Genomic DNA, 131,050 nt, shown 5'->3' on the forward strand with positions numbered 1-131,050 from the left:
AGACAACCCTGACGTAGATGGCTACAGATGTGCAGGCAAGAAGACAGGGGAGGAAGTTCTTCCATCACTCCTGCCCTTCCGTCACAGGGATGAGTGAGTAACTAGATCGTTGGGGGTATCAGGAGAAAATCAACCCACTCGTACACTAATGCAAAACTTTTGTTTGTATGAGTGAGTATTGAGGATATAGGTCTGACGCTCATATTGTTCCATGGCAACTTCTTCACCTATTCTTACCCGACTAATCCTCGTATCATCACACTTTTAAATGGTGGCATTCAGGCATAGTCACAATGTTAACAATTACATGAATATTAATGTATTTGGGGTATCGATTTAGATAGAACCCGCCATTCCATCCTTAGTGAAGATTACACAGCGGAGCAGGTTGTATCATTTTGCATTTCCTTTGACAGCATTGTGTTTTCCTACAACGGCCACCAATGGCGGGATATAGTCAAAGTCCGGAACAAGGAGAGTACCAACACATTAGCGACCCACTACTACGACGGTGCCACAGCCACATGACCACACCTTTAGCATTGTGTCCATTGACCTGGTGGCTCCGTATCATGCCAACCTTCTACTCTGCTTGTGTTGGCAGCATGTTGGTTGTTCCTAATATCAAACGTACTGTAAGTGTACAGAGTGTACAGTGTATATTAGCAACATACCGTCAAAGGATGCTTTGAGATAGTAAGAATTCCTCTGTTGCCCAGCGAACGAAATTCTTCAATTATTCCATTTATATACATCATCACAAACACGTCCCGCTGAGCTTATGGCGGCTACATCCATGACAAAGGAAAAGTAGTGCCAGTCTGTTATAGTTTCTTTCGAAAACGTTTGTGACAAGCGTCTCTATCAAATGCGAGAAAAAATACAATAGGTAGACTCCGCAGCTGTTCAATCGCAACGTGTGTTTTAACATTGTCAGGAACACAATTTTCCTACCCTGAGAACAACATTATCTGGCGGCACCATAAAACATAGACGCAGTGTTTTGACAGCTCCTGGAAATCAAACAGGAATGAGTTAAACGACCTCTTTAAATACATACTGGCTGCAAAGTGCCATCCACTGGTTTGTTGGTTCCAATGGGTGTCGTGCAAAGTTGAGAACAAACGATACTTACCTTCAGGTGATGACAAAACCACTGCATGTAACGATTTAACCTCAAGCTATTTCATATTTTAAACACCGTCGAACCCATGGTCTCGCGCCATGTGTGTTTATTTCAAAGCTTTGGTCAAGATATCTGTACAAAAATAAATTGTTTCCGAAAGCTTGAAAACAACTTGTTTTGGTTAGTTTATCATTGTTTACAGTTGATAAACGCATTACGTCTTTCAGCCAATAGTGAACTCCGGTGGAGTTGCTGGTCAGATGCCGACTCAGGCATTGACTCGGTTTTGTAGAGGGAGTGACTGAACTCCAAGAAGATGGGGTGTTCTCCGTGAAACGGTCTGATGGGTTTTACATATGGATTTCAACAGCATCGACAGTTAGTATTTGTTTTACCTGTTACAAACGTGGATTTCCATTGATAAGTGAAAATAGTTCCTTAGAATTGTGTGCGCAGATGTTTGTGCCGCATGTTCGTGTGTTAGTGTCCATAGATATACTGACATTTTAGGGACACAGTAAGGAATAAAATACACACGACACGCTAATGTACCCATTAGTCTACCCTATATATGTTGTCACCATCGTCCATAACTGTCAATTCGGAAATTTCTCTAGGAATCATAGCAGAAACCCAAGTCTATAATAATTTTGTATGTATGTACCATGCAGCTTGCAGGAAATGATTATTAACATAACAAATGTATGTATGAAAGCTATCGATAAATCAATCGATACAAGACTGAATGGGCTCAAATACCAGTCCTATGTCGGGAATAAGAGAAATCATAGGAATAAAGACATTTTACAACATAGCGGGTTATTACGGTGCTATTGGCGCCCTCGGTTTGGTTTTCTTTATTTAATCAGAATAACTAAACTGAAATTTAGATCGCGAATGAGTTACTTTGTCTCAAACCGATTTACCCGGAGTTTTAAACTCTCGGCTTTCCCGTCCTAAATTTGATGTTTTACAATAATTTCTATTTATTACCAAGGAATCTGATTGACACAATTCGTTAAACATTGATGGATGGATCAAAACTTGTGTTATGTTTCATCTGTTCACTCTAATGGTAAATGTATGGATGCCAGTTTTGTTTTATAATGAGATGAGAAATGGGGTATCATCCAAAGAGTTCAAAGAGGGCTTGATCGGAAAAGGAGTCTAGGTTGGGAATAATTAATGTAATATAGTCCCCTATTCTTAACGCCACTGACCCTAATAATAAAAGGCACTCGTGTCTCATATAGAGATGTTGTGGACCCATTCTGTAATGAATCGTAAATTTGGCTTTTGAACCTTGGATTGATATTCTGAAGTGAGTCAACATACCGCTTTAGAGGTAACAACTTATGTTTTTAACATGTTTCGTGGTGTATATATTCTGCACCGTTATCACTCTAATCTGATAAATGTAAGAACCCTCATCGTAACGCCAACGAACTGCCAAGGACCAGAGGTTGAAATCCATAAAATGTTTAACTTCATTACCGAGGAGGTTTATCTTTTTGATTAAATGCCCTAAGTCAGTATATACATTCTCGTCACGATTCCTCGAAACTGTCAAAACCGTTAAAAATATCTTAACGTCCTTTATATGTAATGTTCCATTTACATAGCGCCAAATTCCACAACAAGTATGTTCATGGTGCTAGCCATGAATAGCACAGCACATTATTACCCGGAATAGCCTGCTGCCTTAGTAGGCGCTAGAATGTTATAGTCATTTTAGTCTGAGTTATCCCATCTGGTACCCATTTTCCGCTGGGGAACAGTGGCAATATTGAACAAAAATCACTTGCCTCAGGTGAGAGACCACATGTACCACATGTGCTTAGTTGGTGGGGAGAGAACTGAAGTCCTAGAAACTATCAGGACTCGTTCGCCAAACACGGTCACCTATCCAATGACTCCCCGCGTCCAGCGTTACTTAACTTCAACTGATTAGTGACCTGAGCTCTATGCAGAGGACTACACAACACCATATGTATATCCAGATCTCGTTAATGATTTCTTTCAGTCGTCTGAAAACTACACGTTAACCAGTGATGGCGTCTTACGAGATCAAAGCTAACCGTCTCGCGACAAGGCAGGTAATCATAGAAATGCCAGGCGGATCCTTATGTACGATAGTTCTTCGACTGTAACAACACAAGAAAATACAACTCTCTCCGTGACGACAGCATCATCAGCAACGTCATCATGGCAAATGACGTCATCAGCAGTGACAGGTAGACTGGACCAACAGATACATCAACACAAAACACGATCACAACAAGTGGCTCGGCCAGATTGACACCGTGACTAACGTTGAAGCCCCCTATGATGATTCGACGAAGGTGACAGAACAGTTGATGCCATCGATAATGTTCAAGGTATGTCTATGTCCCATTCAGGATCTTGTGAATGTAACAATGCCGTCAGGTAATTCCGGCACCTAAGCACATCGATCACAACACGGCAACTAAGGTCTCTTTATTTTGTGGTTTACGTGACTAAACATGTTCGTATGCATCATATTTACCTAGAGAAATATAAGTTTTATTGACGACCATACGATTCTAAAGTTGCATTATGCCTTACGGTTGACCTTTACAGCGTTCTGACGACATCGCTTGCTCTCCGTAATTCTGCTTAGCAACTGATGCGCATAGCATCCAGCTAGAGATCCGAAGTATGGGAGTGTATTAGGGCCAGATTATTTTAAAAATCACTTCATCAATGTAAGGAAGAGTGTTTCATATTAAATCCAATTATGAAAATGCAGAAAAAGGTTTAAAGGTCTGAAGAAAACGCATTTTCATAAACTGTCAATCTATCTGTCAAATACTGTCATTTACTTTACCTTCGTGATTAAAAGCCAGTCCCCTTTAGAAATGTCCCGTTTAATGTCGATAGGTAACGCAAATTGCAGCTGCGCAGAATTACCGGAAGCGCGGAATTACAAGACCTCGCTTGTACATATAAGCCAACATGTCAATGATGTTAATTCTTCGTGCATGATCTGTCACATCAAAGACAATTGCCGATCCTGTGAATACGCAATGGTGTTGATCAAATATTATATCCAATAAGGTTTCCGAATCTCCTTTAGTGAATGAAATTACGCCTGGGTCCTGTCCATCAAAGCGATCGTAGCGCCAAGATGATTGTAACTCCCATACTTTTAACATAGACTTACGACTGTCGTAGCACTACGATCGCTCTTGAGGAACGGGCCCCTGCAGGGTATCTGAATATGTCACCGCAGCATAAGCCAACATTTACAGGTGTGTTGACGTGTCATGTAAAGGAATTCAATATAATTTATATTCCATATTTATGGAAACGCAGTCGTGTAATAATGCATATAATTTGGTCTACTATTCAGGTATAACTCGTTTCCTCACCTTTTACAAAGTCGACCACCAAGGAGGGTCGTCCATCACCAGCCCACCACCTGATAACCTGTTCACCAGTCAAGGGTCTGAATCAGTCACAGACCATAACACCCCTCACTAGTGGACGGGGACACTATACGCTTCTGGTTCGAGCCTATGACATCATGTCAGAAATGAAAGAAGAGAATGTTACAGTCCATATCGACACATCACCTCCAGTCATAGAGAACCTGTGGCTAACCAAGGAGACAGACTGAACGTCAGTGTACATGGAGCAGAGACACTCACAAACATTACGTAAGTCAATGTCTTCCGCATGTTCTTAAATCTCTTCTTGTTTGTTTGTTTCATTAATTGCTGCTTCGGTACAATTCCAGGATAGAGTGGGTAGCGTATGATGAGCACAGCGGTCTGGAGACGGTATCCTGGAGACTAGTGGACAGGTATCACAACCAGGAGATCGTACATGGAATAGGGCATATGACGGCACAAGGAGAAGCCATAGTGAGTAAACTGTGAATATTCGTCAACACTTGATGGTTGAGAGCTGATAACCATTGTTTACAAGAATGACTCATATTCGTGCACATCTGACAACTGTCCACTTTCTCACTAAAATGTGCGTCAATTATCATAATGAATGTTTCCATTCTAATTTTGAGGACATGATGCACGTCACACCCATTCGATGTACAGTGGATAGCGGTAACTATAATAATGACAAACTACAATAAGATTTAAAATGAAACCAAGTTCATGGTTTGTTGAAAACAACATTTTGCTTACACATGCTATAATGTCACATATATACTGCCAAATGAGACAGTGTAAGTTTTCTAAGATTCCATATGGTAACATTGAAGAAGTATTTGGTTTGGTTAACTACGTGATAACTATAAAAGGTGACAATATCCGTGCTGCTTTTCGATCGTGGCATGGTAGGGTAGGCCTCAGCGCAGTACCGTGATTTATGAAAAGCCACATGACGTTTTGGTTTTGGAAATACAGATATAATGTATGAATATAATAATGTATCATTCGCAAATGTAATAATATCTTCAAGCAGACCCGCAAATACATTCCTGAACTTTTGCATTATCTAACGAGCGAAACTCGCCCGAAAACATTGATGTTTTTGGCTGTTACCAGGCAGTTATTTATACATTCCAGACAATTGAGGATTGCAATGATAAGTACGAAGACAATGCGCGGGGGCCAAGCTGCTATTGTACCCCCTTTAGCGGGTGCTATCACCGTCACTTCCATGTTGTAACTGCTATGGTGGACAGCAATAACTCTCATGGAGGAATACTTCGACAGCAAAGAAACGGAGTTCACGATTCTGACTACTATGTGGAGGTCACTGTAACAAATCAAGCATTGATAACAACCAAACTGGACTTTAAGGTACGTACCTGAAATTGACCCACAACCTGGTAACCCGTTCCACAAAGCGGATCTATGCCCCATACTATAACAACATACACAGCATTAACGTAGCGCGGGTATGTGGACCTTAGTCAGTGATCTGTTCACCATGCATGCGTTTCTTCATGAAATTATTAATATATCAATAATAAATGGGGAAATATATGTCAAAATCTGTATATATCGCCATACACTTGTGAATCTGTAACATAGATACTGTATTCGTTCGCAGGTTACAATAGACATTAGTCCTCCCTCATACTGGCGTTGTCCACGATGGTCAGTCTGGACACCCGGAAGTGGACTATCAGGACAGTCTACAGCTCCACGTCCACTGGGACGGGTTCTTTGACAGAGAGAGTGGGGTCATGTTCTATCAGTACATATTTAGCTCTCACTGCCACGGAGCCGACGCTTTTGATCTGATGTTCCTTCACAACAGGCATGTACTTTCTCCTGCAAACTGTATGAAACGTTATCCACTGTATGTCTGTTTGTGAAATGTATTTTCCTAAATATCATCTTACTCACATACAGGTCACGGAAACCCTTTTCCACATCCGCCTCCTGGACAGCGCCCACTGTCGGCAAGTATCACGTGACAGTGGTGGCCTTCAACCGAGCACTGGAAGCATCTGACCCAGTGTGTTCTGACGGAGTGACTGTAGACACAACACCACCCAGTGTCAGTGAGGTGGCAGTGAGAGACTCCAGGGTGATGGAGGGGCTGGTCAAGTCATCAGATAACGTTGTGTGGTTCATCGACGCCCACAGGAGACGTGCCCAGGTGGTCAGTCCAGATGACAGTTGCAGGTACAGAAATAGCTTATCAACATAGTTAACTGTCATCTGCTTCAGTCAGTACTTATATGAGTAATTGGGTTAAATATAAGATTCATATAATTCAGCTCAATAACTCTCAGCAATACAGTCACTGATTGACGGAAGTATCAGTATCATCCGAAGTTTGGGATTTGTGTGTTTTAACACACGATTGATTGAATGTTTCATAAATTGTACTTATGAGGATTTTACATTGGATCCAGGTCCATGGCCACGCCAGTAGATGACGAGAGATTGTCCTTGTTTCCAATACATCGTTACATCAACGGAAGTAGGATACATATGTGCACCGATGGTTGTGGATCCCTAGTCAGTATGCCTCCCACCTTCATCACGTCTCTATACGTCTGCAGGGAACATCACGTGAGTGAATAAACTAAAGGGGAATGCCATTATATAGAGCTTGAGGATTAACTTAGTTCTGTTCGTGGTATTGGGACAGCACCATATTTATTATGTTGTTTAATTCTCCACAGAGAAATATTCGTTCACAAGCCGGTATGGAGATTTTAGCTGAATGTGGCAGTACACCTCACAATGAACTAGGAATGCTAGAAACTGAATTATATTAAGACATGCATATCATAGCAGTATTTATGAAGTGGAAAAGTGCTAAAAAAAACTTGAAATGTATGATGTCTACATTGGTATATATTTATATAGTTTGTTGTGTCATGTCCTCACCTTCCATTGCCAGCTCTTCGTAAACTGGACTGGCAGTGACACTGAGAGTGGTATCTATGACTACGAGCTTGGGATGATGTCAGATCCTTCTGGTGAAGCAGCTCCAGATATCCTGCCCTACACGTCCACTCATCATCATCCTCAGTATCAGGGCTACCATCCCCGTCTCAGTGAGGGGCAACAGTTCTACATCGCCATCAAGGCCATCAACAAAGCTGGCATCTCAGCTTCAAAGGTATGGCATTCACTGAGTGAGTGAGTGAGTTAAAGTGACATTCGCTGAGTTTACAGTAAACGTAACACGTTAAATCCAAGTTTGACAATTCTTATGCTTTGTGATATAAATTTTCTTTCATTTCTAAGGTTGTGGGCCCTGTAAATGTACATACCTTGTACCCTGGATTTTCTGGATCGATCAATGTTATGTTGGAAAGTAACGTTCTGGTTGCCCGATGGAATAAGGCCTTCACAGATCCCGTGTTACGGTATCTCAAGTACGAAGTCTCTGTGAGTAAGTATACTTTGTCATCTGCTCAGCATATGTCGATGTATTAGACCCGTACGTCCCTGTCGTGGGGTATAGTATCGATGTGTGTGTGTGTGTGTGTCTCTGTGTGTTTGTGTGTGTGTCTGTGTCTGTGCCTGTGTGTGTAACAGTTTGTCTTATGCGCATATATTGTTGTTTATATGTAACCAATACAAGTAAACACATTTTGTTTCTATTCCTCAATCAATTCTTGAACTTCTAGGCGGTCAGTCGACAATAATCCCATTCAGGAGGCTGCAGTCAGGAGGAGGTTGTACTCTGATGTCGCCACCCACGTGTACAGCTGTCGCCCTCACAGGCCTCCACTGGGACCTCCATCACAGCCACACCTACTTTGTGTCAGTCAGAGTCACCAACATAGTAGGACTGTCTACAATAGCGCTGTCTGAACCCTACGTCCATGGCGTCATGTCGCCGTTACGTGGTGTAGTGGAAGACGTTATTCCAGCTGGAGAAGGATCTTTGCTCGAAATAGATGTACGTGTATATCTGTTGGTTCCGGAACCAAGATTCAGAATAAGAGGTCATCTTTTCTTTAATATCCTGTGTGTTAATCAAGTGAACATACAGAAGCCATCACTGGTGACCACGATCCCTTGTTTGGCGATCTACCTTCAGTTGTTGGCCTTTATAGCCTGTTTTATATTGTGTACTGTACAAATAGTGCTGTTAATTTTAACTTCATATACTAGCTTAAGTCTAGTAGTGACATCTAGCAGCTTTGCTGTCTTTTGACAACAGGTTTTTATCATCTATACATATTTTACCAACGTCAAATCTTGTTCTTGCCACGATATGGCTGAAAATTGCCAATGTGACGTTAAATATTAACTCACTCACTCACTCACTCACTATATTTGCTGTATTAATGATTCAATATAACTTAAATGTGATGATTTTCGGAAATGCATTGAATATTCGTATGTACTGCTTCTGTACATTCTTGTGTACTGTCACCTTTAACTTGACGAGGCATCACCAGGACCGCATGAACATTGAGTAAATTATTTGCAGGGTATTCAGGACACAGACCAGCAAATCTCAACAGGTTCCCTAACGGCCAGATGGCATGGATTCGTCAGTGAGTCTATGACCGCAACATACAAAGTCGGGATTGGATCTCAACCTCGTACATCAGACGTCAGGAATTTCATAGACGTTGGCAAGGTCTCGCAACATGAGTTTATTGGCCTGAATTTGCAAGAAAACCAGGTTTGTAGCGCACAATGTTGCAAGTATATATATGTCTGAATACCGTGTTATGTTATACAGCATATTATTCTTGATATTTCAGTGCAAAGTATTGATCTTTGTCTGTTCACAGAAGTATTTTGTGACTGTCGTGGCTGTTACTGGAGGAGGAGAGATGACCGTGTCCTCTGACGGTGTGACGGTCATCAGGCCAAACGCTGCAGTCACAGATGTCACTATCAGAGATGGACCAGGGTGCAGGGATTCTGGTATAAGAAGACTTTTGCTCAGTGCATATTGTATACAAGACAATCCTTGAAGAGGCTCTAGTTTCATGATATGACTATATATTTCCAGAATTACTTACAAAGAATTAAGTAGCTAACAAAATCCAAATGGTTAGAGCAACGGTATATACATATGTGTTGAGAATACTTTTAGCTTGATATAAGATGAATCGTCATCGAATCTACATCGAACAGATTTTGGAGTGTCTCCCGAGTCAATAAGAGTATAATTTTCATACGTTTGTGGTTATAGTTTTAGAGAAAATATGATTTGCAGATAAGCGGTGTTTCATCGTAGTAACTGATTATTCTATTTTTGGAATGATTTTGTTTTCTTGTTGAACGTAACTGACGATTTGTCTTGTGTTGTTCTCAGAACAAGGTCATGATGTCACGGCGACAATCAAGATGGTATGTATGTGATTATCATGCAAAGAGAGCTTTGTGTGAAATGATGAAACACTGGAGAGAGTCACTGTTTGTACCTACTGATTCCCTTGTACTTACTGAAGTGTAGATAACCATCAACCTTTACCCTTAATCAACTTCCAGGATTGTTCTCGTGATCTGCAATTTCAAGCCTCTACTTCAACATATGCAGCCCACTGGATCAGGAATACCAGCACTACTCTGGGCTACCCGGATGTACACTGGGGGCTGCAAGCACAATTACCCAATTCAGGTAAATGAGAACTTGAAATATAGCTTCCAAATATTTGTGTGTATTTTATATCACAAAGTACATTTGTGAAGGAAAATGCTCTTAATAATTCTTTTTTGATTAAAAGTTATCAAAATATCAAACAAGGTGTCAGTATTGAAACAAAAATGTTCGAGGATAATAACATATGAAATAGGATTCACGAATTGTTTGCTGATTTGATTTTCTAGTTAAGTTATTTTATGGACAGTTATTATTGTATCATATTATATCGTCACATGTTGTATTTGCACCTAAACAGATATCTGGAACACCTGGAGAGATTTCGAGACCCTTGGGTCGACTGAGAGGCTCATAGTTGGGGACTTAGCTTTAGAACCTGGACGAACCTTCAGGGCTGCAGTCAAGTTCTGTGCTGGTAAAGTCTGTACCAAGCCCACCCATAGTGACGGTGTGACTATCATACCCCATCCCCCAGCAGCTGGAAGCATGGCATTAACATACCAGGAATCTGACGGGGGACAGGCTCAGGTAACGTATGAAAAGTTTGAAAGTAAATACAATGTGAAGTCAGGTATATTTAAACATTTTTTTGAATTCCTTTTCTTGGAGGCATGTGTAAGTTCTGAGTGAGGAAAACATATATGGATGACCAACTTCGTCATCATAAGAGTGATGTTCAAACAATCAAACATCAAACAATTGTCAGACACATGCAACAACCATAAGATAAGATAAACGTTATCGACTCTGCCAACAACTCACGTTTTAGCCATTTGTACGGAACCTGCGATGTCATTACAAATACGTCTTAATAATACATAGTTACTCACATTACCATTCTGTAGCCATAAACTGCATCCGTCTTCCTAACATCGCACACAAACCTTCAGGCATGGACAAAGCCTGCTGATAATATGTGTGCATGTTATTAGTTGAGTTGAGTTGAAAAAAGAATCGATAGTGTATTATGTTTAATAATACACAGAACTATATGTGTCTAGATCCAAGTTAAGATGTCCCGGTTCCGTGATCCTGATATACCGATTCTGTCAGAAGCCTATGACGTCATGACAAGATATGAATGGGGTCTCACAGATAACAGTCACAACAGCAAGATGTTGATCAACTGGCAAGAGGTGGATGCTGACAGTATTGTCAGTATCAAAGACGAGGTACACAAGAACAAAATATTTCGTTATAAGTTATCATTACCCTTTCCTCATTTATCGCACTATTGCAAATGTCATAGAGCTATTGTGTGTGTTTCCTTTGCTGACGAATAATGGTAGTTTTTGTTTCCAGACACGTTTTCAGATATTTCTTCCGAAGCAGCTCGACTTTACCAAGTGCAGAAGACTGACGGTCAGGGGTTACAATGTAGTTGGCATGTATTCGGCAACTTCAGCAGATGTCAAAGACTGTAATGCCTATGACCCACGTAACGTTGTGCCTGCAGTCGTGGTAGATGTTGTTGGTGAGTAAATGCTGAAGAAGACACAAACACAAAGTAAACAACTGGTCAATACAAAACACAACAACAATGTTTTTTGTAGTTTTTTAGATTTCCACATCAGTGGAAAGTCTAGTCCTACTCACAATGGTTTAACCCATGTATTTAACATTACATTCTACTCACATTTCAACCATGAAACAAGTATAAAGGATATTATTCTCACATTTATATGCTTTAAGGTCACATGCAACCAAAACATCAAACATAATTACAACACAATTATCACTTATTCATGACATATAATATACATTGCTGGTTATGAAAAAACATATAAACAAAATTATAAGCGTACAATCGCAAATCAATAGTGCAATATTGTGTACTTCGGTTTACTTCCCAAGAAACGAAGCAGCCGGGACGGCTGGTTCATTTGCAGATGCTCTCACGGCTGATTGTGTGTGTACATATAGAGATGTTGGGTTTTGTAAATACATGCTCATTTTTTGTGTATAACATTTTGCAATCAACAGACATCATAACATGTCATGTGTTCAAGTATCACACCTGCCTGTCTGTGTAATTACATAATGTGACAGAGACCGAACTCGGGCCATAAATCAATGCATTTTGTTTATGGTGTATAGTCTGATTGGTGTTAAGTTCAAATTGCATGTGGTCAGTGATAGCAGTTGTGTATTGAATATTGTCATTAGCAGACAGGCAGGCAGACACACAGGTGTCAATAAAACAAGACATTGAGTTTCGTCTGTGACAACGACATATATATATCACAGTTGGAAATTCTGTCAACGCTAAATAATGGCATTGCGTTTAAGTATCGAACTGAGAAAGTGACTCGGTAAGAAGAACGTGTGGTGAAATAGACAAATGAAATTATATAAACAGTTAATTTACTGTCATAACATATAAAAAGCTCGCGACTGTGAGATATCAACAAAACATTAGAAAAATAGCTCACACCAAAGCCTTCACCGAGTATTCACCGGACAACCGCTTCCAAGCTGCGCGAACCTACTTCACTGGGCACGTGCTAAAAGCGCAGCCCAGCTGTTGAAACCCGTTTTCCCCAGAAAAGTCTGGGGAAAATTAGTGAAACGTTTGAACTTAGATTTCACGCTTTTGTTTTACATCGCGTTATTTTCAACTTTATATGTTGAATTTGTATTTTTGACGATTTGTTTCGGTAAGTCCATACCGAAAGGTATCAGAATCTGCAAAGTTGTGTTTTACGTTGCATGCGACCTTTAAGAAATCCATGTTTGTATGAAAGTAACCTTACAACAGATTTCAAATTCCGTGTATATATTCGTTGTTCTTGAGTGTCACTGTCTGAATCAAAGAGATTTTAGAAACTATTGTAAACACTGGAACACATGCAACTGATACAAGACGTTGTGATTTCAGGCACAGCCAAAGGACCACACCTGGGATATAGCATCAGTTTAGATCAGAACAGTCACTGGAAACACGATGATGCTGACTACACTCCCTACAAGAACATCCTGTCTGCTGTGTGGCCGACTCTACGTCACAGGAACTACACGTGGGCAGTGGTGGCAGGTGACCAGTTAGTCCCCTCATCTCACTACAAGAGAGAGACTCTGATGACCGTCAGTGACCCCTGTAACGTGCCCGATGTCATCAAGTGTGGACACATTGGTAATATATATGTACACACATAAATACAACGTTGAAAATTAAAATCTTTTTAAAATATCATTATTATTTGAAATGCAGTGCTATCGTGAATTTACAAATCACTCGACTCAGATTGTTCAGTCAAATAAGTGGTTATCAAATAATCGCAATAACACGCTTCTGAACAGGTGACCTTTACTGTTATTTTTGCTGGGGACACAACGCAAAGTTGCAGTTTCTAACATATGCATTGGGAATGCATGCGGCAATAAATCTTGTACAGAAAACGCAATAGAAATCTGTAAAGTGTGTTTTAAATTTATGATCAATCGAGAACACGAAAATCGGCAGTTTTTACATAACGGTAACATTATATTTGCCGATATGGCGTGATTTACATTTGAACAAACACGTTGGAAGTGTGTTGCTTCTGTAGGGATGTCCAATTGTTAGCTTACGAAGTAGCTGTCTACCATGTTTTCAGTGATAATTACACGTTCGAATAAGGTATTACCTGAAGTGTAAGGCCATTGCTTGAGGGTGTAATACGGGATATTTTGTTTAAAGGATGACTACATTAAAAACACACTCAACATTGGATTCATGCGGCATCTATAATATATACATGTGATAACACTTACGCGTTTGCCTAAATGGTAGAATGTAAGGAATATAGGTATGTTTAAGCTTACCGGTTCTCAATCTAAAAAATAGAACTATCTGTTTTGAAAAGAATGCTGTTAAATCTACACCTAGCAATGCGATTGTCTTCTAAAGCGAGTATGGCTCAACTGCAATCTTTTCGTACTTATCAGTTCACGAGTTCCTCAACGTAGAATTCACCCAAGAGGAATACCTACATCATGGCAGGAGATTTTATGTGTGCATCCACGCTGATGAGAAGAATACAGCGTTCGAGAAGTGGACGACCCAGCTGGCTGAAGTGAACGTCTGTAGTGATGGCATCGCAGTCGACCTCACGCCACCGACACCAGGGACGGTGAACATCGAAGGACTCACAGACGGATTTTTTCAGGTACTGGTATATCGCTGTGAGACAGACAGATTCCACAACATTGGCATTCACTTTGAACACCTACTCTTGGTAGGTTCTCTATAACAAAGTCTAAGAACAAAATCATAGCCAAACCCCTATCACGTCTTTCAGATTAGCAGAACAGAGGTTTCCCTGAAATGGACAGACTTCACTGACATCGAAGAAGAGATACAGATGCTTCATCTGAGTGGCATTTCACATTATGAGGTAGCCCTAGGTACGAAGAACCACATAGCTTACTTTAACTAAAATAATGTTCAGTCGATTCTCTCAACAACGTGCGTGTGTCCTGCTGCATGTACATCGGAATAATTCTTTAATTACATCAGACTGAATGATAGTAAATAGTAAATCGAAGACAATGGCCAACCATGAATGTTTCTTCTCTAGGATCTGTTTCTGGGGGACAAGATGTGGTCAAGTTCACCAATGTTGGATCTGTCGACCATTACACGCTCCATAGTCTTCATCTACATACTGGAAATACATACTATGCCTCAGTGAAAGGTATAACGACATAGAAATAGAAATAATAAAGAAAACATTAATGACCCATTAAACATCTATATATGGTTGATGTGAATCTGAGACAAACCGGTTCCTCTATGTAAAAAAACATGGGACTTTCATTACGCTCGCGCTCAAAATGTTTTTCTTTCGTTCTTATTTTCCTCTATATTACCCATGATGCTGTCATTTTAGCCACAGATTTCGTCAACATGACAACAGTGGCTGTGTCAGAAGGTTTCCTTGTGGACTCCACAGCTCCAGTCTTGACTGGCCAGCTTCTACAGCTGGAGGGACGCTACATCACATCACGTGTGCTGCATGTCTGGTAATATCGAATTGATATATAAACCTGTCATGATCAAATGATGTAACACAAGATTCTTCTTGTACCTTTAGTTCTGAAGGCAAATACCCTTGATTGAGATCTTAGTGATGTATTCACCCTATGTATTTTTAACATACAGTTACTCAATTGGAGTCTGTAGAATGTAGGTAATGCCCTCACCTGGCATATCTAATTTTTGTGTAGTTATCAATACTCGGTGAGTGAGTTAATATTTAACGTCGCATCGGCAATATCTTAGCCAAATCGTGACGAAAACAATTCATGCAATGAAAATGAAAAAAAATTGAAGAGTAAAAACCTGTAAACGATGGACAGTAAAAATACTAGAGTAGGTCAGATATGAATATAAAACTAGCATGTACATCTAAAACATTTTAATCAAAGAAGACAATACAATATAAAACACGGGCTATAGATCGCCAACAACTGAAGGTAGAACACCATACTAGGAACTTATCAATACTGTGCAAGATGACTCTGAATGATGTCTGTTATAGCTGGACCAACGTGTTCTTAGACGAGGAGAGTGGAATTAGAGAATACATGGTTTCCATGGGTACCAGACCTGCGTATGCTGACGTGTCAGAGAACGTGATCACTGACCACGATTGCTTGGAGGTTGATACGTCAAATGTGGAGGATGGACATTCATACTATATTTCTGTGAAGGTACATATGAGCGCAGTACTTGTATTTCGATAAGGCGCATCTATCTGTCTCTACACTACGGTACAGCTCTATTAATAGATTTACACAGATTTTCAAACCAGATCGGTTTTTACTCTTCCCACATATTATCCTAGTGATTTTTTCATGCTTAAGAAAAAACATATTCTGCGTATTCATTCATAGTTGATGTCACGTTTGCTACTCACGATATGGAACTGTATGCATATGTTTTTACCCTTAAACATATATTTGGCTTAGGCCGTCAACGGTGCAGGTCTGTACACACTGTCCTCATCACGACCTCTGGTTGTGGACACCACGCCACCATCAACTGGCCACGTCTATGACGGAGTACAGTCAGCTGCCTCACACGATGACAAAGACAAGGACTATATCACCAGTGCCTCAGAGATGGGAGCCTACTGGGAAGCCTTCGACGAGCCTCATTCAAGTGTCGCTATGTACAAGGTCAAGGTCGGGACCTGCAAAGGGTGTGACGACAAACTGGAAGAGATAGAGTTTGGAAATTCAAAAAGTAAAGTTTTATTGTGTTATTGTTAGAGGTCAAGGATTGTCCTTGATGAAATATTAAGTTATTGGCAAATAGATCTTCGCAGCACACATATATACACTAAGACCTTTATTAAGCACCCCGTGTATATTTGCAATGATAAAAAACATTAGATTTTCTGACCCAAGTGATCCTTTGACTCATAGAAAAAGACAAACTTATTGGCATGTTTATTTTATGATGAAATTGATCATATTAAAAAGAGCACTGCTTTTCATACACAGTCATATCTGTACAAGTATAGCCCTGGAATGCTTAATGTCGAATTTATTTGTAAATGTGAACACTCAAAATGTCATTTTGATGTATGTCATGAATGCCATGTAACGTCCGTGTGACTTTATGACAGTCACCACACTCCTCCTCATACCTTCTGTCAGCCTCCTGATCCTCTGAAGGGGCAGTCTTCGCCATTCCTCATGCAAAACAGCTTCCAATTGGGCCAGGTGCTGTACAGGAGAATGCCTTTGTTGCACACGACGACCAGTTATGTCCCAGATATGCTCCAACGGGTTAAGATGGGGTCTCATTCAGACGGGAGATAAGTCAGGGGTGCTTAACTAAGTTCTTTGTGTATATTTCAAAATGTGATGATAGTATATGCTTTCATTATCGTCTTAGCAGCCTATCAAACAAAATGCAGATATCCGAGGCGTGATGCGAAATATATAACATTTGAATGTGCACACAATTCCATATATAAAATATATAATGATTCAGACACCAACCTCCAGTACATACTTGTCTCCTCAGATCTATTTTTCAATACAGACACTGCTTATTATCTCACCAGCCGATCAAACAAAATACGGAAGTTTGTAACGCACAGTAATTTATACCTCTTCACAACCTATATGATGCCATACATATATGTTTCAGATATCAGCCTCCAGCACATCTTGCTCTCCCCAGGAGTGAAGTACTTCACCACAGTGACAGCCTGTAACACAGCAGGCCTCTGCAGCAGCTCCTCAACCTCAGACGGTGTGATCCTGGACAGCTCTCCACCAGTTCCTGGAACAGTGCAGGATGGCACAGGCGACATGGATATACAGTTCCAGGCGACGAGGTTAATGTTCCAGTTATACTTGAATAATGTAATGTTGATTAGGGAAATGTTGTGTGAACTTTATTGTTTTTCAACCACTTTACCTGCCTAAACCCTTGTTTCAGGACATTTATGGGATGCAAATGGCGAGGCTTCCATGATCCTGAATCTGGTTTAGACCACTATGAATGGCGTGTAGGAACAACACCAGGAGGTGATGAGATTCTGGCAGCCAGGAATGCAGCCCTGGAGGAGGTCATCTTCCACATCTTCCCACGTGACCAACAGCTGCCAGTTGGGCAGATGATCTACAGTACTGTCCGAGCGTTCACCAAAGGAGGTACAATACATATTGTTCTTATCATGATCTATTCTGTATATTTTGATTTAAGAACCCATTTCCTCACTTGTACACACGTTATATCTGTACACAATAGTTAATTTTAACATGCCATTGATTTTTTAATCCGCGCTACAGGATTGCATTCGGAAACGACGTCCAATGGAATTACGATAGACAACAGCGGACCTGTTGTTGTGACCACACCGACGGCGAGAGACGGGATTTCTTCCGTTGTTGCTAACACTACAATCAGTCGGACAGCTCTGAGTTTACACTGGAAGTTCCACGACGTTGAGTCCTCCATAGAACGCCAGTACCTCTCCTTATCATCTCACCAGCTTGGAGAGATAGATAGTTCTAATCTTAAAGTACAGTGAAACTGCTTGAATCATTCATGTCAAAATATACCTGGCGATTATTCCTTGTAAATGAACAGTGTGAAACTACGCTGATAATCAGTGTTTATTGCTTGTAATAGTTATCGAAGGCAGCTCATGAACAGATCCCTACTATCCAGCTCTATGCATATACATTAGTAACTGATGTTTATACATAGTTAAGTTGTGTGGCCATTGTGAGTACACCATATCAATTGTTAATATCACGGTTCAATATTGACAATCCGAAGTTGAATAAAAACGATTAGATTTTTTATGTATGAAAAGCACGGCAGCGTTTGTCTTTTATCTTATCGATTTTTATGTAATTTGTATTAATTAATTTATTATAATAGTGTCCTCTGAGCCAATTCACGACAGTATTGTTTTCACAATGTTTAACGAAATCCACAACTGGTCCCCAGATTCCAGGTTATATTCGAAAATACACATACACAAATCTGGACTTGCATGATGGAAGTAAATACAAGGTGAAGGTCACAGCTTGCAACATGGCGGGCCTCTGTACATCAGCAGCTACAGGGGACATTTTGGTTGACAGCTCTAAACCCAAAACAGGTAATCTGTTGCTGTACACAATGAAATTTGGTGATTGTTTCGATCGAATGAATATGTGAAAAGATTACATGACACTGCTGTTGTTCGTCTGCAGGATCCTTCTCCATAGAAACCGACCACGCAGTGAAACTTCCACGACATCAAACTGGATGGATGACTTGGAACAGTACAAATCTAAACCTAGCGTGGCTTGGCTTCTCTGACCTACATTCTGGAATACAACATTATCTTGTATCAGTGGGGTCTCGAGAATTCGGAACTGAGTACAATAAAGTAAGTGAACAACGTTGTGATAAAGCGTCACAAACGACAACTGATTATGTATGCTATTTCCTAGCATATAACTGACATGATAATAACGTGTACATAAATATCCTTGAGTGAGTGAGTGAGTTTAGTTGTACTATATGGCGGCGGTCTGTAAATAATCGAGTCTGGACCAGACAAACCAGTGATCAACAGCATGAGCATCGATCTGCACAACTGCAAACCGATGACATGGGTCAACCAAGCCAGCGAGGCTGACCACCCGATCCCGTCAGTCGCCTCTTGCGACAAGCGTGGGTTACTGAAGAATCATTCCAACCCGGACCTTCACGGGCCTAAATATTCCTGACATGAGTCACATATTTGTAAGATAAAATAATAACGCCTGCAGAAATAGTCTTGAAATAAGTCACATATTTATAATAGGGCAGTGGACTAACGGAGGTCTCCCACGAAGCAGCCGGAGTTGACAAGGGTGACGAGGGAGTTCTCCAGACCTTCAGTGTGCCCACCAAGACTCTGCCACATGATGGGACTGTGTTTGTAGCTATCTGGGCAGTGAATGGGGTACGTAGCATACTTTAGTGTGTAACTCACGTGTGTAGATATTATGAATGAATGTCTCCTTTTCTGTCTTTATACCATGAATCGCCTGTCGCTGACATTGATGATCAGTCAATAGAATGTTTCGTTGTGACTCGCAGGTTGGCCTACAGAGTGATGCCTACCACGCTGAACTGGTCCTGGAGGCAGACTCTACACTGTGGCTGGTGAGGAGGTGCCAGGCCTACAACTGTGCGGGACACTGTGTCTGTGCTGTGCAGGGAGGTACCTGTCCTGAAGACACATGTGTATTATCAGCAACAGGTGTGTCTTCTTATATTCAGATGTCAGTTATGCACAAACCTTAGTTAACAACTAGGTCTTAATATTTCTTTTGTGTCTTATAATATTTCGATGTAACACACAAACATCTGTTAACGATGAATAGGTGAGTGTACGCGTCATATCACGACTTTTGGTGTTTTAGAAATGGTCGCACCACGAACCTAGGTGTGGTGCGGACAAACCACGGAATATAAACAAAATAGCAGATTCGAACCAATGACCATGGGTTCACACCCATCCCTCCAATAAGTAGACCACCCATGCCCTTATTTAGAACTCTGTTCGATAGCTGATATATCTATCCACACATCACACAGCCTAAATGAGTGTGTTCATCCTTTGTGTCATTGTTTGTTATTTGTCCATGTCATCCAGTGCAAATTGTTTACAGGAGCCACATCTATCACTGTCGTCGACACTATCGACCTCTCGTTAACACCTGACGTTGCTGACGTTGATGTTTCTCCTTTCAACACCTACATAGCGGCAATCTGGTCTGTTACGCCCGGTCTCCAAGTAACACGGTATGGCTATATCAGATACTGACGTCATAATTCAGTATTCACCAGAATACATATTTGCATCAAACTTGTATTTGTGTTATATACCGATCATCTGGAATACACAAACAGAGACACATGAGGTGATGAACAAAAGAGTACAGGACCTGGGAATATCTCCATGTTCCAAACGTCTTGCGCTTGTAAACAAATATTTTTACCGGCTGATACAAACCATCGATATACCTTTGGTCATACCCTTTGGCTATCTTCAATAAAAAATTAAACACATGTAAACAAACAATTGGTTTTCTGGAAACATCTATCCAACAAAAATCAATCTTTGGAAAATGATATTATAACTTCCTAATCTCAACAGAATAATGAGTAAGGCAGTTGAAAAGATCATATAATTGCCCGGTCAATTATGTCACTTAAGATCATATATCTGTTATATTGCAGCTATGAATACAGTATAGGGGAGAGCGATGGAGATGAACCAGAAGGAGTTTTTAATACAACAACTGGGAGGGTTTGGATGGACGCTGGTCAACAAACATCAGCTGTCATATCATTGGAAGCAGGTCATTATATGTTCTAGTTCTTTCTCTTTTGTCAAGGGTTGTTTCATCCCTATAGTTTTGTATTTCAAAATTCCATACGACCTTCTTATTGGAGCATTTTTCTATGACAACGTAGTCCCTTGTATATGGTCTTGAGTTTGCTTTTTTGTACATGCTGATTTCTGATTTCAGACAAGGTTCTGACACCTGGAATAAACTACTCCTTTTTCGTAAAGGCGTGGTATGATAACGTAACTTACAGCATCTTCAAGTCAGATGGCGTCACCTTTGATACAACGCCTCCTGTAACTACTAACAAATCAGGAAGAACTGTAAGTGCATCTTGAATACCAGTTTTCTCTGAGCCTTTCTTGAGTGCATTTATACCGTTCCGTTTATTATTTTCACATGTCTGACCGAAACAAATGCTGACACAGGTGACGGAACTCCGAGACGTTGAGGACTCCAAAGACAGAGACTTCCAGACACAGAACAGCACACTTGACGTCACGTGGTCTGGACATTTCCTGCCTGGTATAAGCAGCATCCATCGATACAGGGTCTACATCAGCACGCACAGAGGAGGTATTAGGTTTAACTGATTATCATTAGCTTGTCTATATGCGAGAGCTCTCAGCCCTCATCAGTATCCGCGTCCCAACACCTGGATAAATGATGGAGTGAAGATGTTCTGTGGTGCTGAAAGTGCTATTAGCCCCAATTGATTATACACACTGACATGTCTTATGCCTGGAAACACACACGCGCACTTGCACACATACATGCACATACACGCACATGTGCAGACACATATGCACACACACATATGGACGTATGGATGCTGCTCGCGATCATAGGGTTATTGACGTGTATAGGTACACACAAACTTGTTCTGTAGTGAGTATGTTAAGGAATAGAAAACAGGTATTCAACAACTCTTCAACTGTAAATAGAAAATGCCTGTACCCTTTTATATATTACATGCATCGATATCGTACTCGTCGATTAATAGCATATTCTGTCGCCTATGGATTTGTCAGATTAGTGTCAAACTAACAGTCGCCCTGAGGTTCCTGATTAGACATGATTACTTTGTATGCAAGCAACGATTCAAATAGTGCTACTGTTATTCTTACTACTGTAGGTCTGTGATTTAATGGTTTAACTCTCAGGTCACAGTATCCACGAATCAGGGGACCTGACCTCCACCAGCTATACAGCGACAGGTCTGAATTTACGTCCAAACACCGTCTACTACTGCAGTGTCCTGGCTTATAACAAGGCTGGTCTGGTCAGCTGGGCCTACTCTGATGGAGTACAGGTGGACGTCATGCCTCCGGTGGCAGGGAGAGTGAAGGATGGAGCAGGTACTATGCTGCAAAATTAACAGTCAGTGATGGAGAAGACCAATACAAAAATGAAAACAGTAGATACTTTCAACATTAATGATGCATTGTACATCGGTATGTGATCCATGATTTCAGCTTGCGGGACTATTGCAAGACTATATCTTTTACATCTGCAGACCTCCACGACCAGGACTACCAGAGTTCAACATCCGAAATCTCTGCCTCCTGGTACGGCTTCTCGGACACATACTACACCATAGCCAAGTATTTCTGGTGTGTGGGGACAATCAACGACACATCAGATTGCAGTGTGATGGGCTGGTTGGATTTTGGACTGCACACATCTTTCAGTAGATCACTTCCAACTCCATTGTCTGCTGGTAAATATACCATATATTACATTAAAATGTAGAGTCAGGATATAGTGATACATATCTTCACATTTCTTAAATATACTGACGATGTTTACAGGTACATTATGGAACAAAGTGTATGCTATAGACGCGGTTGGTCATGCTTCTGACGTAGCTGTATCTGATGGAGTTGTCATCGACACATCACCCCCTGAACCTAAGGATGTAGCATATCTTGGAAACAATCTGGTGATGAACCCATCTTTCGAGGTAGACAAAATAGCTGGTTCAACGAAATGCAGCCTTGTCATACCAACATCATGGGAAAGTGACACGGCGTCGTGTATCAAGGTTCAGGCGCCGGATTCGCCTTTAGCTAAAGATGGACATAAGTTTGTGTCCGTAAGTGGAAGCATCCAACAAACGATCTCAGGCCTTGAGGTTGGGAGGGAGTACAAGCTGACTCTGCATGCTGGATACCCAGAGACTGTTTCCAACACCCACAGATCAGTTGATGCAATAGTTACAATAGGAAGTGAAGTCTTCAGCTTTACCCTTGACCCTAACCTCTGTAGAGGCACCTGCAGTGTCGGAGATCACTCAGTCGTCCTCTGGAACAAACACACATACAGGTTCACAGCCGTAGATACCAGCATGGTGCTGAAGATATCGTCATCGTCAAGGATGATGGAGTTTGTACTGGACCATGTAAGTGTCCAGACCGTGGACTATGTTGCTGGTCCGGACAGTGTGGACACAGAGGAGCATCTGGTGGTCCACTCTGTGTTCCTGTCACACTGGTCATCTCTACATGCTTCCTGGCACTTTGAGGACCTGCAATCTCCAATTACACAGTACAAATGGGCGATTGGTACGTTAACCTTCACACTCATAGTGTTAGAACAACGTGCACAGATTCGATCTGTCTCATGATTTAATTTTTCCTAAAATATTGCTGACACTTGCTAAGATAAATATGATGAACCCAATTATTACATTCAGTTTCTAGTGATAATGTACTGAGTTATAAGCATTTTATCACTTGAGGGTAACACTATGTATCATAAAATACTCTGTAGTGAGGCACGTATCAAGGACTCACGCTCCTGTAAAGTGACATACAATTCGCAATGCAGAGTCACAGTCACTGTCCACTGTAGCGCGTTAATTACTTTCATCACCTCGACGTATTTTCAGGGACAGTTCCAGGTGGCAGTCAACTTCAGAAGTATACGAATGTGGGCCGAAAGCGTCAAGGTGTAATTTCTGGTCTAAAGTTGGTCCACAACACCAAAGTTTACATCACTGTTATAGCAACGAATGCTGCTGGACTGACTAGTGTTTCCCATGGACAACCCATCATTGTAGATCTGACGCCGCCAATCTTCCGTCACATCGGTGATGGTCCAGGTACATGTCGTAGGATGGATGATTGTGTTCCGCTTCACAACGCATTTGGTTGTCTACCAGCTATATCACAACCATACACAATTTATGGAAACTAATGTAACTTAATGTAAAGGCAAATACTCCAAATCACAAGTTACCGATAACAGCAAGATCGTATGTTACGATGCCCATAGGTGTATCTAAGAGCCGAAGACAGAACTAACAAAACAAAACTTGTGCCGGCTTGAACTTTAAACTTAAACCTTTATGCAATACAAAAATATACATGTACTTACGTGTGATCCTACATTAAAAATCATGAACCATTACTCCAAACGTATTTTCAAGTTCATTCTTTGTGTTTAGGTCCAGATGAAGATCATCAAACATCAAGTGTGGTTAGCGTCAACTGGAAAGTGACGGATGAAGAGTCTGGTGTCGACCACTGTGACTGGGCTATTGGTACGTGAATGCACTTGCCGATATTATGAGTGATGCACGGTTAAAACCTGTGTTATCTATCTATCTATCTATCTATCTATCTATCTATCTATCTATCTATCTATCTATCTATCTATCTATCTATCTATCTATCTATCTATCTATCTATCTATCTATCTATCTATCTACACACGTTTCATCTTGATGTTCTGTTGTTCCTCAAACAGGAAGACGCAGACGAAGCGACGACATCATGACATTCCGCACAGTGCCCACAGGAGAGTCCACAGCTGTGATGGACATTAGTGATGCATTCAACACCTCATCAATAACAGTTTACACAACAATACGATGTTTCAACAAGGCAGGCTTAGTGGTGGCTGCGACGACGGACGGGGTTGAAATTGTCAGAGAAATTAACAAGATATCACTAGAAGAATTGAGTGTCTTGAGTGGGACCCAGACTGAATCCATCTCCTCTGACAGAGGGATGTGTCATCAGGACCAGAACACAGTCAGGCTCCACTGGAGCCAGGCCGACCGACAGCTGAGGTCCACAGTGGTAAGTGGCTTACTGTACCTTAGTCCTCGACATGTGTAAGATCTACGCTAATGGTGGTACAAGTGATGTTGTTGTTTAACACCACACTCGGAAATATTGCAGCTATATGACGGTGGTCTGCAAATAACCGAGTCTGGACCAGACAATCCAGTGTTCAACATCATGAACATCCGTCTACACAATTAGAATACGGTGACATGTATCATGACATGAGGCTGACCACCCGATCCGATAGGTCGACTCTTTCGACAATCCTTGGCTACTGAAGGCCAATTCACCCAGCGGTGAAGGGTGATCCGAAAAGTGCGCAATGTTACGATGATGGATAAACACAACTGGATTAGGTTTGTTGATAAACGTTTTGGTGGTTGTCAGTTGCCTTTGTTATATATCTCGTTATATTTATAGGTTTCAGTTGAGGGTAAACTGCGTACCTACCAGGGTGATATTCCAAACTACATGCATTACACATATGCTACATTTTCCGATGTAAACTTGGAGATTGGCTCGACATACAACGTCTGTGTCGTTCCTGTTGACGTGTTTGGGACGACTGGAGAGAAATCAACTTCGTACTTTACAGTTCGTCATGAACCACCAACTGTATCTGGTTAGTACTGATAACGTCAAACAATCAGCCTCCAGTCACTGTCCTAACATGACATGTCATGTAGCGGTGGGTTACATATGTCCAACATTCATGATCAGTATACATGAAGGTAAACTTATGAATTCTCATTGTTTATGGAATTGATAATCAATTATATATAATGTTAATTTTGATATTGTTATCAAACGGAAATGTGAGAGCGATTGTCTAAATAGGAACAGTTACAAGAGTCGCACAAGATAGGAAGTCCGAAAGTGCCGCGTTAATTATACCCACAACTACATGTATTGGTGAGAACGATATCCCCAAATGCAACATATCTTATATTTAGGATTACACTTTCTTAGTAAAGTACAAATTCTAGTACTTTTTGGGGTGAGTCCCATGCGGGATTCGAACCCGTACTCTAAGAATCAGACACCTAATCGCCAGCACACAATGACGCCTAGACCGCTCAGCCACCGCGGCTTCCACAAAAATGGAAGTCGGACAACTAGTAGTCTAGACTGCAGACTTTGTGTAATGGCGATTAGGTGCCTGACTCTGCGGGCGGGGGTTCGAATCCCGGATCGGACTCAACCCAAAGATTCGAACCCACACCCTCAGGCAACAAATCGCCAGCACACATAGATGTCCCCAAAGTCCGAAATCCCCAGATAAATTAGAATAAAGAGTATATAATATAAAATCTGATGAACTTTGGCACAATAAATGAGCACTCTCTTTGTGGTTGTGTTTAGCGCTATATGAAGTTTCAGTAATATTGATATATATCCTGTTTCGAATTTCATTTCCAGATTCGGGACGCATATCCCTTTCACAAAACAAAACCAAGCTGACCGTGTCGTGGAGGAACATGTTTATGTCTCCTTGGAATGACCTCGACTATGAAGTGCACATAGGAACATTGCTTGGAGGAGCTGATATTGTCGACAGAATGTTGACAAAGAAGGAAGAAATTGTCATTCAGCTGAACTCGAGACAAGCTGAATATATCTATGCTATGATAACTGCTATCGATGTCTGTGGAGCTTACATTCAACGTACTCAGAGTTTCACTATCAATTATGACTAGTTATTTTTAAGACATTGTATAGCATGTTAAGACATCAGGTACGCTTTGATACAGTGTCAATCATTTGTATTAAGTATTGGAAATGAAACATGCAGCTGATTTAATGATGTAAAGTACTGAACGAAATTGTGTAGTTCTGCACAGCACATATAGGTGTTTCACAATGATTTTTTAGGTTGTTTTCATGTGTCGCAATATATTGATGATACTTGTATACATAATAAATATATATATTAAAATAATGTTGTAAGTTGATTTTTTTAAGATTGTGAAGAGCACTTCGTTCTTGATCCGCTTGATCAATTGCAGATGATTTACTTAATATGCTTTAGTTTCATCTTCGTATGTAATGCTGGACCAAAAGAAAACTCACTTGATGACTGGTGGCATTTGCCTGTTAAAATCCATAAAACAAATATTACATGAAGTAAAATGTATTGAAAAGATCAAAATTACAATTAATACAGTTGTTACATTCAGATTGAGTGAGTTAGTGAGTTAAAACTTTACATAGCTTTGGCGATATCGCAGCCATATGGCGATGAGAACAATTGGAATAATATTAAAGGTCTGTCTACAAAGGACAGTTTTTGAGTATCAAAGATTAGTTATAAAGCAAACCAATTCTTTATAAAATAAGTCATTACTTCCTCTGGCTATAATTTAGTATAAATTAAAACTAGGCTATAGACCACTAGCGACCAAAGTCATCTTCTGGGTATCAAGGGGACTTACGCTACATCTGCTTTTTGCATGATTCCCATTACTTTGGCCACCAGTGTCTGTATGCAGGACTAACCAATATTAAAAACTTACCCACAATTGAGCAATTACAACGCTAGTAGACGATGATATAATCTTCAGTTAGTGTGGACTTACGCGCCACTGTCAGGGGGACAATACTTTTAAACTACTTTAACCCCTGAGTTATACCGCCATTAATAATCTAAGCTGGTGATAACAACACACAAATTTTATAACAGTTCAAATGTTCAAAATTTATCTGATCAAGATTTTGACATTGTTTTATATTTTTATATTTGTAAACATATCCTTTGAAGATGATGATTGATAACAGGCACCCCTCCTGAGAGAGAAATCTATGCAGTCAAGCAAAATGTGTTTGACTGTGTTTCTCTCCTCTCAAGGGACACAAATGAGAGAGTAGGTGAGTTTGGTTTTACGCAGCTTTTACCAATATTCCAGCAATATAACGGTGGGGCACCAAAAATGGGCTGCACACATAGTACCTATTCATGTATGCAGTCGAATTCGTGTCGTCAGGACGATCTTGATTGACAAGAAGTTCACCTGGCTCTGCAGGCCTGTCTCTGCAGGTATGTTACGTTGTCACTCGGAAGCATCCAAAGGTTCTAGCAATGTGGACATAGGTCTTTGCCATCTGACTCCTGATGGAGTGAGCTTGTAAATGGATTTGGGAAGTTAGAAATCAGAAAAAAACACATGTATTTATCGACCTGGGGCTCCTTTCACGAAGCAAGCTTTACTAAGGTTAACCTTATCTCCCATTCTTTAACATTGCACTAAGGTTACCTTAGTGACCTCACGATCACCTTAGTGCTTTGTGAAAGGAGGCCCAGGAACAAGTTCGACATGCCTCCCGGGACAATGCCAGTTGGAGAACTATAGGTATGCTTTATGTGGTGCATGTGCCTTGGTGGACGACGTTGCTCGTCCACAGCAACACAATTTAGCACGTATGGCGACCTAGTCAGCAAAACAATCAACCTATAAACACAGCTTCAAGTCAGCATCCCTTACAACTCAAACCATACCTATCAATAGTGGTGTATCTGCGAGGACTGCTCGACGAGGTCTTCAGTATCAAGGCAAGGCGCCTCGCCCGACGGCCAACTCTGACGCCAGAACAGCAACATCGACGTCTCCATTGGAGTGGAGAAGAGATAAGCGTCCATCTTCACCAGGCTGACGGAAGGGGACCATTTTGGAGGCGAAGATGATAGGCCTGCATCAAAACATACAACGCTACTTGACGTATAATCTTGCTCGTGAACCCCCATATTTGTTGTGGCCTATTTGCATGTTCCAGGTGCACTGTTCTCATGGACTGTTGGTCGTTACCATACCTTAAAACATTTGTCTTCCCAAATGATAACTAGTAAAAGCAGCAGTAAACCTTACACAATGATTCAGTTTGTTGTCTATGTGTCACAGGTGTTATGCTGACATGACTAATGGCGGGGGTCAAGACTCGCTTTAATACGTCATAGATTCATGCGTACATCAAGATATGTCACGCACTACACAAATATGGTCTAAGGGAGGCAACTCCAACTGGCTTACATCACAACAATAAGTATTCCCTTTGAATGCAGCATCTTCTGATATACATGCATCTGACAAGTATGTTTGTGTTGTCTGAGGTCCCGACATATGATTTTGATGGAGTCCTTTCTATAGCGCATGTGATGTTGAAATCGACAATTTGTGGGTAACAGTAATTGGATTATATAATTGTGATTAATTCAGAAGACGCAAGATCTCTGGTTGAAATGTCGTTCCCCAGGAAATCTCAGATCACAGGTAAGAACACTACACTGACAGTGAAAGGAATGCATTCCAGTTGAATGTCAACGAACTCGAGGTAAATTCTCACCGAAAGCATCTTAGTAATGAATGTTCACCTGTGCATTTCTGTTTGGTGAAAGAGGTTGACTGGAAATTATTGCTTGAAATAGATCTTCAAGTTGATGCCATATATGCCAACAATACATGTGGCACAATATAGACTCAACAAATCAATATATTATCATAGAGTGATGTAGCGTTGCATAGCTTGTCAGAGGAAGCGACTGATTAGCCGTTCGTAAATTATCGAGTACTGTCGTGGCATGATTGTAAGATGAAGAGTCATCTATGTTTACTTCCCTTTCATAACGCCAGACTCAGAATTTTTCGAGATGTTTGGCGGATACGGGAGATCTAACAGAAAACACCGAATTTATAGCGACCTTCAGGCAAGTTATGGCCACATGTCGCTGTTATGATAGTCAGCTGTATCAGCTGGACGATGGCAATTTATGAGGCTGATAACATTATTACAAAATTAAACTTTACATAAATACGAATCGTGCATCACCTAAAATATACGCATCGTATTTGTTTCCGTTGAGAACAATTTTACACATACAAGATGTTCTTTATGATACTTGTGTTGATTATCAGATTATACTGTGAGTATGCTGATATATTTTAGTGTTATGAAGTTAGGAACTGACATATGGAAATTACCATAATTCAACTTGAGAACATATATGCAAAGAATGAAAATGGCACTCAAAAGACTTAACAAATCATTCTACCATGACTACGTGAAATACTCGAACAGCACAGCCACATTACCTCCTATTATAAATAATATTCAAACTCAATTACAATCAATGCACAGCCCCAAACATAAGTTTACAAACATCTAACATATAAATCAGAAAGCCTTGTAAAAATGCATCCCTATCTATAAAAATATTGCAGCAAAGCTAGTAAATATTTGCCTACCTGGTAAATGGTATATTTGTTTCCTTTTAGAATGGGAAATTCGCAAGATTACGGTCGGGGTGGGGGTGGGTGGGTGTTATTGTGTGTGTGTGTGTGTGGCTCAAGCGTTTAAGGGGGTCTAGAAGTTTTAGGGTTTAAAGTAAAAAGTTCTGCGTGTGTGTGTGTGTGTGTGTGTGTGTGTGGGAAGTGTTCGGGTTGGACATAACAAAACCTCTGCATGAACTGCATCTTCGTTTATGCCTCGTCTACCACCTGACCCAACCTTCTTGTCCACAGCTTCAATATTGAGTGGATACTGTTTGCCTTACAACTTCATTTAAATGTTCTCACATTTTTTGCAGATTCTGACGAGATACGATCCAGGGTTCTCTGTGTCTTGAGTCTTGAGTCCTCCGCTTTACCGAGTGCACTACAACGAGTGATGGCGTCTTACAGTTGAATTGTAATACTTGTGTTTGATAGTCTTCTTTAGTGGGAGTCTGTATGTTGGAAAAGTTCGTGCGTGGACCGTGTTGCTGGTACATTTCATGCTTTATAAATTTGTACACGATTTTTTTAACGAGATTAAAGGGTGATAAGGTTCAATGAGATTGTTTTGTTTGTCATTACCATAGCTATGTCTAAAATCAGACGATTCGGATTGTTACACAGAACCAAACAAAGTTAAAGTGAAGGTTCCAGACCACAGTTCCTCCACGTCTTTACCTCTGGATTACTTGTTTGATTCCACACTGGCTAGTGATTTACAGGAAAATATAGAGAGTGTGAATCAGAGTTCATCGTTATTCTCCCGCCTCGATGCTCACGATAATTGAATTTATCCTGACAGTCCCACCTTAACCCTGGACCCAGTACCAAACAACCTGTAGGACTGAATTTTTTTACTCTTTGCACTAAGATTTCTGCTGAGGAATCAGCCAGTAAATTCTGTCAGGATAATTATTTACTACCAAATAAGAGTAGGTGCATACATTGCAAGGCCGATGTGAGTAAAATTCAATAAGAAGAAATGTAAACAATCTAATAAAAAACACTATTCCCTTGAGAAAAAAACATCTGGTTTGAAGGAAGCAATATTTCCTTGAGAAAATCACTCCTTCTCTGTTATTGTTTCGCGCGAAAAATTATCTTATGAACAGACTGCCAGAGAGACCTCAATTCCCCACGAGGTAGATGGTTGTAGCGACATAACCACAACAGAAACAATATCGGACATTCGTGAGGTTTGTGTCGAGGACATCAAACTTGGTGGATGTACCAAAATAGGGGGACCGGGCACCACTATTGAGATTGATGAGGCCAAATTTGGTAAACGAAAATATAATCGGGGCCACAAATTAAAAAACGTGACGGTTCTACTCTGCTACCCATCATAGGATATCATGCTCTTCCCGGTACAACAATAATCTCCGATGAGTGGGCTGCTTACAGAGGCATTAAAGATTTGGGATACGAACATTTGACTGTGAATCATTCATCAAATTTGTCGGTAAATATTTCTGAATATTATTAATATTCCCCTTATGATTGAATAATTTGTGGTAATTCATTTTGTTGATGTTCATAGGATATCATGCTTGCATACTCTCATTGAAATGTAATATATATATAAATATATATATATTTATGATTGTGGTAATTCATTTGTTGATCAAGCACTAATAGATTTATATATATGCACGATGACTTGAAAGAAAACAGAAAACAGGTGGCGGTGCGTGAAGCGGCAACTCCATAGCACGCACTCAACCAGACGCAACTTCGACCTCCACCTGTCGGAATACATCTGGCGCACCTGTGTCGTTGGAGACAATCCACCGTTCGAGCATCTGATACATTCGATTGCCCGACTATACTCTTTGTAGGCAAGTACAACTTGTTTTACTTCGATTCATCAGGAGTTCAATGTTGTTTATTAAGTATTATTAGTTTTGAAACTACTAGTAGTTTGTAGTTATGACGTCACATCCACCATCTTCAGTTTAATGGCTGACGAAATGCACGGGGTAAGGCGAGTTCTTATCCCGGTACTTCAAAGTGTGTATGCACAGTGTCCTTTAAAAAAAGAATTATGGCTTCTAGACCAATGAAAATACCATGGACATGTATCTATTTTTTGCGCATAATGAAAATAAAGGGGGAATACGAGTGGAAGTTTTACCCGATTCTGCAGGGTTCAGATTCGAGAGTCACTAAAGTATTTTCTCAACCTTTCGCAAAATGTAAACACTGGCTTGTCTGCCATTTCAAACAGTTGCGTAGCAGCTACTTCCAAGAAAATAAGTAGGTCAGACGATATCCATTATAGTGTTGCCAGAGGGGGTACAGTAAACACGGCACACAAAACAATAGGCTGGTGAAGGTGGGCATATAAAAACCAAGCTCTTAAGTATTGCATTATTGCATTGAATAAACTTTAGTTTGTTTTCTTGGGACAGAATATATTTTATATGTTGCAATATTTAAAACAATACGAACGGCGCCTACCACACCCTTCACAGAAGAGTTCAATTCTCTAAATTAATCATTGAAACCTCACGCTACCCGTTCGGTTTCAAATGAAATTTAGAGACTATCAATTCAGTGTAACATTCATCTAATTTTCAAACACAGTACTTTTATCTCCTAAATGTTAGTGTTATGAAGTTAGGAATACTGACATTGCCAGCTGATACTTGTTAGGGCACAGATTGAAATAGGTTAATACAGCTTGCTCAGCTTGACCTGATCAAGTGAATTCTAATACATTGCGTAACCGTGTCACAAGTGGCTAGGTTTATTATTGTGAAGGGGTGCACTTTTGTCAGTTGATTGTCAACATGTCCGAACAGCCGAGACAAGGTCGCCGTTTGACATCTCAGTGTCGAGAAATCGTCATGTTTTCGATTAGGGCTTTTAGGCAGCGAACAGCAGCAACTTGCGAGAGTGAATCAGATTGTGAAAGTAACTGACGTCTGTACGTTGTATAGTTAGTAAACCAAACTACATAACATATGACTGTATTAACAATTCAATTAAAACATGAAATGATTTTTTTTCAGAAGTGTTGTTTTCCAGAACAAGGTTTGTAACGAATCCACATTCTCCGATCTCCTATTTAATGAAGTTAACTCGAGCTGCCGTTTGTGCCGTTTGACCTACCGGGTCATGCATATGTAGAATAGCTCAGTTCAAGCTCAACAAACTTCAACCTTGCATACCACGAGTGAGTTTCCGGCATATGTCATAGGTTGCATATAGCTGTTAGGTTCATCGTGTGTCGCTTAGTTTAGGTAGTGAACCACATGGCTATGAATCTTATCCCGTCCTCATTATGAATCAGTGAGTATGTCTACGCCGTGTTTTAGCAATGTACAAAGTACACTTCGTACGTTTTACCCGTGTGGGTAATTGTACACGTGCCTGTGGCGTGGAGCCCGCACGCTTCCTCCAGTCTCAAGCTTCCTAAACATTTGTAATCATCATTCTCTCTTAATTTGTTGTATTGTTTTAACACGGCAGTTAAGACTATTCAAGCTATATAATGTCGGCCTGAAAATGACCGACTCCCAGCTAAACATTCCATACCATTTTCGATGACGGCAAAAACTGTAATACACAAGAATTTCTTTCTGTGGTTGTGGCAGAGTCAACTTAGTGTTGTATATAGTTTATTAATATAAATACATATGTATATAGTTTTGTGAATAAACATGTTAACCTTTAAAGTTGTTGGTCATATTTTGATGAGATATACAATCTCATTCAATAAACCATTTTATCAATTATTTTATACTCAACTCTCAACATTAGCCCTCTAAACATCAATCTAATCTTAAGACTAATCTATTTCAGCACTACTAATTTACACTGCATACATTTCTCACTGCAATCCCTCCCTAAGCTTGGCCCTTGCTTAGGCCAGTGTGCAGGTTCAATTGTTGTCTAATCACCCAAGCATATAATATATTAAGGTATTTAAAGGTTAATTTCATCATGTCTCTTAGTCCGTCTCTTATGTGATTATCATGGCGCATGTTGTGGTTTGTCCTTACTCTATGGGATCGAGATCATGGTGATCTGGACTGTTTTTCCATGTATATAAGGTTAGTAATCTCTAGTCTTGTGTATATATTTATTGTGCTTTTGTTTGTGCATTTGATAGTTGATGGTTATATTGGCTATAGTTTAAATTATGTTTAATCTCGGCACCAACTTTCTAAGTATTTTATTTGATGGTAACTCACAGTATAGTGAGTTATGTTATTGCTTTTATTGTAGATTATAACCCGCATTAGAGTGAGTTATCATACTGTTTTTGTAGTGTAAGTTTAGCTCACAGTATAGTGAGTTATGTTAATGTTAAGGTTACATTTTGACTAACAGTACAGTGAGTTGTTTGAGTGCTATATTATATAATTATGTACATCATAATATTACATATATTCATATTTCATCTGTGTATAACATTTAGCAATAACCTTACTTTCCATATTCCTATTATATTAAAGCATTATTACTATAACATTATTATCCCTACTTTAAATGAATGCGTTTGTGGATGTATGTGTGTATATGTGGTTAGATGTTGTTCTATGTAGCTTTTACCGTAGTAACTCTTTTAATCATTTGTTGTAAATGTCATCTGCATACGGTATTAATCCATCCAGCAGATGGCGAAGACATGACGTAGATGTGTCGCCTATGTATGCAGTAGCTCAGGTGATACCGACCTCGTATGTTATCATTGTTGTTTCAAATACTAGTATATTTATCAGTATATATTATGTAATATATGTCACATGTGTATTGTTTACAGTATCAATGCCATGTAGTATAATTAATACATGTGTATCATTAAGTATTGTGCATAACCATGGTATATATATACGTGTGTATGTAAAACTAAGTAGTTAATTAAGTTATTATGTAGTAATGCTAAGTAAATCTATATGTTGCAGATCCATTGGATAAACTTATATTGTCATTTTACCATGTTTCAGGCTAAACGGTTTGGTTATTAGATTCATTGTAATAAACGTCCATCCGCCGCACACCACAGTGGCTTTGTGGTTCTTGTCAGAACACTCACTACATCCTAAGGCTACTACATGGTGTTTGGTCAAATTCTAATTTTGAGTGTCAATTTCCTTTTGCAGTGCAATATATATTTCAAAAGAACGGCGAATCACCATCAACGTATCGTATATTAAATATGTAAGTAAATATAAACACAGAACTTAGTTAAGCACCCCCTGACATATCTCACGATTAAATGAGCTTCGATCTTAACCATTTGGAGCATATCTGGGACATGATTGGTCGTCGTGTACAAAACCTGGTCCATTTGGAAGCTTCCTTACACGAGGCATGGAGCAGACTGACCTTTAACAGAATAAGGAGGCTGACATGAGGAGGGGAGTCCTGGCTGTCATACAGTCACATGGAGGTTGAACTCGGTATTGACCTTAAATCGTGTAAAACACGCAAAATGACCTTGAAAACCTATCATTGCAAAAATACAGGTGGTGCTTAATTAAGTCATCTGTGTATACATTGTCATCATTTACTTTCAATGTTCCATATTTCTATAGTGCATCATTGTTCTAGGTTTGGGTGGTGCACGCCATCCATCCACCCTGTCGATATACAGATGTATAAAGTGTACATTGAATGGAAGAGCCTCAAGTCTCTTCTAACATTCCCTGGTCAGGGCATTGGTCAGTCATAAAGTGCCATTACCTGTTCAAATTTAATCTGTCCAGCAATTGTACGTTCTAAACACTCGAAATAACAAGTACTTTGAAAAAAGCTAAATAGTTTAATATGTTCAAAAAGATTAAGAAAAAAGTAGCCTTATACCTATGAACAGACGTAAGCCTTAAATAGTCTCAAAAATAAAAATATATGTTCTAGTGTATCATATATTTTCCATTTGGTCATCAAAGATCCTTCACCTCGCTGCACTGCCGTACGTGCTATGTTATCCTGAAGGCATTGGTTCAATAATCCTAACACGTCAACGGACTGAAAGAAAACCTAAATACACAGACTCATATTGCTCGATTTGCTTTAGTGAAAAGAGGTCCAAGTTAACGTAAGAACCCTAGCTGTCCAAAATTAAACCACACACTCGGCTACATCATAAAAAAGAAGAGTAAACATGTTCTGAAGAGTAAACAAGCGAAATACACAACACTGTGTTTCCATATTCCATCTGGTCTGGTAATTCAAAGCACATTAAAGAAAAGTGTATTCCAAATTAATCCAAAAGATTTTGGAAAGATGTTTTCAGGGTATGGGAAGTCATTCTTGCAAATTATGAATCAAGTATAGTGTCAGAAACAAAATCAAAAGTCAAACTGGAATAACTCTAACATAACTATTGATGACAAACCGATGGTTTATGAAAACTGGTAAAAGAAAGGTGTAGTTTTTGACAACGATATTATACATGAAGATGTGAGGTTATTAACATTCGAAGAATAAAAAACTTATTTTCTAACTCTTGAAGGAATCAAAGCAGTAATAAGGTCATACGCACACAAACAAAAACACAAACAAAGCCTTTGTAATAGCAGCTGTAAATTCCCATCTTTCTCATTTATTAACAATCAATAAATATTTCTCCGGGAAATAAAGATTTATATAATACTCTTTTGAATTCATTCTTCACCAGGCTACCATGCTATTCAAAATGGGAACGTATTTTAGACAGATGTTTCACTGACAAAGGATTGATGGTTTATAATACTATTCTTAGCAAATGTATTAAATGTACTGAACTAAGGTGGTTACAATATAGGATTATAACCAACATTTTACCAACAAAATCTTTCTTTATAAAGTAAAATACGAAGAATCACCACTTTGTTATTTTATTGGTCACCTCTTTTTGAAATGTGAGGATGTAAAGAAACTATGGGATGAAGTAACAAAATGGCCTCATACTGTTCATATTTTTCGTTTGAAAATATTTTGTTCGGAATTAACGATGAAAATAATAATAACATATATGTAATCCTCCTCCTAGTCAAACAATATATATTCAAATGTCCTATTGGAAACTATGCTACTCATATCAACTTTGTTGAAAAAAGAAGTTATTAAGCATTATGATGTTAACAGATGTCTTCATTATCAAATGTTACTGAACAAATGCTGTTTTTTGTCTTGTGGTTTTATTTTATTCAGGTCAACGTTACACTTGTTGTCTGGTGAGATTTATGTTTACTCATAATACTGTTTACGTATTATTTAACTCAACTGATTCATAATGTACTGTTTGCTGTCTGTTTGTGTGGTATTATAATGTATGCCTGTAAATGAAAACATCGAAAATATACACTGTTTTTCTAAAATATGTGTCTATACCATACATCGTTGCGAGTACTATGACTTAATGCATTAAACTTCCTTGTTGAGTATTCGTTTCAAAAGCAACAGCAAATACTGAATTTCAATGAAGACACGTGAATCATAATTAGATACATTCAGTATGATGAATACCATTTCAAACTGTGGAATATTACCGTATCTCAAGCCGCTACAAAATGTTAAAAACAAAAATATATGATATAATAACTAGTCTTGATTGACCTTGAAACTCTGAGTGCGTTGAATGTTACCTCCACAGACATCGATAGCACTTATCATAACATAAATATATTCAGCTTGTCTCGAGTTCAGCTGAATGACAATTTCTTCCTTCTTTGTCAACATTCTGTCCACAATATCAGCTCCTCCAAGCAATGTTCCTATGTGAACTTCATAGTCGAGGTCATTCCAAGCAGACATAAACATGTTCCTCCACGACACCGTCAGCTCTCCGTTGCTTTGTCTCAACGATATGTGTCCCGAATCTGTAACAGCATATCGATAACGGGCAATATAGAAGCAAAGTTCATCCGACCTATAAGAATGTTTTCATTCGGAACAATGTGAGGACTCAGGGAAGTCGTCCCTGATTTTACAATCAAACCAATTAAATTCGATTTTTGATCAAATGTATTTCAGGACATTAGATATTCCTGTGCAATGTCCTGATATCATTTAATCATTGCCACTTTTTTGTTTTATAAAGATTCTCAGTATCAAGTAATCCATATGCAGTTCCCTAGGTAATCAAAATAATGCCACCTTCAAAAGAGTACATTGTGCTAAAAGACTATAATGGGCGCATATCCATAAAATAATACTAACATCCCCAAAGGTAAGTATATCTTACTTGACCTTATTACGTATAGGATAACAAGCTGATCATAAATAAATTGTGCAAAATTTTATGTCCGAACAATAACACAACGTTGATTGTGTAACATTAGTACTTACCAGATACATCAGGTGATTCATTGGGAACTGTAAAGTAGGAAGTAGTTTTCTCTCCAGTCGTACCAAAGATGTCTACAGGAACTACACAGACGTTGTATGACGAGCCAGTCTCCAAGTTCACATCGGACAATGTCGCATATGTATACTGCAAGTGGTTTGGAATATCACTCCGGTAGGGACGTCTGTCACCTACGATTTCAACCTACAAAACAAAAACAAGTATATACAGACATATGCCACCAAATGTTCTGTTGATACACCTACACGGACTGGAATGTTCTCAATATGCATCGTAAAATTTCGCTACCAGGTCACGCTGAACAATTTGTGCCAAGATTAGTGTAGATCTTACACATGTCTACAGACTGTGAGTACAGAGACCTACCACTGTGGACCTCAGCTGTCGGTCGGCCTGGCTCCAGTGGAGCCTGACTGTGTTCTGGTCCTGATGACACATCCCTCTGTCAGAGTAGATGGATTCAGTCTGGGTCCCACTCAAGACACTTAATTCTTCTAGTGATATCTTGCTCTTTTCTCTGACAATTTCAACCCCGTCCGTCGTCGCAGCCACCACTAAGCCTGCCTTGTTGAAACATCGTACTGTTGTGTAAACTGTTATTGACGAGGTGTTGAATGCATCACTAATGTCCATCATAGTTGTCGACTGTCCTGAGGCAACTGCGCGGAACGTCATGATGTCGTCGCTTCGTCTGCGTCTTCCTGTTTGAGGAACAAAAGAACATCAAGATGAAACGTGTATATCACAGGTTGCTACCGTACATCACTCATAATATCGGCAAGTGCATTTACGTACCAATAGCCCAGTCACAGTGATCGACACCAGACTCTCCATCCGTCACTTTCCAGTTGACGCTAACCACACTTGATGTTTGATGATCTTCATCTGAGCCTAAACACAAAGAAATGACATATATCAACACTTTAGAAAGCGACAATCTAAACTTAAAAACCTTCCGAAATAATGCAAGTAATAGTGTGTATCTATACAAATATATCGCTCGTCGTTATTCAGGTATGCTTAACAATAGCACCTCACCATCCACAACTCTCCAAGGTGCGGCAATCGCAAGCCTGTTCCGCTTCCATTCTTTGCTTTTGTGCTCATTACGCTACAGTGAACTATTATATTTTCATTTTTTTCTAATTAGCTTATCAGTTCTATACTGTGTGTCTGAATCTTATTGAAAATGTTACTTGTTGAAAATGATTAATAACTTTGATCACCACGTCACTCGCTAGCAGGATTACCTACTGCTCTTTAGATATATCTCTTGTATGTATAGTCATGTATGCCTCCTTACTAAGAGTACATGTGGCTGACACCTTTAAGTAGCTTGTTTCATCCCTTCACTTCAGTCTGTTTACTGGACACAGTCGATTTAATTAGCTGTTTGTGTGTCTTGCTAATGGTATTAATTAGCTGTCTTTTTACAGTTGCTCAGTTCAGATATTCGTTCACTGCCTATCAGCTCTCAATGCTCTTCGCTAGTATTGGGTTCAGTCACTTTAGATTGTCTCTCGTTAACTATTTCCAGCAAGTATCAACAAAGAAACTGAATATGTACTGTAATATGTTGCCTGTTGTTTATGTTACTATTTCATTTACAACCTGGTCTCATATGTTGATGACATGTTTCGCCCTATGGCTAGTTTTGTGTCGCTACTTCCCATAAGTATTCTAAGGCACATGAACGAGCATTGCAACCTATGACCTTTCTGTGACCGTCATCAATTGTCTTGGAGTATTGACCTTGCAAATACTTCCTGGGCCAAAATGTGATGGTAAGGAAGTGACACAGTTGGGACATCACCGAATGTGTAGTAAAGCGACATTGTTTTCACGTGTTTTGGAGCATTTACCTGGCCCATCACTGATATGACTGAATAATGGCGGAGTCAGATCTACAACGATGGGTTGTGCACGGGAAACAGTGGTCAGTCCAGCAGCATTCATGGCCATGACAGTGATGTAAAGACTGGAGTTGTGGGTCAGCTTCAGACCTGAAATATCCCCCTGAACTTTCCTGCCTACATCTGTGTACTCCTGGATTTGACTGCCACCTGGGACTCTGCCTGTAATAAGGTGAAGTTTGTTGCCACTTTGTATCTATCAGAAGGTGAGGTATGAATCGTCCAGTAGCCATTTCTTTGAATTTAAATACAATTAATGAATGTATTCTTCATGAATGCATCACAGCGAATTCTGTCACACTACAAACATATTTAGCTTCTTCAACATGACATTGTACACGAATTAGACACATTTGTATTTAGCATTATACTAACCTAGGTCTCTCGTTGACTCATTTTGATGTAAGCGGAGAGACTTACCAATCGCCCATTTGTACTGTGTAATTGGAGACTGTAGGTCCTCAAAGTGCCAGGAGGCATGTAGAGATGACCAGTGAGACAGGAACATAGAGTGGACCACCAGATGCTCCTCAGTGTCCACACTGTCCGGACCAGCAACATAGTCCACGGTCTGGACACTTACATGGTCCAGTACAAACTCCATCATCCTTGACGATGACGTTATCTTCAGCACTATACTGGTATCTACAGCTGTGAACCTGTATGTGTGTTTGTTCCAGAGGACGACTGAGTGATCTCCAACACTGCAGGTGCCTCTACAGAGGTTAGGGTCAAGGGTAAAGCTGAAGACTTCACTTCCTATTGTAACTATTGCATCAACTGATCTGTGGGTGTCCGAAACAGTCTCCGGATATCCAGCATGCAGAGTCAGCTTGTACTGCCTCCCAACCTCAAGACCTGAGATCGTTTGTTGGATGCTTCCACTTACGGACACAAACTTATGTCCATCTTTAGCTAAAGGTGAATCCGGCGCCTGAACCTTGATACACGACGCTGTGTCAGTTTCCCATGATGTTGGTATGACGAGGTTGCATTGCGTGGTACTACCAGTTAAATTGTCTACCTCAAAAGATGGGTTCATCACCAGATTGTTTCCAAGATATGCTACATCCTTAGGTTCAGGGGGTGATGTGTCGATGACAACTCCATCAGATACAGCTACGTCAGAGGCATGGCCAACCGCGTCTACAGCATACACTTTGTTCCATATGGTACCTGTAAACATAGTCGGTACATTGGATGTTAGGAAATATATCACTATATCCGGGCTCAAGATTCTAGATGCAACATATCATATACTTACCAGCAGACAACGGAGTTGGAAGCGATATACTGAAGGATGTGTGCAGTCCAGTATCCAACCAGTCCATCACACTGCAATCTGATGTGTCGTTGATTGTCCCCACACACCAGAAATACTTGACGATCGCGGAGTCTGTGTCAGAGAAGCCGTACCAGGAGGCAGATACTTCAGATGGAGAACTCTGGTAGTCCTGGTCGTGGATGTCTGCAGAGTTTAAACATACAGTCTTGCAGTGTTCCCACAAGCTAGAAATATGTGGATATATAATGCGTCATTAATGCTGAAAATACCCACTGTTTTCATTTCTGTATTGAGCATTGTCTTAACAAACAGTTATATTTTCAGTATCGTACCTGCTCCATCCTTCGTTCTGCCTGCCACTGGGGGTATGACGTCCACCTGTACTCCATCAGAGTAGGCCCAGCTGACCAGACCAGCCTTGTTATAAGCCAGGACACTGCAGTAGTAGACTGTGTTTGGACGTAAACTCAGACCTGCCCCCGTATAGCTGGTGGAGGTCAGGTCCCCTGATTCGTGGATACTGTGACCTGAGAACATCAAATCGCAGATCCATAGTAGTAAATATATTAGGAAAGTGGATACTGATAAAACAGGCACATTACATCCAGTCAGTAAAATAGATTTGGAGATATTGAATGGTGTTTAATAAACTAGTAAGCAATTATCCATTTTATCATGTTACTTGTAAAAAATCGATTTAGGTCGAGACATGCCATGGACTTAAACAACCAATTGTGACCGAGCTTATTTATGTTGTACAACCAAATAGCAAATTGATGTGGACATGATCCGATCCTGGTTCCACGGGGTTAAGGATCGCCTTAGTCAAAGTCAATAGATAATTATGTCAAAGGAAACTATGTTAAAGTTATCCTAGATATGTGTAAAACTATGAAATCCTGTTTATCTACTAATGGTAACATATGGTCATTCTTTAACTGCAGAAACAGTACTAGGAAGAGAACCTACTTGCTTTGTATTTATGTGACCCTGAGCAGTATCTCTTTACTAAATTAGTAAATATAAATTTGAAATGTATCAGTGATCAAATGGAGTATGATTTACATAAATGTTTCATTTGAAACACTCTCATTCGATTAGATTACTTCAATGCGCTATGGGGATGGCTTGATGACATCCATGGATCATGCGAGCTCAAATCTCCCGTACATAATGCGATGAACAAAGATCAGTAAAACTAATACCTCCTGTGTGTGTGCTGATGTAGACCCTGTATCGGTGGATGCTGCTTATACCAGGCAGGAAATGTCCAGACCACGTGACGACAAGTGTGTTGTTCTGTGTCTGGAAGTCTGTGTCTTTGGAGTCACTGATGTTTAGGACTTCCTTCACCTGTTTTTTTTATATTTGTGTCTGTCAGTCATGTATAGATGATACAAATCAAAACAGCAACGACAGGAGTAAATTCTAACATCCGGCGACCCTGATTCATTCGGGTATAAGGGGAAAGTAGTGCTGACAATTGTATGTATTTAATTAGAAATCCGTGACTATGAAAGTGTTCAAGTTTCTTATGGGAAACAGTGTGTACCACAGAATGCACTTACAGTTCTTCCTGACTTTCTTGTTACCGTGGGTGGTGATGTAACGAAAGTGACACCATTTGACTTGAAGATGCTGTAATTTCTGTTATTATACCAAGCTTTCACGAAGAAGGAGTATTGTATTCCAGGTCTCAGAAAGCTACCTGAAACAAAGAAATAGCATGTATTAAGACAGCCCCATCCCAATCATCACTGAACCCTTCTCCGGAATGTAATACGAAACATTTTGACTTCTCAAAATAGGTCACGGCTGGCCCTTTCATATATATATATATATATTGTTGAATGTAGCCTCTTTGTAAATGTTACATGCGTCTTGGCATAAAATATGAAAACTATGTCTTTATGAAAAGCGATGAGGTACTTCAAATACCTCAGAAAGAAAGAAAGTTAAATGGAATTTCTTTTAATGACATCACTGCCTATGTGAAAACATACACGACAGTCTAGGCTACATCACGTATAAAGACATTGACTGAAACGTCTCTGATATATATCTCTAGGCAACCATTCACAGCGGCAGCAAGATTTAAGGCACGAAATGCATTGATATTATTTTACAACTGGATCATATTAGGAAGAATATAAATGAACAGTTTCAAATAGATGAAAAAACCCTTTTGATAACAGAGGAGAAACATAATTTACATTGACCTTTGTCCAAGGACAAAATCGCTGATGTTTGTTGACCTGCATCAAACCATACTCTTTGGGAAGATTTCTTGAACACTCCATCCGGTAAATCCATTTCACTAACTCCTACACTGTATTCGTAGCTGCAACACAACACATATGACCATAGGTATGAGAAAGTTTATAGTGAAAAGATTTTCTATTCATGCACTTCGCTAAATTGCCCTGGAGAGTTCATTGTCTTATCTGTTCTTCTCGTGAGTCTTATGCCCAATATTGTACTCAACAAGAATCAAAGTATATCATCCCGTTGTTGTATTTGGCTGTGACATCAGTGAATGGTACTGAAATAGGGAAAGGTAAGGTAATTATATGGATGAATATTTAACAGCGACATTCCAGTGCAGATTTCAGAAAGAAAATACAGAAACTCTGCCTGATGTTTTAAACGCTAACGAAACTATTTATTCAGTTGACACCAGAAATATATTAGCACCATCCTTTATTCATAACACACTGGATTGCCAACAGAGATCATATTTCAAAATATACCAAAAGCGTTTGTTTTTTCCTATGTCTTTCGGGTGTTTTAAACTTGATAAAACAACATTATTTCCTCTATTAAAACCTATATAAGTCATATAAGGTTATAATGTGAATACAGCCGTTTCAGGTACCCACTATCATATGATAGTGATACATATGAGCAGCAAATCTTTCGATAAGTAAACACGAGCATATCTAGACTGGCCGATACGACATCGTCCCATAATGACCTCCCTAAACCCCTACCAATGAAATGTCAGCCACAAAATCAGGAAACGCCTGCCAGTGTAAGCATACAAATGTATAAGTTTACAAACATTATTTAAAACACAACCAAAGACACGCTTATGACGGGGAAACATCAATACTCCTCACATCCTGAATTAATAACCCTGAGTATCAAAACTTCAGCTTTATCAGACCACATCCTCGACGACTAAACAATCAGAAAAATGCAAGAAGTAGTGCACATCAAAAGATATTTTGTCAACTGTCAGCAATTCTCTTACATGCCTCCAGCGTTCCATTACTCTTCAAGGATTCCAATCAGTTCTAATCTTTTTCTGTCTTTTTGGTTTATACTTCAGGCTTCTTCTGTTAGGACATTTGCCAACATAAGATCGTATTGTGTAATTAACATGTTACTCCACTCTCCTGTAACCAAACCCTCATCCAAACACTTCTGTACTGCCTTGTATATATGCCATATATTGCTTGATAACACTTAAAACCCACAGTGAACTGTAGAATAAAGACGTTGTTTATAAACATAAATTATCCTTCTCGAATACTCAAATTACTAAACGCATGTCAAATAAGATTTTTTTGGCACTGCATATTGCGATCCTCACATTCGCATTCCCTAGCCTTTTATTGGTGTCATTGTCCTCACTGCCCGGTAAACGGTACATAGAGTTATCTGAGGACATACACTCGAGCACCGTTGTGTCGAACTCTGTTAACTCGATATAGTGGTTGTCTCGAATAAACATCTCGGCAACATCCTTCATAATTTATCATAATTCAAGCTCTTTTAACTCGATACGGATGTCTCGATATTTCGGATATCTGTATGTATATATACCGTGTTACTTGTAGTCCTGGCGTTATGACAGACCAGTTGGCAGCCATGAAAGTGTTGAAAGGAGACATGTCAACTTCTGCTGGAAACAAGAGGTTGATGGTGTCGACGACTGTGACAGTGTTGGTCCCTGTGACAGAATTACATTTTACCAGTTTGTTAACAGACACACAGGGAAAAAGCCGTCACGTGTTCAGACAATAACAAACTATGTGGGCATGAGTGTCACATTCTCTGATTTGCCGCAATTCGTTTTGCCTCCCGGGGCTATGATAAAACCCATATTTACGGAATAGAGTGAGTATGTGAGTGAGTTTAGTTTTACGCCGCTTTCAGAAATATTCCAGCAATATCACGGCGGGGGACACCGGGAATGAATGGGTTTCACACCATTTGAGGAAACGAACCCGGATCTTCAGAGTGACGAGCGAACGCTTTAGCAGCTAGACTACCCCACTGCCCCTTTCGGAATATAATAGATCCCTACCGCCCTATGCGGTCATGAGAGGCGACGTGTTGGATCTGGAAAACAGGAATAGTTTTGGTGTAACAAAACTGCGCGAAACAAGGTATGAAAACTATGTTACGTTTGTCATAAACAAACAAGTATATTGTCTATCATATACTTTTAGGACACTCGTCACTAGGAACTTTCATTCCATTACCATGGCAACGTGGTATACTGTAAACGTAGTATAAACCTGTCATCATTCAGTCTAGCCACGCTCGCCCTGAGTTGTTACCATAACACATCACGTTTGAAGACAGAAATCTACAGGAATCTTAAAATGACGACTGATAGTAGCATAAAGAATCAAACTTAACTGTCGCTGTAATGGATTTCCCAAAACATAATTAAATAATGAGCCAAATCCCATCGCCGAATTAGCGAAACCAGCAATGTGTGTTGTGGCCGCCATGGAAATTGGTCACATGACAGATGGTTTGATACAAAACAGATTACCATGAAACGACTCGGAAAGAAATAATACAGCAGTATTTTATTTATTCATTTAGATACAAACGTATCATCATGAAGCGAATAGTCACTAACACTCAATCATCTCATTCACAACAACCCGGCTTGTTTGAAATCACAAAGAGCTTCATATACAGTATAAGTTAATTAGTCAGGTCGTCAGAATTCGGAACATAATACTGATGTGTTTTTCATCTCTTCCGGGAGTAAACGGGTTACTGTGTACTAGTATATCGCACATATTGTGATTTCCTGTGAGTAAGTAATAAACGCTGCCTGACAGGTTAAGCCACTCTGTTTGTTTTCACTGCTATTAGTGGCGGCCAAAGAGACAGCTGGCAGTTCGGGCAATTACTGATTGCGCGAATAATTGACCGCGCGATGTAGTCTAAACTGTCAATTCCCCGAAAATTGCACCACGCGAAAATAAGTACGTTTACAGTAACTGAAATATTTACATGAAGGAATACAATTGAAGATCCTCCTGTTATTGTACTTCCTGCTCTGTTAACTGGTTGTGAGTTTATGTACTGGACATAAACATAAATGCAAGAAACAAGGGAGATATGTTTAGCTACTAAAATGACTGAAATGTGATAGCAGGTCCTAATACTTGTTCTGTTTCTCTTTTCTCCACAAACCTGTTTTGTCTTGTGTACATGCTTTACTGGCAGAACAGGTACCGCCCTGCACAGCACAGACACAGTGTCCCGCACAGTTGTAGGCCTGGCACCTCCTCACCAGCCACAGTGTAGAATCTACCTCCCGGACCAGTTCAGCGTGGTAGGCATCACTCTGTAGGCCAACCTGCGAGTCAGAACGAACGTTCTATTGACTGATCATCAATGTCAGCGACAGACGATTCCAGGTATAAAGATAGAAAAGGAGACATTCATTCATAATATCTACCGGTATACACACGTACCCCATTCACTGCCCATATAGCTACAAACACAGTCCCATTATGTGGCAGAGTCTTGGTGGGCACACTGAAGGTCTGGAGAACTCCCTCGTCACCCTTGTCAACTCCGGCTGCCTCGTGGGAGACCTCCATTAGTCCACTGCCCTGTTATAAATTTGTGATTAATGTCAAGACAATTTCTGTACGCGTTATTATTTCATATTAAAAAGTGTGACTATTGGCAAGACGATTGGTTGACACGTTATTATTGCAAACCTTTTAGTGCAAACCTTGACTTTGTGGCCTATAATGATAAAAACACGACATGCACGTGTGAAAATCAAATTCATGAGGTCATTAGCCGCATATTTGCTTTAACTGGACACGCACATTGAATGTGAGGTGGAAAAACAATTTTATCTTTTCATTTTAACTTCTGTTTGGAAATGCCACGCCTTTCAAATCAAGAACGCCAACGTGTTATAGGGAGACTTGATGCTAGTCAGTCTGGGGTCGTTGTTGCAAGAGCCTTTGACTGCTCACGACAAACAATTTTAAATTTTAGGTTGAGATTGATCAAACCGGAGCTGTTTCCGACCGACCGAGGCCGGGAGAGCCACGTGTGTCACCCCGGAGAGATCAAGCAATACGATTTCGCCATCTTTGGAACAAATTTGTCACTGCAACTTCCACAAGTAGTGAGATGTTTCCTGGAGGGATAGCTGCACAAACTATCAGAAATCGCTTGCACGCCCCGAATACGCCATAATGGACCAATTTTAAAGGTTCAATCAAAGACAGTGGAATTCGGTTGACTTCAGCGATGGATCTCGTTTCACATTGATATTTGCCGACGGCAGGGGCCGAATGTACCGCGGGCGAGGTGATTGTCACACTCAAGTCTGCGTCCGTGAAGAGGACAGATTTGGTGGCGGAAGCGTAAGGGGTATGGAATAGTTTTGCGCACACGGACGTTCTCCCATTGTTGTCGTTTGAGGTAACTTTAATGCTGCCCAGTACAGGAAATAGATTTTGCAACCTGTCATGCTTCCATCTATGCAGAGACATGTCACAACAAGACGACGCTAGACCGCATTCGGCAATTCTTGGACAGAATTTTCTACGAAATGACGGTATTCAAGTATTTGATTGGCCGTCGCGTAGCCACGACCTCAATCTGGGACGAACTGGGTCGACGTGCTCGTCAGCATGTCAATCCACCACTGACGTTGCAAGATGGTCTACGTATACTTGTAAAAAAAAAAATGGCCACATCTTCCTCTCGGTGTGTTTACTAACGTTCTAAGATCCATAAGAAGATGCTGTGTGGCTATAAGAGACACCAATGGAAGCCACAGCACTTACAGAAGATCTACATCGAACTGCACTCTGTGAACTTCATTTTGGAGGGTACCTTGACATAATGAACATTATCGTTCTTATTTAAAGTGTTTAGGTAAGACTTGTTTATGTTCATGTCAAGATGCTCTGTGCACAGCATACAACTAAAATTGTTGTCCGGGACCTAATACTATAACCTAGTCTACTGACAAAAGGCCAGACGATCTCTCTACCCGTTATAATTTTATATTATAAATATGTGACTTCTCAGTTGTCTTTTGTGATGCAGTATCACAAGGTTATTCACTTACTTTATTGTACTCAGTTCCGAATTCTCGAGACCACACGGTTATAAGATAATGATGTATTCCTGAATGTAGGTCAGAGAAGCCAAGCCACGCTAGGTTCAGATGTGTACTGTTCAAAGTCATCCATCCAGTTTGATGTCGTGGAAGTTTCACTGCGTGGTCCGTTTCTATGGCGAAGGATCCTGCAGAGGAACAACAGCAGTGTCATGGTCTCTTTTCACAAATTCATTCGATCGAAACAATCACCAAATTTCATTGTGCACAGCGACAGATTACCTGTTTTGGGTTTAGAGCTGTCAACCAAAATATCCCCGGTAGCTGCTGATGTACAGAGGCCCGCCATGTTGCAAGCTGTGACCTTCACCTTGTATTTACTTCCATCATGCAAGTCCAGATTTGTGTATGTGTATTCTCGAATAAAACCTGGAACCTCGGGACAAGTTGTGGATTTGGTTAAACATTGTGAAAACAATACACTGATTGTTTTTTTAATTGGCCCAGAACCCGAGTATGAAAAAATAACCAAAAAATCCTGAAGACGAGTGACACATAACGAAAGACGTTGCTGTGGAGCCATCTATGATTCCTCGCATGTCAAAAGACTGATCTTGTTTATTCAACTGGGAATGTCGCTATTAATCAAAACTTTATTTCCGTACAAAGGCCATCGGGCCAATATACATATAATGTCATTATAATACAATTTGCATATATGTATACACGCCCATCTGCATACATGTATACAGGTAATCAGAACATACGATACAGGTTAATATGGATAAAGTAGAAAAAGATATGATATGATAATACAAAAGTATAATATGGTATTTAATATTATCATTCTTGTAATAGCTCACATCTTCGTTCATAAGAATGCATTATATATAGGCTGAGCATTTTCAACTATGTACGTTATTTGTCATACGTAGTTTCTTAAAGTTATTCTTATTCGTTTTGAAATCACTTGGTACATATTAACGATTAGGTCATCATATCTTTGAAAAATGAAAGTAAAATGGTATTCGTCTTCTAGGACAGGAAGGACATGTTCTCAAAGTTTTACACCATCGCCCTTCATTAAATTTTAACCTTAGTAATCCTGCTCTAAATCTAACTAAACATTTACGTAATTTATAATCTGCAATTTCAAAAAGGTATTTTTCAGGGTTTAATACGCTTTTGAATTCTCTTTACAAAACATAACGTGTGATATTGTTAATATCGGATCTCTAATTTCGTATAAAAACATCCACTAAACGCGTTTGAAAGATTCCGATAAAACTTACAAGATTCCCAACAGTTTGTGATAACCAAACAAATCCAAAGCCATAAGAAAAGAGCAAATTGCGATTTTTTTAAGATCATGTCTCATAGCCAAGGTTATCGAGATTAAGTAACATTTCAGAAGCTTTCTTTGGTATGCGATCTTTGTGCATTGTTATTATTTTAATCCAGTAGTTAAGACAACGAACAGCTGCATTTACAAAAATAGGGAAACGGCCACATTCACCATACACAATAGCGTTAGGTATCTGAGGTCCAACGTTTAGGTATAATTTGCAAGCCGAAAGAAGTATTTTCTCAATACATTCATATTTTTATATCCCAACATTTCTGAAGCATATAATAGGATAGATTGTATTTGACTATCAAATATTTTGAAAAAGATATCCTGTGATAACGAACCGATTTTTCTGAGGTTGCCATTTAATTCCATTAATGCTTTCTTTACCACGCAAGCAGAGATCGGATAACGATTTGCCCAGGCTAACATTACACGTGAATAGAAAACTGAGATATTTATAGCTATTGACTATCTTTAAGTTATTACCTTGAAAGTACCATGCATCAGTACTTTTAAGTCTACCTCCCCTCCTGAATACAACAATATTAGATTTATAAAGGCTAACGTTTAAATCCCACTTAGCTGAACACAATGCTAAAATATGTAATTGATTTTGAAAACCACATTTAGAATCTGAAGCTAAAATAACATCATCAGCGAAAAGTAGCATCAAAATGTCTATCATATCGGGAAATAACTGGATGCCATGTTTTCCATTTTGTGAAATTTCAATAGAAAGTTCATTTATGAACAGAGAAAAGAGTATTGGACTCAGCATACAACCTTGTTTTAGACCAAAAGGACAGTTAAAGTAGTCTGTTAAATCTAATTACATCGCACCCATGATTTAACGGAAGAGTAAATACCTTTTAGCGCTAGCATCATTTTCCCACCCAAACCGTAGCTTGATAACAAGCTCCATAATTTAAATCTGTCTATTAAATCAAAAGCATTTTCTAAAATCTATGCAAGATTTTCTCTTTTTACATAAGCATTTTTCAATAAGTGCATTCTACATGAAAATGTGATCTATGGTAGAATAACCTCCTCTAAAACCCGCTTGAGTTTCTATCTTATTCATGAAAATTGCCCATTGTTTTAAACGAGTGTTTAATATGCTGGTATATAATTTGTTTAAAATACTTAACAATGAAATGCCCCTATGGTTATCTGGGTTGTGGATATCACCCTTCTTGTGTGATGGAATAATTATTGCTTTACTCAAAACATCTGGAAAGCTCCCGCTCTCAAATAGTTTATTAAATAAAACGAGAAGAAATGGCATAACGACCTTTTTCGATGATTTAATCATTTCTGCTAGTATATTGTCGACCACAGGCGATTTACCAATTTTAACCGTATAATAGCATCGAAAATTTCTTTTTCTTTTCAATTGGAGAATCCAAATCCAACTACTGGTAGATACCATAATGTCAGCGCATGGTACGCTTCATTTAAATTGGCCAAATATCTGCTTTGTTGTGTCAAATGCACATGACTATCAATTAAACATATATATTACATAGAGCTCAGAAACTGTGAGTTGTGTATGAGTTGTATTTATTAGAATCTGTAAAACATTGTTTATCAGAGTACTTTCACACTATTCATGCGTAAGTAAGTCAAGAATTGCAGTCGCATCGACAATCAAACGGCCTTTTAACTCATAAAACACTCAATCATATACATACCTTTCAACAAAGGATAGTAAAACAGCTGCAATTACTGGTAATGAACATGGTATTATCGCCAGGTATAATTTGACAAAAATGATTCAAGTAGATTCACTGTACCTTAAGATTAGAACTATCTATCTCTCCAAACAGGTGAGATGATAAGGAGAGGTACTGGAGTTCTATGGAGGACTCAACGTCTTGGAACTCCCAGTGTAGGCTCAGAGCTGTCCGACTGACTGTAGTGTTGGCAACAACAGAAGAAATCCCGTCTCTCGCCGTCGGTGAGGTCACAACAACAGGTCCGCTGTTGTCTATCGTAATTCCATTGGATGTCGTTTCCGAATGCAATCCTGTAGCGCGGATTTCAAAATCAGTGACATGTTAAAAGTAATAAATATGTATAGATATATCGAGAGAATAAATAGGTGCTTGTATCGAAATACACAGAAGAGATCTGATAAGAACAATAGGTATCGTACCTCCTTTGTTGAACGCTCGGACAGTACTGTACATCATCTGCCCAACTGGCAGCTGTTGGTCACGTGGGAAGATGTGGAAGATGACCTCCTCCAGGGCTGCATTCCTGGTTGCGAGAATCTCATCACCTCCTGGTGTTGTTCCTACACGCCATTCATAGTGGTCTAAACCAGATTCAGGGTCGTGGAAGCCCCGCCATTTGCATCCCATAAATGTCCTGAAACAAGGGTTTAGGCAGGTAAAGTGGTTGAAAAACAATAAAGTTCACACAACATTTCCCTAATCAACATTACATTGTTCATGTATAACTGGAACATTAACCTCGTCGCCTGGAACTGTATGTCCACGTCGCCTGTGCCATCCTGCACTGTTCCTGGGACTGGTGGGGAGCTGTCCAGGATCACACCGTCGGAGGTGGAGGAGCTGCTGCAGAGGCCTGCTGTGCTACAGGCTGTCACTGTGGTGAAGTACTTCACTCCAGGGGAGAGCAGGATGTGCTGGAGGCTGATGTCTGAAACATTTCACTGACTGACTGAGTTTGGTTTTACGCCGCTTTTATTATTATTTTAATATTCCAGCAACATCACGGCGAGGGACACCAGAAATGGGCTTCACACATTGTACCCATGTGAGGATTCGAACCCGGGTCTTCGGCGTAAGGAGCCAACGCTTTAACCACTATGCTACCCCACCGCCCCTGAAACATTTCATATTTTATACATGGTATTTAATATGAATGAAGTATTATATCCTAAACAGTGGTTGTATCATGCAACATACCCCCCTTCTCATCTACATCTATATGTGCTAAGAGAAGTTCTATTCGTCAATATTTCTAAAGGAATATGCCCTGATATCTGAAAAAAACTGTACTTTTTTGTGTTTCCAAACTCTATCTCTTCCAGTTTGTCGTCACATCCTGCACAGGTCCCGACCTTGACCTTGTACATGGCGATATTTGAATGAGGATCGTCGAAGCCTTCCCAGTAGGCTGCCATCTCTGAGGCACTGGTGATATAGTCCTTGTCTTTGTCATCATTTGAGGCAGCTGACTGTACTCCGTCATAGACGTGGCCAGTAGATGGAGGCGTGGTGTCCACTGTCAGAAGTCGTGATGAAGAGAGAGTGTACAGACCTGCACCGTTGAACGCCTGGGCGAAAATCACAGCGAAAATTATACGCATCCCGTTCCTGATGTCACATTGAGTTTCACAGCAGTCATTACACCTTACAACGCTTACTTAAACTCAATATGGTATTTGCTTTGCTGCTTGCTTTATCAAAATACATGTGTTGCACTCTCTACTACATATACCTTCAGAGAAAAATAATATGAATGTCCATCCACAACATTGTTCAGTGTGTCAAAGTCCAAGCAATCCTGGTCAGTGATCACGTTCTCTGACACGTCAGCGTACGCAGGTCTGGTACCCATGGAAACCATGTATTCCTTTAGTCCGCTTTCCTCGTCTAAGAACACGTTGGTCCAGCTAAAAACACACATCATATATCAAGGTTTTTTGCAACCATCGGTAAATGAAATAAGTAAGTTGTCGGGAGTACGTCCAATATACAGTACAAATATAACATTGTATAGTAGCACACACCTGCATGTCAAACATAGCACATATGGTTAATATTTGTTCCCTTCTAATCAGTGTATGTTTTAGTTGGACACACCCGTGAATGTCCGGGTTGGAATGTGCCTTCAGCAACCTATGCTTGTCGTAAGAGGGGACTAATGGGATCGGGTGGTCAGGCTCGCTGACGTGGTTGACACATGACATCGCTTCCAAATTGCGCAGATCGATGCTCATGCTGTTGATCACTGGATTGTCTGGTCCAGACTCGATTATTTACAGACCGCCGCTGGAATATTCCTGTGTGCGGCGTCAAACTAAACTCACTCACTCACTATAGTTGGACACAATCTGGAAAAATGACAGGATTATACTTCTGACCATGAACTTCTAGACATCATGTCCAATATTACCAGACATGCACCACACGTGATGTGATGTAGCGTCCCTCTAGCTGTACGAGCTGGCCAGTCAATACTGGAGCTGTGGAGTCCACAAGGAAACCTTTTGACACAGCCGCTGTTGTCATGTTGACAAAATCCGTAGCTGAAATGAGAATACCAATGTGCTGTGGACAACTATGATATCTATTGGGGAAACCTTAAATGTTAAATGTGCATAGGAATTCATGTGTCAGAAATGTTGGAAACATCAGCAAAACTAGTTTCTATTATCTAATGTCAACCATGTATATCAACTACCAAATTATAGTGGATACTAGAAATCGTATCTATTTGTGCGTGAGCAGGTCAGATCTACTGTGCTCTTCTAATGGTTGGTGGCAATCGGTTTGTCACGCAGTAGGTCGTTACTGAGGCTACGGGTTAAATTCGATATTTGCAATTTGTAGCCAATGTCACAAATATCGGGTAAATTCGTCTCTGTTGGTACGAAATGGATGCATTTGGGCAGCCTGGTCACAATCCGGGCACGGAGATCATGTGCATTATCCTCGCCATCTTAAAAGATGAACCGTGTCCCAACACGTAGTGCAAATAGCACCACGAGAGGTGCAATGGTGTTGTCCTGTAATTCTCCCATGTACAATATAGGGACCAAGTTTGGCCAAACATTATGACACTGCCCCATACCATTGTAGAGCACTCAAAACGGTCTTGGCGTTCGACGTTAACCCCCTATAAACGCTGATAAGGACTCAAAACTCGATTCTTTGGTCCTGAAGTCGAGAATACTTCTCGTTCCGCCGATATAAATTGCTTACTGGGCATTAGTCTATGTTCCTTTAGTTTCACCTCAAAACATAATATACCCTACCATTTTGGCAATGTGTATAAACTGTCGGACCACAAAAAAAGATGCACTTGAAAATTGGTTGGTCGGTTGGTTTGTTGTTGAACGCCGCACTCAGCAATATTTCAGCTACATGGCGACGGTCTGTAAACAATAATGGCGGTGGTCTGCCAACCAAATCCGTAAACCACCCGATGATGGCCTCTTACGACAAGCATGGTTACTGAAGATCAGTTCCACGATCTTCACGGTTTGAAAATCAGTAAAATTACTAGGTTCAACAAAGTCGCCGAAACTCAGGTCAAAACACAGCTACTATACCTGTATCGAATACATCACAGAATAGCTTTAATCTTCCTTGTTTTTTATTGAGCCACAAGAATTTGATGAACTCTTTCCTCTGCTCGATAGTTTGTACGCTTTAGATTGTAATTTAATGTGCATTTAGTAGTACCTTTCACTGAGACATAGTATGTATTTCCACTATGTAGATGAAGACTGTGGAGTGTGTAATGGTCGACAGATCCAACGTTAGTGAACTTGACCACATCTTGTCCACCAGGGACAGATCCTAGAGAAGAAACATTTAATGTTAATAAGCTTACAGTCATTCACTGAAATATATTTTTAAAGATCAAAACATTCAGGTGTGCATTCACCAAGACGAACAATGTTCAGAGTATTAATGGAATAATATTTCAGCTAAAGTTCGCTATATGATGTCTCATACCCAGAGCAACCTCATAATGTGAGATTCCAAGCTGATGGGGCGTATGTCCCTCTTCTTCGACATCAGTGAAGTCTGTCCATTTCATGGCAACATATGTTTTGCTAATCTGAAAGTCGGAGAATCCATGTGAGCAGGTTTGTTGGAGAGCATACATAAATAGAATGAACCAAACAGATCTGTCAAAATGCACTGTGGTATATGCTCTGTTGTCGGATCTAATACCTATGTTACAAGTACCTGAAAATATCCGTCTGTTAGTCCGTCGACGTTCACTGTCCCCGGTGTTGGTGGCGTGAGGTCAACTGTGATGCCGTTACTACAAGCGTTCACTTCAGTCAGGTTGGACGTCCACTTCTCGAACGGCATTTCCTTCTCATCAGCGTGGATGCACACATAAAATCTCCTGCCATGCTGTAGGTATTCCTCTTGGGTGAATTCTACGTTGAGGAACTCGTGAACTGGTAAATACGAATTGATAACAAATCAGTTTTATGCAGTTACCTTTAAATACAAGAGACTTCATCAGTTTCATTGTTATCAGTATCACCTGTGTTTCCACACTTGATGACATCCGGCATGCTACAGGGGTCAGTGACGGTCATCAGAGTCTCTTTCTTGTAGTGAGATTAGGGGTCCAACTGGTCACCTGCCACCACTGCCCACGTGTAGTTCCTGTGACGTAGCGTCGGCCAAACAGCAGACAGGATGTTCTTGTAGGGAGTGTAGTCAACATCATCGTGTTCCCAGTGACTGTTCTGATCTAAACTGATGCTATATCCAAGATGAAGTTCTTTCGCTGAGCCTGAAATCACAACGGCTTGCATCAATTGCATGTGTTCCAGTGTCCTTGAAATATACAAACTTTACAAATGGAAATGTGCGGTACTATAATATTATTACAAATACCTTTATCAGTTATGACACTACTTTCCACTCATGCGAACATCTTCGTGTTTACGTTCTCGTCTGCAGTATTTACTCACCAACAGCATCTACCACGACTGCAGGCACAACGTTACGTGGGTCATAGGCATTACAGTCTTTGACATCTGCTGAAGTTGTTGAATACATGCCAACTACATTGTAACCCCTGACCGTCAGTCTTCTGCACTTGGTAAAGTCGAGCTGCTTCGGAAGAGTTATCTGAAAACGTGTCTAGAAACACAAAACCGCCATTAATATTTCACAAATGAAACACAAACTATGGCTCCTATGGTAATTCGGTTCAATGTAAAACAGACTGTATGTCAAATAAATTAAGCAAAGACCATATTGTTCACGCTCACCTCGTCTTTGATACTGACAATACTGCCAGCATCTACCTCCTGCCAGTTGATCAACATCTTGCTTTTGTGACTGTTATCTGTGAGACCCCATTTATATCTGGTCATGACGTCATAGGCTTCTGACAGAATCGGTATGTCAGGATCACGGAAACGGAACAATGTCACCTGGATCTATAGAAAAGATTAAATGATACACACTTTAAAGTGCTCTAATTTCTAGCACCAATGTTACTGGCCCATGTAACGTTATTGATGTAAAGACTTTCGACTGACCCCTGACAGATACTGTTGACGAGATCCTTCAGATAAGTACTCCCAACACAATGTTTACGTTACTCTATGTCCACATAATTGTTAAGTTACAATCCAACTTTTGCGATATACGACATAAACTTTACGTGTTTTCAAATTTGGAGGATTTCTTCCTGAATATAGATTCCCGAACATTTCCTTTCGTTCAATGAAACCTTGGTAACTGGGGAGCCTATGCATGAAAGTTTCAGACATACCTTAATATTATCAGAAATGTACAGCTATGAGGATGTGTTTTTGTTAAACATAATGTCACAATTAATAACTTTCAGATATTATGGTTCAACAAAGCTGAGGAGTCACCTCCCCTGTGTTTTTTTGGCTTCCGGTCTTCAGTAGGATGCAGTTAGCTGTGTGGTGATCGTAGTGTGGCATGTTCTTTGCTAAAATTCTCTAGAACTGTATAATAGGTATAAAAGGGATTGTTGTGAAGGTGTATGAGGGGGGCGACTTTGGGTTTACGCCAACATTGGCGTTTCAAGGGGACATTGAATTTTCAACAGCTGTCAGTAATCTTCAATCAGTACATCTGTTTACTGTAAATATCAAGACTTTAGTGAGTTAATATTTTAGATTGGTGAATCCATTGTATCATATCGGGAATCTGTCATTCACTGTAACATTGTGTATTTTGTTTATTGAATATATAATTGAACATTATAGACATGTTTGTGTTTTATTTTGCTGGTTTAAAGGGGACTCACAAGTCTCTAGAAACCGTAACAGTACCCTTTACCTGAGCCTGTCCCCCGCCAGATTCCTGGTATGTTAATGTCATGCTTCCAGCTGCTGGAGGATGGGGTATGACAGTCACACCGTCACTGTTGATAGGCTTCGTACAGACTCTACCAGCACAGAACTTGACTGCAGCCCTGAAGGTTCGTCCTGGTTCTAAAGCTAAGTTACCAACTATGAACCTCTCAGTCGACCCAAGGGGCTCGAAATCTCTCCAAGTGTCCCAGACATCTGCTCAAGGCCAATACAATAATCAAAGTTGATTACTCAGGTTTGAAAAAAATAAAAGTTTTGTATTTATATTGTAAACCATGAAAGAGTAACTTTAATGTCTGTGAAGCAATTAAACAGGTTGGAACCCTTTGTTTAATGTGGCCTAAAGGCGCGAATCGCCTTGGCCGTTCATGGAGCATACACATTTTCTATGACATATTCTACATCTCCCACATTCAAAAAGCGACATTTAACCTTGAAAAGTGATAGCCTGTGTTTCCATTTGTGTTTTCATGACTGGTAAAACCTCCAGCTCCCTTCATTCCATTTTAAACACTAAGTGCATCTTTTGCTGGTCTACCTGCAAAGGGAGATCGTATTTGTAACCCCCAGTGTACATCCTGGTAGTTCAGGCTACTACTGACGCTCCTATTCCAGTGGGCAGCATATGCTGAGGTAGAGATTTGGAATCTCAGGTCACGGGCACAATCCTGGAATTGATTAGATGTGAGTCATTGTTATCATCTCTGCATCTGCAACTATTAACAGTGAATGTACTATGTAACACGTGTACTACATATCAGTGTGTCCTATTCACACATACCTCGATGTCCGTTCTATTTAAGTCAGCATCCTGTCCTGTAAATAGAACAGGAAAACGTGTTGGGCTGGTTTAGTGGGACAGCATAGTGAAATGAAATACAACCTATGAATGCCTTGTAATTGGATCTGAAGAGCTGCGTCAGAAGTAATTACTGTGTTTGAAAATCTCACTGTCCCCTGATAAAATTGTAAAGATTTGTCAGCATGGAGCCCATGTTCGTAGATTTCACTATAATAATGAACGTTCAAGGTCTGAACCACACCATGATATTGTAGTGTTGAATAAAACGAAGTGGCCGAGTCGTTAATAAAGCTGGACGCGTCATAAGACATGTCAGACCCGATTAGCATGTATATGGGACAACTAGTAATTCCTTTGTATACCAGAATTCCGGCATCCTGGTCCATCTCTGATAGTGGCATCTGTGACATCAGCGTTTGGCCTGACAACCGTCACACCGTCAGAGGACACCGTCATCTCTCCTGCACCAGTGGCAGCCACGACAGTCATAAAATACTTCTGTAATAAACAACAAATTGCATGCATTCGAATGTATAGATATTGTAAAGATGTATACGTGAATAAAGTTTCTGATAAGATTACAAACCTGATGTTCGTGCAAATGTAGGCCAGTAAACTCATGCTGTAAAACCTGGCCAACTTCCATCAGCTCATTGACATCTGATCCGAGACGATGAGATCCGATTCCGACTTTGTATGTAACATTTTCAACACCATTAACGAATCCATACCATCTGGCTCTTAGAGTTGTTGTTGATGTTTGATGGTCTGTGTCAGGAATACTCTGAAAATTTTTATTTAAGAACTGCAAATTGATACCAATCCTGGTAGATCTGTATTTCTAGGACACGTCGTTGTTTCTACACTGAAGTAGGACAACAAGAAGACACACTGTATGAACATCCATCTCTTGAAACGCTCATGTCCGATCGTAAGTGATAGCAAAAGAAATTGTAAACAAAGATGAACAGTATTCATGGTTTCTGTATCTACACTTACGTGCCATCAACATAAGACCATTTTATAGTGTTTTGAAGTATTTATCAAAAGGACATACTATAGTCTTCACAACAAGTATGGGTAATAAATGCTAACATTATAGCTGTCGTGAGCAGGATAGGAAAAGTTTTGGAACAAACAGCTGGCTCAATACATCCAGGATATTTCATGTGGACCATGCAAATCCTGTAAGAAGGAGGGTGGGAGATCATGTTAGACTTTGACACGTCAGTGACAGGTCGTCAACTCAATTTGAGCCATCAATATTGATGGTATTTATCCGCACGAAATGTGTGCTTATTCGTTTTATGCTGTTTGTGATTATATTTGGAATACACCGGAGACGTAGTGATGGGGAATGGGTTGTTCTTGTAATGTTATAAGTTGATAATGAGTCCAGTATATGTGTCTGGGGACGTCAACGCTGGGCACAACGTTTGCTTGCTTAATTTCAAATTCCGCATTCGACAGTTATCCTCCTAACATGATGTAAATTGTCAAGTCTCAAACAGACAATGCAAATAGTTACATTCGACTCTATTCATCAAGTCGCACTGACGACCAAGTTTCGGTTCGTTTATGAACTATTGTAACCTAGGTTCCCCACTGAGCGCTGAATCGAGTTATGAACATACATTTATTTCAAGCAAAGATTCTTCTCCAGCTGGAATGACGTCTTCTACTACACCACGTAACGGCGGCATGACGTCATGGACGTAGGGCTCAGATACTGCCACTGTAGAAAGTCCTACTATGTTGGTGACTCTGACTGACACAAAGTAGGTGTGGCTGTGATGGAGGTCCCAGTGGAGGTCTGTGAGGGCGACGGCTGTACACGTGGGTGGCGACGTCAGTGTACAACCTCCTCCTGACTTCAGCGTCGTGAAGGGGCTTATTGTCGACTGACCGCCTTCAGATCCTGATAACATAATAGTTTTAACATAGTCTTACAGATATCAGATATGATGTGCTTGTTTTGATGTTGGTAATGATCGTACATACCGATTGCAACTTCGTATTTTGCATGTTCAGTGACGATGAATGCTGTCTCGGTCCAACGTGCAATCAGGTAATTTTCCTTCAGCATTACGGTCATTGGTCCAGAATATATAGGATACGTTGTGTGTACCATTACTGGTCCCACCACCCATGATGAAAAAACAATGTTCAGATGATTCCAAACATATACGATTTCATCGGACAGAATTATGAAATGTAAACGATTGAGTGTGCCCTTACTCTGACAGTTGAGATGCCAGCTTTGTTGATGGCCTTGATGGCGATGTAGAACTGTTGCCCTTCACTGAGACGAGGATGGTAGCCCTGATACTGAGGATGATGATGGGTGGACGTATAGGGCAGGATATCTGGAGCTGCTTCACCAGAAGGATCTGACATCAGCCCCAGCTCGTAGTCATAGATACCACTCTCAGTGTCACTGCCAGTCCAGTTTACGAAGAGCTGGGAAATAAGCAAACACTCAAGCAGTGCACAGTTTAGAAATTACCGAAAAGTAATCACAATCAGAACTGAAATACAGCTAAAACATTGTTACCGTGCAGAAATAATCAAACACTGATATGAGAAGCAGGGCAAAACATTGTTAAGTTTAACACATAATGAGTCATAACAAAGCACAGAAGTGGTGTTCATGTTGGTAGTTTATGACAATCTGCCTGAGGACATAAGGTACTCACGTGGTGTTCCCTGTAGACATAGAGTAAGTTGGTGAAGCTGACAGGCAATGCTAGTAAAGATTCACACTCAGGATTGTAAAGCTGCATCCCACTTCCATTGTTGTACCGATGTATTGGAAACAGGGACAGTCTCTTGTCATCTACTGGCGTGGCCTTGGAACTGGAGACACGATCACGTGATGTATGTATATCATACCCATTGTATGCATTCAAGAGAATCGGACACAGTATTTTCGTGATTATTCATTATGATGATAATGGTTTAAGTTAGATAAAAGAGGTTAGAGTTATCAGTGTTTCCAACTATCCATTTAATTTCGATTGAATTGTATCGAGCAACGGAGCAACGTCTTGGCTAATCATGAGGGTACGCTTCAAATCGCTATCCACTTTTGGCACGCACAAAACTTTTCGGATATCGGAAAAGAAAACTATCCCGGGAACAAAAAATACACACATCCATTCAGTGCGAAATATCGTTTCCTTAATAATAGCGACAACAGTGTTCCACATGTAAATTACAGTATCATCAGCTGAAAACAATATCCAAAATAGTACCATAACACATTCCATCCGAGGTCTGGACCAGCTTATTCGATATTGACATTGGCATATTGCGTGACTTCGTAAAGATTGGTTATCCCACCCATAATCCACAAATGATTGTACGATCGTGTGATATCTCCATTATGTCTGCCAGTGATGCTACTTACAAAAATAATGCTTCTTAACCTCCAAAACAATTTCAGAAACTATGGAACCATGTGAAAATGATCTCTTTTATCCGCTTATTAGGAGAAATACAGTCACGTATCGCGGAAATCTATTTTTCAGTAAACTGTTTTTGTACCTGCAACTGTCATCTGGACTGACCACCAGGGTACGTCTTCTGTGGGCGTCGATGTACCACACAACGTTATCTGATGACTTGGCCAGTCCCTCCATCACCCTGGAGTCTCTCACTGCCACCTCACTGACACTGGGTGGTGTTGTGTCTACAGTCACTCCGTCAGAACACACTGGGTCAGATGCTTCCAGTGCTCGGTTGAAGGCCACCACTGTCACGTGATACTTGCCGACAGAGGGCGCTGTCCAGGAGGCGGATGTGGAATAGGTTTCCGTGACCTGCGTGTCATGAGTGAATGATCCGAAATATTTAGACAGATATGTGTGATTTTTACATGGAGAGGAAACATTATTTTATCGTTTATACCCCCAGTTTAATCATTTCAAAGTTGCATGATTGAAAACAATGTTGAAAAATCTACATTCGTAGCATTCAATATATGACATCTGCAAGTTAAGGAAATGTTACTTGGTGGATTTGTAATGGGGTTCTTTACCTCGACTAAAGACCTATCAGCTCCAAATTCATTCGCTGAGAGACAGTGAGACCCAAATTTATATTGGTAGAATTTGACTCCGCTCTCTTTGTCAAAGAATCCGTCCCAGTGGCTGGAGAGTTGGAGGTGCTGCTGGTAGTCCACTTCCGGGTTCCCCAACTGACCCTCGTGAGCCACACCAGGATGAGGGGGACTTGCATCTATTGTCACCTGAACAAGATCGTTGAACGGCATGTTATGCAACAGATCACGTGTATATTGATCAGCAGGAAATCATGTATACCGGTATACAATGCACAGAAGAGATTTCAATGAATTATACGAAAGTTTCACTTACTTTAAACTCCACCTTTGTTGTTAGTTTGGCGTGGTTTGTTACAGTGACCTCTAGATAGTAGTCAGAGTCGTGAGAACCCTTGTTTTTGTTGCTGAATATTCCTCCACGTCGGCGACTGCTGTCTACTACGATGGGCTTTACTTGGAAGTGACGATGGTAGCAGCCTTTGGCTGGCGTGCAGTAACAGTTAGCTCCCCTTGGGGCATTAGCTTTGGCGCTCTTGCAGTCAACAATACTCTGTGTTATTTACAAAACAAATATTTTTAACAATACAATTAGCGTCTTTGAAGGGCATTTATAAGCGATACAAATAAAGACAATAATTTTATGGATGTCAACTTTTTTTTTCATGTGACGGGCACGACGTTTCGGTGTATTTTCTTACTCCTTCATCGGGTGAAACCATGCCATTTAATACAATTAGGTTTGGAAATAAATCATGTCAATGTTATTATTGATAAAATCTCACCAACAGTCAATATTTAATGGGTTTAAGTGACGTAATGGAGTAAAGCCCAAGTTCAATAACTTCAAAAGTAGTAGAGAGAAAGACAGTCCGGGACCAGTTCCAACAAAAGCCTCTGCAAAGCCTTATTTACCAAATAAGGCTTTTGTCGGACCCTTAGCTCTTGCTACCATTTCCCCTACTATGAAAAAGTTTGAGACGCTAGCGGGATACGAACGCCCAATGTTATACCTCTTAACCGCACCACTTAACCGACTGAGCTACCGGGGACATGATTGAAGTATGTTGGTTTAACGGGTATTGCATCATCCAATACTGGGCTGGTCGCTATGACACTATGCCATGTTTACCTCGATGAAACAGTTTAATGTGAATCGCCTATGATCTCTTTGGTGTTTGTAATAAAGGCTTGCCGGGCTTTTTTCACACCTTGTTCTATGTACTTTTTTTTATCATCCTCGCTGATAGCAGACTTACGAGACTTGGACCGAATCTCTTGTTTCATTTCATTATATTTTGTGAGTTCAGAGAGGATTGAACGAAATTCCTCCTCTGAGATCTTACTGTCAGTGAGTGCAGTGGAAATACGCTCACTTACTGTGTTCAGCTTTGCTTCTGCCAGAACCCTGATCCCATCATGTTTCAATGCCTTACGATGCAGTCTGCGTGATGCCAACTTAAGCGCCAACCCTAACACCCCCCTGCCACCCCAGCTGTTATTTCAATGCCTAGCACTATAGGTGCAGCCACGATGGTAGCTAACAACCCAACACCTGCCGCCCCTAGTCCCATGCTGGTTACCATAAGGGTAGTATCAGCCCCGTCCACGATATTGAAAGCTCTATGGTACTTTTTACATAGTGCTTTACGTGTGTCGCGGTCTTGCTCTAGTTGACGTTTTACATCACATAACTGCCTCAAGCGGAACCCGTCTACGGTTTCCAGGGTCTTCGCTACTTCCTTTATGACTGGGTACAGCCCCATCCTGTGTGCCTATAATATATCTGGGAAAATATTTTTTAATTGGGTATCAGTTAATAGTTGCTCAACGTACTGGAATTTTACAAGGCCAACGTTCTCGGGTATGCCAATAGGGGAAAGGCGAACAGGGTCTCTTTGGAGACTTACACTAAACGTCCTGTTGCTCGTTAAGGGGGGCAGAAACCCCTTACCAGGCCCCGAGTCCATTTGTATAACGATACTACAATAGCGGTCTTTATATTCGGTTTCAGATATGCTTATTTCCACCCCAGATACAAGGGCCCATGAGACAGTCCCATGGGTGCTTTTAAAAAGTATTGCGATTAATGTGGAGCCTGGGGACATCACCCTAGGAGGTTGTAGGTAAGAGTGTCCCTTAAATGATAACTGTGCATACTCGGGTGCATCTAACATATAACCAGGGTGATTGGGGATTGGGGAAATTCTAATCTTTATAAGACCGTCGGGTTGAAACCCCCCGAACGTGATACCGCTGTTCTTAATTTCAGTGATATCATCAAAAACATCACGAAAAGAGACGTAAGGTGTGGTGAGGGTTATGTTGAGCAAACATTTGGACTCTATAAAGTGGTTGTGCAGACTTCTCATAAAGTCGTCTGGCAGGAGCCTCCGCACGTACCCATCACCTATTGATTGTAGGATGTATAAGCTACCTTTCTTACCAGGCTGATCGAATCCCTCTAGGTCCATGAGTGTGAGTTTGGGTAGATGATCGGCTATTGCTGCCCGCCTATACACGTTGTCTTTTAAGTGTAGGATGTATGAGCCACCTTCCTCACCAGGCTGATCGAATCCCTCCATGTCCCCTAGGTCGTTAAGCGTAGTGTTGGGGCGATGACTGGTCATTGCTATAATACTATTACGAGATAATTTCCAACTGGTTTTCTGATAATAGTTCAGGGGTGAACTTCATCCCCATGAAGTGTATGTTGTCGGGTAGGAAGATCTTGGTTAGTGATATCGTGTTTTCCACGATCACGTTGACTCCCTGCAGACTGGTGTTGGAGCCGACACCCACCCGCACGTAAACGTTGCAAACGTGATACTGGTGTCGTTTCACCCACCTGAGTTTGATCCCCTTCACAATCTCGACATCACCCCGCGATGGTTCCCCTAGGTAGACTTTGATGATCAGTGTTGAGTTTGCTGGTAGACTCTCCAGTATCCTGACCACGCCTTCGAATTCAGACACCAACTGCAATGTAACGTTTTGCATGTTCGGTTTACTCGATAGCATATGGGCCGCCATACTGGCGACTGGGCTGATGGCTACGCTACGTCTCTGAGTCGGGACGTAAGCCACGAGCAGGGTTCCGTTGTTAACGACTTTGTTTAGGTGGTTGTCTTTGTTATCAGTGAACATGTAGGGGGAGCCGAGCCTAATATTGAGAAACCAGTCGTCTTTATCAGGTAACAACACCCACTTGTCATCTTCGGTGAAGACGAGTGTATATGGCGTGTTTCGGGCGACGGTAGTGCTCTCAACATCGTCTAAGTCGAACAGTTTGCCCCCGAATGATGGGTATATTATCCAGTTATCATCGCCGGTGTTGACAAGGGTGTACTTAGTGTTGACAACCGCTCTTGCGGTATCTACTATATCACTTAGGGCTCCACCGGAGGGGACTTCAACGCGTTTGTAAATGTTGTTTTTCAGTTGCAAGGCGTACAATTTACCATCTACTCCGGGAGCGTCGAAACCGCGTGTGTCCCCGAGGTCGGAGATCCCCGCATTGACGCATTTTTTCACCCCGGGCCCTTGTGCGCTGGTCATTTTATGTGCAGCGTTACGCTGAGGTATCCTATATTCACGAGATTATGATTTATATCTAACACCGATATTATCAGCTCAGGGATGTTGCCCTGGGTTAACCTCTTATACTGCCGCGGTGAAAACGACTCGGTTCTACCGTCGTTGTATTTCTCCGTTTTCACCGGTACGGCTCTCAGTATAGTGGAAGGGTGACCCCCTTGAATGTTGTCCGTTGTGCTAACCTGACTGAGATGAATGCACAGCTCTCGGTACGGTACTAGGTCGGGTAACTTCGTACCTGTGACGGTTGTTGTTGGTTTTATCTCATCAGGTGATATACCGAGTGTCCTCGCCAATGGCCGGCTGAGTTTTAAGGGGTTTATTCCGTTGTTGATTAACACCACTATACCGTTTGAGTCGTTCATCTTGAGTTCGGCTCCCAATGGTTTGAAGACCTCGTCGCTTAGAGAGCACACGCTGTAGTAGCCTTCAGTTATCTGATTGCGGGTGCCACTAACGGACAGCTTATTGTTGCTAGCGTTGATGTTAGTCCATTGTGGTAGGTAGGTGATATCACAGAGTGCGACTTCGAGTTGACTGGACGTATTATCGATCGCGTGCGTCAGCTGAACGGCCTCACCGCTCGTTATTCCTGGAAGTGTTATGTACATGTTAGAGTATATATGCTCATTATATAATAGTTTTAAAATGTACTCTCAAAGAGGAGCATCCTCTCAAGGAGTGTCTTACTCCCCTGGAGTGTTTTACCCTAAACTGGACGTAGATTTCTCACCCATGAAGATCGTGGTCGCTAATGGGGCACATTTCGACTCCCAGCTTTTAGATGTGTTCAGCCTGTATAAATTTTCAGTGACTAACGCTAAGGTCGTTCATGCTTGGTTCAACAACCCGATGCAGTTCTGGCAGAATCAACTCAACTTCGCCGTGTGGAGCGCTACAACGGGGTGTGGTGTGACATTGACACACGGCGTGGACCGCTGAGTCAGTCTGTGTTCAAGTTCCACGTGTACTACCAGGTCAGGCGTATCCTTAAAGAAATCAGCGTCCCGCTCCCACAGGACAAGGCGTGGAACGCAGTAAACAACAAGTACGATAGACGGGCCTACGAACGTATTTGCAACGAATTCGAACTAAACCCGAAGACGGATTGGCGTTTGCCGGGGTCGAACCACGGGTTGGGTATCCCCATCGTTCACCAAATGCCCCTCGTTGAAGCCAGCGAGAAGTTGAAAGAATGGGGATACAAGTCGTATCATCATCTAACAACCAACGAGTGGGATGACCGTTACATGGCTTTCAATGACAGCAAGGATTACCGAGTCTGGAGGTTTGATCAGGGAAGGGCAGCGGATGACTGGAAAAAGTTCATGCTGGACACATCGAAAGGGTTCACTCGTGCCGGGGTAATCAGGTTAAACGACTCGATTCGAACGTACGTGTGGGCGCTGTTGGGTGCGCAGACGCAAACGCGTTCCAGTATTATCGGTAAGGGGACTGCTTACGACGCTCAGAAACAGTTCGTTGTCAACGTTGAGGATGCTATCAATGCTCCAGTTGATCTCCCGAGTGCCATCAAACGCTACCAAGACGTGTTGGAATATGCCAGGTCGAAAGTCGACTACATCTTCGATGTGGGACTGTACATGGCTCCGAGTGATATGCAACTGAGAGTAAAAAAAGTAGTGGGCTACAACAACGAAATAGTTATAGCCACGACGGACCAAAAGTTGGGCGTCAACCTCGATGTCAACATCCCCCACGTCCCACCACCCACGACCGGTGAAACAGGTATAGTGGCACCACCCCCGGAGCCTAGGGTTCAACCAACACCCCCTGTGGGGGTGGCCCCGCACGTTCTGGAGCAGCACATCGATAGTAAAACAGCCCTGGTGGTTGGTGGGGTTGCTGTCGGGTTGGGCCTTATTTGGTTAAAAATTCCTTAGCTGCCACGTACACCAAACCCACCATGGCGACGATGGCTGCCCACAGGTTTTGACTAAGCCACGTGGCAGTTTTAGCCAGAGCACCTAACAACCACGAGACGATGCTACCCAGGATGCCGGGTAGGGCTTCGGCGGCCTTACCAGCCAGTTTAGCCAGTGCCTCCCCTAGGGATTTCAGGTGTTTTTTAATCCAGTCTTTAATATCCCCACCACTTGGTGGTGTGCCGGCAGGCGTGGGGGTACCCCCACTCAGAGACACCACCAGGGTTGATATGATGAAGCCCAATGCAGTCACAATGCTGGCGATGGTGATGCCTTGCTCCCCCGGAACAGGATCCGAATCCTGTCAGCTAGCGTGGTGTCTTCATTTAGGACTCGATCGATGGTTTCCCGTACGCGACTGATCTGGGATCGGAGGGCTTCCCGGTTAGAGGAAGCGGATTCCAACCGAGTCCGTCTCTCGTCTTCCAAGTTTTTTATTCTCTCCTCAATACGCCGTTTCATATCACCATCCGCTTCGGTGAGTTTTATTTTCTCGCGAGCGATGTGCTCATCGATTTCATTAAGTTTCCCCATGTTGTTCACTAGTTCTCCGCGTACATGTTTCAAGGCTTCGTCTAGGCCTCGCAGTTCCCTCAGGGGAAATTCGAGACCCGGCAAGGGTTTGTTATGGTACGTAGCCAATATTTTTTCGATACTGTCTGACGTTTCTTTAGCATCCCCAGTATTGGCCCTGGCTGCTTGCAGATCTTGGACGGCCTTTGGGGGAAGCTTTGGCCGTGCGCCTCTGTAATCTATGAGGCCTAGTTCATCATGGATCAGCTGAACCCCATGGCGAGTGGTGAGTGTTGACAAAGCAAGCGGTTCTCTCGTGCGCTTATTCATGAGATCGATCTCCGGGTGAGCCTTCAATCGCAGCGTGCCCTTCTTATCAACGGTAAACTTGGAATAGTCCCTCCCCAACGGCTTGATGTTGTCTCTATTTTCAACTGCGTTGTAATAATCGTCAACAGCCGGCTGTATAAGTTCAGTACTTAAGGGGGTAGTGTCATCCTCGAATGCCTGGGCACTATCATCCCACACCATATCATCCATAGGTATGTACTCTGCCATTATTTAGTATTAAAATATATTTCATTTATATAACAATGTACGGTAGAAAACTAGATCCTTTCAGAAGATCAAGAGAGCCTCTAGGCGTCAGAGCCGTGCGCCAGTCGGTGACCATCACCAACAATCCCAGCAAGATAGACCAGAACCAAACGCTGCTGGTTAGATTCCCAAACCTTGGTGAGAATGACCTCATTGTACCAGGCACGGTTCGACTGGCGTTCAATCTCACGCTGACCTCCACCAACGACAAACGCGAGCTAGTGCGGAGCGTAGGAATCAGGGGGCCATTATCAAGAAAACCACCATCAAGATCAGCGGTAACGAGGTGTTGAGCATCGACGACAGTGACGTGTTTCACTGCTACGGGGATCTCTGGAAAAGCGAGGGAGAACGTGTCAATGACGTGTACCAGGGTATCAGCAAATCGACCCGGTCGCGCATAGGGTATGGCTTCACGCAAGACCAGCTAGACAAGCTATCGGACGGTGAAAAAGGCCATCGCTCAAGCATCGGGAACAGGTTCTATGCGTGCGCTCGACTTCGAAGTTGCTCACGGGCACGCAGCGCCGTTTTACCAGGCCGAGCTGGGTGATAGGCTTGAATACGAGCTCACGTTTAACGACTATAGCAAAGTAGTGCGTACGCCGAACGGTGATGAGGCCAGTTACGCCATCGACAACATCTCTCTGGAGTTCGACATGGTCACTAGCCCGGAGCTGGCCAGGCAGGTTCGAAGCCAGTACTCTGGGAAGATGGCCATCCTGTACGACCGCATACTGAGGCATAGATCAGTCGTGCGAGATAAGAGCGACACTGTGTGGAATATCAACCTGAACGTGCCGGCGCGATCGATGAAAGGCATCCTTATCATCCCCGTGGAGGATTACGCACCGTTCCGGAGGGACAGCGAGAAGTTTTTAATCCCGAGATTGAAAAGGTGGAAGTGACCATAGAGGGCGTGCCCAACCAGCTGTTCAGTCATGGTATGAGGCCATACCAGCAGTGGGATGAGATAAAAAAGCTACCGAGCAAACATCCGTATATAGCCAAAGACCTGGACCTATCCTCCGTGCAAATCGGTGAATACTTAACTAACAAGTACGCGCTGTGGTTGGACATGCGATCCACAGATGATGATAAACTACACGGTAGTGGCCGTAGAATAGACAATGGCAGCGAAGGAATTACTATCCAGATTACCAAGAAGGCTCAACCCGCTGGTAAGTTGAAATTATATCTGTACGTTATTATGGACGCGCAACTTAATATAGACAATGGGAGATTCGTGCAAGCCATCTACTGATTTGCCTGCCAGCAAGCTATTGCTACCCCGCGACCCACACTGCGCCATAGTGTGTGGGCAGACTGGCTGTGGGAAGACCGTTTTCGTGTTGGATATGTTGGAGGGGTACTACAGGGATGTGTTCGACCACATCGTTATCATGTGCCCTACTCTGAGCATGAATAAACGCATTACTGCGGAAAGACCTTGGGTGATGACGGACCCTAACGTACACACATAGTCGACCCGGGAACACGCCTACAGGACTGGTTGAAAGCTCTTCACGAGAAATTTAAAGGGGAGTCTACACTGTTCATACTGGACGACTGCAGCGCTAATCGCGAGATAACAAAAAAGAGAGACATGCTATCGTACCTGGCATTTTCAGGCCGGCACGCGAAGCACAGCGTCTGGGTGCTAACGCAGAAGTTCAACTCGGTGTTGAAAGACCTCAGGGAGCAGACGCGATGGGTGGCCTTATTTCACTGCAAGGACAGGGATTCGTTCGAGGAGTGTTTGAGAGAGAACGATGTGATGAGCAAATTAGAACGGGAACGGGTGAAGAAACAGCTCGCTGAAACTAAACATGCTAAGCTCGTGCTCAAGACCGACCAACCAGTAGCATATAGGGTGGTTTAGCTTAGCAATGCTTAGCAAATGCTTAGCAATGCTTAGCAATGCTTAGTATAATGCTTAGTATTTAGTTATAGCTATGGTATTTGAAGTGTTCGTCGTGTGCAACTTAACCTTCATTTCCCTGTGTTTTGCCTGCATCGGGTATTATATAGTTAAAACTAAATCTTACTTGTTATATTATAAGATGGAGTGTGAGGAATTGCTCGAACAATTGTTGGTACCCCAACAGGTGGACGATGGCAAGCGAGAGAAACTGGTGGCGTTGGCTGTTGGCGGCAAAGCCAAACATTACTTTGGGGAGTACACTCCAGATAAAATTCACAAAATGTCAGCCGAAGAAATCGATAAGCTGTACGCTAGATACCAGTCCCGGCTCGGAGCAGAGATGACAAAGACAATAGGATCGGCTATGACCCAGATATACACTGGTATTGCGGCATACTTCCTTCCCATCCCCCCAGAGCGTCGACTTTACTTGTGGGAAGACCTCGAGAAAGACCCTTTTATCGAAAACGCCTTGAGCTCTATTAGCTGTGAGCTGTACCACAAATATGGTATGTTGTTAGCCCCGGTGACGGCGGCAATTATCACGGCAAAGCATTGCCAATTTGAGAGGAAAAATAATAATAATAGTATAGATGGATGCACAGGAGGAAACCCCACCCCAACAACTGGGGAAACCCCAACAACTGGAGGAAACCTCCAGGGAGGAGACCCCTTCACAGGAGACCCCAAAGTTGGGGGAACCCACAGTAACCAGGCAGAAGAATCCTAAGAGAGTAGCTGCCGGTAAAAAACGGTGGTGTAACCAACATAAAATTATCAGGGTGACTCACCCGGAGCGTCTCTTGTTGGTTGTAGGTGTAACTGCAGCCGTGGCTATCTCGTGGTTATATAAACGACACAGGAATCCCAGTGAGGGAAATCCTCACAATTCCGGTGATCCGGTCCCCCAATTAGAGGTCGACCCGCACATCATGTTATAATTTAATATTTTTATATCATATACATAATGTCTGAGGGGAAAACGTTCGTCAACGACGCATACCACGCCACAGTGGTCGCCAGTCTAGCCGTAGGATACGCTCGGTTGACCAAAATGGTGCTTAAACAACCAACTATCAAGCTAGATTTCAACCTGCAGGATATGGGTATGCTCATAATGAACCTTGGTATGGCGATGGCTACAAAAGACATCCTAGTAAAACAAGGGATACTACCTGAAAATATTATGAAGTAAAGATGGCCCACGATAGCTATGATGGTCGGTGGGGCGTTAGTGAATGCCCTAGCATTTTCCGGGAGTTACCTTTCTTCTCGAAACTACGAGAGTCACACGCGGCAGAAATACAGGAAGAGAGGAAGCGGCATAATCTCGCTATTGAGAACTTACAAACAGCACAGGCTGAGATGCGGCTAAAAAACGCCTCCAGAGGATCGATTACATTAACGAACAACTCAGGCGTGAAAACCATGCCGTTCAAACATTCCGCGATTAATGTCGATGACGCAGACAGACAATACTACTTATTAACTGGTAAACGATTGGAGCCACTACAGAAGCCAACACTCGCTCAGTACTACACACCATCCAAGGGACAAATGGACCGTGAACTGACTTTCATAGCGCTGGGTATAGCAGCGACTGCATTGGTTGCGAAACAATTAGACTAAATACCCATATAAGTATGCTAAACATGAGACCTGCTCCATACCGATGCGAATACATACTTATGGGGAAGACCGAGGCCTGTGGTAGGAAATGCAGGACTCAGGGGTACTGTTGTTTCCACATAGGAAGCCCTAACTACGTGTGTTCTGTGTGTGGTATAGGGGTCAAAGGGCACTACTGTCTATGTAAAGCTCACGGGGCTAACGTAGTCAGACATCACCTCATCTACGAGAATAAAAAGCCCTACATAAAAGAACGTAGGCGATTTCTCAAGATAGCAGTGTCAGGCAGGTCCCAATTAGCTATGTTTGTGGAAATAAGGCTGGAGGAGTTACCTCCCTTTGACTATGCCCCAATTAGAGATTATACACACCTACATATAGCTATGTTTGTGGAAACTGAGCCCAGGGAAGGTTGCCTGAGCAGCTGGCAGATGGATGTGGGGAAAAGTATAGATATCAGTGTCCTCAAACCCATGATTATTAGTGAACTATATAAGGGGTGCTCGTTTGTAGGGTTTGATGTGCCATGGGCTGGGCACACTTGGAATTACTTTGATGGGGGGCGAGTAGATGTGCATGGGGATATAGATATACTTGTTGACGACTCGTTGCAAGTAATACAAAACACCCTACTATGCTGCGCATATTCCGGGTGGGTTGAGGGAATAATCGATAAGGTGTATCTTGATTTTTTACCTTTACTGTGACCCAATTAGACATTGGTTCTCTTAGGTGTGTACGCAACTATGACGACTATACGCGAGCTCAAACAAATCGCAAGACAGAGAGGCGTGATCGGGTATTCTCGCATGCGAAAACCAGCATTGTTGAGATTACTAGGTTTAGAAGCCCCTCCTACGGTAAAACAATTAAAAGCTCAAGCAAAACAGCTTGGATTCACGGGTTATTCAAACCTGGGGAGAGCCGGGTTAATCGCATTGTTATCACATGCCCCCGTAGCAAAACCTCCCACTGTAAAACAATTGAAAACCGAGGCACGTGATTTGGGGTTAGGGGGATATTCCCGTATGAGGAAACCACAGCTTGTAGAACTATTACGACAGAATAGAGCTGTCGACCTACAGTTCGTACCCACTGAGCGTGCTGTAGGCAACTATTTGAGAGGCTGGCGCATGCACGTTGATAGGAACATAGATATTACAGATATTAAGCCACTGATAGCTGATAAGGTCAACCAGGAACTAGCCAGTCTAGGAAGTATCAAGTTCCAGATCACAGTGAAAATGTCGCTCGATAAGAACGTAGGAGGCGGGGTCACTGAGTACGTTCAGCCTTACTTCCGAGGTAAACAAGAGGTTGCCACACATATAGAGACCATTGACGCATCAATCGATACTAGTTTTCAGCAGATACGGGAATACCTAGAACGCTACACACACTTGGGGTCTGGGTGGGCTGTAGATAAAATCGATAATGTCTATCTAGACATAGCTAACTACGTGCCGTTCAGAGGCGGGTCATACCTAGACTTGCCCCCCTACTATAGGAAAAAACAGGCTATGGTAAACGTTAAGAATAGAGAGACGATTGCCTGAGGGTGGCTATCAGGTCAGCCTTGTTTCCAGCTGACACTCATTCAGACAGGCTTTCTAGCTATCCCCAAGATGATGGGCTCAACTGGGATGGTATAGATGAACCAACCCCCATATCCCAGATCACTAAAGTAGAAAAACAGAATAATCTAGCTATAAATGTCTTTGGGCACGAAGGCGGCACAACAATAGTGCACAGGGTTAGCCCAGTGTTGGGGAAACCCCAACTGGTGGAGGGACAGGGGAAACCCCTGCGGCGTTATCAATATATTCATGATCCAACGAGGTGAAAAGTATCACTACACGTGGATAAAACATCTCAGCCGGTTGTTGCACGACCAGTCGAAACACGATGGGAAAAAACACTTTTGTGTGCGATGCCTACACGGTTTCAGCCGAGCTGATTTATTAGAATCCCACCGGGAGGATTGCCAAGGTGTGGGGCAGACGGCCATACGGGTCGACATGCCTGAGGAAGGTGACAATATCCTAAAATTCGACAACCACAAGAACCAAATGTCTGTGCCTTATATCATATACGCCGACTTTGAAGCCTTGGTCAAACCAGTTGAGGCTGCCGCTGTTGGGGATACCCCAACCACACTCAAAACACAAGAGCATGAAGCCTGCGGGTTTGGATACATTGTCGTCCGTTGTGACGGGGAAACGAAAGCTCCTGTAGTGTATAGGGGCCCTGACGCGGCTGAAAGGTTTCTAAAGTGTTTGCAGGAGGAAGAAAAAATTATTAGGAATGCACTGTATAGAGTCGCTCCAATGCGTATGACCCGAGCCGACAGGCTAGCTCACGCCTGTAGCACTAACTGTCACGTGTGTGACTCACCACTGAATGGTGATTCGGTGAGAGATCACTGCCACGTAACCGGTAAGTATAGAGGGCTCACAGCAGCGTGTAACCTCAAGCTTAGAATCAACCCTAAGACAATAAACATCCCCGTGGTCTTTCACAACTTGAGAGGGTACGACTCTCACTTAATCATGCAGGCCATCGCGAAAATCGATGGTAATATAACGTGCATTCCCAACAACATGGAGAGATACATCTCCTTCAGCTTAAACGGTCTTAGGTTCATAGATTCAGTACAATTTCTCTTGTCTTCATTAGACAGTCTGGTCAAGGCCAACGATACCTTCCCTATCACCGACCGATACACAGACGCCGAGACTAGACCCCTGCTTATGAGGAAGGTGTGTACCCCTATGAGTACATGGATAGTTGGGCCAAGTTCGCCCGAGACCAGACTACCCCCATCAGAGAATTTTACAGCAATCTGACAGACTCGGAAATATCCCAAGACGATTACTCGCACGCGATTAACGTATGGAATAAACTGGGTTGTAAGAACCTGGGGATTATCACGACCTGTACTTTGAGGACGGATGTACTGCTGTTAGCCGACGTGTTTGAGACGTTTAGGCGGACATGTTTCAAGCAGTATAAACTCGACCCCGCATGGTATTACACCAGCCCAGGTCTGTCGTGGGATGCCTTGCTTAAAAAGACCGGAGTTAAGTTGGAATTGCTTACAGATTATGACATGCACCTATTCATTGAGAAAGGCTTGCGAGGTGGGATCTCCATGGCAACCAAGCGATACGCCGAAAAGCAAATAATCAATACGTTAAGGGCTACGACCCTAGCAAGCCAACCAATCACATTCTCTACCTCGACGCCAACAACCTGTACGGTTGGGCCATGAGCCAGTATCTACCCACAGGGGGATTCGAATGGGCGTCACATGAGGTCGATGTTATGAGCATCGCACCGGATTCGAACAAAGGTTATATCCTCGAGGTTGACTTGGAATACCCCAAGGAATTACACGCATCACACAACAGCTACCCCCTGGCCCCCGAACGTATGAGGGTTAACCCAGACTGGATGTCTGAGTACCAACATAACTTATTAGGTGGGCGTGTGACAGACGTTGAAAAACTCGTGCCTAACTTAATGAATAAGACCAAGTACATCGTTCACTATCGCAACCTACAGCTGTACCTGTCGTTGGGTATGAGGCTGACCAAAATACACAGGGTGCTTGTGTTCAACCAGAGCCCCTGGATGGAGCCTTACATCAGAATGAACACAGACCTCCGAAAGCTGGCCACCAGTGACTTTGAGAAAAACCTCTATAAGCTCATGAACAACTCTGTGTTTGGTAAGACTATGGAGAACCTGAGGAAACGCGTGACCGTGAAGCTGGTTCGGTCGAATGAGGAAGACAAGCTCAGAAGACTGATAGCCAGTCCGGCATTCAACCGTAGCAAAATATTCACCGATGACCTAGTTGCCCTACACATGAAGAAAAGCCACATAAAATTCAACCGGCCTGTTTACGTGGGGATGAGCATCCTCGATTTATCCAAACACCTGATGTACGACTTTTACTACAACGAGCTCAAGAAACAGTACGGCGACAGGTGTGAAGTGCTGTACACTGACACAGATTCCCTGCTGATGGAGATTCGAACCGAGGACGTGTACGTTGACATGAAAAAACACCTCGATTTGCCACGACACCAGCTGACTACCCTAAGGACCATGCCATACACACAGTGCGGTAAATAAAACGTCCTAGGTAAGATGAAGGACGAGTGTGCTGGCACGCCCATAGCCGAGTACATAGGGTTGAGGCCTAAGATGTACTCCATACTGAAGGCCGACAATGGTGAAATCCGGAAGGCTAAGGGTGTTAAGAAATATGTGGTGAAACAACACATCAAACACGCCAGATTCAAGGAAGCCCTGTTCAAGACCCGTACCTTTAGGCATAAAATGAACACACTTAGAAGTGATGGGCATAAGATATACGGACTGACTATAAACAAGACGTCCCTGTCGCCTATGGACACTAAACGTTGGATAGCTATTGATGGGATAAACATCGCACGCTGGCGTATGGACATGAACATGTCAATGGAACCAGAGAAAGTTTGAGGCTATTTACTATAGCCCGCGTGGGTACTGGAAAGGAGCTAGCGCTGTAGATAAGCTGGCTAAAATGGCGCGAGTACCCCCGGAGGAAGCCAAAGCGTGGCTTGAAAAACAAGCCCTGTGGCAGATCTATTTGCCGGCACCACGCCACGTTGCCTAGAAGGAGGTTCGGTATTAACATACCTAATAGCGTTCACCAGGCAGACCTACTGTTCCTACCCCACGACAAGAGGTACAAGTATGCCTTAACCGTGAGTGGACGTAGCCAGTCGCTACAAGGAAGCCGAACCCTTGACCGCAAAAGATTCGGCCCAGGTAGCCAGAGAGGATTCGACGCGATATACAAACGCAGTCCAGGCTGACTTGGCCAACAGAGCTGCAAGTTGACCCCGGACGGAATTCATGGGTGCCGTGTCACAAGTGCTAGCCAAACACGATACAAAGGTCAGGCGGGCACGCCGGAGCCCATCGCAGCCAAGCCATAGTTGAGAGATTTAATAGGACTTTGGCTGAGCGCTTATTCGGGCATCAGTATGCTAGGGAGATGGCAACCCCGGGAAAACGATCGACTGAATGGGTCGCGAGGTTACCCAAGGTGGTGTCGGCAATCAACCATGAAGTCACCCGGCTCACTGATAAGAAACCGGCAGACGCTATCAAACTAAAATCAATAGTTGCAGAGCCGGCTGCTCCATTGCGTGGGAAGGAGAAACAGATACCAGATAGGGCCCTAGTGAGGTATCTATACCAGCCGGGGGAACACGAGGGTGATAGCCGTAAGCGAGCCACCGATCCTATATGGTCAGTCAAAACTTACAACATAGATAAAGTGGACATCAAAGCAGACGAGCCTAACTTATACTACTTGAGGGATGGGCCAGGTAGGGGGTTTGTAAGAGCGGAATTATTGATCGTCCCGTACGGTACAGTGTTACCTCCTGTCAACACGGCATAGCCATGTCTCTGGTAGTTAAGCGGCGGTGCGTTCGTATCCCGCTAGCGTCTCAAACTTTTTCATAGTAGGGGAAATGGTAGCAAGAGCTAAGGGTCCGACAAAAGCCTTATTTGGTAAATAAGGCTTTGCAGAGGCTTTTGTTGGAACTGGTCCCGGACTGTCTTTCTCTCTACTACTTCAAAAGCCAGTCTTTGAAATGCACAGTGGTGGATATACCGTGAAGATGCAAGTTGTGGTCAGGCTCACTGACTTGGTTGACACATGTCACCGTATCCCCAGTGAGCAGATCGATACTCATGAGATTGATCGCTGGACTAGATTCGATTATTTACAGACCACTCCCATATATCTGGAATACTGCTGAACAACAAACTAATCTAACTACTTACACTTGTGTTCCCTTGAGCCGTGATGTGCTCAACTCCATGTACGATGTCTAAACCCTGGTATTTATCTACAATACTCCATGACACCGTTTCCAAGCCACTGTGCTCATCGTATGCAATCCACTCCATTCTGAAATTGTATTACACGGTTTGACAATTCATCACATCAGACCGTGGTCTCACACATTTTACCCTGATCAAGGAGGTTTTACTGAGTTAAGCATTATTTAGCTATTTAAAGTTTAACGAAGGGCAAAATACATATAAGGTCATGTCACCGATATATGGTATGACCAGAAATTATTGCGAATTCTAGGAATATGTTTAATTGGATTTCTAGTATAAACAACCTTGACCAGCTATCAAGTGTTTGGTTTCATTCAAGAGGGACAAATCCGTTAATCCTTTTTCATTAGTTTGTGAACAGTTATCCCCCTTTGTTTACTTGCTAGCAGACGACATTTTCAGTGATCCTCAGTATGGATGATTTAGAGAAGAGGAAATTCATTTTAGAGTATTATAACACGGACATCAGATCAGCTAAAGTGATTTCAAGTAGAACAGGCATCCCTTTGTCCACTGTTTATCGTGTTTTGGAAAAGATTGCAAATGGATATGGCATTGAGCACCAGGGAGGCGCAGGTAAGCCCAGAAAATTGACTGTCGGGGACAGGAGGCTGCTTGGTATTCGTGTCTCTAACAACAAACGAAGGAATTTAGAAAACGTAAGGCTGGATATGATTGATAGAGGAACTGTGGCTGTCTGAAAGGAGACAATTAGAACTGAGCTGCATGCAATGGGTTGGCAGAAAAGTCGAGGAATTCCATCACCGATCATGAAACCTGAACAAAAGGAGCGAAGGTTGAACTGGTGCTTACAACGTAGACATTTTAACCGGGCCAATGTGATTTTCTCAGATGAAAGTTCTGTGTGACTGGTTCCTAATACACTGAAATTCTGGACCAAACAATCTGAATGTTTTTTTGTATCAGCGCCCAATGTACAGTCCGAAATTTAACGTGTGGCGTGGCATATTTGTGTTAGGGGCAACGCCCCTCTGTGAAATTGAAGAGAATATGAACAGGAAGCGGTACACGGGTATTCTCGAGGGACATTTACTTCCATCTGCTAACGTGTTCTATGGAAATGTTTGGATTTTCAAGCAGGACAACCACCCAAAACATCGTTCAAAGCATTCACAGACCTGGTTTCGGACCCAAAATATGACATTAGTAGATTGGCCAAGCTATAGGCCTGACCTAAATCCAATAGAAAATGTTTAGGGACTTATGAAGGAAAGTGTCAATAAGAAAAAACTGACAAATATTGCTGAAATGAAAGAAGAGGTGGTCCGATATTGGGACAGCATGGGCCACGACTTTCTAACTTCTTTGATCAGTAGTATGCCCCGCCACATTGAAGCCTGCATCGCTGCCAATAGTAACTTGGCAAAAGACTAACTGTTCACCTGTCTTTGAATCTGGAGTTATGTTCTGCTTATATCCACATTTAATACGTGAGTAGTGAGTGAAAAAAATATAAAAAATTACAATCTTTAAATTCTCAATAATTTCTGGCTGTACTGTAATGGTTCAAATGCTTCTTAAAATGGAATGTAAAATAATATAATATGATATAATAGCATTAGAATTACGCAAATTATAATAATTATTTCATGAACTATATAAGATAATAAACGACTTGCGTCATTTCGGAAAATTCCTCTGCTCCATGTACACTGATGTTCAGTCTGTCTCCCCTGGTGAGCCAAAGGTTCTCTATGACTGGAGGGGATGTGTCGATGTTGACTGTCACATGTTCTTCCAGGAATTCTCGTCTAATGTCATAGGCTCGCACCCAGAAGCGTACAGTGTCCCCGTCCACTAGTGAGGGTGTTATGGTCTGTGACTGACTCAGATCTTGACTGGTGAACAGGTTATCAGCTGGTGGATTGGTGATAGACGACCCTCCTTGGTGATCGACATTGTATGACGACAATATTCGTGTGACACCTGTTGAATATAATGCTGCATGTGTTATTTTGCAATTAGATGTATAATGAGTTAATAGGAAAAACGTCACCTTTGACACAATACTGAAAGTCACACTGCGCCATGGAAACCTTTAGATAAGATGTTTGTACAACACCGTGGCTGTGTGAGAAATATTTCAAGAGAAACAATCAGTTTTTTGTTAGCAAGATTCTGAGAAGTGCATACCCTGGACATTGTTGATGGCAGCCACACTTCTGTCACCCTCCCTATCGTCATAGTCCGAGCTGATGTCACCAACAGAAGCCACACCGTGGAGCCACTTGTTGTTGTGGTGGACTGTGTTGATGTATCTGATGGTCCAGTCTACTGTCACTGATGATGACGTTGTTTGCCACTCTGATGTTGCTGATGATGTTGTTGTCACACGGAGAGATGTATTTGCTTGTGTTGTTACAGATGAAGTACCATCATATATCAGGATTCTTCTTGTACTTCTGTGATTGCCTCCCTTGTCATAGGCAGTTAGGACGACAGAATACACGCCCACCTCAGTCAGTGTGTAGCTGTTGGTCGTCTGAAATGTAAGTTTTAACTGAATTGATTCCGTTGATCTGAAACAATTCAAATGCCAAAAATACATTTACCATTTCACATGTATCACATAGCACACCCACACAGACAACACACCTTTGGATTGTGCTATTATGCAAATTCCGATAATCTTTAAGGGCTTGAAATAACAGTATCACAGCCTAACAGTATAACAATAACTCCCTCACCGTGGAGCTGGTCATCATTGTAGAGTCAACAGGACGTTTATTCCTGAGTACATCCCCAGCAGCGTAGAGTTCATACACTTCCCTCACAAAGTGGTCGACTCCTGCATCAGTATCTGACCAGCCACTCCAGCGGAGATTCACTGTGGGCTGAAAGAAGTTATGGACTCATTCTCCCTGTAAACCATCAACATCGGGTGTGAAATATTACTGTGGTCATATACTTACAGTCTTGATAACATCGGGAACAGTCAGCATGCTGCCAACACAGGCAGTGGTACCAGTACAGTGATAGGGATCCACCAGGTCTATGGACACAGTAAAGGTGTGGGTCTGTGTGGCACCGTTGTAGTGGTAGGTCGCTAGTGTGTTACTCTCCTTGTTCCGGACCTCCACATACCCTCCATTACTTGTTGAATAAGCGAACCTGATACTGAAAATGCATTTACTCAGTCGTTAGTCAAAATGCCCTATTTATTCAAAATGATTAAAGATAGGCCATAAATGCATAATATTTTACAATATTGATATTATGTTCTTCATATAAAAGTATATACATAGTTATGAGTTTACTAATGGAACATTTATCAGAAATATTACTTCCTAATAACTTTTATATGAAGAACATAATATCAAAGTTGACAAAAACTATGCATTTATAGCATATAATTAATCATTTTACATAAAGTTGACCAAATTAAAATCAATGACCAAATTTGCTGGGTCATTTTGTAGCTGGGGCAGTTCGACTGGTACCCATGAGATATATATTTTCAAAATCAGTAAGAGATTTAACATGAGCTTGAAAATGTTTCGCTATACCGTTCTTTTCGGTTTGGACCCCTAACCCGAAACATTGCCGAATACAACCGCAATTCATGAAGTACTTGTTTCTTTTCATTTCATTTTCCATTTTGCCAATTACGCACGTCGGCATCGGACTCGCTGTTTGTCAGTAGTGCATGTGTGCCGTGAAAGCTGTTCTGTATTCTCATTGGCTGACAAGATGCCATTCTAAGGCAATGTCCGAGTACCATAACTATTTCCATAACCAAAACTAGGGAAGCAAACATTGTCATGACTAGTATTTTATATTTCACCTGGAATAACGTATCTGCGTCGCGTATATTATCTCTGATCGACAAGGCTGGGATCTTGGATGGAGACTTTATACGTTATTAATGAGAATAAGGATCCTAGTTTTTTCAACAAAATAATTCCAGTGTAATTTTTGTTGCAGAAAATTTCTATTTTCCCCCGTCTGAAGCATACTTATTTTTTTAAAAATCCCAGACACCCTACAATATGACAAAAAAGGAACTGCAATCACATTTCAAAAACATATTTTCTTAAAGGTGGACCTGCTAGTTGGAACTGTATCACATTTTGCTCACAAATAGTATTCTTGGTAAATGATATGGTCTATTTTTACAATTATTTTGACAGCAAGATGTGTCACTGTTTCGTTTAATTCTTCTGCTCATCTTCCCTGGAAGATTGTCTTGCAAGATGTAAAATCGGATCGTATTGGATACGGTCTAACATCCATTTCAGAAATGACATCAGGAACATCTTTTACTGCTTCAGAATCCATTGACTCTGTTATGTTGTGAGGTAAAATCAAAGAGGCACATATGACGCCATGTCACGTGATACCCCCCTCTGCTCATTAACTGTCGGGTGTTTCCGTAATAGGAGGAAATACGAATACGTTTTTGTGTGTTTTTCTTGCAATTTTACAACCTTTTTGTTCAATTTTAATCACGGAAGATGACTTTTAGAATGCCTTTTCCACGATCAAAAGTTTTGTTTTCGTTCGTATTCTCCTTTAAGCATTTCCTGTCCTACATTGTTGGCATAACATGTGTTTGTTGTCTGTAAAAAGCAAAGCTGTGATACTGTCGTGCGGCTGCTGCACACAAACAAGCCAAGCAATCAAATGATAGACCCAAACTCTTCTAATTTATTTGAAACTCAAAACGATATGTTAATTTTTTAATGACTTCTGCTGCTTATCTGTAAAGAAATAAGACATTTTAGAAATATTTACATTCAGTAAATCAGCCTGTGATGATTCAAATTATCAACTCTATCCTGACATGTACACGTGGTTGACATGTACACTGAAATATGCCAAGATAACTATCTAGATGCCTTACAAACAACGCGTGTTTACGTGTTGACAAGAGTACACGCAGTAAACACCTCACTAATCACCGGGTTTTCATTGTCAGTATTACTACATTAGTGTAGGGGGGGTTCATGGCAATGCAATGTTATGGCTGAATGAACACGGCACGCCTCACTCGGAGGCTCTGACAAATTATTTTAAAAAAAACAGGATTGACGTGGACGCTCTTTAATTTGAGCACATATAAGGTATAAATGAATATTTTCCATAGTAAAACACATTTCTGTCAATCTAGTTTTTAAACAGCTTTACAAAAAACTATCAACATTAACAATTGGAAATTCCCAAAGATGCCCAAAACCAAGTTCATACAGTTTAACACTACGTAACCATGATGTATAACCATTATTTAGACCATTTAAACATAAACCATAAACGGCCCGCTGTATACAGTTTTCACTGCGTAAATACTTAAACCAATAACGTAACACACGGATATGCCTATTTATATATGAAGGGTACCTCACTAGTTCGCCGTATACATCATCTGTAGATGATTTGGCATTGTTCTGCAATAAACGCCTGCAAAATTTTTAGTGAAATATTTCAAATTCAGAACATTTCACAGCCATGCATCATAGTAGAGGTAACAAAAGTGTCGAATATTTCACACAAGGTTTTCGATATTTTCCTGTAGTGCTACTTCAATATGTTCCAGATATAGGGTTAAAAAAATCGGTGACATTACTTCCTCTTCTTTAATACCCAGGGAGCATAGAAAGAAGCCAGATAACTCACCATTGTGTTTAACACATCATTTCACAGTGTCATACATAGACACGATAATTTTCCATAGCCTACATCTGATGCCCACCAGATTTAACTGGATTGTCACGATTAACAGAGTTAAACGCTTTGGCTTGATCAACAAAGCAATAATATAATGTCTTGGGTGTACATAGAAGGTTTTGTAGTATAAACACAGTTTCCACAGTAGAGTAACCAGCTTTGAAAGCAAACTGAGCATCAGAGATGATGTTGTATTTTTCACACCATGAAACAAGTCTCACTATTAATACGGAGGTAAAGAGTTATGAAAAACAGCTGTTAATGGTGATTCCCCATGTAATTGCCTTCTTCTTAAAGTTCTAAACAAGCGAAGAAGATAAACAGTCTACAATGTTTTGAAAAGAAATCTTTCTACTCCCGACATGGATTATGCCTCCCGGCACCGTATCTTTACTTTTGGCGGTACTCCCCTACTCCCTTGGAAATTAGCTCTACTGGGAAATCCGAAATATGCATTTTAGCCTTCCCGTCACGAATATGGAATAGCGGTTCTATTACTGGTTCTTTTTAAGCGTTATTTTGTCAAACTCCGGCTCCTGGCGGAGTGAAAAAAAGGTGTGAATGAAGGCGGACCTCTTTTAGAGATAAGATGTTAGAAGTATAACGAAAATGAACGTGCAAGAGAAAATGAGATACCAGAGTTTATCATGGGATTGGTATGGAATAGTTTATAGGTTCCTGAGAGCTAAGCGTACTGAGAAAATATCGGTCATAGCAGGAAGAGAGATACACATTCTGGGTTGGTGCAAGTGGTCAGGAGAAAGATCCAGTAGAGTCGTGCTTAAAGACGGGGTCGTTGTTTGGGCCAACCAGAGATTTGAGCTTGCGTTAAAAGAGAAGTCTCACTATGCGGAATCCTTCGTGAACGGGAACGAAAAAATAGCTAGATAACGTGAGACATGGGCAGGTTCGACACTGGGTTGAGAGTTCGCGTAGAACCAGCTCGAACTTTCCCGGAAGACGGAAAGACCGTAACTTGGCATACGGTTTTATCGTACACCATAAAACCATTGAATTATTTTATGGATTTACATTGATATCGAGGAAACAGTTCAGCGTCAGTCTCCTATCATCTCTTTGGTTTTGGAAAGGAACGCTTGCCGGGCCTGTTACCTGCCCTGTTCTATGAGCTTTTTTTCTCGTCTTTGCCGATGTCGCTTGTCTTGTAGACCTTGGTTTGAAGCTCTTGTTTCATCCTGTGGTACTTAGCGAGTTCTGCCAAGATCAGACAGAACTCTTCCTCCGTGATCTTGCTGTCGGCGAGATCATTGAACATGTTCAACTTGGCTTCGGTTAGCCCGGCTGCTATATCCAAACCGAGGACGATGGCCGTGACCAAGATAGTCGACAATAGAGCGACACGGTCGCCCTGAGTCCCATGTTGACGGTTAGGAGCACTGAATCCATGCCGTTGATGGCATTCACGGCTCTGTGGTGCCTTTTGTGCAATGCGCCACGTGCATCTCGTTCTTGTTTCAGTTTGCGTTTGATCTTGCTTATTCGTTATTATGTTTTACAGATTAAAGATGAAAATGCAGCAGGGAGGGTTCAGGTGATCATGGCATAGTCAAGTTGGTAAGGCTCATCATCAGCGCAGGGCCCTCTCCCCCTCTACACGCAGCCAAGAAAGCGAATGGGACTTCTCCCAGGAAACACTGCCTAGTCGAACCCACCAAGAACTTTCCGGAGAATATGAAGGCTCCCCAACACTGCAGCCTTCTGCATTACCCAGAGTGTCAGAAGGACTGTGCTCCCGGCGGAGAACCCGGGCAGAACCTGATCTGCGCCAGGAGATCAGGAGGTACCAAACCAAGGGCACCGAGAACAATGGGGAGCCTCACGACAGTGTATTTGGGATGCAAGCGGGACATTTCAAAGGCAAGGTCCCCATATTTATAATGTTTCCCATGAATCTTGCAGAACACGTTGCTGTCAAAAAGGGACAGAAAATTCAATGATATAAATACATTCATTGGCTTTATCAAAAATGTCAAGATAAGGTTTGTTGGCAGGAATTCTTCTGAGGCTGTATATAGGCCTATTCCACAAAGGTTTGAAAGCATCATTTTCCATAACGCCCTGGACATGTTCAGGGTCGTACCATGGATGGACCTCGGAATCAAAGCCACAAGCATGGCGAAGATGATAGTAAAAGCAGCAAACCATGCCATCATGTCGTTTAAGATATGATGTTTGTGCCAAGTAAGGGCATCCACTGACAAGGTGTTGGACAGTCTCTGTTAATTCATTACACAGTTGGCATTTCATGTACATAGTTTTTTTAAGAATCTTTTTGGGGCGATTACGAGTGGGAAGTGACTGGTCCTGAGCAGCAAAAAAGAAGCCCTCAGTTTCACATTTAAGACCAGCTGACTTCATCCAGGCAAAGGATTCGGTGCGATTGCTATTCTGTTCCACACACTGCATGTACACACGATGCAATGGTTTCTCAGAAAGCTTCTCCAGAAATGACCGCCTCTGGGCAGTATTGGTGAAGGACTTCACCTGGTTTACTCCCATCGCTGTACCGTCCAGCAGTACATCGCCATCAACAAATTCAACCTCAAATCTCAGATTCTGTCCAACAACCTTGGCACGTCTAAAATAGCTGTGGAATTCCTTGCTTTCATCATGAGTCTTCACATGCATCACCAGAGGATCATCCGATAAATAGATATGTGCAAAAGTACACAAAAGAATTCTATCATGAAGAGCCTCCACATTAATCAAACCCCCACCTCCAGAATTGATTGGCATATATAAACGATTAAGAGAGGAATTAGGGTGGTGGGCTCTGTTATCAGACATAATCCTTCTGGTCAAGACTCTGGATCTCTTGTTTTGTCTTATTATAAGCGCTGCCAAGCTCATTCGCATAAAGATTGCGGTCGATGCGGTCTGGCAGAATCAATTCAACTTCGCCGTGTGCACACCGTATGGGCGGTGAACGGCAGGAAATACTTCATAGCAGGAAGTGAACGAATTATCACGCGAGAGGAGAGCAGGTTTTATTATTTAGGTGTACGAAAATTGTCAATATCTATATTGGTATTTTCCACTCTGTCCCCAAAATGCATGCTGTAAAATAGAAGACGTGCGTAATTCTACCAAATATCTTTCCATTCCGTCATCATACAAGCCCATCAGCCTGTAAGACATTGCCTAGACTCGGCTACGTTTCTGTAAAGATGCATAAATATATCAAAGTTTAAGGTATCATTGCTGTATAAACGAAAAACAAAATACACCAACATTTCGAGTAATTATCAAACTATCGTTGTGCCAAATTTGTACCGTTTTCGAGCTTTCATCCTCGAAAGACCAACACCATCAAACTGTTAGTGAATGATTTAAGAACGTCATAGTGAACGATTGCATGTCGAACTCTAATTTACAAAGTGAATGCTTTACGGTGGTTATTCAATAAAGTTTCTATTGACAAACCTGAGCTGTACTGCCCAAAAGTAGTTCATTCACAGAGAAACCAAATAGAGACATTCTTATTTTAGTCACGTAGAGCTAAATCAACTTGATAATTGTTTTTCACCATATTTTTGTATTACATGGTAATAATATTTCTTACGTACGAATTTTCTCCATCAACTTCTATATCTAAGTAAAAGTGGCAGTACTTTGTTTCAACATGGTCATATCAGTCGCAAAACATTTGCAGATGGAGATACTAGAAATGAATGGAATCACCTTGGACGGCTCATTAAACGAGACACATACTCACCCCCAGCCGCTGTGAGCACATCTACACCTATGTGTCGTTAAAGTGCACTTTCATTCACACTCTTCACAAAAAAATGAAAACGCATAGGTGATTTTGAGATTATTTCACTTTTTTAGCTGGGCAAAAACAATGCAAATATACTATTTCTTTCCAAAACGTCATCTCGGTGCTTCAGAGCCAAAACGCGTCAATTGTTTCACTTGTTTTAGAAGCGTTTGAAGAAATATTCGCCAAAACATCAACAACAAGACATACGTAGAAAAGTGTACGTGCAAATAAGCGGAAAAGCATGGGGTATCGATCACTATAAAAAGACAAAGGTTGTGTTTAATTTTGTCATTCGTTTATGCCTGGGAAAAGAGGAAATCATCAAGCCAAGGCTGACTGCCGCCAATCGTTCATCAGAGCACCATATCTCGCTTTGAGGATCGTTTCCTGCAGACAAAAAGTTACCACCCAAGCCCAGGACCGCTACATCCCGGCTGCTCACTCGCGGCATCATCTTGCTAGTACAACCAAGGAGACAACGCATCTCTGGTTTGAGAAGAATTTCTCACCAAACTGTCAGGATTCAATTGCGTGAAGTGGGATTCGACTAAGAAGGCCAGTTGTCGCTAGGACGGAACGGCATTAACGGTATATCACAATACGCCTTTGAAACGATACGTATTGCAATGTTGTTGATTTTTGTGATTATCTTTATGGTTTAAGTTCAAATTCATACAGACTTTCATTTTTCTGTTATCAGAACCATTAAGTGTATGTTTATGGCTTTAGTATGTAGAAAATAGGCTCTGCATGTACAATCGATGTCACTCACTGTCAAACACTCAGGCAATACGTATCGGAACACGGGTACCAGAATATCAATTTATTGCAATACAATTTATTTGCCAATACACAGCCCTAGTTTTCAGATTCTTCCATCGGTGCAGTCGCTTGCGGTGATGTCGTACAGTACGGAATTGGAACATTAGAAACTGGAGGCGAGTCTGGTTCAGTGATGAATCGCGATTTCTTATTCACCGGCGACATGTAAGACAGCATGTTTACCGTCAGAGAAATGAGTGAGTGAGTGAGTTAATATTTAACGTCACATCGGCAATATTTCAGCCATATCGTGACGAGAACATTTGATATTTAAAAAGAATGTATATATATATATATAGACATGATAAAAACCTGCCGACAAAGGACAGTAAAGCAACTAGAGTATCACAGATATATATGTAAAACTAGTAATTGAATCTAAAACATGGTAACTATAGGGGACAACACAATATAAAAATGGGCTATAGATCGCCAACAACTGAAGGTAGATCACCAGACTAGGAGCCATGGGGACTTACATTACTTTTGCTACCTGCATGGACCCTAGTTGGATTTACACCATCCCTTCAGCCATTGGCGACAGAAGAGATATCTAGCCATTAATTAAAACACACTTATTCTACGATTAAAAAGCAGGTACACTTAGATTGACTAAATGTTTTGGGACTTACGTACCCTCTCAGGAGGACAATAATTTTACACTACTTCAACCCCCTTTGAGGATACAGCCACTAACAATCTCAGTTGCTAATCTAAACTACCAATAATAAAATATATGTCTATTTACAAATCACTTAACAAGTCTAAATTTTTTTAAAATGCAAGAATTAAATGAGAACTGACATTATTAAAAAGATCCTTCAGAGTTTTGGATTTGAAATAGATATCCCTTGTGATGGAATATTCAATGCAGTCAAGCAAGACATGCTTGACTGTGATTCTTTCATCACAAGGGATGCAAAACGGAGGATCTTCGCCTTTAAGCAAATATTCATGGGTATATCTAGTATGGCCAATGCGACATCGCCGCATAATGACCTCTTCAAATCTGGACTGACAACCCAAGTAGGTGTAACCAATGTAGGGTTTTATTGCATGTAATTTATTAATACCTACTTGGGTGTCCCACTTCTTCTGCATTAGATCGCGGATGTAGGTTCTAATGCTTGCTTTGTAATCAGAGTAAGGAATAAGAAGTGGTGTCACAGATTTGTTGAGTGCTACCTTGGCAGCATAATCGGCCATTATATTCCCAGAAATGCCAACGTGGCTGGGTAACCAACAGAGGACGATGTCGTATTGACCAGTTGCAAGATCATTATATAATTCTATAATTTCTATTAAAAGTGGATGTTTACAAGAAAGATTTTTAATAGCCTGAAGGCAAGAAAGAGAGTCTGAAAATATGATATATTGTTTACATTTAGGGTGTCTATTTATATATTTAAGAGCTGTTAGTATTGCGTTTGCTTCTGCTGTGAAAATTGAACTGTCATTGGGTAATCTGGAAGAGATTGTTCTGGACCCAATGACAGTGGCACAAGCAACCGCGCCACCATCCTTGGACCCATCTGTAAATAAGGATTTATATGTATTATATGTACTTTTTAATTGATTATATTCTTGTTTATATAGTAAGTCATTAGTTTCTGTTTTTTTAAATTTAGTGAGTGTTAGGTCGACTTGTGGCCTAACCAATTGCCAAGGAGGAGAAGAAAGAAGACGGGCTGGAGCTACATTTTCCAGCTCAATGCCGGCAGCAGAAATGAAAGGCTTAATTCTGTGCCCAAGAGGCGGAACAAGAGAAGGTTTTTTGGTGTATAAATCCTCATAGAGGGGATTAAAGACACAGTTAAATGCAGGGTTAGACTCGTTAGAATATAGTTTAGTAAGGTACTGTAAGGATAATTTTATCCGACGTTGTGTAAGAGAAGGCTCATCTGCTTCAACATAGAGACTATCAATAGGAGAGGTTCTAAAGGACCCAAGACATAGTCTTAGACCTTGGTGATGGACAGAATCTAATAGTTTTAAGTTGCTCTTGCAGGCTCCACCATATACGATGGAGCCATAATCAAGTTTCGAGCGGACCAATGATCGATATAGGTGTAGGAGAGTGGCTTGATCCCCTCCCCACTTAGAATTTGAAACAACTTTCAACAAGTCAAGTGCCTTCAGGCAGTTAGTTTTGAGGGATTTAATATGCGGCAGAAATGTTAAATGAGAGTCAAAACTTAAACCCAAGAACTTGGCCTCCTTAACAACTTTGATGGGAGTGCCATTCAGAGATAGTTCAGGGTCTTCATGCGGTTTGTATTTACGGCAGAAATGTATGCAATTGGTTTTGGATTTAGAAAATTTAAAACCGTTTTCCAGACACCATTTATGTATTTTGTTTAAACACAACTGCAGTTGTCGTTCAATAGTATGCATATTTTTACCACGACAAGAAATATTAAAATCATCCACAAAAAGTGATCCATCGATTGAATCATTTAAAACCTTGGATAAGCTGTTGATCTTGATACTAAATAAAGTCACAGACAAAATACTGCCTTGTGGGACACCCTGATCCTGATTGTAATGATCAGACAGGGTAGAACCCACTCGGACTTGAAATTGTCTGTCCTTTAAAAAGTTCGCTATAAATTGAGGCAAACGGCCTCGCAATCCGAAGCCATGTAAATCTTTTAAAATGCCATATTTCCACGTAGTGTCATAGGCCTTTTCAAGATCAAAAAAGATAGACACAGCGTGTTGTTTATTAATGAGTGCGTTTTTAACAAATGATTCCAAACGCACTAGGTGATCGACAGTACTTCTGTTTTTACGGAAACCACATTGTATATCTGTTATAAGGTTATTAGTTTCCAAGTACCAAACAAGTCGATTATTAATCATGCGTTCCATGGTTTTGCAAACACAGCTTGTTAGTGAAATAGGTCGGTAATTTGACGGATCTGTATGATCACGTCCAGGTCTAGGTACTGGTACAACTATAGCGTCCCGCCATGAGGAAGGAAATTCCCCTGACGTCCAAATATCATCAAAAATATGTAATAGCGTTTCTAAACATGATTCTGGTAAGTGCTTCAGGAGTTGATAATGTATGTTATCAGCTCCTGTAGCAGTATCGTGAGCTTGATCAAGAGCAGTATGGAGTTCATGAATAGAAAATGTTTCATTATAATCTTCCCCATTATCTGAATGGAAATTAATAGTTTTCTTTTCTTCTTGTTTTTGATATTGTTGGAATTTAGGCACATAATTAGAAGAGGAAGAGTGTTTAGCGAGAGTTTCACCCAGTTTATTTGCAATATCTGATTTATCGGTAAGTAATTGATCTCCATGTTTAAGATGATGGACACTAGATTTAGTACCTTTACCTTTAATTTTCTGGACCATGTTCCAAACCTTGGACATGGGCGTTCGAGAATTTATTTTAGATACATAATTTTGCTAAGATTGGCGTTTATGCTGCTTAAAGGTACGCCGCGCTTTAGCATGTAAAATTTTATATTTATTTAAATTGTGCACCATAGGATGGCGACGGAAATAATGTTCAGCTTTTTTCCGCGCCTTCCTAGCTTGTTTGCATTCATCGTTGAACCATGGTTTCCGAATATGTGGAACCACAGAGGACTTTGGTATACAATAGTCAGCTATGATATTCAGTTCATAAGAAAAGTCTTTTATAGGATCAGGAACATCTACAAAAAAGTCAGGTTTAAGTTTGGCAGAACAGAGAGTTTCATATAAAGGCCAGTTAGCCTTTTTAAAATTCCATCTTGATGATGGAGGAACATCAGATGGGTTTACAGGTTTTAGTATTGTGGGAAAATGGTCACTACCACAGAGGTCGTCGTGGACTGACCATTCAAACTCATTTAATAGGTTAGAATCAGTAATTGACAAATCAAGAGCTGAATACGTTCCTGTGCCAGGGTGTAATATGTGTTTGAACAATCATTATATATGCATAAATCATTGTTTGAAATAAACTCCTCCAGTATTTTACCTTTAGCGTTCAGAGTTGTACCGCCCCAGAGTGGGTTGTGGCCATTAAAGTCACCCATAATAATACAGGGTTTCGGAAGTTGATTGTAAAGTGTTTGAATATCAGCCTGTTGAAGAGCTGAAGATGGCGGAATATACAACGAGCAGAGAGTAAAAGCAACGTGCAGAGTAATGCGTACTGCAACGGCTTGAAGATTAGTTTTAAGCAAAACAGGGCTTTGGAGTACATTATGCCGTACAAGGATGGAAGATCCTCCGTAGCCCTATCACCCGGGGAGAAAAAGAATGATATGCATTGAACTGACGTAAACTGAAATTATCTGTCTGCTTCAGATATGTTTCTTGCAGACAGAATGCTGATGGACTAAAGTCCTGGACCAATAGGTGTAAGTCGTTAAAGTTGGTCTTCAGTCCTCGGCAATTCCACTGTATAATATTCTTTAGGGAAGCTATCTTTTAGGTGGAATGATTGGGGATCTACCCCGTACCTTTTTAGAGGGCGATATGCTATGCGCCCGTGGCTCGATGTTTTCAGCCACATCCATTCTTTCCAGAGATCCAAACTTATTAAACAGTTGGATCTGATTATCTGACCCCTTTGAAATTCTATCACTTAGATGTCCTTTCGAAGATTCAGTTCTTGCTTTGGTTTGCTTCATATTTCTGTGAGACTTTTGTGGGTTTTGTGCTGATGATTGATTCTGGGTGAAAGACGATGATTGGTCTTGTGATAGAGTCTGTATGTCAGAAAGTGAATCCGATGTTTGAGTTGATTGTTCATTTGAGTATATTTGAGGTGCTTCAGATTTCAACCATGTCAAGTCTGTCTGGCAGTCTATAGATGATGTCTTGACTTTGGGGTTTGTTTCAGGGGCTATCTGAATGATAGACGCATACGTTCCTGTGCCTTCTGGAGATAGAACAAGTTTCTTTGCATCAGAGAAACTGATGTTTCTGGAAAATTTTATTTTATTTATTTCCATCTGTTGTTTCCAGATAGGACAGTCTTTGGAGTATGACGGGTGACTCCCTGAACAATTGGTACATTTTTTAACATCATTGTCACAGTCTTCCGTTGTGTGAGTTTGCTCACTGCAGTGAGCACATGTGACAGATCGTGTACACGTATTGACGCCATGGCCATATTTTTGGCATTTGAAACACCTCAGCGGGTTGGGAATATAAGTGTCAACTTTGATATTGCAGTAACCTGCTTTAATTGTTGTTGGGGCAGTCGATGTTGAAAATGCTATAGAAAAGTTATGTATTAGTAGGTTGTGTTTGTGAGTTCTTTCGTGTGGAGAACCGTTTAACATACAGAACACCTTGATCTCGCATCTCAAACACTATGTCAGCTTCAGTCATATCAGTAAACAACTGATCCCTGTCACGAACAATGCCTTTACTGGTATTGAGTGTTCTATGAGCTGTAACTGAAACAGGAACACCGACAAACGAAACTATTGACATGAGGTTGTTGGATTGTTGCTTCCTGTTGCATTCTATTAGCAAAGAACCTGATCGCAATCGTCTAATGTTTTTTACCTCGCCAGCTATGCCAGCTATGCTAACTCCCTTAGATATTGCAAAAGGGTTCAGCTTGAGAGGTGTTTTGTCAACTGTCTCAATCACTAGAAACCGTGGCCAATGTTCTACAGGCGTTAAAGGCCGTTGCTCGTCTTCATTATCCAGAGGACGTTTGGTTTTTTTGTTAGGGGTTTGGTAGTCCATGTTTGTTGGTAATAAGGTTCATCATCCGAGCTCCCCACCCACCATGGAGTATCATAAAGACAATGCTAATAACAAGTGGATCTCCGACTTGCAGCACCAGGGATACCCGGATGATATACTCCAGCAGAAGAATTAAAGAATTAATTAATCTACCAGATTGGCCCATGAGCCACCGCCTTCTGGGTATATGACTCTAGGCAAATTACAAAATTGATGAAGATGCACTTGCAATTCGAGTGATAGATAATTTGGCCAAGACTTTTATCAAAACAAGTTAAAAAGTTGAAGTATTTTGTGAAATACAATAATACTCAGGGCTTGGCATGACCAGCCGATTGATTGAACCGGGCCAGTTCAACCACCCGTCTAGGTGAAGTAAGGGGCGAAGTGGTGTGTTGGGCAAAGGAACACTGTTCCTGGAACCAGTGCCCTCAACCACCAGCCTCCCGTCCTCCACCGACACAGGGGCGCAACCCACGGCAAACGGGTTGGTGGACCAAATATGCCCCCGGGTCCACAACGGGGGGGTTGAAGGGCTCTTAGCGTTACCCAGCACCCACCACGAGGAGGTGGCCCTTCACGGGTGCCTCAGAGAAATGAACGTTCTACCCTAACTGCATTCGACAGATTGGGTGGGGTGTGATATCCAGCACATAAAGAACTAATTTAGTGGTGGGTCAGGTGAATCTGACAGTAAATCGGTACATCAACGGAGTCCTTGCACGTCACATACTTCCGATTATGAACCGACAGAGGGACTTGGTCCAGCATGACAACGCTACTTCACATACAGCACGCATTACGGTCCGCTTCCTTGCCATTTCTAACGTCATTGTCTTGCCATGGCCTTCACAATCACCAGATCTAAACCCGATAGAACACCTATGGGAAGAATTCGATCGACGTGTACGTCAACGTCAACACATGCCTCAGAGACTTTCACAACTGGCCATCCCACTGCCTTAAGAGTGGGGATGAATTCCACAATAGTGACTTCATCGACTTATCCAGATGGTGCCGAGCAGTAATTGCTGCCAATGGTGGCCATACAAAGTCCTGATTTTGACGCCATCTTGTGGACTCCAGTGAGCAGAAACAATGAAGGCTTCTGCTGTGATAGCAATCTCTACAGCGAAGTCTACAGACTTGTGAATTTTCACCATTTTACCATTGAAATTACATGAAACAATTGCTCTTAAACTAGCACAATAAATTATTTTAAAATACCTGATGTGTTTCTTTTTTTTGAGTGTATCTTTTCTTTTTTAGGTTGACATGGTGATTTCGTCATCCGTTGATACTAAATTTTTTTCAGCCTCCTCTGAGACAACAGTTACCTTTGGCACATACTTGAAACCTGTTTGTACGTATCTGAGGTATTGTTAACATAATAATTGTCTTCTCCCTGTAAATGTCAATATGAGTGATATATCACCCCACTGAAGTCTTGAAAATGTTCAGAATAGTAGTAGCAGTGATATGGTGACATTTCCGCCGTTTAAACATCACATCTGAAGAATAGAATACTTGAGTGAGTGAGTGAGTGAGTGAGTGACTTTAGTTTTACACCGCTTTTAGCAATATTCCAGCAATATCACGACGTGGGTCACACGAAATGGGCTTCACACATTGTGCCATAGAATACTTGATAGTTAGTGGCAATGCTGTATAGCAAATTTGATGAAGAGTTTAGGTTGACCATAAATCGTTCACCAATAGAAAATGAAATCGTTCACCATGACCAATTCTGGGTTCTTAAATCGTTGACTAAAAGGTTGATGGCGTTGTTCTTTCAAGGATGGCAGCTCGAAATCGGCACAACACTAAGCATTCAAATTTGGCACAAAGATGGTGTGATAATTACTCTAAATGTTGGTGTATTTTGTTTTTCGTTTATACAGCAATGATACCTTAATTTTTTATTTATTCATGCATCTTCACGGAAATGTAGCCGAGTCTAGGCAATGTTTTACAGGCTAATGGGCTTGTATGATGACAGAATGGAAGGATCTTTGGTAAAATTATGCACATGTGTCTTCTATTTTACAGCATGGATTTTGGGGACAGTGTGGCCTATACCAATATAGATATTGACAATTTCCTACACCTAAAAAATAAAACCTGCTCTCCTCCACACTGCGCCACCGTGTGCGCTCAGACGGGATGCAGAAAAATGGTGTTCGTGCTGATTATGCTCGTTATTCTCTGCCCGACGTTGGGCGCGGACAAAATGTACACGGAGGAAACATGGATGATGAATGATAATGCCACCGGCGGCAAGTGAGAAAGGCTGGCGTCGATCGTGGCTGGCTGCAAATGCAAGCAATACTTCCGCGAGAGCGTCACCGCCGAGAAAATCTACATCTACAGGAGGATCAGTGACAACCGTCACAACCAGTGATTGATACGGTAACCAGGAAAAAAAAACTCATAAAAAGTAGCCGTCGCTCAAAAAGGCAGGTTAGCCAAAAGCAGATAAAATAATAAAAATCCTTGTCAATGGACCCCGTATGCCATAGCGGCAGCATGCATCACCGTTATCATCGCATTGATGTACATATTCAAACCGCAACCACCACGGCCGCCACCGCCTAGGATGTCACCGCAACAACAACAATCACAAGTAAAGCCGCATATCATGTTATAATTTAAAAATATAATTTATTATTATATACAATGATGTCGACCACCGACGCAAAAACACAGGGAATGGATTTTATCACTGACCAACTCAGGCAGGAACATCACCTCGTGCGCACGTTCAACAGCGCGGAAGAAGCCATGCAAGACTAGTTCCTCGCCACAGGAAAAAGACTGGTTCCACTGGGAGACGAGCCCACCCTATCGGAGTATTACACGCCTTCTCCGAATCAGAGAGACCGAGAGGTGATCTTCGTTGCGCTTGGCATCGCCGCGACCGTGGTGATCGCCAAACAATTAGAATAAAAAATATTTATGCGTGTATCACGTTGGGACGACACATGTATCATTGCAAGTTCGTTATTTTGGGAAAGGTGAAATGTGCGGTAGGGAATGCACGACCGAATATTGCGGCATACTGAAAAAGCAACCCCGTGAACTACACATGTTCGGTGTGTGCGGTGCCGGAGTGAAGTGCCACTATCATTTGTGCATAGCCCACGCGGCGATGCCTTCAGGTTCAAACTCATCTGACCCGTGAAGATCCAGGGTAGAATAGGTCTTCAGCAACCCATGTGCTTGCCATAAAAGGCGACTGTGCTTGTCATAAGAGGCGACTACCGGGATCGGGTGGTCAGTTTCGCTGACTTGGTTGACACATGTCATCGGTTCCCAGTTGCGCAGATCGATGCTCATGCTGTTGATCACTGGATTGTCTGGTCCAGACGCGATTATTTACAGACCGCCGCCATATAGCTGGGATATTGCTGAGTGCGGCGTAAAACTAAACTCACTCACTCAAACTCATCTACGAAAAGAACAGGTATGGGTATTGCAGGGAATTTTGAAGCATGTGTATTGCAATATATTGCAAGAAGGTTTTTTTAACAGAAAAATACTTATAATCAAGTTAATGCTTGATTTATAACAAAATCACAATGAATTATTAGGCTTTAATAAAAACTTTTAATCATGACAAAATAAATGTAAATAATGATTGGCACAAATGAAACAAACAAAGGAACAGTTTATAAAACGGAATATCCGAAGATTTCCAAGTGTTACGAAGTTTTCCGAATGCATGTCAAAATACCGGTTTTCGATCAGCGTATCGCAATACGTATCGTTTTCATGTCTGAACTGGTAAATACCGGTAAACCGGTTATATTGCGCAGCCCTAGAAAAGAACAAAGATTACATGCACAAATGCCGGTGGCTCCGCAAAATACGACTTTGAATTAAGTAACTATTTTTATATTATATTTTTTTTTCACATATATGTATACAACAGTTCGTGGAACTGTTAGATATTCGTATCACTTGAAATCATGTCGAACTGTTAGACGTTTGTTTTCACTTGCAAATACGAAAAGCACCATGACAACTACAGTCAAAGCACTCAAATCGATTGCTAAAGAGCGCCAATTAAAGGGATATTCTCGCATGAGGAAATCTCAACTGTTGAAGCAGCAAGCCAGAGACCTAGGCTTAGGGAGGTACTCCAGGCTTCACAGAGCCGAGCTGATGACGTTGCTGGAAGAGAGCAAACCGGTTGAGGGACTGAGATTCGTGAAGACAGACCACTACGGCAAATATCTCAGAGGCTGGCGAATGGAAGTCTACTCGAACATCGATATCGATTGAGTCATCAAGCCGCTGGTAGCCACCAAGCTCGATGAGGAGCTGGACGATTTGCGAAGCCAAAAGTACCAGCTGACGGTAAACATGTCTCGATAAGCAGCAGACAGACGGCAGTGTCGGACTCACCGAGCCTCACCGATGGCTGCGCGGTGGTGTCAGTCATTGTTGCCTTCCACGAACTGAGGGGTAGTCCGTGTAGGGGTTCCAGCTATCCATCGAAAGAGGAATCTAGGCTCGACTTTACGAGTATAGAACACCCCACGCCCATCTCCTACTGGATAAGAATCGAAACGCAAAACAAGTTGGCCGTCAACGTGTTTGGTCACGAAGGCAATAAAACCATCATGCACCGATTCAGATCTGTGGATAAAACCATGCTCAGGATCAATTTATTCCTAATCGAAAAAGACGACAAGTATCACTATGTCGTTATTAAGAGTCTTAGCAGGCTGTTGCACAACCAGTCAAAATATGACAGAACGAAACAGTTTTGCGTGGCAACCTGTTGGAAGCTCAACGGGAGGACTGCTCGGGCATGGGGCAGACGGCGATCAGGATCGACATGCCCTGGAAAGACGATGACATCTTAAAATTCGTCAACCACAAGATACAAATGCCGGTGCCCTACATCATCTACGGCCCTCATCAAAAACGTCGACCATCACCACACCGACGCCGTTTCACAAGAACACAAGGCCTGCGGGTTCGGGTATGTAGTGGTCCGATACGATGGGAAAAGGAATCCGCCAATCTACCGAGGTCCGGCACAGCCAAAACGTTTCTAACCTGTCTACAACGCGAGGAAAACATCATCAGGAGAAATTTGTACAGAATCATCCTCTAGCGCATGACAAGGGACGACTGGCGAGCTCACAAGAACGCCACTCACTGCCACGTGTGCAAACAACCGCTCAACGGCGATTCGGTGAGAGATCACTGCCTGGTCAAAGGCCGGTAAAGAGGCGCCACGCAAAACTCATGCAACTTGAAACTGAAAATCAAGCCCAAAATCATCCCCATCCCCAAATGGAAGGCAGCATAAAATGCATCACGAACTATAGTGAGAAATACATCCCGTTCTCGCAAGATGGACTGAAGTTCATAGACAGCTTCGAGTTTTTGCTCTCCTCGCTGGAGCACCTAGTGAAAGCCAACGACCCCGATTTTTTCCATATAACCAATCGATATATGAGGCGACTCGGCCTCTGCTACTCAGGAAGGGAGTTTATCCGTACGAGTACATGGATGACTGGTCCAGGTTGGACAAAACGCGATTACCTCCCGTGGATTGCTTTTACAGTCACTTGACCAACTCGGGCATAGAAGAGGACGATTACTCGCACGCGATAAATGTGTGGGATAAACTGGGCTGCAAGACTGGGCGGCGACTACCACGTTCTCTATTTGAAAACGGACGTGCTGCTGGTCGCCGACGTCTTAGAAACATTCAGAAAAACCTGCCTGAAACAATACGACCTGCATCCCGCATGGCATTACACCAGTCTCCTGGTATTACACCTTGGAACTGCTGGACTATGACATGTACCTGTTCGTCGAGAATGGTTTGAGAGATGGGATTTCGATGTCCGCCAGGCACTACACCAAACCCAACAATAAGTACGACAGCTACGACTCGAGCAAACCAACCAAACACATACTCTATCTCGATGCCAACAACCTGTACTGCTGGGGCATGACCCAACCTCTACAGACTGGCGGATTCGAGTGGTGCGACATGCAGATCGGCGACGTCACGAGCATTGCGACACTTGCTGGGTGAAAAAGGCAAACTTGAACAAGATAAAGTACATCGTGCACTACAGAAACCTGCAGCTGTACACGTCGTTGGGAATGAAGCTGACGGAAATGCACTAGGCGCTACGATTTGATCAACGGCCGTGGATGGAGCCGTACATCCGAATGAACACGGATCTGCGAAAAAATGGCCCTCAGCGATTTCGAAAAAAATCTCTACAAACTCATGAACAACTCGGTGTTCAGCAAAACCATGGAAAATCTGCTACAGCGAGTTGACGTGAAGCTGGTCCGAGCTCACAAGGAAGAAAAACACAGGAAGCTGATAGCCAGCCTGGCATTCAACTGAAGCAAGATATTCTCCGGCGACCTGGCAGCGATACACATGAACAAAAGCCAAATCAAATTCAACCGGCCCATTTACGTGGGGATGTGCATCTTGGGACTTGTCCAAACACCTCATGTACCACTTTAACTACAACAGCCTCAACATTCAGTACGGCGATCGGTGCAAGATGTTGTACACAGACATGGATTTGCTGCTGATGGAAATCCGTATCGAGGACGTGTACGGGGACATGGCGAAACATGTGCACCTGTACGACACGAGCAATTATCCCAAAGACCATCCGCTGCAAAGCCAAGTCAACAAAAAGGTGCTCGGAAAGATGCAGGAAGAGTGCACGTGGAATACGTCGGCCTGAGACCAAAAATGTATTTGATCAAGAAATCAGAAAGGTGAAAGGCGTGAAAAAAAATGTGGTGAAAAACACATCAGGCTCGATCGCTTCAAAGAGGCCCTGTTCGATAAACAGACCTTGAAACACCAAATGAACATGCTGAGAAGCAACAAGCACACGATATACGGTCTGAGAAACAACAAGACGTCGCTGTCTCCCATGGACACCAAAAGATGGCATCACGACTTGCCTACGGACACACATGTATTAAATAAAGATAATCAAATATGGAGAAAATGTACTACAGCCCGCGTAGATACTGGAAGGGCGGGGCACCATCCTGAAACGCAGTCGCATAACCTGGCCTGCCGAGCTGCAAGTCGATCCGGGAAGCGAGTTTATCGTAGCCGGTCGGAGATAGCAAACCCCCTTAACAAGCGTGATCGTCTATACGTTGGATAGTTAAGTCTTTTGCCTGAACGACCCCATGCTCACTAAAAAGTGAATATTTCCGAAACTATTCGACCGATTTTGCATGGACGGCAAATGATGGCCTGCCATCATTTACATCTAATTTCACTCCGCCAGGGACTGGAGTTTGACAAGAGAACGCTTACATGGGACCTGTAATAGAACCGCTATTCCCTGTACTAATACTACTTTCCAGAAACCTAGCAAAATATGCTCCCCATCAAAGCTTAAGACTCACTAGTGTAAATGTAGCCACTTACTAAAGTAAACTCTTCTGAACTAGATTTTGCAAAATGTTCCATACTGTTTAAAGGTACTGTTTACACATGGTCTGATGTATTGTAAAACAAATTCCTAACGTTGTTGTCATTGGGGCCTACCTTTAGAATACAGTGCCACAAACTTTAAAAATACGTCATAATACCCTTTTACGTAATGTAATGTGATTTCGTTCGAAAGCACGTTCTCGAAACAATGCCCTATGACGCCTGCATGGCAACACGGTTGTCTGGCTCAGCGAGTACGTATAAGCTCCGCTCACTGGTGTTTCATCTCTACGAGCTATGTCATTGCATAAGCCCAACGATGTTGAGAGTTTCCAGTAGTTGTATACTGGCGGATGCGCAATATTTTGCAAGCACCAGTTTGAACTATTTTTCTTTTTTCACTAATACGCTCATATTTATTTGTATTACAGGCTGCTGAGGTGTTATGTTTTGTGTATTTTGTATTTTGTATCTTGTATTTTTTTTTAATTTACATAAATATTTTTGTCATTCAGTAATTTGCACCATTACATAGAAAAGTGTTTTATTAGTATTTTATTTTTCGAAGCGGTAATAATGCATTACACTAGACACGTCAGTCGTGTTTGTGCCGGTTCGGTCAATCTTGGGTCAATGCATTCTGTTTATTAGGATTACTAGCAATTCAAGGGATTGGGGTTAGGGTTAGGACTAGGACTAGGACTAGGGTTAGGTTTAGGGTTTAGGGTTAGGGTTGGGGACCTAATGCAATATAGTAGGTACATGTCCGGTGGTTCGGTCAATGCATTCTATTTATTAGGATTATTTCAAGGGGTTAGGGTTAGGGTTTAGGGGTTAGGATTAGGGACCTAATCCAATATAGCAGGTACATGTCCGGTGTGAGTACCATTTGTTGTTTTTCCTTTTTGCATTTTAATACTTTTTTTTCACACAAAAACGGGAAACCAAAAACGTCGAAAGTACATTATGAAATGGGTTAATGTAGAAATTTTGGGCTAATGGAAATTGGTCTGGAATTTGCACTCAAGCCTCTTTCACACGCAACATATATTTTGTAAAGTAATGATTCGAAGGCTAACTCACCCGAGTGCCGTCACTACACATGCTCATGTCTCCCTCGTTCCTTCGTGCGATCCACATTATCCTTACAGTGTTCCCTACATCACTCTTCTGCCACAAAATCACCGATTTATATAAAAGCGCGTCATTCATGCATGCACCGTGAAATCTACGTCTGACGCCTGACGTCAACAACCCTTTTCAGTTTGAGGCATATTGGCTCATTCCACGCCACACGATAATTTGTTGATTACGGAATGGGACGAGTGTGCCAAATGGCATCGGATCCATTCGGCAATTGTCCGGAGAATAAAATCACGAGACACCAAGTCTACCCGTAGCATTCGTAATTGTCCGTGACCTATTCGACTCTTTCCGTTCATTTCCGCGACGTCACAGAAATGACTCGATAAATTTGCACATTGTGTAACAGTGTGGACGTAGCTCAGTCGGTTAGCTGTCGAGCTAACAATCCGAAGGTCGCGGGTTCGCGTCCAACGGGTTCTCACAAACTGGTTGCTTGTCTTAATGACACGTGACCTACGACAGAGATCGTCCTCACGAGAAGTTGTGGTGCTGTATTCTAAAGGTGCTCCGTCATTGGTTAAAAAAAGTGATGAAATTTAGTGAAAATTGGCGAATTATTAACAAATTGTTTACACGACAACACAACTGTTCACATGCACGATATTTGCACATGCTTTTTAGCAATTTAATACATCATCCTAGTGCAATTCATCTGCATAAGGTTTGCAGTTGGTTCCCCAAAGTTAGTGGAGAAATTCATCTTCGATGTAACCACACATATATGCATAACATATAGCGACTGCTTTAAGTGAGTGTAAACTTTTGATGGGTAGTATATGTAATATTTGCATCCCAACTTTAACCATGAACACTCACGCATACACAGATGTGTGGAGTCCGTGCCGTCTTGTCCAACTAATATGATTTGGTAAAAACGTAAACGAATACCATCTTTAATCACACACCATTACTGTTAGCACACACAAACGGAAACGGGAAAACGGAATTAGAAAAAAGTGTTTTTTCTTATCTATTTCATTAGCCATCTGTTATAACAAAATCACAATGAATTATTAGGCTTCAATAAAAACTTTTAATCATGACAAAATAAATGTAAATAATGATTGGCACAAATGAAACAAACAAAGGAACAGTTTATAAAACGGAAATATCCGAAGATTTCCAAGTGTTACGAAGTTTTCCGAATGCATGTCAAAATACCGGTTTTCGATCAGCGTATCGCAATACGTATCGTTTTCATGTCTGAACTGGTAAATACCGGTAAACCGGTTATATTGCGCAGCCCTAGAAAAGAACAAAGATTACATGCACAAATGCCGGTGGCTCCGCAAAATACGACTTTGAATTAAGTAACTATTTTATTTTTTTTCACATATATGTATACATCAGTTTGTAGAACTGTTAGACATTCGTTTCACATGAAATCATATCGAACTGTTAGACGTTTGTTTTCACTTGCAAATACGAAAAGCACCATGACAACTACAGTCAAAGCACTAAAAACCGATTGCTAAAGAGCCCCAATTAACGGGATATTCTCGCATGAGGAAATCTCAACTGTTGAGCTTTCTCAACATCGAATTCGGCAAACCCTTAAGCGTGAAGCAGTTGAAGCAGCGAGCCAAAGACCTAGGCTTAGGGAGGTACTCCAGGCTTCACAGAGCCGAGCTGATGGCGTTGCTGGAAGAGAGCAAACCGGTTGAGGGACTGAGATTCGTGAAGACAGACCACTACGACAAGTATCTCAGAGGCTGGCGAATGAAAGTCTACTCGAACATCGATATCAATTGGGTCATCAAGCCGCTGGTAGCCACCAAGCTGGATGAGGAGCTGGACAATTTGCGAAGCCAAAAGTACCAGCTGACGGTAAACATGTCTCGATAAGCAGCAGACAGACGGCAGTGTCGGACTCACTGAGCCTCACCGATGGCTGCGCGGTGGTGTCAGTCATTGTTGCCTTCCACGAACTGAGGGGGTAATCCGTGTAGGGGTTCCAGCTATCCATCGAAAGAGGAGTCTAGGCTCGACTTTACGAGTATAGAACACCCCACGCCCATCTCCTACTGGATAAGAATCGAAACGCAAAACAAGTTGGCCGTCAACGTGTTTGGTCACGAAGGCAATAAAACCATCATGCACCGAATCAGCTCTGTGGATAAAACCATGCTCAAGTTATTCCTAATCGAAAAAGACGACAAGTATCACTATGTCGTTATTAAGATTCTGAGCAGGCTGTTGCACAACCAGTCAAAATATGACAGAACGAAACAGTTTTGCGTGGCAACCTGTTGGAAGCTCAACGGGAGGACTGCTCGGGCGTGGGGCACACGGCGATCAGGATCGACATGCCCAAGAAAGACGACGACATCTTAAATTTCGTCAACCACAAGATACAAATGCCGGTGCCCTACATCATCTACGGCCCTTATCAAAAACGTCGACCATCACCACACCGACGCCGTTTCACAAGAACACAAGGCCTGCGGGTTCGGGTATGTGGTGGTCCGATACGATGGGAAAAGGAATCCGCCGATCTACCGAGGTCCGGATGCAGCCAAAACGTTTCTAACCTGTCTACAAAGCGAGGAAAACATCATTAGGAGAAATTTGTACAGAATCATCCTCATGCGCATGATAATGGACGACTGGCGAGCTCACAAGAACGCCACTTACTGCCACGTGTGCAAACAACCGCTCAACGGCGATTCGGTGAGAGATCACTGCTTCGTCAAAGGCCGTTAAAGAGGCGCCACACAAAACTCATGCAACTTGGAACTGAAAATCAAGCCCAAAATCATCCCCATGCCCATGGTGCTGCACAACCTTCGCGGATACGACTTGCACCTCATCATGCAACCCATCTCGAAAATGGAAGGCAGCATAAAATGCATCACGAACAACATGGAGAAATACATCCCGTTCTCGCTGGATGGACTGAAGTTCATAGACAGCTTCCAGTTTTTTGCTCTCCTCGCTGGAGAACCTAGTGAAAGCCAACGACCCCGAATGTTTCCATATAACCAATCGATACACCAATGAGGCGACTCGGCCTCTGCTACTCAGGAAGGGTGTTTATCCATACGAGTACATGGATGACTGGTCCAGGTTGGACAAAAGGCGATTACCTCCCGTGGACTGCTTTTACAGTCACTTGAACAACTCGGGCATAGAAGAGGACGATTACTCGCACGCGATAAATGTGTGGGATAAACTGGGCTGCAAGACTGGGCGGCGACTACCACGTTCTCCATTTGAAAACGGACGTGCTGCTGGTCGCCGACGTCTTAGAAACATTCAGAAAAACCTGCTTGAGACAATACGACCTGCATCCCGCATGGTATTACACCAGTCTCCTGGTATTACACCTTGGAACTGCTGACCGACTATGACATGTACCTGTTCGTCGAGAATGGTTTGAGAGATGGGATTTCGATGTCCGCCGGGCACTACACCAAAACCAACAGTAAGTAGGACGGCTACGACTCGAGCAAACCAACCAAACACATACTCTATCTCGACGCCAAGAACCTGTACGGCTGGGGCATGACCCTAAAACTGGCGGATTCGTGCGAGTGGTGCGACATGCAGATCGGCGACGTCACGAGCATTGCGACACTTGCTGGGTGAAAAAGGCAAACTTGCCGACATACAAAAAGTCGTGCCCAACTTGAACAAGATAAAGTACATTGTGCACTACAGAAACCTGCAGCTGTACACGTCGTTGGGAATGAAGCTGACGGAAATACACAAAGCGCTACGATTTGATCAACGGCCGTGGATGGAGCCGTACATCCGAATGAACACGGATCTGCGAAAAATGGCCCTCAGCGATTTCGAAAAAAATCTCTACAAACTCGATAGCGATACATATGAACAAAAGCCATATCAAATTCAACCGGCCCCTTTACGTGGGGATGTGCATCTTGGACTTGTCCAAACACCTCATGTACCACTTTAACTACAACAACCTCAACATTCAGTACGGCGATCGGCGACCGAAAATGTATTTGATCAAGAAATCAGAAAGGTGAAAAAATACGTGGTGAAAAACACATCAGGCTAGATCGCTTCAAAGAGGCCCTGTTCGAGAAACAGACCTTCAAACACCAAATGAACATGCTGAGAAGCGACAAGCACACGACATACGGTCTGAGAAACAACAAGACGTCGCTGTCTCTAATGGACACCATAAGATGGCATCACGACTTGCCTACGGACACACATGTATAAATAAATATAATCAAATATGGAGAAAATTTACTACAGCCCGCGTAGATACTGGAAGGGCGGGGCAGTCGCATAACCTGGCCTGCCGAGCTGCAAGTCGATCCGGGAAGCGAGTTTATCGGAGCCGTATAAGTGTTAGCCGGTCGGAGATAGCAAACCCCCCTTAACAAGCGTGATCGCCTATACGTTGGATAGTTAAGTCTGAACGACCCCATGCTCACTAAAAAGTGAATATTTCCGAAACTATTTGACCAATTTTCGTGAAATTTTGCATGGACGGCGAATGATAACCTGCCATCATTTACACCTGGAGTTTGACAAGAGAACGCTTACAGGGGACCTGTAATAGAACCGCTATTCCCTATACTAATACTACTTTCCAGAAACCTAGCAAAATATGCTCCCCATCAAAGCTTAAGACTCACTAGTGTAAATGTAGCCACTTACTTAGGTAAACTCTTCTGAACAAGATTTTGCAAAATGTTCCATACTGTTTAAAGATACTATTTACACATGGTCTGGTGTATTGTAAAACAAATTCCTAACGTTATTGTCTGTATCTTCTAAAGGTGCTCCGTCATTGATTAAAAAAAGTGATGAAATTGAGTGAAAATTGGCGGAATTATTGTTTGCAACGACAACACAACTGTTCACATGCACGATATTTGCACATCATTGGGTAAAATAAGTGATGAAATTGGTGAAAATTGGCGAATTATTAACAAAAGTTTACACGACAACACAACTGTTCACATGCACGATATTTGCACATGCTTTTTAGCAATTTAATACATGATCCTCGTGCAATTCATCTGCATAAGGTTTGTAGTTGGTAAAAACGTAAACGAATACCATCTTTAATCACACACCATTACTGTTAGCACACACAAACGGAAACGGGAAAACGGAATGAGAAGAAAGTATTTTTTCTTATCTATTTCATTAGCCATCTGTTCTGTCTATTGTTCAAACGTCCTTAACATATTATGATGTATCGTGGTCTGAATTGTATACCGATAAGTACAATGAATTGTATACCCAGTCTTGGCAAAATCCACATGCCCACCACTACTCACACGTCTCTGTGTTGTAAGGGTAGAGGAAGTACAGACGTCCCTGATAGGTTTCCTTTACAGGTGTACAGGTCTGTGTCCGGGCTGCTTTGGCTGGCTCCTCGACAGGTGTAGACCTTAGTGGAGACAACATGCCGCCCTGGATGTCAACATGCACGCGTAAGAACATCATTACAGTACAATTGAACACTACTGAGTAATGTGCATGTGAAAACAAATGCTAAATGGTGCGTATCCAGCCTGCTTCTGCTGGCTCGATCACCTTAGATGATAGGTTGGCCGAAATCGTAGTATGAGGGTATATGTTCTGAATGTCCACTTACACACAGTATGTAGTTGGGGAGAGACATCTAATAGCAAAACGTTTCTCACAGTTTTCCAAATGATTGCCATTACAGCACAATGTTTTAATGAATTGCAAATGTACCGTTGCTCTATTGTTGGACAAACACTAGTATAATTATGATTGAAGAGATGACGTCACACTGTAGTGAATATTTGAAATGATCTCAAAGGTTCTTGTCTCTGACATACCTCTCTCAAGTTTGAATGACGCAGAACCGCTGACAATTCCAACACTGAGTCCTTCAATGAAGGCATGTTCGGGTGTAGGTTCTGTTTTATATTCTGCCGTAAAATCGTAGTACATTCTGGATGGAGAGTTGATGTTTGACCAGCTAGTGGACTGAGATGGACCACTGCTGATGTTGGGAGGAGCCTCTGTCGTGTCGCCATTGCTGGTGGTCAGTCTCAGGAGGTTGATGTTTATTGTGGGCTTCGTTGTTACTGTGACATGCATGCACAAGTATAGCAACAGGTTCAATCGTCATTAACAACATTCATATCATAAGTTATACTGCTCTAAGATTACACATTGTCTTGATATTTTCAAGGTCACTAGCCAGAGTGAGTGAGTGAGTAAGCTGGATTCTACCCCGCTTTTAGCAATATTCCTGCAATATCACCGCGGGGACACCTGAAATGGGCTTCTCACAATGTGCTCGTCTAGGGAATCCAACCCAGGTATTCGCCATGACGAGCGAACGCCTCAACCGCTAGGCCACCCCCACCGCCCCAGCTAGTCAGAAGCAAAACAATGTAAGTGTACACCAGTATGCTCACATCAGTCGTTCCATGTAGTTTCAGCAATGTCTTACTTGTCTGACAATGTTTCCCTGTGAAACCGCTGGAGCAGGCACAGTTACTGGCGTACTCGTTCCTGCAGGTCCCGGGATAACACCGGGTGCTGTCACTCCGCCACGAACACGCCTCTGTAGACACAAATGTAATATTATGACAGACGTTGCCTTATTACATCCTTGTGAATGGGTTCCATGTCATACATTCATGGCAAGACATAGTATTTCCTCGGTGAAACGTGGTTTCTGCTCAGAAGTAATATACAGAAGTAATTCGGAGATAAACCTACTGTGTTGGAAAAAGTGGTATCGCCTGAAACGAGGTGATTTGTGGTACAATTTCGGTGATTTGTGGTAAACCGTCAATAACTAACAAACACCAGGTTCAGTAATAACAAATAACGTTTTGTTTTTTTCAATGCATTAATCACCAACCATTAACTGATAAATTGGAAAACATATATCAAATAAGTTTTAAAAGCTTGGTTCACATTTTAATATTCCAACGTAGACCCTTTCCCCACCGCGAATAATGGCAGTGACCTCATGGCCTTGACCTTTTCTCGGAAGTCATTGTTTACCTTTACTTTGCATATATTATAAATTTGGAAAGACAGGAGCGCTTCTGACAGTTTGCACAAGGTTAACCTGATGGTATGACTGAGATAGAGTCTTTGATATCTAATTATTGGTACCTTGCAAAATTTAAGAGTAGGGGCGCTTTTGCCGTGATGACTGATCAAGCAGTGTAAGGATAAGAGTTACTGAGTGAGTGAGTTAGTATGGTTTACGTCGCTTTTAGCAATATTCCAGCAATATCACGGCGGGGGACACCAGAAATGAGCTTCACAAAGTGTGCCTATGTGGGAAATCGAACCCCGGGTCTTCGAAGTGACGAGCGAACGCTTTAACCACTAGGCTACTCCACCGCCCAATGATAAGAGGGATCATGACTAAAATAAATCATTTTTTCAACGATATTATATTTTTTAGAAAAAATATGTTGGGTTAAAAGAACGGTTTTCAGCGAATTTTGCAGCTTCTGTAACTGTGTTCTATTACCACTAAATTTGAAACCGTACATATTCTCATAAATATATCATTTTCTTTGAATTGATAACCAAACTGTTTGTTTATGTGGACGGAAGGCTTTAAGATTTCTTCGGCGTTCGATGTTAATGCATCCCCCGTTACCGGATCAAGATCAGTGGCGATATCGTTAACGAAAGCTGATAAGAAATTCAATATAGAAATTGTGTAACGGTCTATTGCTTAATCTATTTTGACATAACATAGAATCAACGTAAACATATTTTTCTTGCTGAATTTTTATTCGGAAAGCAGGCGATGTTCGACTGAATATTTGTTTCTATGCTTGTGAATTATTTGTGTATGTATTAACACTTATTTCTGTGATTTACGCAAGTAGTTAGTGGAGCTCATCATCGCTAAATCCATCTTTAAAGACATAGGTGTAATTTCCGACAGCAAAATCGCCGTAATCTATCGATGCATCGGTAGTTTGTTTGGTGTCCGCCATGTTGGTGGGCAGACGAAATAGTGCATTACCGTAAACCATGTATAATTGCACACGGAAAATCAGACACCTGTATAAATAACGTGATTATATACCTCTGAATGACTTTAACTAACCAATCACAATCCAGTATTTACTGAAGTCATGGTAGAATATGCAATTATCTATGATCAAATTAGTTCTTTGACAATAATGTTCATCTTGTGTATTCGCTTTCAACTCACGTATGCATGATCTTCTATCAGAAGACGCCACATACGCCCTGTGTCCTGCCTGGTCCAGCACGACCCCCTCACAGCGACTACACACCTGGTTGCTGCTGCTGGTGCATGTCTCGAGGTCACAGTTACTGATGGCACTGCACACTGGAGACAAGAAGAGCATTCTAACATAAGTGTTATCCTGAGTAGACAACTGAACAGGCGATATGCTATTTCTTGGTTTTGGTAAACCTTTACTCAAGAACGTTTCTTCTAACACACATATGCCGGAATACATTAATAGAGTGTAAACCTATGTACACGTACTTCTGCAGCGTTCATTGCTGGGGTAAAAGCCTTCATTACAGTTGGCACAGATCCCAGGGGAAGTACATCTGCCCCCACTCTTGTACTGTGTCCTACCGTTACTGTAGACGATGTGAGATGTCCTGTAGTCGATGTTGCAAGCAGCGGACTGGATCTCATTGTCACATACAGCTGCAATGTATAAATGGTGTTTCATTGCTACATTATTTGTGGTTGAACATGTTCATATAAAATCAAAACAAACCTAAGGTATTGTGTATGGTATAATGTATTACACTTGCCCGTATTGCATTCTTTAGCCTTAGCCGTAGTTTACGCAGGACAATCGACAGTGTGTGCACATCTTCAAAATACATAGGACGATCATCTCGATCTATTTTCACTTACCATGTGGGCAGCCTTTGTTATCGGTTGATCTGTACCCCGTTTTGCATCTGTAAGTCTTGTCTGACTGTTGCCTGTAAGTAAAGAGTGTTTCCTTCAGATGAAAGCACATGCTAATCTTACCTTTTGTATGTTCCACGCATGTATACAGTCGGTGCCACGTCTGAACAGTGTTTATTTGTTCTGACAAAGTACCTACTTCAGAGGATATGTTATGTCATGATGCCTTACTATGATGTACTGTCACCGTTTGGTTGATATTTGTTCAAAGGTCATTACACAAGGATAACTAGTCGTATCAGGGATATATTGTCATCCAAATATTCATAAACTTAAGCGTAACGTTTAATAAAATCAATTGATATGCAGTTGGTTACCTGTATTTTGTGCACCGACCCCACTTCCAAAAACTACACTTCACTGTGTATTTGTTTTTCCTGTACGTTGTCATCGTCAGTACATTTTCACTGAAAGGAAAGTACAACTTTGTGTATTCTATAGTCCTTAGCCTCATAGAGTTATGATCTTTTCTGTGAAATTGCAAGTTACACATGACTAAATACACGTTTCTATTTCCCATGCGCAATTTTAGTTCATTTACATGGCATCTAGATAAACAACTAACTAGCCAAGTATGAATAAAAGTGTTATATTGTTGCCATGGTCAGCTGTGCCTTTCGTTACTCTTCCCGTCACCTCAGGGCCATATCAGATATATCATATATATTGGATTATGTCTAAAAAAACTTTTATAACTTCAAACGTCAAGTTCACTTTCAAGGTCATGACACCATTTTTTGTCTCCTTCCAAAATCGAAAATGATTTCATGTAACTTGTGACATGACTTCATGTCCACATGTTCTCGCCATGTAACACACGACCACTTTCTAAATGGCTTTGTGCATTCATGTTCTCGTCATCCTGACTGATGACGTCAAAGTCTTTCGTAAAGCATGTTTTCAATTTGTCTTTTCTGCATTTTGTAGCCTGATGTTTTAGTATTACATGCCCATATATAACAATTGTATATTTAAGAAAACAGAAAATGTTCAGATATATGGCGGCGGTCTGTAGATAATCGTGTCCGGACCAGACAATCCAGTCACTGATGTCATGAGCATCGATCTATGTAATTTGGATATGATTACATGGGAGCGGTGGGGTACCCTAGTGGTTAAAGCGGTCGTTCGTCATGTCGAAGACCCGGGTTCGATTCCCCACTTTGGTACTATGTGTGAAGCCCATTTCTGGTGTCACCCGCCATGATATTGCTAGAATATTGCTAAAAGCGGCGTAAAACCAAACTCACTCACTCACGATGACATGAGTCAACCAAGCCGGGTTAGTCGCCTCGTACGACATGCCGATATTAGAATAACACATTTTACAATGCTCCTATGAGGTAAATATATCAAACGGTTTGTACAGAGCGAGGATCAGTGGTATGTTCCGGGAACGTTCGCCAGTGACCCAGCATGAGCCAACATGACCCAGCTCGGGGAAGCTATTCAGGCAGTTGGCGAACAACACCAAGGGCAAACATCCACAGGTTAGCAAACACTATGCCCTCCAGCTGTCGTTCTTGTAATATATAGTCTAACAAGATAACAACTTTTGTAATATTTACAACTTGACGTTTCTGGGCTATTTGTGGCCCCATCATCAGGTGAATGACAGAATATGATTACGAGCAAAATATATAGTATGTACAGGAGGCCAGTGGGTCTGTCCTCATATTGGTTTAATCCCACTGTGCCCACTTTCAGAAACGGGCAGGGTTAAAACAACAGATGGATTAAGGTCTGTATCAGGCTAGTGGGCAGTGATATATAGTATAGAGTACTTAACTCTTAAGTCATAAACTGTGTACATACATTCGAGCACCGTTGTGTCGAACTCTGATAACTCGATATCTCGGTTGTCTTGATCGAACATATCGGTCCCGGCAAAATCCTTCATAATTTATCATTTTTCAAGCTCTTTTAACTCGATACGGATGTCTCGATATTTCGGATATGTCGATATAATTTCATGGCCCCAACAAGCAAAATTACACTTTTAACTCGATATTTGCAAAGGATCTCGATATTCACCTACCTGTCATGGGCAAGTATCCCTCTGAACTGAGGTTAATTCCACACGTTTACACACGGTACGGCATGAATCAAAGGGATGCGCTAGTGTAAACTAATTAGGGCTAATTGAGTTGAAAGTGTCACTTGTTTGTTATCTAATTAGGATTAATTAAGAAGGAATTAAATAGGAAGTACTCACTGTTACGACTAGACACTACTGATAACGGATTATAGTTTCGAATCAAAATATGCTGAGAATCCAATGAGACTAGCATGTGATTGTTGAGTTGTTTCTAAATTGCGGAATTGTTTCCTTTCATAGTGATAGGTGATGATATGCCCTGGTCGGATGTCTCGAAGGTCGGATAACTCGATATTTTTTCTTGGCCCCATGAATATCGAAACAGCGTGCTCGACTGTCCAAGTTTGTTGTTTTAAGAAAAGTGGACACAGTGGGAGTACATCTCTGGGAATACTCCTTGTAATGGAACCGCCTGTGGGAGAGGCCAAGCGCTACTCACACTCGTGCTGCAAACCTTATTCAACGGCGTGTAGTTATGTAACGTCATGCCTATGTGCAAAATTTACAAACTTTGTCAATTTTGTACTTCTCAGCTTCTAAAATGCCACTCAAAGAAGATGCCTATGCGATTGCGATGTTTAACCGCCAAGTATGTGCTACAAACATTTTTTCAATGACGGTCGTGTTTATCACGTTGTATTTAGAGACGGATGACTAGGTCACTGGGCGAATAGACACCCCTGAAATATCTGATTCACTCGCCAAGTCATTCATTAATGACATTGACAAGGTTTCAGTGATGAAAAGCAACAATATACATACCCCTTTTCTTGCAATCCTGTGCATAAATCCCACACAGCAAATATACAGACCAAGAATATAATAAGGCATGGTACAGACATCACCCTCCTTTTCTGCTGACATTCACTGAAGGATAACAAGGAAGAGTTAGTGCATTCACACGTTCTCATTAAACAGAACTAAAGACACACTGCATCCGCACACCACTAGGAAACTGTTCACTGGACAGAAGTTAGGTCATGGAAAACTTAAAATGTCACAATTGGACAGCCGACGTCTTTCATTTTCGGAGTGCCCAGAGAAGTTGAAAATCTTATCCGCGTAAATGTACTTTATCGGAGGTTATATAGAGATTATAACAGAAGCAAGTGTGTCATACGACTTATTCGAAACGAGTATGAATACGAGGGCAATACATAAATTTGCACGAGTTTCATGTAAGTCATGACACACTTGCTCGAGTGAAATAAGTTTCTAATTATCCATTTTATTCATGTACATTTGTGTAGTAAAACACGGTAAGCAATATATTCGAACACGTTACATTTCAGCACTTGTAACCATCAAAAGAAAAATATTATGATAAATCTAACTATTCTAAATCATTGGTTACTTACACGTGCATCTGTGCCCACAAGCACACAAATGTCCTCTTGGACTGAACGAATTATCCCACCCGTTTAACTGAGCCTCAGCGAAAGGAGTGATTCACTCAGGGGAACTACCCTTGGTATAAACCATATACATCAACAGTGAGGGTACCGATATAGTTGAGCAGGAAGTGTTGACATATGTACGCGAGTGTAACGAGGTTCAAGTTGAAATACTGCCTCTGTGCGTACTGTGGTGTATATACCTTAAGTGTAAAATTCCCTCAGGTTTTACCTATTAGGCGTCAACTAAATAACCGACTTTGGGGATTTAATTGCGTGTAGCAAGGGGAATACTGCACCTGTCTCACGGACGTCTTGTTACTTATGTTAAATGTTAGCCCCTAGCAGTCAGACAGATACTATATTTAAGTCTCACCTCATGTATATCAGCCACAGTATGAACATGTACCCGAGAAATTTTGTAGAATTGAAAGTGAAGTATGTATGTGAAGTATGTACCTATTTATACTAAAAATGAACGATCGAAAATGAACCAGGTCCTGATAGACAGTAATTTGTGTAATTTTTGCCATGATGTTTTGAGAGCATTTGTCATGTTTATTGGGAATGTTGTGAAAGCATGAAATTCTGGAATGATCTAGAACTCTGGATTAATAACTATTTACCACGAACAATAAACATTACAAAAGATTTGGTTTGGTACATTGCATAATGATGTATTACTAAATCAAATCATTATCTCTGCCAGAAAACATATCAATTTGTGTAATATAAAAGATCAATTCCAAAATTCATTAATTATGAAAAGGCATTTTTTCCAAGAGAAACAATGAAATCTTAAATCTTAAATGGAATTCTCTCATCCCAATATTCAGCAACTAATTATTATTATATCTTTACAGGAGTGTATCTTCACCTTTTCTGTGTCTGTTGCTACCGCATACCTTTGTTGTTGACTTTGTAACCATGGGAACGAATATAAAAAACTATGTATGTTTAAGATATACACGCATAAAAGTCACCAAATATAAGGCACAGGATATATAAATTTGAATAATACAATTAAGCCCTGTAGCGCGATATAATGTAATGTAATGTAATGTTATGTCGGATTTAAAACACGTACGTGACTTCTTTGGACATTAAGAAGCTAGAGTATTGAAAAAAAACCAAGTGAAACATTACAGTGTATAACGTAGATCCGAATGCATGGGACAACTGATTATAGTTTATTATTTGTTAGCTGCACATAGGATAGATGCGACGCTCAGCAGTGTTCAGGTATTGCCACAGTTTCACACGTTTCAGCACCATAATTTGATTTAAACTTTCGACGGACGTTTACCAACATTGTTTACAAAAACATGAACTATAAAAGTATAAACGTCAAATAAGCTTGAAAATAAGTGCAGTGATAAAGTAAATAGACATACGAAACACATTCACGTTACTATACTTGGTTCTGAAATAGGTGGACTTTATTTAGTACCTGACCGAGTGAGATGGTTATGTAGCACTGGTACATACCAAATAATCACTGTTTTTTCAAACTGTCGTTTCTCTATTTATCTGAATATTACCTGTAGGACTACACCATTCAATATGCTTCTTATTGTTAATTGTGTAACTTGTAAAACTGGCGAACATGTTTCTTTGAGTAAGTACGCCAAAGTGACCATTAACATATCACGTCCTTTGACGAGCACGGTAAACTGTTACAGTAGTATTTAGTTGTTTCATTAAGTGAGCATTGTGTGTGCCAATGTAGAATGATGGTAATCCAGTGATTAACAGCATTAGCATCGATCTACGCAAATTGGATACGATTGCATGTGTCAACCAAGTCAGCGAGTCTGATCACCTGATCCCGTTAGTCACTCTTATGACAAGCATCGGTTAGAAGATCAGATCTAACCCGGATCTTCACGGGATTGGAAAATATGAGCTATTCAAGCTGAACTTGCATGTCTGAACGACACATGAAAATCTAATAAAATTATTCATCACGTATTGATCCACCCTCCTACCTGGATACCCGCCCAAATCAAAAGCTTGCTCTCTTTTACGCAAGCAATACAACAAATAGTGAACACCATTCCCGCCTTTGTATAAGACTATTTTCGTACAAGGAAGTTAGATTCCTTTGAAAAAACGTGATGACATTAGAACGAGTACACAGCTGTTTTCACCCCTTGAACATGCACATTACTTAATGCTTAATGCTCATTGCACTTACAATGAATAGTGTTGATACAAGTAATGATCTTGTACATCCTGTTTGACGTGTAAAATTGTTAAGCCTGTTCATTGCGGTATTCTTTCCATTCAAGTCCATGTTGTGGAAAACATTTTTGAATAACCATACTGAACAAACCTGAGTGTTTTGTGCAAACGGCTAAACGATCACATACAGTGAGAAGACGCTACTATACACATAGGAATGAATACCCAAGCAACCATGCCTTTTCATGTCTTAAGACTAACTGTTCATCTCAAAGGAGGTTTGTCTCAAATGTTTTTGTAACACAGCCGTTCATGTAGTTAATGTGATTGTGATCAAGTAAGAACTGGTATTTAACATCAAAACCCACTACTCCTCTAACTGAGACTGACAGTAGATGCCCATCACTGGCAGAGACACAGTATCTTAGAAAACATGATTGCGTTGCTCGGTCCTTTTATTACCGAGCACTAGTACCATGACATGGCTGAGAATATGTAGAGGGCGGCGCGGAAAATGGCAAACACAAGGTCCGTGAATAGGTCGTGTACATATCTAACTATATACAAGCCAACAATGAATGAGGTTTAAGCTTGCAGAGAACAACCATGTCTAACTACCATTGATGAGGTCAGAAATCTTCGAGTTTCACATGAGAATAAAGACACTGCTCTTGTGATCTCGAAGTTGTGACAGTATTGGTCAGTGTACATATGACATTGTATCGTCTTTCGTTATTCGGATGTTGTTTTCAAATAATGATAGGAACACGTTCAAGATGGGGTCTCATATATGCAGGACGACTTCAATTCTCCAGTTCGGCACTATAATAGGTGCACTGAGTATATATGCATGTGATCATGCGTAGCTTGAACTCTCATACCTGTCTCACGGAATGTTTTATAACACCTACTTCGTATAAGGAAGTTTGACCATAAAAATTAATAAGCTTGGTGTCTCTATTCACCTGTGATTTGATATAAAAGCAAGTGCACATTGCCAACAACGAACTTTGGACGCTTAGGTTATTGTATAGGAAGGTAAATGTGTTCACATACATATTGACTTCATACACATGACGTTTTATACAGTATTGTTGTGTGTTGTTGTACCGTTACCTGGAGCTGATCGGTTTACTAATTTTAAACTGCATTGTATGCAATGAAAAAGACATCTGACTGATTATATAACACAGATAAACGTGTCGCAGTTGTTGAACAAGCTTTGTGTGTTAAGACTGAAAATAGTGTGCAGCAAACTCAGGCTTGTGATCCAGCGAGCATGAGGTGCCGGGATCGAGCCCACCTGTGTCCGGGTGTAAAAACCTTGGAGTCAGCTTTGTGTGCAGACTCTTTCAGTGTTGTCACAACTCCTAGTGTACAGTACACAACCCTGTGCACTTAAAAGAGCCCACGAATCCGTTGGTATATGACCAGATTGTGGCCACATGAATACGTGCAAACACCTAGTTGCGGGTACAGCAACGTGCAGTAAACTTGGACAAAGTACTGTGACTATGTGTCCCAGTCCACCCAGCTGTGAATGGGTACCGAGTTAGGATGAGAAGGCCGTAATAACTCAGTGAGCCTAGTGGCTTCAAGAGTTGTATGGTCCCCGGGGAGTTGAGATTGATAATACGATTTGCCGTTGAAATTGACATCCAATTATCGAGGGAAAAATATCAGCGCCTTGAGCATATACTAGTTGCGTGGATATGTGCGCTATATACATATCTTATAATAATAATGGTAAGGCACATTTCGAACACCTCGAAACGTTCATTGGCTTCATTTTCTTTCAGTCCTCAAAGAATTCACTACTGGCAGATGAAGTTAAACTTAAATATATTTTATGTCTATAAGTCTACTGTATAATTTGTTGTGGCCTGTATTATGTTCCTCATTGAACATTTACGAAAATATTGTCCTTTTTAGTAAAGTTATGTGTAATGTGCATAACCACTCCCAGTTAGTTGTATTAGTAAGCATCACTTTGAGAAACATTACAAACGGAATGCCAATGGGTAACTGAAACCTAATGGAGCCTTACCGCGGCTGGTTCCTCAGTATGTTTAAGGTATCTGTAAGTTTACCTAACAAAACGTAAAGCAGACAACGTAGAATCTTAAGTTTCCATATTCTTTCAATCAGATTTAACTTTTCCTGAAATTAATCTTGTTTCATGTGACATTGCTGTAAATGATAATTTACTGTAAGTTTCCATTTCTGGAAACTAACCTTGTTGGCTTCCGGCAGTTTCCAGTCGCTGAAACTAACCTTGTTGGTTTCCGGCAGTTTCCAGTCGCTGAAACTAACCTTGTTGGTTTCCGGCAGTTTCCAGTCGCTGAAACTAACCTTGTTGGTTCGGCAGTTTCCAGTGGCTGAAACTAGCCTTGTTGAACATTGGTCTAGTCAATTTAGGCTGAGACTTTATCACAGCACCACTGACCGGGTAAGAATTGATCTTCAGCAACCCATACTTCTTGTAAGAGGTGTCTAACGGTCGTGTGGTCAGGCTCGCTGACTTGGTTGATACGTGTTGATCGTATCCCAGTTGCGTAGATCGATGCTCATACAGTCTATCGGGAGATTATCTGGTCCAGACGTAAATACTTACAGATAACTGAGATATAAATAGATGGGATGGTGCTTACTGTAGTGTTAAACAAGCACCACTAATATGATATTTGTAAAAGTGTTAAATGCACAGCGAGCACAAAAGAGACGCTTCCAACGCTTTTACAATAATCCCAGAGAAATACATCTTAAATGTCACATCTCTTTAGCTAAAACCAAAGCTACAAATATACCATTACAATATTGGCATTCCTATTCAAGCACAACAGACAGAAATTGTAAATGCACTCTAGTGCCAATCAAATTGTTTCCTTAGTATGAAGCTATAAAGAATGACTGCCACCATAAGACCACAAGACAATAAGCATGCGGTGACACATGATTTTTTCACATATTTCAGAGCTCAGCTGAACTGATATGATAGGTAATGTATTTGGATAACACCTTGAGTTTGAGCCTAAACAGTCCTTATGGGTATTACAACACAGTTTATATGTTATATAGATTATGCACAAACACACGAAATATAATGATTGATCTACGTTCAAATCACCTGCTTCACCAGTTTGAACATTCCTTTATGCTGACATCGCGAGGTGATTTCCAAATTAAATCTCAAAGGATAATCCGGAAGTAGGTTTGACCTGATTAAACACTTTGTTCAGGGCATTTCAGCAATGAAATATATTTTAGACCATAGACTTTTCTTGATTGTTGCTGTCCTAACTTTGATTGTTCTGTGTACATAAACAATACCTGTTCACGGTAAGATACACTGATGTTTAGGCAGCTGTAAAATGGCGTCTCATATGTATTTTTTGAGCTAATGATCTAATATGTTAAGCTATACATGGAAATGCGCTGCATGATCTGGCTGGAAACCATATGAAATCTAGTATTTGACAATGTTGTCAAGTGCCAAGATACCTGTTCTCAACAGACGTCTTACGAGATTTCGTTAAAAGTGGTCTCCAACACCTCAAACACGCTGCCCTTTCCTCCCTGTCTTCTCGTATTATATCATTAAAAATAGCTGCTCTTAACTCTAACGTAGGATACCCTACTTTGTGGGTACCCTATCTTAAAAGGTGTGTATATTCTACACACCTGTGGTCCACATTTTCATCAGTGCCTGTTCTCTAGAATTTCTAGCTGTACATTACTGTACATTTTGTTTCTCTGTTATCAAGATTTCGGCACCCGTGAAGAGCCACCTCCTAGTGGTGGGTGCTGGGTAACGCTAAGAGCTCTTCAACCCCCCGTTGTGGACCCGGGGGTATATCTGGTCCACCAACCCGTTTGCCGTGGGTTGCGCCTCTGTGTCGGTGGAGGAAGGGAGTCTGGTGGTTGAGGGCACTGGTTCCAGGAACAGTGTTCCTTTGCCCAACACACCAGTTTGCCCCTTACTTAACCTAGACGGGTGGTTGAATGGGCCCGGTTCAGCCAATTGGCTGGCCATGCCGAGCCCTGAGCATCCGGGTATCCCTGGTGCTGCAAGTCGGAGATCCACTTGTTATTAGCATCGTCTTTATGACACTCCGTAATATAAACTAAACATGGAATACCAAACACCCTCAAAAAAGACAAAACGTCCACTCGACAATGATGAGGAACAGCGACCTTGTACTTCTGTTGATTATTGGCCACGATTTTTGAATCTGGAAACTCCGGATAAGACTCCCTTGAAACTTAATCCTTTTGCGATTTCTAAAGGTGTCAACGGAATAGCAGGAGAGGTACGAAACATCAAACGCTTGCGTTCAGGATCCCTTTTTGATTGAATGTAGCAGAAAACAGCAAACGACCAACTTGCTATCTATGGTTATGTTTGTTGGAGTTCCGGTTATAGTCTCTGCCCATAGAACACTAAATACCAGTAAAGGTATAATCAGAGACAAAGATCGACTGTTGGCTGATATGTCTTAATTAGACTGACTGACTGAGTATGGTTTTACGCCGTTTTTAGCAATATTCCAGCAATATCACGGCGGGGGACACCAGACATGGGCTTCACAAATTGTAGTCTGAATTAGACATTGTTTCTGAAATGAAAGACCAGGGAGTAATATATGTGAAACGATTTACGACCCGCAGAAACAACGAAACCATTCAAACCAATACATACCTTTTTTCATTTCTTCCCCAAATCCTCCAAAGTCTGTCAAGGCAGGTTACTGCAATATGTCAGTTGACATTTATATCCCAAATCCTTTCAGATGTGTTAGATGTAAAAAAATATGGCCACGGTGTTAACACCTGTACAAAACCGATAACATGTGCTCACTGCAGTGAGACTACCTATGTTACAGAAGACTGTAATAGTACCCAAAAGAAGTGCACAAACTGTACAGGAAGTCATTCTTAATTTCCTTCTCAAAAGACTGCCCAATTTGGAAAAAACAAATGGAAATTTCTAAAATCAAATTTACCCAAAATATTAGCTTTGCTGATTCAAAAAAATCGTTGAATCAAGAACAGCACCAGGTGGTTCGTATGCATGAGTTGCAAGGTCATCTTCGGACACCAATCCAAAGGTAAACACCGTACCTTATCAGTACCCACCTCTTCAATACATTGTCAAACAGACTTGACGTGGGTTAAGACCAACAAGCCTCAGTCATTCACACCTGAACAGCCTACTCAGACTTTGAACTCTGAAAATACCGTGGACATCCTGTCTGAAGTTCAATCACAGTCATCTAGTCAGGATTCATCTCTATCTGGGGAACCTTCATCATACCAGTCAGCCCAACAAACTCAAACTAAAACAAATTCCAAGAACACTGTTCAAAAGTACTCATAAACCAAGAACAGACTCATTGAAAAAAAGTGGCAGACCCCCAAAGGGTTCAGAAAATCCAATAAAAATATTCAATAAATACGGATCGCTTGAGGACATGGAAGTGTCCGAAAACTCCTATCCCAGGACACATAGCTCGTTGCCCTCGAATAAAGTAAGGGGTAGATCCCCTATCAATCCACCTAAAATATAGGTCATTGTACTAATATCGTGCAGTGGAATTGTAGAGGATTAAGGACTAATTTTAATGAACTTAAAGCTATTAGACCAGGATCATTCTGTCTGCAAGAGACATATCTTAAACAGACGGATGATTTTACTTTACGCCAGTCTACAGCCTATCATTATTTTTCTCCTCCGGGTGATAGGGCCACTGGAGGATCTTCTATACTTGTACGGCAGGATGTTATTCACAGCCCTGTTATATATACTTAAAACTAATCTCCAAGCTGTGGCAGTGCGACTTACTCTGGGTGAAGCATTTACATTATGCTCTCTGTATATTCCGCCTTCATCGGCACTTCATCAGACCGATCTTGAATCACTCTATGATCAACTCCCGAAGCCCTGTGTTATTATGGGTGACCTAAACGGCCACAACCCGCTGTGGGGCAGTAATAACACAAACACTAAAGGTAAAATACTGGAAGATTTCATTTCCAATAATGACCTGTGTATATATAATGATGATTCAAGCACCTATCTGCATCCTGCAACTGACACTAATTCTTCTCTGGATTTGTGTCTTGCAGATCCTAACCTCCTCAATCAATTTGATTGATGAGGTTCATAATGACCTTTGTGGAAGTGACCACTTCTCAACTATTCTTTGAGAAATAACTCCATCTGAATCTCCATCGTATACAAGACGGAACTTTTCGAAGGCTATCTGGTCTCTATATCAAACTATTTGTAAATCGAAACTGCGACCTGAATGTTTCAGTGATATAACTGATCCAATTCAAACTTTTTCTGACGTTTTAAATGAAATAGCTGATGAGTGTATACTCAAGTCCTCTACGAAAACCATGGTTTAATACAGATTGTAGACAAGCCAGAAAAAGCGAAGAAAAGGCAGAGCATTATTTCCGCCATCACCCAACTGTCCATTACTTAAATAAAATTAAGATACTCATTGCAAAGGCGCGTCGTACCTTCAAACAAAACAAACGACAATCTTGGAGAATTTAAGTCTCAAAAATTAATTCACGCACGCCCATGTCCAAGGTATGGAATATGATTCAAAGAATTAAAGGCAAAGGTTCAAAGTCTGCTGTTCACCATCTTAAAGATGGTGATAATTTAATTACTGACAAGTCTAAAATTGCAAATGAAATTGGCGAAACTCTTGCCAAAAATTCTTCATCGGCAAATGATGTCCCTGAGTCTCAGAGATATCAGAAACAACAGGAAAAGACAAAACTTAATTTCGAATTAGATAACAGTGAGGATTATAATGAAGTGTTTTCATTACATGAGCTACATACTGCTCTTGAGCAAGCTCATGACACTGCAGCGGGTGATGATAATATACATTACAAGCTACTAAAACACTTACCTGAACCATGTCTGATGACACTTTTAGATACATTTGACCAACTATGGACGTCTGGAGAATTTCCTCCTTCGTGGCGTAATGCCATTGTAGTCCCAATACCAAAACCTGGCAGGGATCATACAGATCCGTCGAATTACAGACCGATATATCTGACTAGCTGTGTCTGTAAAACCATGGAACGCATAGTGAACAATAGATTAACTTGGTATCTTGAAACCAATAACCTTATAACAAATATTCAATGTGGTTTCAGGAAAAATCGTAGTACCATTTATCATTTGGTACGTTTAGAATCCTTTGTAAAAAATGCTATAGTAAATAAACAACATGCTGTATCAATTTTCTTTGATCTTGAGAAAGCTTATGGTACGACCTGGAAGCATGGCATTTTGAAGGATTTACATGATTTTGGTTTGAGAGGCTGTTTGCCTCTTTTTATACCACAGTTTTTAAGAGGCAGACAATTTCAAGTCCGAGTGGGTTCTACCCTGTCTGGCTATTACAATCAGGATCAGGGTGTCCCACAAGGCAGTATTTTGTCTGTCACTATATTTAGCATGAAGGTCAACAGTTTATCCAATATTTTAAACAATTCAATTGATGGATCACTTTTTGTGGATGATTTTAATATTTTCTTGTCGCGGTCAGAATATGCATACTATTGAACGGCAACTGCAGATGTGTTTAAATAAAATAAATAAATGGTGTCTTGAAAACGGCTTTAAATTTTCTTAGTCAAAAACTAATTGTCTACACTTTTGTAGAACATATAAGCCTCATAACTATCTTTAAATGACACTCATCAAAGTTGTTAAAGAGGCCAAGTTCTTGGGTCTAATTTTCGACTCCCATTTAACTTTTTTGCCGAATCAAATCCCTTAAAGCCAAATGCCTGAAGGCACTCGAGTTGCTGAAAGTTGTTTCCAACTCCAAGTGGGGAGGGGATCAAACCACCCTCTTCCACATATATCGATCATTGGTCCGCTTGAAACTTGATTATGGCTCTATCGTATATGGTGGAGCTTGCAAAAGCAATATAAAACTACTTGATTCTGTCCACCACCAAGGTCTAACACTTTGTCTTGGGTCCTTTAGAACCTCTCCTGTTGACAGTCTCTACGTTGAGGCCGATGAACCATCTCTTGTCCTTGCAGTATATAACACAACTTTATTCTAACGAGTCTAACCCTGCACTTAATTCTGTCTTTAAACCTCTTTATGAGGATTTGTACAACAAAAGCCTTCTCTTGTTCTGCCTCTTGGTTTAAGAATTAAACCATTCATTTCTGCTGCCGGCATTGAGCTGGAAAATATATCTCCTTCCCGTCTTCTTTCTTCTCCTCCTTTGCAACTGGTCAGGCCTGAAGTTGACCTAACTCTGACAAAGTTTAAGAAATCTGAAACTAATGAATTACAATATAACAAGAATATAATCAATAAAAACTGAAATATAATACATACAAATCCTTATTTACAGATGGGTCCAAGGATGGTGGCGCGGTGGCATGTGCCACTGTCATTGGATCCAGAACAATATCTTCTCGATTTTCACAGCAGAAACTAACGACATATTAACAGCTCTTGAATATATAAATAAACAACGTAAATATAAACATACATAATCTTTTCCGATTCTCTTTCTTGTCTTCAGGCTGTTAAAAATCTTTCTTGTAAACATCCACTTTTATTAGAAATTATTGAATTGTATAATGAGCTTGCTACTGGCCAATGCGACATCGTCTTTTGTTGGTTACCAAACCACGTTGGCATTTCTGGGAATACAATGGCTGATCTTGCTGCTAAGGCAGCACTCAACAAATCTGTGACACCACTTCTTATCCCATACTCTGATTACAAAGGAAGCATTAGAACCTACATCCGTGATCTGATGCAAAAGAAGTGAGACACCCAAGTAGGTATAAATAAATTACATGAAATATAACCCTACACTGGTTACACTTACCTGGATTGTCAGTCCAGATTTGAAGAGGTCATTATACGACGATGTCGTATTGGCCACACAAGATATACTCATGCATCCCTATTTAAAGGTGAGGATCCTCCGTGTTGTATCCTTTGTGATGAGAGAACCACGGTCAAGCATGTCCTGCTTGACTGTGTTGAATTCTCCATCTTAAGGGATAAATATTTCAATGACAAAACAGTAAAGGACCGTTTTAATAAGTTAATTATCATTTAATCATTGATTTTTCAAAAGAGATAGATTTGTTAAATGAATTTTGATTAATATATTTTGTAAATAGATAAAGTTTATAATTGGTTGTTCAGATTATCAACTTAGATTGTTAGTGGCTGTGTCCTCAAAGGGGGTTGAAGTAGCGTAAATTATTGTCCTCCTGAGAGGGCACGTAAGTCCCTAAAACTTTCCAAGTCAAAATTGCTCAACCATACTTTTTAATCGTAGTATATTTTTTATTTTAAATTTCGGTTTTAATCTTCAAAATGTTTTCACTTTTTATTGTATAAATTGTTTTCGTCACGATATGGCTTTGATATTGCCGATGTGACTTTAAATATAACTCACTCACTCACTCACTAACTATCAAGATTTCGACCGGTTTACTACTGTAGTCCTTTTTAACACTACTCACGTATTCTCGAAATGAGACTCTGTGTGTTCCGAGGGTGTTTTGGTTTTTACATTTAAATTAGTCATTTCACACCGCGGATTACACATGTTCTTTTAGCTCTGATATCCCTCTATGCTTGGAACACTTCAACTAAGTGTTTTAATGTTTAATTCGACACTTCAAATTCACACATTTTATGTGTCAATCATTTTACCTGATGGACAGATGGGCTAATCCATTATGGTGTGTTTAGATTTGTGCAAGTAATGCTTCAGGATTAAATTATAAGTGTATGGAGGTCATATTTGTTAGTTGCATAGATGTAATTGCTGTAAATAGAGCAAATGTTAGAGATTATTAAATTCTGCTTTGTCAAATTCTAGATTAGTTTAACGATTCTCGGAGATTAAGACATTTTCAATAGTTGGCATGATGCAGAAAGCTAGTTGATTAATAAAGTGTTTGCACTATCTTGGTTGGCTGGTTGGTTTGTTGTTTAACGCCACACTCAGCAATACTCCAACTATATGGACGGCCTGTAAATAATCGTATCTGGTCAGATAATTTAGTGATCGACAGCATGAACATCGATCTACGTGACTGAGTAAATGAGTTAAGATTTCAAGTCACATTGGAAATCTTTTCAGCCACATCGTGACTAAAAATAGTTATAAATTCATGAGAAAAACATATATTATAAAAACCTGTCAACGAAGGACAGTAAAATTACTAGATTTTTTAAAACTAGATCAAAGAAAAATAATATCATATACTAACAATTAACGATACGAGATAAAGAGAGGCAAGAGATTGCTAGCACCATACTAGGGACCGTGAGGACTTACAACACTTCTGCTTTCTGCACGGTTTCCTACCTGGATTTAAACCACCCCTTCAGCTGCTAGCGATTGTTAGTAATGTTCGATCTACGTAATATGTGATGTGATGGCACGGTTCAACCAAATCACCCGATCCCATAGTCGACAGGCAGCACGGGTTGCTGAAGACCAATTCTAACCCGGATCTTCACGGGTCTTTTACCCATTCTGCCGCCCGAACCTATGTACATATGTGTCTGTATAACAATCTAGATACTTAATGCAACGGACCGTGAAGATTTTAGTTTAATGTCATAATCATGCGCAGGCGTATACTTTTGTTTTTCACGGGTGGAGTCCATACCGACCATCATCGGTTCCCAATTGCGTTCGTATGCTGTTTTGATTTTTGCCATTCGATTTTGCCAGAAAGATGCCAAATCACCTTGCCACGACTGAGTGCCGCCAAAACGAAACACTCGCTCATAAGACCGCAGTATAGCTGGGGACTATAATCCTGCAGTTGTATTTTGATATTTCACCGGAGGATCATATCTCGCAGGTGGGATTGCTTCCCTTCAGACCAATTCCCCCCAAGATCGCCCGAAAAGCGGCCGTCCAAGAGTTACCTCCCAAGCCCAGGACCGTTACATCCGGGTTGCTCACTTGCGTCGTCGTCTTGCCACAGAGACTGCACAACGCATCCCTGGGTGGGGAAAAAATTTCTAACCAAACTGTCAGGAATCTACTGCGTGAAGCTGGGGTTCGACAAGGAATGCCAGTTGTCGCCCCTGTTTTGAAAGACTTCCATCGACACAATCGCTTGAGGTGGTGCTGTAGAACTATAAAGAAACTGGAGGCGAGTCTGGTTCAGTGATGCATCACGATCTCCTCTTCAGCAGCCAGATGGAAGACAGCGTATTTACCGTCAGAGAAATGAACTGTTTGCCCCTAATTGCATTCGGCAAGTCGACATCCAGCACACAAAGATCTGATTTAGCGGTGATTCACGGGAAATTGACAGCAAATCGGTACGGCAACGAAGTTCTTGCCGGCCACATGCTTCCGATTATATGGACCAACAGAGGGAGTTGTTCCAGCATGACAGCGCTACTTCACATACAGCACGCGTCACGGTCCGCTTCCTTGCCAATTCTAACGTCAATGGCTTGCCATGGCATTCCTGATCAAAAGATCTAATCCCGATAGAACACCTATGAGATGAACTCGATCAACGTCAAAACACGCCTCGGACACTTAAACAACTGTCCATCGCATTGCAGGAAGAGTGGGAAAGAAATCCGCAAGAGCGACTGATCCAGTCAGTGCCAGTCAGTGCCAAGCAGTAATTGCCGTCAATGGTAGCCACACAAGGTGCTGACTTTCACGCCATCTTATGGATTCAACTAAACAGAAACACAACAACAAAGGCTGCTGTTGTGTTGGTGAACTCTTTGTCTATAGACGTGTGGATTTCCACCTTTGTAACATTGAAATCACATGAAATAATTGCTCTTAACCTAACGCAATAACTTCTTCTTAAAATGACTTATGCGTTTCTTTTTAGAAGAGTACATGTCATTGAGCAAGGGGATATATTAACCCTTTAGAATGATTTGTGTTATACAAGAAATTACAGACAAGAAATAGTATTCCACTGTGATAAAAGTTAACGTCGATATATACTGGACATAAATAGTTAGGGATATATGTAAATTTGAAATTTGATGATGTATTTATTCATTGACACATTGATAAAATATCAATCATAAATATACCAATATCCCTAACTTATTTTGTCCAGTATAATTCCATTCATAAGGGGCGTGAGCACTTTGCCGGATACTTGTTCATGAATAAGACCTCCATTTATCGGATGCTGTTCGTACACATGAAACATTCATTTGATTGTTCATGTGTGCTTGTAGGCACATCTA

The 131,050-nt window shown here is 41.3% G+C and overlaps 5 protein-coding genes across 5 annotated transcripts; 1 reads left to right on the plus strand and 4 right to left on the minus strand.

The window, feature by feature from the left end:
• The first annotated feature begins 5,787 nt into the window (after nucleotides 1–5,787).
• LOC124266452 lies at nucleotides 5,788–27,040 on the plus strand. Its single transcript, XM_046701246.1, has 40 exons — nucleotides 5,788–5,916; nucleotides 6,170–6,216; nucleotides 6,475–6,750; nucleotides 6,984–7,143; nucleotides 7,478–7,699; nucleotides 7,828–7,975; nucleotides 8,214–8,488; nucleotides 9,026–9,223; nucleotides 9,336–9,471; nucleotides 9,866–9,900; nucleotides 10,042–10,171; nucleotides 10,452–10,681; nucleotides 11,155–11,325; nucleotides 11,456–11,627; nucleotides 13,032–13,286; nucleotides 14,081–14,301; nucleotides 14,434–14,539; nucleotides 14,713–14,829; nucleotides 15,025–15,157; nucleotides 15,676–15,847; nucleotides 16,106–16,382; nucleotides 17,298–17,487; nucleotides 17,592–17,806; nucleotides 17,945–18,177; nucleotides 18,612–18,765; nucleotides 18,860–19,038; nucleotides 19,459–19,599; nucleotides 19,737–19,860; nucleotides 20,312–20,444; nucleotides 20,883–21,004; nucleotides 21,176–21,315; nucleotides 21,421–21,568; nucleotides 22,156–22,350; nucleotides 22,509–22,712; nucleotides 22,804–23,556; nucleotides 23,883–24,095; nucleotides 24,441–24,536; nucleotides 24,743–25,077; nucleotides 25,486–25,687; nucleotides 26,485–27,040. The coding sequence occupies exons 1-40, from the start codon at nucleotides 5,788–5,790 to the stop codon at nucleotides 26,760–26,762; spliced, it is 7,665 nt and encodes a 2,554-aa protein (XP_046557202.1). The 3' UTR covers nucleotides 26,763–27,040.
• A 9,045-nt stretch (nucleotides 27,041–36,085) lies between these two features.
• On the minus strand, nucleotides 36,086–53,124 carry LOC124266445. Its single transcript, XM_046701237.1, has 19 exons — nucleotides 53,000–53,124; nucleotides 52,681–52,895; nucleotides 52,319–52,551; nucleotides 49,457–49,610; nucleotides 49,184–49,362; nucleotides 47,556–47,696; nucleotides 47,272–47,437; nucleotides 45,655–45,781; nucleotides 44,046–44,167; nucleotides 43,395–43,534; nucleotides 43,032–43,179; nucleotides 42,159–42,353; nucleotides 41,806–42,009; nucleotides 40,962–41,717; nucleotides 40,491–40,703; nucleotides 39,424–39,519; nucleotides 38,995–39,329; nucleotides 38,610–38,811; nucleotides 36,086–38,140 (listed from the first exon to the last, which is right to left on the minus strand). Exons 2-19 carry the CDS (start codon nucleotides 52,886–52,888, stop codon nucleotides 37,863–37,865), a joined length of 3,897 nt encoding a protein of 1,298 aa, XP_046557193.1. The 5' UTR covers nucleotides 52,889–52,895; nucleotides 53,000–53,124; the 3' UTR covers nucleotides 36,086–37,862.
• LOC124266446 lies at nucleotides 53,123–56,892 on the minus strand. Its single transcript, XM_046701238.1, has 8 exons — nucleotides 56,787–56,892; nucleotides 56,477–56,689; nucleotides 56,240–56,345; nucleotides 55,964–56,080; nucleotides 54,672–54,804; nucleotides 53,994–54,168; nucleotides 53,552–53,829; nucleotides 53,123–53,189 (listed from the first exon to the last, which is right to left on the minus strand). Exons 1-8 carry the CDS (start codon nucleotides 56,808–56,810, stop codon nucleotides 53,123–53,125), a joined length of 1,113 nt encoding a protein of 370 aa, XP_046557194.1. The 5' UTR covers nucleotides 56,811–56,892.
• A 147-nt stretch (nucleotides 56,893–57,039) lies between these two features.
• On the minus strand, nucleotides 57,040–59,425 carry LOC124266447. Its single transcript, XM_046701239.1, has 5 exons — nucleotides 59,390–59,425; nucleotides 58,574–59,276; nucleotides 57,526–57,696; nucleotides 57,223–57,394; nucleotides 57,040–57,085 (listed from the first exon to the last, which is right to left on the minus strand). The coding sequence occupies exons 2-5, from the start codon at nucleotides 58,613–58,615 to the stop codon at nucleotides 57,063–57,065; spliced, it is 408 nt and encodes a 135-aa protein (XP_046557195.1). The 5' UTR covers nucleotides 58,616–59,276; nucleotides 59,390–59,425; the 3' UTR covers nucleotides 57,040–57,062.
• Nucleotides 59,426–59,752: 327 nt separating this feature from the next.
• LOC124266453 lies at nucleotides 59,753–116,639 on the minus strand. Its single transcript, XM_046701247.1, has 23 exons — nucleotides 116,553–116,639; nucleotides 115,957–116,061; nucleotides 113,414–113,503; nucleotides 113,040–113,110; nucleotides 112,653–112,823; nucleotides 112,350–112,490; nucleotides 110,607–110,720; nucleotides 109,984–110,235; nucleotides 109,453–109,588; nucleotides 82,523–82,727; nucleotides 82,298–82,444; nucleotides 81,744–82,092; nucleotides 81,230–81,536; nucleotides 79,527–79,653; nucleotides 63,787–64,023; nucleotides 63,450–63,659; nucleotides 62,957–63,231; nucleotides 62,107–62,266; nucleotides 61,649–61,870; nucleotides 61,412–61,556; nucleotides 61,045–61,328; nucleotides 59,997–60,194; nucleotides 59,753–59,908 (listed from the first exon to the last, which is right to left on the minus strand). The coding sequence occupies exons 1-23, from the start codon at nucleotides 116,558–116,560 to the stop codon at nucleotides 59,753–59,755; spliced, it is 4,110 nt and encodes a 1,369-aa protein (XP_046557203.1). The 5' UTR covers nucleotides 116,561–116,639.
• Between the last annotated feature and the right edge of the window lie 14,411 nt (nucleotides 116,640–131,050).

This window comes from Haliotis rubra, unplaced genomic scaffold, assembly GCF_003918875.1.
Source record: "Haliotis rubra isolate DU_JTF1 unplaced genomic scaffold, ASM391887v1 Scf1257, whole genome shotgun sequence".
Lineage (NCBI taxonomy): Eukaryota > Metazoa > Mollusca > Gastropoda > Lepetellida > Haliotidae > Haliotis > Haliotis rubra.

Excerpts from the sequence above, each read along its gene's own strand:
- LOC124266452 (XM_046701246.1), top strand. The coding sequence starts at position 5,788 with ATGGTGGACAGCAATAACTCTCATGGAGGAATACTTCGACAGCAAAGA. Across the intron at positions 9,224-9,335 it reads TGAATTTGCAAGAAAACCAG|AAGTATTTTGTGACTGTCGT; the intron begins GTTTGTAGCGCA and ends GTCTGTTCACAG. Across the intron at positions 24,096-24,440 it reads TCACATCGGTGATGGTCCAG|GTCCAGATGAAGATCATCAA; the intron begins GTACATGTCGTA and ends CTTTGTGTTTAG.
- LOC124266445 (XM_046701237.1), bottom strand. The coding sequence starts at position 52,888 with ATGGGATGCAAATGGCGGGGCTTCCACGACCCTGAATCTGGTTTAGAC. Across the intron at positions 42,010-42,158 it reads CAGAACGAAGGATGGAGCAG|ACATCCACGACCAGGACTAC; the intron begins GTACGATACTGA and ends TAAACTCTGCAG. Across the intron at positions 39,330-39,423 it reads TCACTGTGACTGGGCTATTG|GAAGACGCAGACGAAGCGAC; the intron begins GTACGTAAATGC and ends TTCCTCAAACAG.
- LOC124266446 (XM_046701238.1), bottom strand. The coding sequence starts at position 56,810 with ATGTCATCAAGTGTGGAAACACAG. Across the intron at positions 56,346-56,476 it reads TAACAGACGGATATTTTCAG|ATTAGCAAAACATATGTTGC; the intron begins GTACTTGTAACA and ends TCCGACTTTCAG. Across the intron at positions 54,805-55,963 it reads ATACTATGTCTCAGTGAAAG|CTACGGATTTTGTCAACATG; the intron begins GTACTACTAAAT and ends TTCTCATTTCAG.
- LOC124266447 (XM_046701239.1), bottom strand. The coding sequence starts at position 58,615 with ATGACATTAACATACCAGGAATCTGGCGGGGGACAGGCTCAG. Across the intron at positions 57,697-58,573 it reads CTGGCGGGGGACAGGCTCAG|ATCCAGGTGACATTGTTCCG; the intron begins GTAAAGGGTACT and ends TCTTTTCTATAG. Across the intron at positions 57,086-57,222 it reads AGTCGTGGTAGATGCTGTTG|GACACTGGAACACATGCAAT; the intron begins GTGAGTAAATAC and ends GTATATTTCAAG.
- LOC124266453 (XM_046701247.1), bottom strand. Across the intron at positions 110,721-112,349 it reads TGATAGAAGATCATGCATAC|AGGCGTGTTCGTGGCGGAGT; the intron begins GTGAGTTGAAAG and ends TTGTGTCTACAG. Across the intron at positions 63,660-63,786 it reads CAACAAAGGTGGAGTTTAAA|GTGACAATAGATGCAAGTCC; the intron begins GTAAGTGAAACT and ends GATCTTGTTCAG.